Below are 144,179 nucleotides of genomic sequence, written 5' to 3'. Positions count from 1 at the left end.
CAGACCGAGGGAGGGACAACACTCACAGACTGAGGGAGAGACAGACACTCACAGACTGAGGGAGGGACAACACTCACAGACTGAGGGAGAGACAGACACTCACAGACTGAGGGAGGGACAACACTCACAGACTGAGGGAGAGACAACACTCACAGACTGAGGGAGAGACAGACACTCACAGACTGAGGAAGGGACAACACTCACAGACTGAAGGAGGGACAACACTCACAGACAGAGGGAGGGACAACACTCACAGACTGAGGGAGGAACAACACTCACAGACCGAGGGAGAGACAGACACTCACAGACTGAGGGAGGAACAACACTCACAGACCGAGAGAGGGACAACACTCACAGACTGAAGGAGGGACAACACTCACAGACTGAGGGAGGAACAACACTCACAGACAGAGGGAGAGACAGACACTCACAGACTGAGGGAGGGACAACACTCACAGATTGAGGGAGAGACAGACACTCACAGACCGAGGGAGGGACAACACTCATAGACTGAGGGAGAGACAACACTCACAGACTGAGGGAGGGTCAACACTGACAGACTGAGGGAGAGACAGACACTCACAGACTGAGGGAGGGACAACACTCACAGACTGAGGGAGGGACAACACTCACAGACTGAGGGAGGAACAACACTCAGACTGAGGGAGAGACAGACACTCACAGACTGAGGGAGGGACAACACTCACAGACTGAGGGAGGGACAACACTCACAGACTGAGGGAGGAACAACACTCACAGACAGAGGGAGGGACAACACTCACAGACTGAGGGAGAGACAACACTCACAGACCGAGGGAGAGACAGACACTCACAGACTGAGGGAGGAACAACACTCACAGACTGAGGGAGAGACAACACTCACAGACCGAGGGAGAGACAGACACTCACAGACTGAGGGAGGAACAACACTCACAGACTGAGGGAGGAACAACACTCACAGACTGAGGGAGGGACAACACTCACAGACAGAGGGAGAGACAGACACTCACAGACTGAGGGAGGGACAACACTCACAGACTGAGGGAGGGACAACACTCACAGACTGAGGGAGGAACAACACTCACAGACTGAGGGAGAGACAGACACTCACAGACTGAGGGAGGGACAACACTCACAGACTGAGGGAGGGACAACACTCACAGACTGAGGGAGGAACAACACTCACAGACAGAGGGAGGGACAACACTCACAGACTGAGGGAGAGACAACACTCACAGAACGAGGGAGAGACAGACACTCACAGACTGAGGGAGGAACAACACTCACAGACCGAGGGAGAGACAACACTCACAGACCGAGGGAGAGACAGACACTCACAGACTGAGGGAGAGACAGACACTCACAGACAGAGGGAGGGACAACACTCACAGACTGAGGGAGAGACAACACTCACAGACTGAGGGAGAGACAGACACTCACAGACTGAGGGAGAGACAGACACTCACAGACTGAGGGAGGAACAACACTCACAGACTGAGGGAGGGACAACACTCACAGACTGAGGGAGGGACAACACTCACAGACTGAGGGAGAGACAGACACTCACAGACTGAAGGAGGGACAACACTCACAGACTGAGGGAGGAACAACACTCACAGACTGAGGGAGGGACAACACTCACAGACTGAGGGAGGGACAACACTCACAGACAGAGGGAGGGACAACACTCACAGACTGAGGGAGGAACAACACTCACAGACTGAGGGAGAGACAGACACTCACAGACTGAGGGAGGGACAACACTCACAGACAGAGGGAGGAACAACACTCACAGACTGAGGGAGAGACAGACACTCACAGACAGAGGGAGGGACAACACTCACAGACTGAGGGAGAGACAGACACTCACAGACTGAAGGAGGGACAACACTCACAGACTGAGGGAGGAACAACACTCACAGACTGAGGGAGGAACAACACTCACAGACTGAGGGAGGGACAACACTCACAGACTGAGGAAGGGACAACACTCACAGACCGAGGGAGAGACAGACACTCACAGACCGAGGGAGGGACAACACTCACAGACTGAGGGAGAGACAACACTCACAGACCGAGGGAGAGACAGACACTCACAGACTGAGGGAGGAACAACACTCACAGACTGAGGGAGGAACAACACTCACAGACTGAGGGAGAGACAGACACTCACAGACTGAGAGAGGGACAACACTCACAGACAGAGGGAGGGACAACACTCACAGACTGAGTGAGGAACAACACTCACAGACTGAGGGAGAGACAGACACTCACAGACTGAGGGAGGGACAACACTCACAGACTGAGGGAGGAACAACACTCACAGACTGAGGGAGAGACAGACACTCACAGACTGAGGGAGGGACAACACTCACAGACTGAGGGAGGAACATCACTCACAGACTGAGGGAGAGACAGACACTCACAGACTGAGGGAGGGACAACACTCACAGACCGAGGGAGGGACAACACTCACAGACTGAGGGAGAGACAGACACTCACAGTCCGAGGGAGGGACAACACTCACAGACTGAGGGAGAGACAACACTCACAGACTGAGGGAGGGACAACACTCACAGACTGAGGGAGAGACAGACACTCACAGACCGAGGGAGAGACAGACACTCACAGACAGAGGGAGGATCAACACTCACAGACAGAGGGAGGAACAACACTCACAGACTGAGGGAGAGACAGACACTCACAGACAGAGGGAGGGACAACACTCACAGACCGAGGGAGGGACAACACTCACAGACTGAGGGAGGAACAACACTCACAGACTGAGGGAGGAACAACACTCACAGACTGAGGGAGAGACAGACACTCACAGACTGAGGGAGGGACAACACTCACAGACTGAGGGAGGAACAACACTCACAGACTGAGGGAGGAACAACACTCACAGACTGAGGGAGAGACAGACACTCACAGACTGAGGGAGGAACAACACTCACAGACAGAGGGAGGGACAACACTCACAGACTGAGGGAGGAACAACACAGACTGAGCGAGAGACAGACACTCACAGACTGAGGGAGGGACAACACTCACAGACCGAGGGAGGGACAACACTCACAGACTGAGGGAGAGACAGACACTCACAGTCCGAGGGAGGGACAACACTCACAGACTGAGGGAGAGACAACACTCACAGACTGAGGGAGAGACAGACACTCACAGACTGAGGGAGGGACAACACTCACAGACTGAGGGAGAGACAGACACTCACAGACTGAGGGAGGGACAACACTCACAGACTGAGGGAGAGACAGACACTCACAGACAGAGGGAGGGACAACACTCACAGACTGAGGGAGAGACAACACTCACAGACTGAGGGAGAGACAGACACTCACAGACAGAGGGAGGAACAACACTCACAGACTGAGGGAGAGACAGACAGTCACAGACAGAGGGAGGGACAACACTCACAGACTGAGGGAGAGATAGACACAGAAAGAGGGAGGGACAACACTCACAGACAGAGGGAGGGACAACACTCACAGACTGAGGGAGGAACAACACACAGACTGAGGGAGGGACAACACTCACAGACAGAGGGAGGGACAACACTCACAGACTGAGGGAGAGACAACACTCACAGACTGAGGGAGAGACAGACACTCACAGACTGAGGGAGGGACAACACTCACAGACTGAGGGAGAGACAGACACTCACAGACTGAGGGAGGGACAACACTCACAGACTGAGGGAGAGACAGACACTCACAGACAGAGGGAGGGACAACACTCACAGACTGAGGGAGAGACAGACACTCACAGACTGAGGGAGGGACAACACTCACAGACTGAGGGAGAGACAGACACTCACAGACTGAGGGAGGGACAACACTCACAGACTGAAGGAAAGCCTATGCTGACTAGTGACCGGTAATCGTAATGTGGGAATTGTTCCCATAATCCAGCCTTTGGGTGGCTGAAGGCTCTATGAAGTTCTTGCACTTGTCTATTCAGGATGCTGGGCTGATGGAGGTCAGTGGCAGTACAATGGGCAGTGGTAGTTGGACAGAGCTATGCTTCTGAAAAGAGGGATGGCTTCAGAATTCAGGTCTGGCAGTCTGCTTGTCGTTCCTGGGGTACGTCTGGCTTGCCTTCCAAACGAAATCCTCGGCAGCAGAAATGCAAGCAGCTGGTCCTGCGAATGGGAAATCAGTTTTTTAAAATGTAGGCTGTCACTAGTTCTTAAAGAGTTAGCATGCATTATACTCACAGGTCAGTGGTATACACAGACAGGTGACTCACAGACAGGTGATTGAGTAACAGGTGATTCAGTGACAGGCGACTCACAGACAGGTAATTTACAGATGGGTGATTCAGTGACAGATGATGCACAGACAGGTGATTCCCAGACAGGTGATTCAGTGACAGGTGATTCCCAGACAGGTGATTCAGTGACAGGTGATTCCCAGATAGGTGATTCAGTGACAGGTGATTCCCAGACAGGTGATTCCCAGATGGGTGATTCCCAGATAGGTGATTCACAGACAGGTGATTCAGTGACAGGTGATTCCCAGACAGGTGATTCCCAGATAGATGATTCACAGACAGGTGATTCAGTGACAGGTGATTCCCAGACAGGTGATTCCCAGATAGGTGATTCACAGACAGGTGATTCAGTGACAGGTGATTCCCAGACAGGTGATTCCCAGACAGGTGATTCCCAGATAGGTGATTCACAGACAGGTGATTTACAGATGGGTGATTCAGTGACAGATGATGCACAGACAGGTGATTCCCAGACAGGTGATTCCCAGACAGGTGATTCAGTGACAGGTGATTCCCAGACAGGTGATTCAGTGACAGGTGATTCCCAGATAGGTGATTCAGTGACAGGTGATTCCCAGACAGGTGATTCCCAGATAGATGATTCACAGACAGGTGATTCAGTGACAGGTGATTCCCAGACAGGTGATTCCCAGACAGGTAATTCCCAGATAGGTGATTCACAGACAGGTGATTCAGTGACAGGTGATTCCCAGACAGGTGATTCCCAGACAGGTGATTCCCAGATAGGTGATTCACAGACAGGTGATTCAGTGACAGGTGATTCCCAGATAGGTGATTCACAGACAGGTGATTCCCAGATAGGTGATTCCCAGACAGGTGATTCCCAGATGGGTGATTCAGTGACAGGTGATTCAGTGACAGGTGATTCCCAGATAGGTGATTCCCAGATGGGTGATTCCCAGACAGGTGATTCCCAGATGGGTGATTCAGTGACAGGTGATTCAGTGACAGGTGATTCCCAGATAGGTGATTCCCAGATGGGTGATTCCCAGACAGGTGATTCCCAGATGGGTGATTCCCAGACAGGTGATTCACAGACAGGTGATTCACAGACAGGTGATTCAGTGACAGGTGATTCCCAGACAGGTGATTCCCAGATGGGTGATTCAGTGACAGGTGATTCAGTGACAGGTGATTCCCAGATAGGTGATTCCCAGATGGGTGATTCCCAGATGGGTGATTCAGTGACAGGTGATTCAGTGACAGGTGATTCCCAGATAGGTGATTCCCAGATGGGTGATTCCCAGACAGGTGATTCCCAGATGGGTGATTCCCAGACAGGTGATTCACAGACAGGTGATTCACAGACAGGTGATTCAGTGACAGGTGATTCCCAGACAGGTGATTCACAGACAGGTGATTCCCAGATGGGTGATTCAGTGACAGGTGATTCCCAGATAGGTGATTCCCAGACAGGTGATTCCCAGATGGGTGATTCACAGACAGGTGATTCAGTGACAGGTGATTCCCAGACAGATGATTCAGTGACAGGTGATTCATCGTACTCACAGGTCAGTGATATACATGGACAGGTGATTCAGTGACAGATGCCTGTATAATAAAGCAGTTACCAAAATATATTAGAATTCATTAATACAAATACTAGAGAATTGATTTCCACTGTTATTGTGATATTCAACTTCTGCGGTGATGTTTAATCTGTTGGGGTGTATTTGGTTTTGCAATGCTGGAGCCACTGTAGAAAGTTCCTGAAAATGTAGCAACGTATCGGTATTATGGAATGTATAGCACCAGAGTCAGAGGGAGTCGCACAGTTTCTCTGCTGTCCTTCAGGTAGCTCCACAGGGTATTTTACAGGGTTGATGCAACGGCCGCGGTCTCATCATGTGGTTATGAACACATAGAATCTGAAAAAAGGTGCTCAGACTTTGGCCTGTTACCTTGTGATTTATTTTCTTGCAGGCACTCACAGTAAAACAAAGAAATAGAATCGAACCAGTGAAAATCTGCGCACAATGGCTGACAAACAACCAACATGCAAAAGAAGACAAACTGTGGAAATAAATACTAAATAAACAGATTGATGAGTACAGCACAGGAACAGGCTGTTCAGCCCACAATGTTGTGCCGAACCAGGTTAGAAGCAATCAAAAACACGCAAACACTAATCCCTCTTGCCCACTCCTTGTCCATATCCCTCCTTCTTCCTCAGATCCATGTGCCTATCCAAATGCCTCTTAAAAGCCTCCAATGTATTTGCCTCTACCACCAAGCCAGGCAACGCATTCCAGGCATCCATAACTCTCTGAGTAAAAAACTTACCCCTCACATCCCCCTTGCCCCCCCTCACCTTCAATGCATGCCCTCTGGTATCAGGCATCTCAACCCTGGCAAACAGATACTCACTGGCCACTTTGTCTACCTCTCTCATAATCTTATAAACTACGATCAGCCCCAGAAGAAACAACCGAAGTTTATCCAGCCTCTCACGATAACTCACGCCCTCTGAACTAGGCCGCATCCTGGTGAACCCCTCCTGCATCCTCTCCAAAGCCTCGGCATCCATCCTGTGGTGGGCCGCCACGACCCACGGACTGTTTCGAGGGCTCGTCAACTCGGCGTTAGTTACCACTTTTTTATTTGTCTTCTTTTGCACACTGGATGCAGGTCAGTCTTTGTTTATGTAAAGCTTGTCATAAACTCTATTGTATGTTTTTATTTTCCTGTAATTGCCTGCAAGGAAGTGAGTCTCAAAGAGGGAAATGGTGGCCTACAGTAAACGTAATCTGACTCTCACTTCTGAAGGTAGCTCGACATTGACGGTACAATCACTCACATGTCCTTGATAGCAGTTATATACAGGCCTCCCAACAGTGGCTGGGATGTGGACCGTGGGTTACAACAGCAAATAGAAAAGGTCAGTCAAATGTGCAATGTTATGGTAGTCAGGAGATTTTAACGTGCGGGTTGATTGGGAAAATCAGGTTGGTAATGGGTCTCAGGAGAGTGAGTTTGTTGAAAGCCTATGAAATGGGTTTACAGAGCAGTTTGTCATTGAGCCTCCTCGGGGATCAGTTATAATGGATTGGGTGTTATGTAATGAACCGGAAGTGATTAGGGAACTTAAGGTAAAAGAACCCTTAGGAACCAGAGATCACAATATGATTGTGTTCAACTTGAAATTTGATAGGGAAAAAGTAAAGTCTGATGCAGCAGTATTTCAGTGGGGTGAGGGAAATTACAGTGGTATGAGAGAGGAGTTGGCCGAAGTAAACTGGAAGGAGCTGCTGGCAGGGATGACAGCTGAGCAGCAAGGTGTGTGTTTCTGGGCAAAATGAGGGAGGTGTGGGACACGAGTATTCCAAAATTGAAGAATTACTCAAATAGTAATATGGTACAACCATTGCTGACAAGGGAAGTCAAAGCCATTGTAAAAAGAAAGGGCATACAGCAAAGCTAAAATTAGTGGGAAGATAAAGGATTGAGAAGATTGTAAAAACCTACAGAGAACAACTAGAAAAATCATTAGAAGGGAGAAGATGAAATATGAAAGCAAGCTGGCAAATAATATCAAAATGGGTAGTAAAAGTTTTTTCAAGTATGTGAAAAGTAAAAGAGAAATGAGAGTAGATATAGGACCTAGAAAATGAGGCAGGAGAAATAATAACTGGGACAAGGAGCTGGCTGATGAACTAAATGAGTATTTTGCATCAGTCTTCACTGTGGAAGACACTAGCGGCATGCCTGGTGTTGTAGTGTGTGAAGGAAGAGAAGTGTGTGCAGTTACTGTTACAAGAGGGAAGGTGCTCAAAAAGCTGAAAGATCTAAAGGTACATAAGTCACCCAGACCAGAGGAGCTGCACCCTAGGGTTCTGTAAGAGGTAACGTTAGAGATTGTGGTGGCATTAGAAATGATCTTTCAAAAATCATTGGACTCTGGCATGGTGCCAGAGGACTGGAAATTTGCAAATGTCACTCCACTCTTTAAGAAAGGAGGAAGGCAGCAGAAAAGAAATTATAGACCAGTTAGCCTGACCTCAGTGGTTGGGAAGATGTTGGAGTCAATTGTTAAAGACGAGGTGATGGAGTACTTGGTGACACAGGACAAGATAGTACAACGTCAGCATGGTTTCCTTCAGGGAAAATCCTTCCTGATAAACCTGTTGGAATTCTTTGAGGAGATTGAAAGTAGGGTAGATAAAGGCGATGCAGTGGATGCTTTGATGACCTCTTCAGTTCCCTTTTCCATGTAAGTTATTACAATGAAGAACACTTACCATCACAATGAGATATCTCTCTGGCACCTGGCACTCATTCAGGAAGCTGCTCGTCTCCTTGCTCAGCCGCCGTATCATCTCTTGGGCTGGGTACAGGTCCTGGGAGTGGATTATACTTTATTTCATCACCACCAGCAAGGTGTCAGCTTCATGCTGAAAACCTTAAGAAGTAGTTAATTAAAACAATGGCCAAGAGGATATCACTCTGCTTCACAGTTACATCTGGCTATCTTCTACCATATTGCTTTAAACATTCTCCTTAGTCCATGTCCTTTGTACCCTTCACTCAACAAAAATCCATCAGTGTTGGCCTTTATGTATTCAATTCGCTCCTACTAGCCTTGAGCATTTCAGTTGAGAGAGCCCTAGATCCAATTAGGATTCCTGGGTCACAATGTGTCCTCTCTTTAATCCTGGCAGCTAACTCGAATCCTAGGATTTTGGTCTGTCTACTGGTTTGAGCCCTTCACCGAAGGAAATACTTCTCTTTGTCACACAGAGCAATATGTTATCTGCAATTTGGAGTAAGGCCACATCACAAATCAGCTGTTCATGATTCTCACAAGCCTCTTCCAATCCCACTCCAGCTAAAACCGATGACATATCTTGAAACATGGCCCACTTTCCTTGAAAGTGGCATGATGGTTTCCGGTGACGTCATCGTTGAGAATGGCAGATTAAGTCACTAGCTCCTCTGGAAAAACGCGTATTAAGCCCCGTTATTCCATCAAATATAATATTTTTTGAAAAATATTTGAACTGAAAAGAGGGGCAAGAGTGGGGAAAAAGAACGGAAATAATAAAAGTGACACTGCGGAGCCGGCGTCTGAGAGGAGTGCAGTGAGCAGCTCTCCGACCCGACCGCATGCGAGCGAGGCGGACGCCGGGCCTTGTTCAGACGAAGCGGCGAATATGTTCGAAATCCTGAAAGAAATAATGGAAATCCAGAAAGAAATAAAGCAGCAGCTCCGTGATATTAAGGCAGAGCTCGCCAGCATTAATCAAAAAATAGCAGTGGCAGAGACTCGCATTGAGAAGGTGGAAGATTGCATGCAAAATGTGGAACGGATACTGAGCAAGACAATAAAAATAATACATCACCAAGAAGGTAAACTGCTTGACCTGGAGGGAAGATCACAGCAGAAAAATATCAGAATCTACAATGTTCCCGAAGGAGCGGAGGGCTCGTCTATGATGGAGTTGGTCGAAAAGCTACTGTGGGATGCGCTGGTTGTTCCCTCGGTTATGAAGCTGGAAATTGAGAGAACGCACCGTGCGCTGGTTCCAAAACCTACTCAGGACAGAAAGCCACACTCAATAATAATTAAATTCCTTCGGTACAGCACAAAGACGCAGATTCTACAAAGGGCCTGAGGTAAAGAGAGTGTTTATCGATGATAAATTAATATATTTCGACCAAGATTACCCCCTGCGGTCCTGCAGAAATGCGAAGAATACTCTGCAGTAAAGCAAGTACTAAAGCAAAATAAGATTAGATTTCAAACTCCATACCCTGCTAAACTTCGAGTGTTTTATGACAACGGGATACGGTTGTACCAGACGGTGGAAGAGGCGACTGCAGACATGAAGGACAGAGGTTTGCCCGTCAGTGTCACCAAAATGAGGGAAAGCCTGGCTGAGGAATTATCCCACTCCGCTTGGGAAATAGTGCGAGAATCGAGAAGGCAGGAGAGGGGAGGAGGCTGAGAGAAGTATATCAGGAAGAGACTGGGAGTTTCCCAAAGACAGTCCTCACCCCCTTCAGAAGAGCCATAAGGTTTGGCTAACTTTAAAGATGTTGAGAAGCTAAACGGAAGCAAAAATAGACGGTGATATACCTATCTCCAGAAATACTTATTATAATGTGGATTTTATATTACTTAGTTGTTATTCTTTATTCGCTCACTTACTCCTTTTTCCCCACCAAAATGAGAATATATATATATATATATATATATACACATATGTAATGTGTGTCTGTGTGTGTGTATACACACACACACGTATATATATATATATATATATATATATATATATATATTTGTGTGTGTGTATGTATGTATGTGTGTATGTATATATATATAGGAGGAGTACACAGGGAAATCTTTTCTGTGTAATGGATTTGTTCACTGACTTTTATGAATACTGCATTGGGGGCCCTCAACTCACAGGTAGGAGGGGTTATCCCCCACAGCTAGATGTCGCCTCTAGCTCAACGCAGGGTCATCGACTAGTGACCTCAGCCTTGGAATCACATGTTCATTGCCATTTTTGTTATTATCTACGTTTCTTGGTTCTTATTTGTTCAGGGAGTAGATCGATTAAGTTTTATTCTAACTTCAATTGTACATTGACAGATAAATACAGATGGCTAAGGGCAAGGTAAAATTAATTTCTTTTAATGTCAATGGGCTATTAAATCCAATCAAACGTAAGAGAATTTTATCCAATTTGGAACAATTTGATTCATACTGGGAAAAATGGTTTAACTAAATAATGCCTCATAGGCCTGACTTTATTCTCACAAATGAATGAATCTGCTGTAAAAATGAAAGGTCACTCCCAACTTGTACATAGTTCTTCCCTTTTTCTTGTTTTTTCTTTCCACTCTTTTCTATAAGTGTGTACCTCAGATAAATACTTTGTGGAGATTTGTGATATATATGATTATATGATATATATGTACAATGTCTGAAACACATCTTATGGAAATATTTGTTTGATGATGAACTTCAATAAAAAATAAATTACAAAAAAAGGAAAGTGGCATGACATTTAGATGGTGGAGAAGAAGGCTTTTGATATGCTGGCCTTGAGTACAGAAGTTGGGATATTATGTTGCTGTTGTATAAGATGTTGATGGGGCTGGACCTGGAATATTGTGTTTAGTTTTGGTCACTCTCTTCCCGGAAAAATGTCATTAAGTTAAAAAGAGTTAGAGGATACTTAGAAGGTATCGCTAGGAAGTAATGAATGGAGTTATGGAGAGCTTGGCCAGGTTGGGACTGTTTTCATTGGCCAGTGAGGGGTGATTTTATAGAGGGGATAAAATAATGTGAGGGATCAACATGGCCCTTTCCCGGGATTGGTGAATCAAGACCTAGAGGGCATAAATTTAAGGTGACAGGGGAGAGGTGAAATAGGAACCCAGGGGGCAACCTTTACACCCAGAGGGTGGTCAGCATACTGCCGGAGGAGCTGGTTGAGGCAGGTACAATAACAAGGTGGGGGGGGCAGTACTGTAGCGTAATACTAATACAGCACCAACGACCCAGGTTCAATTCCCAGCGCTCTCTATAAGGAGTTTCCACGTTCCTCCTGTGACCACGAGGGTTTCGTCCAGGAACACTGGTTTCCTCCCACATCGCCCAGGGTCAGGTTAGTTGGTTCACTGGTTACTTGCATGTGTTTGGGTACGAGGGCTCATTCATCCAGAAGGGCCTGTTACCATCTCCAAATAAATAACAGAAAAGATTCAAAGGGCACTTGGGGAGTGATGCACCATCAATAACCCTCGGAGATGGGAAGTGAACGATAGGCTTTTATTAGCAGCAAAACAGAGCACAGCATCTCGGAGACTGAGGGAGGAGCAGTGCCTCCAATTGCCTTTATACAGGGGTCTGTGGGAGAAGCCACAGGAGCAGTCAGCAGAGGAGCGTGTCCAGACAGGTATACATAGTTTACCACATTCACCCCCCCTTTGTTTTAAAAGAGAGTCCCCATGGGACAAAGTTTCTTACAAGTATATTTACAGGTTAAGTCTATCAGGCGGCTGAGTCTGTCGCTGCGATCTACGTAGCTCCAGTGGTGATTGCACCAGTGTCTGTGGTGATTGCACCGGTGACGGTGGTTGTGCTGGCTCTGGCCTGACTTGAGATGCCAGCCCATTAGGCGTCAGTAATCCCTCATGCGTGTGCGAGGCGCCCGGTATGGGAGTGTCATGAGGAGTCTGTGTAGGGCTTGGAGTGCACAGTGTCTCGTAGGTATATATATCGGTGGGTACGGGGTTCATCGTCACCGTGGACTGTTCAGGGTAGGGGTCTGGTGCTCCTGCGGGTGCTAGGTCGCGGACAGAGACCATGTCCTCCCGCCCATCAGGTAAGAATACGGAGGCATACTGGGGGTTCGTATGAAGTAGGTGAACCCTCTCGACCATCGGGGAGTATTTATTGCTCCTTTCATGTTTCCAGAGTAGCACTGGCCCTGGGGACAACAGCCAAGCCAGTAGGGTGGTCCCAGTGGTAGACTTCCTGGGAAAAGAAAAGAGTCGCTCATGAGGGGTGGCATTGGTGGACGTGCATAACAAGGAGCGGATGGAGTGGAGTGCCTCGAGGAGGACCTCCTGCCATCGAGAGACCGGCAACCCCTTTGACTTAAGGGCTAAGAGTGTGGCCTTCCACACTGTGGCATTCTCCCTCTCCACCTGTCCATTCCCCCGAGGATTATAGCTCGTGGCCCTACTAGTAGCAATACCCCTAGCCAGCAGGTACTGGCGCAGCTCGTCACTCATAAAGGAGGACCCTCTATCACTGTGGATATAGCAGGGATATCCGAACAGAGTGAAGAGCTGGCACAGGGCTTTTATGACGGACGTGGCAGTGGAGTCGGGGCAGGGGATGGCAAAGGGGAACCGCGAGTACTCGTCGATGATGTTGAGGAAGTAGACATTACGGTCGGTGGAGGGAAGGGGGCTCTTAAAGTCGACACTCAGTCACTCAAAGGGGCGGGTGGCCTTGATAAATTGTGCCTTTGCTAGACGGTAGAAGTGCGGTTTGCACTCAGCACAGACTTGGCATTCCCTGATCATCGTCCTGATGTCCTCAAGGGAGTAAGGCAGGTTCCGGGCTTTCACAAAATGGTAAAATTGGGTGACCCCCAGGTGGCAAAGATCTGCATGGAGAGTGTATAGCTGGTCGAGCTGCGCGCTGGCACATGCTCCCCGGGATAGGGCATCAGGGGGCTCATTGAGCCTTCCAGGCCAGTACAGGATATCATAGTTGCAGGTGGAGAGTTCTATTCTCCACCTCAAAATTTTATCATTTTTGATCTTGCCCTGCTGTTGGTTGCTGAACATGAACGCAACTGAGCGCTGGTCGGTCAGCAAGGTGAACCTTTTGCCAGCGAGATAGTGCCTCCAGTGCCTAATAGCTTCCACTATGGCCTGGGCTTCTTTCTCCACCACGGAGTGCCGAATTTCAGGGCCTTGAAGGGTACGAGAGAAGAATGCTACCAGCCTTCCTGCCTGATTGAGGGTAGCAGCCAGCACGAAGTCGGAGGCGTCACTCTCTACTTGGAAGGGAATGGTCTCGTCCACTGCATGCATCGTTGCTTTGGCAATGTCCCCTTTAATGCGGCTGAAGGCCGCGCAGGCCTTGGCTGAGAGGGGAAATGTGGTGGACTTGTCCAGGGGGCAGGCCTTGTCTGCGTAGTTAGGGACCCATTGGGCGTAATAGGAAAAGAAGCCCAGGCACTGTTTGAGGGCTCTGAGGGTGTTGGGAAGAGGGAGTTCTAACAGGGGGTGCATACGGTCGGGGCCAGGGCCAATGACCCCGTTTTCCACGACATACCCAAGGATAGCAAGTTGGGTGGTTCCAAACACACACTTGTTCCTGTTATAGTTGAGGTCAAGAGCTTTGGCCGCTTGGAAAAATTGTTGGAGGTTGGTGTTGTGATCCGGCCAGTCGTGACCACAGATGGTGATGTTATCCAGATATGGGAACGTGGCCTTCAGTTGGCACTGGTCCTCCATCCGGTCCATTTCCCTCTGGAAGACAGAGACACCATTTGTGACACCGAAGGGGACGCGTAGGAAGTGATAGAGCCTGCCGCCTGCCTCGAAGGCGGTGTAGGGGCAGTCCTCCGGGTGGATGGGGAGCTGATGGTAAGCGGATTTCAGATCTATGGTCGAGTACACCTTGTACTGAGCTATCTGATTGACCATATCTGCGATGCGGGGTAGAGGGTACGCGACAAGCTGCGTGAACCTATTGATGGTCTGGCTATAGTCCACGACCATCCTATTTTTCTGCCCAGTCCGAACAACGACCACCTGGGCCCTCCAAGGACTTGTGCTTGGCTCAATGATCCCCTTCCTGAGCAGCCGCTGCACCTCCGACTTAATGAAGGCCCTGTCCCCCCGCGCTGTATCTCCTGCTCTTAGTTGCCACAGGTTTACAGTCAGGGGTCAGGTTGGCAAACAGCGGTGGGGGAGGGATCTTGAGGGTGGAGAGGCTGCAAGTGGTGTCAGTAGCGCGGCTGTTGGCATGGTGCTGGGTGGGATGTGCGGGTCGGTGTGTGTGTGTGGTCAGTAGCAGGGTATATGATGAAGCCCCACAAAACTGAGGATTTCTGACAGTGATTGGTGGGAGGGGCCCGTCATTCTCCATTGTCACACTTTTCAGGTGGCTCTGGAAGTCGAGCCCCAATAGCACAGGGGCACACAGCTGAGGCATGACCAGTAATGCAAAGTCCCGATATTCTGTGCCCTGCACCACCAGTGTCATTACACAACCCGCCCAGATGTCTGTGGCGACCATGGTGACCTTCTGGCTTACCGGCCGTGTCATAGTTTACCACAGGGAGGTGCACGGATTGGAAAGATTTCGTGGTTTAGGGCCAAACACGGGCAAATGGGACTAGTTTAATGGCGACTCTTTTGCTTGCATCTTCAGAAACACCTCTCTTTCCACTGTTAATATCTTTACTTTTCCCTTTTAGCTTTCTTTGGAAGACCCTGACCTGGAGTTACTCGTGGGCTTCAGTTCTCTGTGGGAATGGGACCCGTTCTCAGGGTTCCACGACTGGCCGCTATTCGACATGCCAAGGGTTTGGTCTGAGAGTCTCGATCGTGTTTGGAAGCCTAAGATCTCAGGGGCTCTGCAGACGGATCAAGGGTCAGTGTCATGGCAGGAGACTCGTGTGTCGTCGGGGAGGCCAGAAAATCTTTCGCTATGGGCCCGAAGACCCGAGGTCTCTGCGATCTTTGGACATAGAGCTCATTAAGAGCGACAAAATGGACGTCGTAAACCAGCGTGTTGTTATATCTCCCGCTCCCTGTGAAAATGGGATACACCTCCCTCTTCCTTGCCAGAGAGAGAGAGAGAACCTGTGGTTGTCGAATTTCAGATGAAATATGAAGCTTTTGGGGTAACTTTGGTCTGTGTCTTTGCTATCACTTAGCATACGCTTGGGCTCGGTGATTGTACTGATGCGCTTTTATTTTTGCTGGTGGGGGAGGGGGACTGTTGCTCGCTGCCGCTTATGTGCGGGAGGGGGGAGCTGAGAGGAGATCTTCGGGGTTCTCACATTTAACTGACGTTCATTCTTTGGGACACTTCTCTATTTTTGTGGATGTTTGCAAAGAAAAAGCACTTTAGGATGTATATTGTATACATTTCTCTGACATTAAATTGGACCTTTGAACCTTTGAACCTCAGTTGGGAATCTTGGTCATTGTGGATCGGTTGGGCCGATGAGTGTATGACCCCATGATTTTAACCACACTTCCACAGTTTTGTAATCAAAGGCACACACAATTGATAAGAAAGAACAATTACTAAAAGTGGAGAGAGGGTGGAAACTAGTTCTGTCATTCATAGCAAGAAACGTACCTATGACTGTCTGACCTTGAACTTAATGGCATTATGGGAGCTCACTTGTACATTTGGGTGTCCATAAGTTGGTGGTACCTAGCCCAGGAATGGTCTGTAGTTAGTGGTAGGGAGGAGGAAGATTGAAGGAGAGAGGACAGAGTAGGGAGGAGGTCAAAACCAAGAAGGCCTCGATGGTAGAGCACTGGAAACCTGTGCCAGCCAACTGGCAGGAGCGATCAAGGACATCTTCAATCTCTCACTGCTGCAGAGGTTCTCACCCGCTTCAAAACGGTGCCCAGGAAGGGCACGGTGAACTGCTTCAACAACGATTGCCCATTTGCACTCACATCTACAGCACTGTGATGAAGTGCTTTGAGAGGTTGGTCCTGGCTAGAATCAGCTCCTGCCTGAGCAAGGACCTGGACCCACTGCAATTTGCATTTGCCTGCTGCCACAATAGGTCTACAGCAGATGCAATCTCCCTGGCTCTCTTGGATCACCAGGATAACAGTAATACCTACATTGGGCTTCTAGTTCTCGATCACAGTTTAACATTCAACAACATCATCTCCTCAGTACTAGTCAACAAGCTTCAAAACCTGGGCCTCTGTAGCTTCCTCTTTAACTCGATCCTTGACTTCCGCATTGGGAAAACACAGACAGTACACATTGGAAATAACATCTCCTCCTCTCTGACAATCAACATTGGCGCACCTCAGGGATGCGTTGCAAACTCTCTTTATGCTCACGATTGTGTGGCCAGGCACAGCTCAAACACCATCTATAAGTTTGCCCATGACACAACTGCTGTTGGCAGGATCTCAGATAGGGACAAGGAGACATACAGGAGTGAGGTAGATCAGCTAGTTGAGTGGTGTTGCAAGAACAACCTTGTACGAAATATCGGTAAAACCGAGGAATTGATCGTGGACGTCAGGAACACACACCAGTCCTCATCGAGGGATCAGCAAAGGAAAGAGTGAGCGGATTCAAGTTCCTGAGTGTCAACATCTCTGATTTAACCTGGGCTGTACATGTTGATGCAATTACAAAGAGGGCACCCCAGTGGCTATATTTCATTAGGAGCTTGGTGTGTCACCAAAGGTTTAGCAAGTTTCTACAGATGTACCGTGGAGAGCATTCTAATCGGTTGTATCACAGTCTGGTGTGGAGGGGGCCACTGCACAGCACTGGAAAAGCTGCAGAAAATTGCAAACTCACCATGGGGACTAATCTCCCCAGCATCGAGATCATCTTCAAAAGGTGATGCCCCAAAAAAATACCATCCATCTTAAGGACCCCCATCACCCAGGACGTGCTCTCGTCTTGTTACTGCCCTGAGACAGGAGGCATGGGAGCCTGAAACACACACTCAAAGTTTTAGGAATGTTTAACACACTCTGCCATCAGGTGTCTGAACGGACAGTGAACCAAACCATGAACCCCACCTCACAAACAGGAGAAAAATCTGCCGACGCTAAAACCCAAGCAACATGCACAAAACACTGGAGGAACTCAGCAGGCCAGAAAACATCTACGGAAAAGAGTACAGTCAACATTTCGGTCTGGTGATCAACACTGGTGCACCTCAGGGGTGTGTGCTTAGCCCACTGCTCTACTCTCTGTATACACATGAGTGTGTGACTAGGCATAGCTCAAATACCATCTACAAATTTGCTGACGATACAACCATTGTTGGTAGAATCTCAGGTGGTGACGAGAGGGCGTACAGGAGTGAGATATGCCGATTACTGGAATAGTGCCACAGCAACAACCTGGCACTCAACGTCAGAAGACAAAAAAAGCTAATAGTGGACTTCAGGAAGGGTAAGACAAAGGAAAACATACCAATCCTCATAGAGAGATCAGAAGTAGAGAGAGTGAGCAGCTTCAAGTTCCTCGGTGCCAAGATCTCTGAGGATCTAACCTGGTCCCAACATATCGATGTAGTTATAAAGAAGGCATGACAGAGTCTATACTTCATTAGGAATTTGAAGAGATTTGCTGTGTCAAGAAATACAGTCAAAAACTTCTGTAGTTGTACCGTGGAGAGCATTCTGACAGGCTGCATCACTGTCTGGTATGGAGGGGCTACTGCACGGGACTGAAAAAAGCTGCAGAAGGTTGTAAATCCAGTCAGCTCCATCTTGGACTCTCGCCTACAAAGTACCCAGGACATCTTTAGGGAGCGGTGTCTCATTATTAAAGACTTCCAGCACCCTGGACATGCCCTTTTCTCACTGTTACCATCAGGCAGGAGGTACAGAAGCCTGAAGGCACACACTCAGTGATTCAGGAACAGCTTCTTTCCCTCTGCCGTCTGATTCCTAAATGGATTTTGAAGCTTTGGACACTATCTCACTTTTTTAATATACAGTATTTCTGTTTTTGCACATTTAAAAAAATCTATTCAATATACATAAGTGATTTACTTGTTTATTTATTATGTTTTATTTTATTTATTATTTTGTTCTCTCTCTGCCAGATTATGTATTGCATTGAACTGCTGCTGCTAAGTTAACAAATTTCACATCACATGCCAATGATATTAAATCTGATTCTGATTCTGAGGTCCTCCACTATTTTGTGTGTGTTGCATGAACACTACCTCACTCTTTTTGCATTGTTCACATATTTAATTCATTTTTGCATTTTGTAGCATTTTTATGCATTGCACTGTACCGCTGCTACAAAACAACACATTTCATGACATATGTCAGTGATAGTAAACCTGATTCTGAATTTAAATAGTGTTGAAAGAGTGAAGGAGGGAGCTGAGAAAGAGGATGTAGGCAATATCAAGGGTGTTTGTGTCTGTGTGTGTTCATGTGTAAGGAATAGTTGGACAGATTCAATACTGACATAGATTTATGCTCAGTAGCAAACGGCATATGTGGAAATATTTTCAAAAGTTTGAGATTTTTATGCATTTAATCTTGTAATATGACAAAATGGAACCTGCATAATCCCAGAGTGCTTTGCTGTAAACTAACTGTGTATATGGCAGGAGGCACGTAATATCCTGATCATTGTTCATTGTGGAACGAAAGGGTAATATACCAATTACCCAGCAAAAGGTACATGACACATTCAGTCCATAAAACGTAGAATATTAAAGCACAGTACAGGCCTTTTGGCCCACAATGTTGTGCCGACCCTTTAACCCACCCTAAGATCAATCCAACCCTTCCCTGCTACATATCCATCCATGTTCTATCACCCTTGAGCCTATTTAGAGGTTTTTTTCTAATGTCCTTAAGATATCTCCCACTGCCACCACCCCTGGCATGTGTTCCACACACTCACTTCAGTCTGTGTAAAAAACATACCTCTGACATCCTCCCTAAACATCCCTTAAACCATATTAAAATTATGCTCTCTCAAGTCTCTGGCTGTCCTCTTGATTTATGCTTTTATCATCTTGTATTCCTCTGACAAGTCACCTCTTATCCTTATTTGCTTCAAAGAGAAATGCACTAGCTTGCACAATCTATCTTCATTAGACATGCTCTCTAATCCAGGTAGCATCCTGTCAATCTCCTCTTCATTCTCTCTACAATTTCCAAATCCTTCCCATAATGAGACCAGAACTGAACACAATACTTCTAATAGGTTTTATAGAGCTGTAATATTACTTTGCAGCTCCTGATCTCAATCCCCTCGACTGATGGAAGCTAACATATCATAGACCTTCTTAGCCACCCTATTGACCCGCGTGACAACTTTGAGGGATCTATGAATGTGGACCCCAAGATCCCCTTGTTCCTCCACACTGCTAAGAAATGACCAAGAGAAGAAAAGGTATGACTGAGGTATTTGATAAACACTTAATACTTTGTGTCTGTTACCAAAACAAAAATGAAAAGAAGAGGCATTTGAAAACCTGAGGTGACTAAAAGTGGCTAAATTGCTGTTTTAGAATGACAGCAATACTTAAGATGGCTAAATCACCAGGTTTGGATGGCTTGCATCAGGTTACTGAGGGAAGTGAGTTTGAAGATTGTGGTGACCTTGGGCATAGGGTTCCATTCCTCCTCTGGCAATGCCTAAACAGCGGAGGGCTCCAAATATTACATTGTTCTTCAAAAAGATACAAACATAAATTCAGTTACAACTGCTTAATGGCAGGCAATCTACCAAAATAGATAATAGGAGAGAAAATTTGCTGTTATTTGAATACATATGGATTCGTAAGAGATGACATGCTTGGATTTGTTATAGACGATTATACTTCATTAACTTGGTGATTACAGAGGAATATCAAAGAAGATTTATGAGGGCAATGCAATTGTCAAGAGCGATGTGGTATGGATATTTGAAAGGTCATTGATAATAAATATCAGCCAAGTCGGTGCCCATGGAATATAAGAGGTTCTGACAGCAAGAGTGGCTTAGGTCCATGAGGTAATTGCGTGTTGTAACTGCTTCAGTCGACTCCTCAAGGTCACTCGTAGGACTGCTGTTTCCTTGGTATATAGTAATGAATTGGGTGCCATTTCAAAATCTATCGATGAAACCAAACACAAGGGCGAGCTGAACCATGAAGGGGACCATGACAGATTTTAGACAACTTGCATTGAGCTTGATCCAGTCCATTGGCTGGGGGTCGATGCTCTGGGCATGCCTGCACTTAGGGATTCAGCAGTCTGGGACCTACCCTGGTTGGAGGTGGTGGACGTTGACGCATTTTCAGCCCTCACTGGTGTCTTGGTCTTTGGGTGTCACAGACCTCCCTCATCCCTGCTCCTCACTCTGTTTTTCTGAATATACTATCCCCTGTAATGTTTAGCGCTGATCTCTCTGTAGTCATGGCTGGGTAATCCAGACTATACCTTATTCCTTGCCTCCTGTACCCTGTTGTATTATGGACATTGTGTGCATTGCTACACAGGGAGCATGCTTCATCCTTGCCACCAATTCCTTACACTAGGTTGTTAGTTGTATTTTCTCTGCCTTTCTCATATTGCTTGCTTCAGGTTTGATCTCTTCCCCAGATGAGTTTAGTGCTTGCGTTGTTTTTGAATGACCTATTAAACTGCAATTACATTTGGTGATAATGCAGGCATTTCCACAGAGCTTAAAGCCTCTTCAGTCTTCCTGCCAAAGTGCACCACTTGTCAGTTATCTAAATTGAAATTCATTTCCTAGTTATGCATCTGAAAGTTAATTGACGTCTATTTATATTCTGACGTGATCTTCCTATGTAATAACTTAACCTTCTCACTTTGAACCTCTGCAGTTATCACAATTTTGTAATTATAGTTGTGAACTCAAGACCAGGCTTGCCTTTGCAGTTGGTGAACTTTGGTCACACCACTAATCACTATAGAGCTCATCTCCTTACCTGAGTTGGCGCCCCTATCTGAGCTTGCTGCAGGGAAAGAGGAAGAATGAACTTGGTATCGTCATGGCAACCTGTAGCTAGACTGGAAGTTCAGGGGAAATGTTATAAAGGTTAATATAGTGAGGGAACTTGATGATGTACACACAGAAGATCTATTTCCACTGAAGCAAAGGATTCGTATTACCTCAGACTGCTTGCTTCCATGAAAGGAGACCATTCAGCCACTAAGACTTGCCCTTGAATTTGAAAGAGCTGTCCATTTATTTATTCCCATTACAAGCAGTGAAGCAGACTGGATAATAAAGAGATGTGCAGGAATATTTTGAAAATAATTCCATGGATATGGAGGAAAAGTCAGGGAATGGGAATACACTCAGAGTGATTGGAAGTGAGGTCAAGGGTCAGTCACTCAGTTCTCCTAGGCCCAGAATTTAATGACTATTCCAAACCCCTCATGAAGCCATTGACCAATTTGGTTCAACTGAGTGTCTTGTTCAATCTGTTCACAGGACAATTTAGAAGTGGGGTCAGAGAAGGGTCACATACAGGCCAAAATGAAAAGATTCTCACCTCAAGCATGCCTAAACAGAAGGTGTTTTAATGAAATCCAGTAGATTCATGAACATAGTTATTAATACTGGCCTTTTATTCGAAGCTTTTAAAGTCAGAGTTATAGGCTCTTTGCTTCAGTTTATCCACACAGAATCCTGCCTACTTGCGTTAGTCCCATTTGGGACATTTCCCTCTAAATATTAACCTATTCATATACCTGTCCAAATATTTGTTTTATTTTAAATGTCATCATTGTACCATCCTCTATCATTTCCTCTGGTAGCTCATTTCACATTTGGAAAACCTGGTCTCGCAGGCCCCCTTTAAACCTTCTCACCCCAGACACAACTTGCTCATAAGTTCAGCAAAACAACCACGTGTTAATGGCCAAATATCCCGAATCAGTGATGTTATTTGACGTTCACATTAGCTTTAATGGACAATTTAAAAATGTAGGTAAGTGTTTCAGGTTGCCAGAGAGGAACTGTAAACTCTTGGTGCCAGGCTGTTAATCCAAGTCTCTGGGTTTACTAGCCCGGCAACATTACCGCCATGTAACCATGGTCTTTATTGGCAATAGGCTGTAGGGTGGGAACTGTTCATGTGACTGCAGATTTCAGTTTCCTTCACTTCCACACCACCAGTGCCAACATCTCTGAAGATCAAACCTGCCCAACATACTGAGGCAATTATGAAGAAGACATGCTACATTTCAGAAGGAGCTTGAGGCTATGTGGTATGTCACCAAAGACTCTAACAAATTTCTATGAAAGTACCGTGTAGAGCACCCGAACAAGTTGCATTACCATCTGGTAAGAAGGGGGCCATTGCACAGGATCAGCTGTAAACTCAGCCAGTTCTGTCATGAGCACTAGCCTCCCCACCACCATAAAGCAAAGCAACAGTCCCTCCCCACCCAGAGAGTCACCCACATGACCAATTAACGTACCAAATCTCCCCACCCAGAGACACCCACATGACCAATTAATGCACCAAACCTCCCCACCCAGAGAATCACCCACATGACCAATTAACGTACCAAACCTCCCCACCCAGAGACACCCACATGACCAATTAACGTATCAAACCTCCCCACCCAGAGACACCCACATGACCAATTAATGCACCAAACCTCCCCACCCAGAGACACCCACATGACCAATTAATGCACCAAACCTCCCCACCCAGAGAGTCACCCACATGACCAATTAATGCACCAAACCTCCCCACCCAGAGAATCACCCACATGACCAATTAACGTACCAAACCTCCCCACCCAGAGACACCCACATGACCAATTAACGTATCAAACCTCCCCACCCAGAGACACCCACATGACCAATTAATGCACCAAACCTCCCCACCCAGAGACACCCACATGACCAATTAATGCACCAAACCTCCCCACCCAGAGAGTCACCCACATGACCAATTAATGCACCAAACCTCCCCACCCAGAGAGTCACCCACATGACCAATTAACGTACCAAACCTCCCCACCCAGAGACACCCACATGACCAATTAACGTATCAAACCTCCCCACCCAGAGACACCCACATGACCAATTAATGCACCAAACCTCCCCACCCAGAGACACCCACATGACCAATTAATGCACCAAACCTCCCCACCCAGAGACACCCACATGACCAATTAATGCACCAAACCTCCCCACCCAGAGAGTCACCCACATGACCAATTAATGTGCCAAACCTCCCCACCCAGAGACACCCACATGACCAATTAACCTAACAAACCGTACGTCTTTAGAATGTGGGAGGAAACTGGAGCACCTGACGAAACCCACGTGGTCACTGGGAGAAGTAAAAAACTGCTTACAGATAGATGCGGGAATTGAACCTAGGTCACTGCGCTGTAATAGTGTTACACTGACCACTGACTGCTATTCTACCATGCCAACTGACCAACGAGTCTGGACAATAGTGATTGAATATTCCAATAGCAGGAGATGGCATCCTGTGTGAACACACCTGCCACACTCCGCCTTACTGACTTGGTTGTTGCCAACATAGACCATGGCTGTGTGGTCTTAATATTGCTGCCCCCCTCTGATAGGGCCATCTTCATGGGGAAATCAAAATGGAACAATTCTTTCAAACCTGGACTGCAACTTGGTCCCCTCCAATTGCTGCTAATACTCATGTCTTCTGTGAATTATACAACTGAGCACCAAGCCTCCATGTTCAGGTAACTAATGTCCACGCCTGATGTTGACTGTCAGTGAGCACATCAGCCACCCCACACCCTGCCCACCTGCAAGGCTGAAGACTGAACCGAGGATCTCTGGTCTGGAAGGCTCACTTAATGGCTGCTGGAGCTGCGGGCAGAAGTCATAAAATAGAATTTGGCCCACCCTTCGACATGGTGAAGGAATTTAATAACTGCTTACTCTCCACACAGTTGTCACCAGACCTGCTGAGTATTTCCAGCAATTTTTTTTCTATTTTTGTTGCTTACTACATTATTGATGCAAACGTTCCAGTGCAGACGGGTACAGAACCAGTTTGCCCGATTGGAAGCAGGACATACGTATTCCCTTGTTGCGAGTGCTGCTTTTCCACAATAAAATCGCTGATTTGGATCACCACCTGAGGGTGAAACGCAGAGGGGGAGCTGATCAGGGTGAGGTCAGGAAGCGCTTGCTCGCGGAGACTGCCGCGTTCTTCCCTCCCGCACTCCAACAACTGAAAATTTAAAGACAGGCAGACTTGGAGTATTTAGTGGCCATGATTCAAGCTGGAGAGACAGGGTAAGCATTTACTGCAGATCATCCACAACGTGATCCAAGCACCAGGCACGAGGGCCTCCTGTTCTGAACTGAGCTCCACCAGGGGGATTGATGCACCATCAATAACTCACACTGAGACGTAAGGCGAGATATCGGCTTTTATTGACTGGAAGAAGGAACCAGGAGTGAGTGTCTATCATACAATGTCTTGGAGACCGAGGCCGAGCGTCAGGCCGCAGATCTCCTTTATACAGGGGCCTGTGGGAGGAGCCACAGGAGCAGTCAGCAGGGGCGTGTCCCGACAGGCACATAGTTCACCACATTCACCCCCCCTTCGTTTGAAAAAGTCCTCATGTGGCGAAGTTTCTTACAAGTCAAGTCTATCAGGTGGTCGAATCTGTCGCTGCGATCTACGTAGCACCGGCTGTAACTGCATAGATGCCGGCAACATCGGTGATTGCACAGGGGACGGGGGTTGCGCATGTTCTTGCCCACTAGGCGCCGGTGATCCCTCATGCAAGTTTGAGGCACCTGGTATAAACGCGTACGAAACGCCCGGTATATAAGTGTCGTGAGGAGTCTGTGTAGGGCCTGGTGAGCACGGTGTCAACTCTGGTGCAGGGTTCATAGTTACCGGAGAGCCTTCAGGGTAGTGGTCTGCTGCACCTGCGGGTGCCAGGTCGCGGATGGAGACCGTGTCCTCCTGCCCATCAGGTAAGACCACGTAAGCATACTGGGGGTTCGCATGTAGAAGGTGAACCCTCTCCACCAGCGGGGAGTATTTATTGCTCCTCACATGTTTCCGGAGCAGCACTGGCCCCAGGGACGTCAGCCAAACTGGTAGGGTGGTCCCAGTGACAGACTTCCTGGGAAAAGAGAATAGGCGTTCGTGAGGGGTGGCATTGGTGGACGTACATAACAGAGAGCGGATAGAGTGCAGTGCCTCAGGGAGGACCTCCTGCCATCGAGAGACCGGCATCCCTTTTGACTTAAGGGCTAAAAGTGTGGCCTTCCACACTGTGGCATTCTCCCGCTCCACCTGGCCATTACCCCGGGGATTATAACTCGTGGTCCGACTGGTAGCAATGCCCCTAGCTAGCAAGTACTGGCGCAGCTCCTCACTCATAAAGGAGGACCCTCTATCACTGTGGATATAGCAGGGATACCCGAACAGAGTGAAGAGCTGGCGCAGGGCTTTTATGACGGACGTGGCAGTGGTGTCGGGGCAGGGGATGGCAAAGGGGAACCGTGAGAACTCGTCGATAACACTGAGAAAATAGACATTGCGGTCAGTGGAGGGAAGGGGGCCCTTAAAGTCAACACTCAGGCGTTCAAAAGGGCGGGTGGCCTTGACAAGTTGTGCCGTGTCAGGACGGTAGAAGTGCGGTTTGCACTCGGTGCAAATTTGGCAGTCCCTGGTCATCGTCCTGATGTCCTCCAGGGAGTAAGGCAGGTTCCGGGCTTTCACAAAATGGTAAAATCGGGTGACCCCCGGATGGCAAAGTTGTGCATGAAGGGCGTACAGCTGGTCGAGCTGTGTGCTAGCACATGTTCCCCGGGATAGGGCATCAGGGGGCTAATTGAGTCTGCCAGACCAGTACAGGATATCATAGTTGTAGGTGGAGAGTTCTATCCTCCACCGCAAAATCTTATCATTTTTGATCTTGCCCCGCTGTTGGTTGCTGAACAGGAACGCAACCGAGCGCTGGTCGGTCAGCACGGTGAACCTTTTGCCAGCAAGATAGTGCCTCCAGTGCCTAACAGCCTCCACTATGGCCTGGGCTTCTTTCTCCACCGCGGAGTGCCGAATTTCGGAGCCTTGGAGGGTGCGAGAAAAGAATGCTACTGGTCTGTCTTCCTGATTGAGGGTAGCAGCCAGAGCGAAATCGGAGGCATCACACTCCACTTGGAAGGGAGCGGTCTCGTCCACTGCATGCATCGTAGCTTTGGCAATGTCCGCTTTAATGCAGTTGAAGGCCGCACAGGCCTCAGCAGAGAGGGGAAACGAGGTAGACTTGACCAGGGGGTGAGCCTTGTCTGCGTAATGGGGGACCCATTGGGCATAATAGGAAAAAAAACCCAGGCACCGTCTGAGGGCCTTGAGAGTGGTGGGAAGAGGGAGCTCTAACAGGGGGCGCATACGTTCGGGATCAGGGCCAATAACCCCGTTTTCCATGACATACCCAAGTATAGCAAGGCGGGTGGTACCAAAAACACACTTGTCCCTGTTATAAGTAAGGTTCAGAGCTGCGGCCACTTGGAGAAATCGTTGGAGGTTGGCGTCGTGATCTGGCCTGTCGTGACCACAGATGGTGATGTTATCCAGATAGGGAAGTGTGGCCTGCAGTTGGTACTGGTCCACTATCCGGTCCATTTCCCTCTGGAAGACAGAGACACCATTCGTGACACCAAAAGGGACGCGCAGGAAGTGATAGAGCCTGCCACCCGCCTCGAAGGCGGTCCTCTGGGCAGATGGGGAGCTGGTGATAAGCGGATTTCAGATCTATTGTCGAGTACACCTTATACTGAGCAATCTGGTTGACCATATCCGCGATGCGGGGTAGGGGGTATGAGTCAAGCTGCGTAAACCTATTGATGGTTTGACTATAGTCCACCACCATCCTATCTTTCTGCCCGGTCCGAACAACAACTACCTGGGCCCTCCAAGGGCTTGAGCTTGGCTCAATGATCCCCTCCCTGTCCCCCGCGCTGTACCTCCTGCTTTTGGTTGCCACAGGTTTACAGTCAGGGGTCAGGTTGGCGAACAGCGGTGGGGGAGGGACCTTGAGAGTGGAGAGGCTGCAAGTGTCGGTAGCGCAGCTGTCGGCCTGGTGCTGGATGGGATGTGTGTGTGTGTGTGTGTGTGTGTGTGTGTGTGTGTGTGTGTGTGTGTGTGTGTGTGTGTGTGTGTGTGTGTGTGTGTGTGTGTGTGTGTGTGTGTGTGTGGTCAGTAGCGGGGTATGTGAAGAAGTCCCACAAAACTGAGGATTCCGGACAGTGAGTGGTGGGAGGGGCCCGTCGTATACCATAGTCACACTTTCGAGATGGCTCTGGAAGTCCAGCCCCAACAGCACAGGTGCGCACAGATTAGGCATGACCAGCAGCTCAAAGTCCCGATATTCTGTGCCTTGCACCACCAATGTCGCTACACAACCCGCCCGGATGTCTGTGGACTGCGACCCAGAGGCCAAATGGAACCTCCGACTTACCGGCCGTGTCGCGAGTCCGCAGCGTTGCACTGTGTCCGGGTGAATAAAACTCCCAGTGCTGCCCGTGTCAAACAGGCTTCCAGTCCAGTGCCCCTCCACCTGGATGTCCATCATGGACCTTGCAAGCTGGTGTGGGGCGCTTTGGTCGAGGGTTACGGTGGCCAGAGTTGAACCGCCGTCGGGGTACCCGGTAAGCATCGGAGGGTCGGGGGCGGGGCATGCTGACGTCGACAAAGATGGCCGCCCACATCTGGGGTACCCGGAAAGCATCGGAGGGTTGGGGGCGGGGCGTGCTGACGCCGACAAAGATGGCCGCCCACATCCGGGGTACCCGGTAAGCATCGGAGGGTCGGGGGCGGGGCGTGCTGACGTCGACAAAGATGGCCGCCCACATCCGGGCATGCAAGATGGCGGCCCCCACGTTTCACCCGCAGCGCTGCACTCTGCTCGAGGTTGAGACTTACAGACCTTGGTGAAGTGGCCCCGCTTTCCGCAGCTGGAGCAGGTCGCTTCTCGCGCTGGACAGCGTTGTCGAGGATGTTTCTTTTGGCCACAGAAATAACACACAGGCTTCTGACGGGCCACCGCCGTGGTCAGGGTCTGGGAGCTCGTGGAATCACGACTGGCGGCGGCGTTGGCGAATTCGCTCCCGGGAACCGGCGGTGGCGGGGTCTGAGGAGTCCACGGAACCGGCGGGGAATCGCGCAACTGGACAGCGTCGGCGTTATGCAACGCAGCTTCTAGAGCGTTGGCCGTCTCTATCGCCGAGCTTAAGGTAAGGTTTGAGTTTTCCAGCAGCCGCTGGCGCATGTACACTGACCTCAGTCCCGTCACAAATGCGTCTCGCACCAGCAGCTCCGCATGCTGTTCTGCCGTGAGCGTCTTGCAGTTGCAAGGTCAGACGAGTGTCTGTAGTGCTCGGAGAAACTCAGCGCACGATTCGCCAGGCCGCTGTTGCCGGGTAGCTAAACGATGTCTTGCGTAGACGGTGTTCACCGGCCGCAGGTACTGTCTTTTGAGGGCGTCCAGTGACCCATCATAGGTCGGCAGGTCCCGGATAATGGAGTAAACTTTGGGGGTGACCCTCGAGAGTAGGATTCTGTGCATAACGGCGGGTTCAGTCGCACGAAGCTCCGCCAAGTACGATTGGAAGCATGCAAGCCAGTGTTCAAAAGCGAGAGCTGCGTCAGGGTCTTGAGGGTCCAAATCCAACCGGTCCGGAAGCAAAATGGGTTCCATGTTTTAAAACTTCCAGTCAATAAAATTGATGCACCATCAATAACTCACACTGAGACGTAAGGCGAGATATCGGCTTTTATTGACTGGAAGAAGGAACCAGGAGTGAATGTCTATCATACAAGGTCTTGGAGACTGAGGCCGAGCGTCAGGCCGCAGATCTCCTTTATACAGGGGCCTGTGGGAGGAGCCACAGGAGCAGTCAGCAGGGGCGTGTCCCGACAGGCACATAGTTCACCACAGGGATTTAATGGGCAAAGATCGGACGGCAGCACATGTGAATTGGAACAGCTCGTGAAACCTTCCAATCTAGGTAACCCAGTTGCCTGGAATGCCTAAAGCTGCTGGCACGAGGGACGTGTGGAAACCCTGACTTCATATTTGTACTTTTAGAAACGATTTGGATGAGGAAGTGGATTGGTGGGGTGGTGAACTTGCAGATTACACGAAGGTGAGAGGGGGATGGGAGGGTTACGTTTTTTACTCCGAGAATCCCAGAATGCTCTGCCTGGTATGAAGGTGGAGGCAAATTCGTTAGAGGCATTTAAGAGATATTTGGATAGGCACATGGATGTGAGGAGGATGGAGGGATGCAGACACGGTGTAGGTAGGAGGGTTTGGTGTCTGGGTGTTTTTAATTTGCTTTTTAGCTGGTTCAGCACAACTTTGTGGGCTGAATGGCCTGTTCCTGTGCTGTATTCTTCTACCTGTGTTATTTATTTCCATGGCTTGGCGGGATTAGTGTTTAAGTGATTTTGATTTGCTCTTTAGCTGGTTTGGCACAACGTGCTGCACTGCCCTATGTTCTGTGTTACGTCTAGTGTGGAGGGCTGTTGTAGGCTGCAGTGGGACATTGCCAGGATGTCGAACTGGACAGAGAAGCGGCAGGTGGAGTTCAACCCAGAAAAACCGTGAAGTGATTCATTTTGGAAGGTCAAATTTGGAGGCAGAATTTGGGATTAATGGCAGGATTGTTGGCAGTGTGGAGGAACAGAAAGACCTTGGAGTCCATGTCTGGATAAGTACATGGACAGGAGAGGTGAATAGGCCTATGGGCCAAATGTAGGCAGATGGGACTTGCTCACTGGGCAACACAGTCAGCATGGACTAGTGGGCCGAAGGGCCTTCTCCCTGCCGTTTGACTCTGTAAAGCCTTGGTTGTTGAAAGGGTTATCCTTCTACGTACATCTCTAAATACTGTATCTGGGTTGGAGGCCTGTCTGTGCGTGGGGGAGGGGCTTGTTTTGCTGTTGCTCGTGTTGTTCTGTTGAACATGGTAGGCATGCTATGTTGTCGCAGGAATGTGCGGTGACGCTTGCGGCCTGTGCCAACACGTCCCTTGGTGTGCTGGTTGTTAACACAAAGGACACATTTCACTGTGTGTTTCGAAGTCCATGTAATGAATAAACCTCAATCTGAATCTGAAATCTGACTCCCACCGCTTCTGGAGCTGGATTTTGAAGATTGGGGAAAGAGGAATGGCAGAGGAAGGGTTAGTGAGTATATAGTGAGAATAACGAAATTCAGCCCTAATGCAGGATTTTATAAATATGGTTGCTATTAAGACCAACCCCAGTGGGCTGAGGGGCCTGAGTTTATAGTGTCTCTCTATAACTCTGTGACACATTGCTGCTATCTAGTGTTTTTGGTCAGAGATGAAATTGCAGCATTTTTCAGACATGACATTAAATCGAGGCCCTGTGCACATCTGACGTGGGCATTATTAGGCAGTAGGGGAGCACTTCTTGTCCCAGACAAAACTGAGTTCATTGGGTGTATTTAAAGCAAAGGTTGAAAGGTTCTTGGTTACTAAGGACATCAAAGGTTTTGGAGAGGAGAATGGGGTTGAGAAGGAAAATAAATCAGCCTCAAGGGACTGTCAGAGTAGACTCGATGGGCAGAATGGCCTAATTTTGCTCCTGTGTCTTATGGTCTAAAATTTACTCCTCAGCTGGCATCACTCAGGAGATTATTTGCCTCTTGCTGCCCAAACGGGCCTTGCTGTGACTAAATTGGCAAATGCATTTCCTCTAATTTAAATAAGTCATTTATAATTGGTCGTAAACATTCCTGAGATTTGTGAAGGATGTTAGTTCTATTGCTTTTTATTTGCTGAGAATCCACAGCAGATAGCAAGACCATATATATCACATCGGATTTACGATGCAAGCCTCAGATTTATTACGGATGGTTTTGAGTTCTTGAGAAGGTACATGTAAACAGTTATAGTGGAAGCTACACTCTTTGGCTCAGAATTTCTGTGTCGAGTGGGGGAAAGCCAATTTCGTTAACACAAGAGATCCTGTAAATGCCAGAAATCTTAAGCAGCAGACACGAGTTCTTCAGCAAGTCAAGCAGCATTTATAGAATGGAATAAACAGTTGATGTTTTAGCCAAGGTCCTTCATCAGGACTGGAAAGGAAGGGGGCAGAAGCCAGAATGAGAAGGTGGAGGGAATTCCTCCTTCTTCAGCCCTTTACCTCAATTTCAGAGCTTAAAGACGACAAGTTGGAAATATTTGCAGCCGACACCATTTTTGGAAGGAAAATCAAGCAGGTGATTACATTTCATCTTTCTGTGCTAGGCAAAGTGAGAATGTAGCTCTGTGAGGATTAATGCCTTGTCCGTGGTGAGGGAAGACATACAGTATGGGAGTCCCATTTCAACTCGGGGAAATAGAGCAACCAAAATGGAATCACGCCACCCCCCCCCACCAACCAGCACTCAATAACTGTGTAAGTGTGCAAAACACATCCGTCCTGAGGAAGGGTCTCGGCCTTCAACATTGACTGCATATTCCCCTCCACAGAAGCAGCCTGATTGCTGTGTTCCTCCAGCATCTTGTGTGTATTCCCTGATCAGCTTCAGTCGTAGAATGACTGCCAGAAGTCCATGGGCTGGTCCTCCTTGGGGAATCAGAGGGGGAGTGACATGGTAGCTTGAAATTCCTTGGCATCAACATATCAGACGGTCAGTCCTGTGAGTGGCATCATATAGAGGCAGCAGCATATCTAATTCCTTAGAGGTTTGGATAGATTCGGCATGTCACCTAAAACTTTGACAAACTTCTGTAGGGGCACTGGTGGGAGTATCTTAACTGGCTGCATTGCATCCTGGTATGGAAGCACCAATGCCCTGGAACGGAAATATCTACAGAAAGTGGTGGATACAGCCCAGTCCATCTCAGGCAAAATCTTCCCCACCATTGAGCATGTTTACAAGGAGCATTGCCACAGGAAAATGGCATCCAACATCAAACACCCCCCTCCATCCAGGCTGTGCTCTTTTCTTCTGCCTGCCGTCAGGCAGGAGGTGCAGGAGCCTTAGGTCCCACAGCACCAGGTTCAGAAATAATTATTTTCCTACAACCATCAGGCTCCTGAACCAGTGTGGATAACTTCACTCACCTCAGTTCTAAACTGATACCACAACCTACAGCCTCACTTTCAAGGAATCTACAACTCAAGTTCTCAGCAGCATTTATTTTTTATTTTCTCATTTTGTCTTCTTATGAATCATTGTTTGTCAGTCTTTATTTATGTAGTTTTTCATAAGTCTGTTGTATTTCTTTATTTTCCAGTAAACAGCTGTAAGAAAACCCCGAAGTTGCAGGAGGTGAGCAGCTGGGTGACTGTCAGGAGAAATGGAATGAGGCAGTAAGAGCAGAGCACCCCTGTGGCCATTCCCCTCATAAGCAAGTACAGTATATCACTTTGGATACTTTTGTAGGGGTGACCTCCCGGGAGAATGTCATGGTGACCAGGTTACAGGCACCGAGCATGGGTACGTGGTGCAGAAGGGACAGAGGGAGAAGAAGGGAGTTAGTGATAGGGGATTCGATAGTGAGGGGAACAGACAGGAGATTCTGTGGATGTGAATGGGACACCCGGATGGTATGCTGCCTCCCGGGTGCCAGGGTCAGCGATGTCATAGATTGCTTCCACATTACTTTGGAGAGGGAGGGAGAGCAGCCAGATGACTCATTACATATTGGTACCAGTAACATAGGAAAGAAAAGCAAAGAGGTCCTGAAAAGAGAATTTAGAGAGCAAGGCAGAAAGCTGAGAAGCAGGAACTCAAGGGTAATAATTTCTGGCTTGCTGCCTATGCCACGCACTAGTGAGGGTAGAAACAGGATGATTTGGTAGATAAATGCATGGCTGAGAAGTTGGTGCAGGGGGCAGTGTCATGGTCCATTCTGGCAATTCCCCACTTTGCTGTTTACCTCAGGAATTGGGCCTTAATCCCCTAGTTTAGTTTCTGATCATTCCCAGGTTCCACTAACTACACACAGCTGCTTTCCATCAGAAAATGCAGGATAAAAACCCTGTGATCACAACAAGGGGTTGCCAGTTCGTTGGTTGACCCCGGTGTGAGTAACCTTGTTTCATGGTTCTTAGGACTAGCATCACTCCTGGATACCGATTCCACGCTTGCTACATCAATAATGCCTCCTGAATCTGTCTTCATGCCTGTGTGCTGCACTTGGGTTTGTCCACTGCCATGCTTGTGTAACAGGCAGGGCTTCAGGTTCTTGGATCATTGGGATCTCTTCTGGGGGAGGTATGACCCTGAACCTGAGAGGGGACTGATATTCTTGTGGGCAGTTTGTTAGAGCTGTCAGGGAGGGTTTAAACTAATTTGACAGGGGGGTGGGAACTGGAGTGAAGGGACTTGGGATAGGACAAATGGTAAAAAAGTAACTGTAGCATGCAGTCAGACTTATTCAAACCAAAAAATTTATGAAATTGAAACCATATTTGTAATGTTTAGTTAACTATAGGGTTAGTTATTTGTTTATTCAGTTTAGATAAAACAAAGGGAAGTGGAGATCCTAAAATAGAGAACAATGAAAAGCCTTGTACAGATTTGCACTCCAAATTTACCCATTGTGGGCTTTGTAATGTTGCAGATTCTTGTGCCCAAAAGATTAAATATTGAATGTTAACTGCCCAGTAGTAAAATCTTAGGTTTGGCAAAGCCAGACCACCTTCCTTCTTAGGCTTCTGTAAGTATTTTTTGCTTAATCTAGGATTTTTATTCTGCTACACATACGAGGATATTTTGGAATCCATAATATCAAAAAAGATTTAGGAATAAAAATTGGTAGTGCTTGAAATAAATATAAAAGTTTAGGTAAAAAAATCATCTTAATAGCATTGATTTGACCAACCAATGACAAAGACAATGGGGACCATCTAGTAACAAGTTGCTTGATTTGGTCATTTCAAGGTAATAAGTTAACTTTAAATAAATCCTTATGTTTCTTGGTGATTTTAATATCCAAATAAGTAAGGTTATCTGTAACTACTTTAAATGGTAAATGTTTATAGATTGGAACTTGCATATTTAGTGGGAATAATTCACTCTTATTAAAATTCAGTTTATAGCCAGAAAAGCTACTAAACTGAGCAAGCAAAGATAAAATAACAGGAATAGATCTCTCAGGATCAGAGATGTATAGTAACAAATCATCAACATATAGTGATAGCTTATATGCCCCTTGCCCACAGGTAATATCAAAAATGTTAGGTGAGTCATGAATAGCAATGGCTAAGGGTTCCAAAGCGATGTCAAATAGTAGAGGACTTAAAGGACAACCTTGCCTCGTGCCACGAAACAGCTGGAAAAAGGGAGATCTTTGATTATTGGTAAGAACCAAAGGCAAAGGCTTATAATGTATTAATTTAATCCATGATATAAATGTCGGGCTGAAGTTACAATTCTGCAGCATGTTAAATAAGTATGGCCATTCAACTCTGTCAAACGCTTTTTTCAGCGTCTAAGGAAATGACACATTCTGGGATTCTAGATGAAGGAGTGCAAACTAAATTAATTAATTTTCTAATGTTAAAAGATGAATAATGATTTTTAATAAATCTGGTTTGGTATTCAGAAATAATTTGAGGTGATATATTTTTCAATCTAGTGGCCAAAATTTTGGTAAAAATCTTGGAATCCATATTCAGCAAAGATATGGGCTGATATGATGCACATTCAATAGGGTCTATTGAATAGTAGGCCCTATTATATTTAACTTTCTTTTTCAGCCCTCTTTTATGGACCAAGCCTTTGTGCTATGGAAAACGAGAGGTATAACATGTTTTCATGATATATTTCTAGATAATTGCTTTATGTCCTTTGAACAGTTGTCCAATAAATATAATTTGTCTAGAACCTTTTTTTTAGATACTTACAAATTAGAAATTTTTTGAATAATATGTTATAGTCCTTTCTGAATTTATGCGCAATTGACACTACAGAAAAAATTCTGAATCACTATCAGAAGGGTTTAGTAGCCGTCATTTATAATATGATCATGAAAATACAACCAGTGATGTCAGATAAAATTAAGAAGGAATGGGAAAATTTGAAGAAACGTGGAGACCATTTATGCAACATTTTCATATGAGTTAAACTGACCTTTCCCGAACCTTTTTCTTATTATCTTGAATTATTTGGATAGAGGTGTGGAGTTATTGACACTACTGTGTACTTTGATATGATACAATAGCCCATGTCGGTTAGGTTAGTTTTTTTGTTATATTTTTTGGGTTTTTTTCATTTTTCAATTTTTTGTACCATACTATGAGTTTGGGAGGTTATTATATTTGGGTTATTAATGGTTTGTATTTGTATCCTAGCCTTATTAATTATGTACTTTCAAACTGTCTGTACCCGATGTTTTTCTTCCTATGCTTGTTTGAAAACTAATAAAAAGATTTAAAAAGAAAGCATGCAGTCAGACTGTCAGGAAGGGCAGGCAGGTGATGGGACATAGTCACAGCCAACAGGATGAGTATCAAATCATTAGGGATGTAAAATCAAAAAGGGTAGCAAATACAGCACTCAAAATGTTATTTCTCAATGCTTGGACTTAATGAAATAAGGTGGATGATCTTGTTGCAATATTACAGGTTGTCAGGTATGATGTTGTGGTCTCTCTGAATCATGGCTGAGGGATGGTTGTAGTTGGGAACTGAATGTCCAAGGTTACACATTGTATCGGAGGGATAGGAAGATAGGCAGAGGGGGTGGTGTGGCTCTACTGGTAAAGAATGGCATCAAATCAGGAGAAAGATGTGATATAGGATCAGAAGATGTTGAATCCTTGTGGATTGAGTTCAGAAACTGCAAGGCTAAAAGGACATTGAAGGCAGGCCTCCCAACAGTGGCTGTGAGATGGACCACAAGTTGCAGCAGGAAATAGAAAAGGTGAGTCAAAAGGGCAATGTTATGATGGTCATGGGAGGTTTTAACATGCAGGTCGATTGGGGAAAATCAATTTGGTAATGGATCTCAGGAGCATGAGTTTGTTAAATGCCTAAGAGATGGCTTTTTAGAGCAGTTTGTTGTTGAGCCCACTAGGGGATCAGCTATACTGGATTGGCTGTTATGTAATGAGCCAGAGGTGATTGGGGAGCTTAAGGTAAAAGAGCCCTTAGGAGCCAGTGATCACAATTTAACTTGAGATTTGACAGGGAGGAAGTGAAGTCTGATGCAGCAGTATTTCAGTGGAGTAAGGGAAATCACAGTGGCATGAGAGAGGAGCCGGCCAAAGTAAATTGGAAGGAGCTGCTGGCAGGGATGTCAGCAGAGCAGCAATGGCGGGCCTCTCTTGCGGGCTGCCCCCAGCACATCAGTGGACTGCGTTGGCTGTTGATGCCAATGGCACATTTCACTGTATTTTTCAATGCTTTGGGATCACTCTGGAGTGACTAGTTCAGTCTCAATAGGTCCATCTGCTCTTTTATGACCCCTTTACCCCTTGCCCGAAGTTCCACACTTTCAACATTTGCCACAATTACAGAGCAAAATCACGGCTATCAGGTTTTCAGCAGGAATTCTGCCATTTCCACACTCCTCACCTTGACTGCTTTTCTGTGTCACCTGATCATTGTTTTCAGTCTTGCACCAAATCTCTATAGTCATTTCATCTCTGCTTTTATGCAACCTGTCCCCCTTGTTTGTCCTTCTCCAGCCTTTACGCTTCTCAAAAGCAGGACAAGAATCTAATTTGTTTTGCAGTTTGGGTAAAAAGTCCAAAACACTGATGAATGCTGCCCACCCTGCAGAGTGCCTCCCGGTTTTATTTTATGCTCTTTTGTCTGATGGCCAAGTGAGGATCCTTGCTCTCTGCAAGTTAGCCACAATGTTTCCCACTCTGCAAGAGTGAATAAAGTTTGAAAGGATGTTTCAAGAACCCTGAATGGCTTTGTGCCTGTCACACTGGCATCATTAAATATATCAATAACAGTTAACTATTATTACAATTATAATAATTGGTTTAACTAACTAAACTGGAATATCAGAATGTGAGCAATAGAAATAAATATTGTGAGGAGTTTTGTTGGTATAAATCTATTCCAGTGGCTAAAATAGTCACTAAAAAGACCAAAGACATGGGAGCAAAATCAGGCCATTGATTCTGCTCTGCCATTCTCTAGTGGCTGACTTATTATTCCTCTCAACCCCTTTCTCCTGCTTTCTCACTCTAACCTTTGACACCCTGATTAATCAAGAACCTATTAACCTCTGCCTTAAATATACCCAATGACCTGGCCTCCACAGTCATCTGTGGCAATGAATTCCACAGATTCTCCACCTTCTGACTAAAGAAATTCTTCCTTATCGATTTTTTTAAATGGATGTCCTTCTATTCTGAGGCTGTGCCCTCTGATACCAGACTCTGCCACTATAGGAAACATCCTCTCTGTATTCACTCTATCCAGGCCTTTCAACATTTGATGAGCTTCAATGAGAACCAGCTCCCCCCTTCACCCCTCATTCTCCTAAACCCCAGCAAGTACAGGCCCAGAGTATTAACCACTCCCTATGCATTAACCCTTTCATTCCTGGAATCATTCTCATCAACCTCCTCTGGACTGTCTCCTATGTCAGCACACCCCTTCTTTGATAAGGGGCCCAAAACTGCTTACAATGCTCCGTGCAGAGTGACCAAAGCCTTATTCAGCTTCAGCATGACATCCTTGCTCTTATATCCTAGAACGCTCAAAATGAATGCTGACGTTGCACTTGCCTCGCTTAACACCTGCTCAAACTTCGTTAATCTTTAAAAACTCCTGTACATGGACTTCCAAGTACCTTTGCACCTCTGATTTCTGAATTTTCTCACTATTTTAAAAAAAATAGTCTGCATCTTTAGTCCTCCTACTGAAGTGCACGACCATACACTTTCCAACACCTTACTCCATCTGTCTCTTCTATGGAAGGGAATAAACAGTTGATGTTTTATGCCTAGACTCTTGGTCAGGACATAAGATAGATTTTAAGATGGCTAGCATAAGATCCAGACAGGAGGGGGGAATTTCCTTTCAGTTGTGGAGGTGGGTGGGGGGTGGAGTATGGAGAACTGAGAAGCTGGTTTTTCCACTCACTGTGGTGAGTATCTTGGAAAATCTGGCGAGGTAGTGATACAGGGAGCTGCTCTTACAGCCTTTAAAGAAAAGCATTTGGACCATGGGGTTGGTATGTTTTAGACCATAAGACATCGGAACAGAATAAGGCCATTTGGCCCATTGGGCTAAATGTAGACATGGTGTGGGTGGACCTCTTGGTGGAAGAGTCGTTTCTGTGCTGGATAACTTTTGACTATTTGGTGCTAATCTCATTTTTTTTTTCACTGCTGGGCAATGCAACCTCACATACCTCTGATCCTTTATCTGCTTCCTCTCTTTTGCAAAACAGATCCAGCAGCGCCCTATCGTCGTCCACTTGAGTGTGAGATGAGTCACACGAAGAACTCCATAAGTTCTGTTCAAAGTCTCTGGCACTTTCCAATGCATCATACACCATGATTTTTCTGCTGTAACTGAGGTGAACAAATAGCACATGAGTACGATGTGAGACCAGTCAATGGATTTCTTTGTTTCTGCAGCCCTGGATCACAAACTTACCCCTGCAACACTCCTCATTTCTATCTTCTCTGTGATATTAATAATAGTAAAATTCTATTTCTTACATCCCAGTGAGTAAAAATCTTTATGTTGCATCTCCATTGCAATGTAGAAGCAATAAAGAGGGGAAATGTGGGAGGATATTGCCCAAACACTAAGATTGTATACATAATTGCTTTCTATGCATGTATGTACAGTCAGATACAATCAGATTAATGTGTTTGAAAGGCAAACACGAGGAAATCTGCAGATGCTGGAAATTCAAGCAACACACACAAAATGCTGGTGGAACGCAGCAGGCCAAGCAGCATCTACAGGGAGAAGCGCTGTCGACGTTTTGGGCCGAGGCCCTTCATCAGATCAATGTGTATTGATAATTCTTATGGCCTGGTGAATGAAGCTATCACGGAGCCTGTTGGTCCTGGCCTTAATGCTGTGGTACCACTTGCCAGACGGAAGTTTGTGGTTGGGGTGGCTGAAGTCCCTGATGACATCCTGGATCCTTTTTACACACCTGTTGCTGTAAATGTCCAGAATAGAGGAAAGTTCACACCCACAGATTCACTGGGATGTCAACACCACTCACTGCAGTGCCCTGTGATTGAGGGTAGTACAGTTCCCGTACCACATGATGACACAGCCAGTCAGGCTACTCTCGATAGTGCCTCTGTAGAGAGTCCTGAGGATTTGGGGGCCCAAACCAAACTTCTTCAGGCATCTGCGATGAAAGAGGAGCTGTTGTGCTTTTTTCACCACACAGCTGGTGTGTACAGACCAAGTGAGATCCTCGGTGATGTGAATGCCAAGGAACTTGAAACTACTCACCCTCTCAACTACAGTCCCATTGATGTCAATAGGGGTTAGCCTGTCTCCATTCCTCCTGTAATTCACAATCTGTTTCGTTTTATCGACATTGAGGGCGTGTGTTAACAGAAGACATTAATTTACATCTGCTCCCACCAAACGAGTTGAAAAGTATCCGGTTTTGCACTCCTTTGCTGGTTTATATGATTTAGTTAATGCCAGTCGTGGCTTAGTTCATTGTGCTCTTACTCGTGAAGTGGAAGGCCAATGTTTTAAATTCCAATGCAGTTACGAGGTCAAGGGGATTTAAAACCTCTTTTATACAACCCAGGAGCATCATCTTAAGGTGATTGGAGGAAATTATCGTGGGAATGTTCTTTACAGAGAGTGGTGGGTGTGTGCAACATGCTGTCAGGGATGGTGCCAGAGGGAGATTACATTAGGGACATTTAAGAAGCTATTAGATAGATACATGGATGATAGAAAAAGGGAGGGTTATGTTGGGGGGAAGGGTTAGATTGTTCTCAGAGTATGTTAAAAGGCCAGCACAACATCGTGGACCGAAGGGCCTGTACTTTGCTGTTGTGTTCTTCGCTCTATGTCCGATATCATCATTGCAGTGTGATTAAAAGGGAGCCCTGCCCATGGTGTATTTTAAAGGAAGTGTTAAAATTGAGGCTGCAGGTCCTCTTAGGTCCTCCCTGTCTGAAACCAATTGGTCTTCTCATTGTTTCACTCAGTTGGACTTGGCCACACTACCTGTCTTTCATGGAAAATTCCTTCCAGGAAAATGCCATTGATCACAGTTCTATTCTAGCCTGTGATCATGGAACATCCCACAGATCTTGCAGGAAAACATGATGGATCCCCTGGAATGGATTCCCAATCAAACTGACAAATAAACTTGGCAGAATACCTGAGTCAGAACTCCACACCACACACAAGACCTTGCTTGGCTGGCAGTATGACGCGTCCTTCCTGCCCGGTTGGAGTCTCATCCTCAGCTCACGCTGCCTTTGGACGAGACATCAGCCACCTCTTTATAGACTGTGAATGTGCAAAGAAGATCCAAAACGAGGATGCAAAAGGCCTTGTCATGGCCGCTGAGCTACACAGAAACACACACAAACAGCTGGAGGAACTCAACGGGTCAGGCAGCTTCTATGGGTATAAGCTTCTATGGGTATAAGCCATCGGTATTTCTGGGTGAGAACGTTCATCAGGTTTTGGTCTCAGCCCAAATCGTTGACTGTTTATTCATCTCCATAGACACTGCCTGACCTACTGAGCTCTTTCTGCATTGTGTGTGTGTTGCTCTGAGTTTCCAGCGTCTGCAAAATGTCCTATGCTTATGACTCTGACCTACGGTACCTGTTCCCACGACACTAATGAGACAGATATCAATTGCTGCTGGTAGATAAATCAGCTCAGTGAAAAACGTATTTTGTTTGTCGAAGATGTTGGCTTTCAGGTACAATGAGATAAGGGGACGCTGCTGAATGACACGATCCATGCTGCTGGTGTACGTGCAGACATTTAGTGCGGTCAATGCCGAGGCTTTGTGGGGAAGGAGCACAGTATAGGATTCTGCCATCAATGGACACTGACAGGTTGGTTAGCAGCTTGTCCCCAGCACCCTTGATTGTTATTGCAAAAGATGCACTTTGCTGTATGTTTCAATTTACATGTAATGAGTTACCTTGAATCTTGACAGATGTGCACTGACTGTATTGCATATCAAGTATATATATCTTTTTATGAATAAGACTCATTTGGGCAAAGAAAATCCCATGAGATATTTTAAGAAGAGCACAAGGACACTAACCAGTATAGACTTAGTGGCTACTTTATTAAGAACCCCTACTACTGAGCGCAGGTTTGTAGCTTTCTGCTGCTGAAGCCCACCCACTTCAAGGTTCAACGTGTTGTGCATTCAGAGAAGCTCTTCTGCAACTCAGGATATTTGAGTTACTCTCACCTGCCTGTCATCTTGAGCCAGTCTGCCCATTCTCCTTTGAAATCTCATCAACACGGGGCTTTCACCCACAGAACTGCTGCTCACTGGATGTTTTTTGTTTCTCGCTCCATTCTCTGTAAACTCTAGAGACTGTTGTGCATGAAAATCCCAGAAGATCAGCATTTTCTGAGATACTCAAACCACCCCATCTGGTACCAACTATCATTCAATGGCCAAAATCACTTAGGTCACATTTCTTCCCCATTCTGATGTTTGGTCTGAACTACAACTGAACCTCTTGACCATGTCTGCATGCTTTTATGTATTGAGTTGCTGTCACATGATTAGCTGATTAGACACTTGTGTTAACAAGCAGGTGCACAGGTTTACAATTAAAGTGGCTACTGAGAGAATACACCAACGTTAAAATTGGATTATTGGGTGATACTCTTTCTTTGGCATTCCTGTTGAATTCCTCAAATCGCAACAGTAATTACACAGATCTACAAGTTGTTTTCTGACATCTCGAAACCCTGTAGGTAATTAGTGACAAAATAGCAGTGATTTATTTTTGAATTTCTGATGTAGTAGAACACAGGACTGATAGTAGTGGGGATAAAGGACATTGTTCTTCACGGATCAACCCTCCTTTGTTCTGGCCATCGGTTAAGGAATGACTGCAAATATTGACCTAAAGGCTTTGATTATTTAGATAACTTTAGCTCAGCATGTAGCTGTCCAATCAGCTCACCACACTTCATTAAGGCAAGATTAAATTAAATTGCAATGATTCGACTAACATTTTATATCTGCTATTCAGCCACTGGAGGGTAAGTGCCCTTTACAACAGCTGCAGTTGGAAGGAGAATATAAAGTATGCTGAATGCATTTGACAACAGGCCACTAACAATCTGTTCGATTTCTACAGCCATCTCATTAGTGTTAATGTAACACACAGGGATGTTGATAAACATGTAGAGTAGTTTGTGCAATTAGCAAGTACATTTTAATGGTAACTTGAAATTTTACATTTTGATTGATCTAGCTGGATAAAGAGAGGACTATGCACTAATTGGACTGAATGACAGATTTTTGTCTGTCTTCTAAACTCAGGTAACTGTACAAGTGTGATTCAATCAAATGAACAAGCTCCCCATGTATATAAACTCCACTGACATGAAGTGAGACCTTGTCATCTTTTATCGACTTCCTTGGTTGAACTTTAGCTGCCAAGCCATCCCCCCGTATGAACTCAAATAATACAATTAATAGAACCTAACACCTCCCCACGGGAACTGTGGACTTCTTTTCCAAATAGGACAATTTTGTCACAACTATTTTGTACCCAGAGGACATACTGCATCTCAATTCTTGTCTTAGCTGTGATATAATAACTTTTCTACTCACAGTGACAGCTATTACAATCATGAGAAAACCTTGTAACTTCTACATCCCCTTGTAATTTTGTTATTTCAAGCACACCCCCACCTCAGATTTTCTGCCTCCCACTGTGGCTTTGCCACATTCTCCCTCATTTTGGCTTCTCTCTGTACTTCCTTCCCTTTGGCTTGTTCTTCTTCCTGGAATATTGCCTGCATTGCTCTCAATGGCTCATCTCCAATCGGCTCGGAATTTTTATTACCGCAATCGCTGTCTAAATTTGGCATATGCTCTTTCTTACTGTTCCAAAACCTCTATCCCTCCTGGCTCAATTGGTTTTACATTCCCTCACCGAGCTTCACTGCCTCGAGCTGGTGGGATGGAATTCTGCTCACTCTGCACTGGTTCTTTTCGAACTGTGACGAGAAGGTTGTCAAAGGCAACGGAGCCAATAAATCAATGAAAAGTTTTAATGGAAATCCAAGATCTCTGTTAACCACTGCTTGTAAAACCAAAGAGCATTGAAGGATGACAATAAGATTGATACTTAGAAAGAAAGCACATTGTCATGATGACTGACATTACTGACATTACATAAATGAATTCTAAATCCTAACCCCAATCAGGCAAACATTGGGCTGCTGATCTCTCATATGTCTTTTAATTCTTTACTTAACTTTAGGCTTGATTCTTGTTTAATCTGGAGAATCTTCTGCCATGGGATAAAAAGGCAAGTGTTATGATTTGTAGCTCCAGAGACAAATCAAAAGGAAAACAAGGGAGTCTGGGGACGCTCGTGCTTTTGGTTCCTTCTTTTAGTGAGGTGCTCGCATATGATGTGGAGGCATAATGACATGTGCCATTTGCGTACTCTTATATATAACCCATATTGAATTATGTAAACAGAGGATGCTTAATCAAACAGTACATTTACAATATACTCAAATATTACTGAAATATTGAATAAGTGGAGGAAGGATGGGAAGGAGTAGGGTAGGGTGGCACAGAAGGTTACCTAAGTTTGTAAAATACAATGTTCCTATGATTCTGTTGTAGAATACCCAGCAGAATATGTGATGTTGTCCCTCCATTTTGTGTCAGGCCTCACCGTGGCGATGGAGAAAGCCAAAGATGAACAGGTTGGTGTAGGAATGGGAAAGGGAATTGAAATGGTTTGAAACAGTAACCTTTGTTTGAAACTGGCTGCAAAGGCACTTGTTCAGTTCTGTGTGCTTTACTGCTGCTGTTATCGAATGAACTTTACAGCGTCTGTGATGGATTTGATCCAAATTCTCTATATGTGGATTGCTGGCAGAGGTAGAGGCTGCTGGATATTGGTCAGAACAAGGAAATTTGGATCGTTTCCACTCATCAAGCTTGAAGTGTGGTACTGTGTTACTGTAACCCTTCATATGCCAGACTGAGATCAGTGAGGTTGGATCTGGTCCTGTCAGGTCTGTTTGGTTCAGAGCCTCAGCTGGAGCATTGGTGATTTTCTGCATGAGAAAGCTGTGCAAATCAGTAGAAGAATTAGAGGTGATGTTATATCTTAGAACAATACTAGGGTCGCTTCAATACGTAGAATAACATACATGGTATATGAATGACAAAGGCCAATGTTGACATCAGTATTTCTGGTACCTGGAACAATGAATTCTGGTGGTGAATGGGTGGCCCAGTAGCACAATACTATACAGTGCCCCTGACCTGTGTTGAACTCCTGCCTCTGTCTGTAAGGAGTTTTTACTCTACTTTCTCCCCGTGACTGTGTGGGTTTCCGCTGGGTGCCCTAGTTTCCTCCCACATTCCAAAGATGTACAGGTTAGTAAGTTAATTGGTCCCATGGGTGAAATTGGGCAGTGCACTCGGAATGGGCCAGAGGGGTCTGTTGCTGTGCTGGGTCTCAAAATATAGAATAAAATATCCTCCTGGTTGCTGTATGTATTGGACGCTACAGCGAGATCTCTGCTGGAGTATTTTGTGCAGTGCAAGGCTCAGGACTTCGATGTTATGGAGAGAGGCAGCATTAATTCACTGGGCTACTCCCGAGTACAAATGCAGTTTGGCTGTTGAATGCATCGTTGACTAGTGCTGTAGCGTGGCCAAAAAATATACTCTATAGAGAAATACGTAGAGAGCCTTTTAATCTGTCCTTTCATACCAAATTGCAGTTTGCCGCTTGAGGTGTTAAATATGAAGTGGCTGGGTCCGACCAGCATAAAGAACAAGATAAAAATCCCCCAAAAGATTAAACACTTCAGCAGATCAAAGAACAACAGGGACAATGATAAGGACTTTGAAAGAGGCTGTCGATTTGTAAATGGAATTAATTATATCATATACAAGGTAGTTGATTAAGACACTTAAGAATGGAGACACCAGCCCTTTGGCCCATCTAGTCAATGCTAAACTATTATTCTGCCTCCTCCCATCGACGTGCTCCTGGAACGTAGCCCTCCATACCTCCTCCATCCTCATACATATTCAAACTTCTCTTCAATCACACCACCCTCCACACCTCTGCTGGCAGCTTGGTCCACACTCGCCTCATCCTCCGAGTAAAGAAGTTCCTCCCCAAGTTTCCCTTAAATATTTTTTCCTTTCGCCCTTAACCCATGTCCTCTTCTCCTAGTCTCACCCAACCTCAGTGGAAAAAGCCTGTACGCATTTACCAGAACTATATCCTGTGTAATTTTGTACACCAGTTGTAACAGAATGTCATAAGATGGTGTAACTGTTATGGTTTGTAACTCCAAATCATAAAAAACTAATTGAAAGCAAACCAAGAGAGCTGAGAATGCTGATCTAACTGTTTTTATTTGAGGTGAGGCATGCACTTATCACCCGGTAGTGTCATGGTGTGTGCAACTTACATATTCTTACATATAGCCTGTAACAAATTATTTCAATAATGCTTAATCAAACAATATTCTTACAATATTACTCAAATGCTATTGAAATACTAAATATGCAACGCTCCTCCCTGCTTAGCGATAAACTACTATATACAAACACTCACAGCATAATAAATTTTAAATTGTCCCGTTCAGACCAGAAGATTTAATCTCTGTGGAGGATTTCTTACTCTTGAGGGATAAAGTCTTTGCTGACAAGGGGGATCACTCTGTGTGATAGTTGAGGCTGTGAAACAATCTCAGGCTCCAGGACCTATCGTGCGGTGGTTGTAGCCGTTGACTCTGGGACCGCAGGAAGTGGATCTGACTGCACTGAACACCTTTCTTATGAATGTGCAGCCATCTCAAACACTGCGTGGCAAGCTTCACTGGATAAAATGGATCATGATGTGCGAATACAGTGTCTGACTTCACCATTTTCTCTACCTTTTGGAAATCCACCTCAAACTGTTTTGTCCATTGCCATTTCTTCCCAATCTGCAGCAATGGGTTCTGAGGGGTGGAGCACAGTAACCAGGTTTGACAGGACACTGTTATAGTCATTGACAAATCCTAAAAAGGACCACAACTGTGACACGTCCTTTGCCTTTGGGGCATACACCACTGCTTGACTTTTCTCAGCACCCTTGTGTAATTCTTCTGTGTTGATGGTGTGACCACAGTAAGTGATGCTTGGTTTAAGCAATTTACACGTGTTGTGTTGTGCTCTGAGCCTGTAATATTCTAACCTTTTCAACATTGGCTTGAGATTCTCACCATCCTCACCAGTAACAATGGTGTCATCCAGGTAACACTGAGTACCTGGGCAGTCTTGGAGCACCTGGCCCATAGCTTTTTGCCAGAGTGCAGATACAGATGCCACTCATAAGCCTATTATTGTGATAAAGCCCTTTGTGAGCATTTATTGTGAACAAAACTTTGGACTTTTCTTCCACCTGTAGGTGGGTCTCAGCTAAATCCACTTTGCTGAAGTGTTTCCGTCCAGAAAGGTTTGGAGAGATATCATCTATCCTGGCCAGAAGGTATTGATCTACTTTCAATACTCGCTTGAGGGTGACCTTAACCTCACCACAAATCCTGACAGACCTATTATTCTTGGCCACTGGGACTACTAGTGTTGCTCATGGGTTCCACTTAAACTTGGGAAAGAATTCCTTCAGCCTCCAGGAAATGCAGCTCACTGGCTACTTTTTTACGGATGGTGGAATGAACCAGATGGGCTTGGTAAAGCTTGGGTGTGGCATTTTCATTTAACACTATTTTACCCTTGATACGTCTGAGTTTTCCGATAACATCCTTGAGCACTGCTGTGGTACAATCCTGTACCTTTCTTAGTTTGCTTTTGGTGACTGTATTGCAGGGGGATGTGGTATGCAAATGGTAGATGGATTTCCAATCAAGTTGTAGTTGTCTCAGCCAATCATGGCCCCACAATGCTGGCACTCCTGTTTTTACCACATACAATCCCAATGTGGCTTGTCGGTTGTTGTATTTCACAGTTATGAATATCATTTCCACAGGAGTGATCATTTTCTCCAGTATAAATTCATAATTGGATATCTGTGGACCTCTGCTCAGCATCTTTGAAATGTTCAAACTCATTTTGTGGAATGATTAATTTTCCATCACTTATAGTGTAATCCAAATTGCTTGGCTCCTGTTTGTTTTCACGTTGCAAGTCTGAAGGCTACTCAGTTTCGTACCACTCTCATCATGATCAAAACTTTCATCAACAACATGCAGATTAAGGCTCTTTTGAAACTGCAACTTCACTTCTCATCTTTATCTCTTCACTGTGCAGTCCATTTATTTTTGTCTGCTGACGTGCTCTTTGTATGTGTCCTATTTTGTTGTATTTTCTTCAAGTTCTCCATTTAAATCTCCATTATTCTGGTGTATGTGAGCGACAACGATAACACAGTTTGTTCATCCAGGCAGGTTTCTGTTCAGACATTGCAATTTTGTTCACTCTCACTTTCATTCCAGACTGCAGATCGACTGACTCTGTCTGCTGTTTCCATTGATACAGCTATTTCAACTGCTCTTTTAAATTTAAGCTGCGCTTCAGTTAGGAGCTGCTTTTGAATTCTTTATTGAAAGATTCCATAAACTAAATGATCTCTATGTCCATCATTAAGCCCATTACCGACTGACAATGTTCAGACAATCTCTTCAATTCATCTGCGAATGCTGAAATGGACTCACATTTCATTTATGAAACCTAAGGTGTTATGAGGTCAGTAATGGGTTCAGTTCTTAATGTTCCTGCATTACCTTCATGAGATTAGCAAAGCTCATTTTGGATAGTTTGGTTGGAAAAGTCAAACTTCTAAGGAATCTATATGTCTTTAAATCCAGCGCACTCAGCAAAATCAGTACTCGCTTTTCATTGCCTATTTAATTTGTTTTAAAATACTGCTCAATCACTCAGTATACAATATCTAGGTGCTTCTTGTAAAATTGAACATATCCATCTTTCTGATGTAGCTAGCCACCTCTGTTTTTTTAAAATTCATGATTATTATTACCCAATACTCACTGCTTTTCAACCTGTAAATTTGTCCATTTTCTGCCATTTCTTTAAACTCACTCGTCTTTCCTTTTCTGAAGAAACATGTGCTGTGCTGTTTGTTTCAAACTTGAATGTCTTGATGCACTTTTTAAAAACTTGAATGTCTCGCCGTGCTTCAACAGGCAGCATCCGGTTCATTTAAAACTTCTTCATCATCACTGTTATGTTTCGTAACTCCAAAACATTGCAATTAATTGAAAAGAAAACAAGAGAGCCAGGAATGTGAGCCTAACTTCATTTGAAGCAAGGCACACACTTCTAACATGGTAGTGTCATGGCATTTGCAATTCGCGCATCTTTACATGAGACCCGTAGTGAATTATTTAAAGAAACAAGAACACTTACTCAAAATATCTGTACTTTTCCCTTTCAGGGCTCTTTTGAAGACCCTGACCTGGAGTTACACGCTGACTTCAGTTCTTTGCGGGAATGGTACCTGTTCTTGGGGTCTCACTACTGGCCGCTTTTCCATAGGCCAAGGACGCGGCCTAGAAGATTAGCCCCCTTCACGGTTCCAGGATTTCTTGGCTCTGGAGGTGGGTTCTGCCTCCGTCTGGTGTGTCACGGGAGACGGAAGATTGAAAGCAGCAAGCGGGCTGCTGGCCGTGTGCCCAGAGACCTGAGTTCTTCGGAAACAGAGCTCGGAAAAAGCAACACAATAGATTTTAACATAGTAAATCAGTGAGTTGTTTGTTATGTCTCCCCTCTCGCTGTGAGATAGGGACACCTCTTTTTCTCTTATTAGGGAGAGAGAGAGAGAGCCTGTGATATGTCGAATACCGGGTGAATGAGTAGTCTTTGGGGTACTGCAAGTCTGTATCTTTATTGATGCTTTGCTGCACGCTTGAGTGCTTGGTGGGGGTGCCGATGCTTTTTTGCTGGGGGGGTCATTGCTTTGATGCTGCTTATGCATGGGAGGGGGAGCTTTGGGGTTCTAGCATTTAACGGTCATTCATTCTTTGGGGCACTTTTCTGTTTTTGTGAATGTTTGTGAAGAAAAATACTTTCAGGATGTATATTGACATTAAATATACCTTTGAAAATACATATTTACAATATTACTCAAATACTACTGAAATATTAAAAACACAAAAGTAATTGTCGAATTAGTTATATTGTTAATGAGAAAAAAGCCTACAGAAAGTAGTGACACAGCTGAGTTCATCACGGGTAAAGTCCTCCCCGGCTTTGAGCACATCTACACGGAGCTTTGTTGCAGGAAAGCAGCATCCATCATCAAGGACCCCCACCACCCAGGCTCTGCTCTGGTCTCGTTGCTGCCATCCGGAAGGAGGTACAGGAGCCTTAAGACCTACACCACCAGGTTCAGGAACAGCTATTACCCTTCAATATCAGGCTCCTGAAACCAGACTGGATAACTTCACTAACTGATTCCACAACCTATGGACTCGCTTTTGGATTTCTACAACTCATTTTCTCAATAGTTATTTACTTATTTGTTTGTTTGTTTTTGTATTTGGACAATTGGTTGTCTTTTGCATATTGGTTGCTTGTCTTTGTTGTCTATAGTTTTTCACTGATTCTATTGTGTTTCTTTACTGTGAATGCCCGCAAGGAAATGAATCTCAGGCTTGTATGCGATGACGCAAGGTACTTCGATCATAATTTTACTTTGAAGTTTTTGTACTTTGAACTTTGAGTAATTGCAGTTGAGGAAAAGGACAGTGTTAGAACTCCCGAAAAAAATATTTTGAATTGGGAACAGCAAAACTCCAAGTAGGTAAAATTACAGTGATGAAGAAAGTAACAGAATGAAAGAGACACAGAGCTCAGGGACTTGCATTTTCTGTCCCAGAAGACTGTGGATCTGCTTGCTATTGTACTGCAAAACTGCTAGCTTCAGAAACCATCCTCTTAGATTGGAACATTACTCTGCTTCTTAAGTGGGAGGGAGGAATGAGTGAATTATAAAACAGTTAGGCTGATATCTGTTGTTGTGCTTTTATGTCTGTCTATAATTAAGGGCTGAGTGACTGAACACATTAAAACTTGTCAATTTGTTAGGAAAGTCAGCTTGAAACTTTCAGGGCTGACAAAACCTGATTGAAACCTTTAAGAAGGTAATTTAGTTAATGGACAGGAGAGTGGACATCTTTGGATTTTATATGGACTTCCAGAAGTAATTCAATAGGTCATTCTGAGAATTTTAGATTAAAGTGAAGCTCATGAGATCGACGATAGTTTATTGACCTAGCTGGCAATTTGGCTGAACAGCAGGAAACTCAGAAAAGATAGAGTGAGCACTTACTTAAAAGTGCCAAAATGCCAAAATGTGAGTTTGCCAATGAGGCAAAGATGGATGGATTCTGGGCACTGTAGCTGGTAGCATTAAATTACACAGTTATTCATTGAACAACTGGGCAGGACTGAGGGAAATTGATTTCAGTTCAGCCAAATAGGAAGTCATTCACTTTGAATCAAGCAGTGACAGGAGAAAGGACTCCCTAAATTGTACAAAGTGTGAAGCAATGGAGGTCCAAAGACGCTGATTTGGAGCTACAGTGCGGAACGGGTCCTTCCAACCCAACAAGCCACTTAGCCTAATCACAGGACAACTTACAATGACCAATTCACCTGCTAACTGGTATGTCTTTGGACGGTGGGAGGAAACACGTGGTTCATGGGGAGAACATACAAACTCCTTGCAGACAGCACTGGAATCAAACTCCAAACTCCAGAACACCAAGCTGTAATAATGTCGCACTACCTGCTAAGCTGTTATGGAACCACAAGTGCTTGGAAGCAATGTACCTGATTTTCAGTCTATGAAATGTGAATACTCATAATAATTAATTGAATGCTGTCACTTCTTTTAAGAAACACACACAAAATGCTGGAGGAGCTCAGCATGTTTGCTAGCATTATGGAAAAGAGTACAGTCGATGTTTTGGACCGAGACCCTTCGACTGTGCTCTTTTCCATAGATGCTGCCTGGTCTGCTGAGTTCCTCCAGCATTTTGTGTGTGTGGCATGGATTTCCAGCATCTGCAGATTCTCTCCTGTTTGTGGCTTATTTTAAAAAGACTGAACTGGGTTAAAAGTTATGCTACAAACTTGTGAAGATCTGGAGAGACAATTCTGGGCACAGCATTTGAGGAAAGATGTATAGATTCTGAGGAAATGCAGCATAGATTCACTGGGTACCCTCACTGTAACTAGCACCATGTGTGAATATAGATGCTAGGGTGAGTTCTCTGGAAGAGAAAATGGAAATTCATCAACAAAGTACTTTTGAGCAAAGCTAAATTTTAATCCTGTAATTCACAGACTTAATTCAATCTGATTTTAATTGGAATGAAACTTTGCAATGCTCATTCTGATAATGGAGATAACTTATGAAATTATCAAAAGACTGTGATGCAGATGTTTCTACTGAAAATAAATGGAGCCCCTAAGAGTTTATAACTCCCAGTATTGAAGATTATATCTGATAGAGTTGTTTAGGTCAGTATAATGCAGTATAAGTGGGTCAAGTTTCGAAGTTGCAGAGATAGCATAAGCATCAGGAACCAAGGGGGAAATGGGACTCTATTGTTAGCCAGCACAGGTTAAAGAGACCAGCAAGCAGCATCCTCGAAGATCTCATTGAGCTGAGCAGCGTGTGTGAGAGGGTAAGTCACTGTCAGTGCTTTGGGTCAAAGAATGCAATCTCCTCTGTGTCCAAACAAGGGGAAGGTTTGGAATTATGAAATGAGACAGAGAGGATTGTTTAGGTTTTTGCAAATAAAATGAAGTGAGGCAATTAATGCTTATTGAAACCCTTAACACTGAACTCCAAAACCTGAAACAGAAAAGCATGCTGAAAATCCTTACCTTACAACATCATCAGACCAGACTCTTAAAGCGAAACCACAGCTCAAAGTCAGAGGTTGTGAATTGTGTTCATTTCTCCCAATTACGTCACCCTACACAGGCACCACCACCCCCTAGAATTCAGCAAAGCCAATGTTATGAGCCTGTAGGGAGCTCGGACGAGCTGCCTGGCTCACAAGCTGTGTTCCACGGCTGGAGGAACCGCTGGTGCCTCCAGAGATATGTTGACACACTCATGGTCATCTTGTGATGTCAGGGGCATGGTAGCGGAATACTCCAATTCCAGGTGGGCTGGTTTAAAACGATCAACCAAAGTAAGTTCTGGTTTACTCCACTTATCTATGATAAAAGTTTCTTCATTCTTTTCCCCCCATTCCAAAACGCCCAACGGGCCATGGTAACAGAGACTAAGGGGACGTTGATGTGTGTCATGGCAGACAAAAACAAATGAGGTAGAACGTAGGTCAAAAGGAACCCAAGAGTGCTGTACACCATGGTGGGAGGTAGGAAAAGGTGAAAAGGAATTGAATTTACTGAGGAGGCTGGAACGCTGTTGAGAGGCTGACCAGATGGTCATGGCATCAGGAATGAAGCCTGTATACCAACTCACTCACAGTCCAATCAGGCACATCCTTTCTGAGGCCATGCCAGAGAAACTTCAGTACAAACAGTCTCTGTGAGGCCTTCTGGCCCGGATGTGACAGGCCATGCCACAGAAACTTCAGTACAAACAGTCTCTGTGAGGCCTTCTGGCCCGGATGTGACAGGCCATGCCACGGAAACTTCAGTACAAACAGTCTCTGTGAGGCCTTCTGGCCCGGATGTGACAGGCCATGCCACAGAAACTTCAGTACAAACAGTCTCTGTGAGGCCTTCTGGCCCGGATGTGACAGGCCATGTAGAGGGTAGAAAACAGTCCGTCTCCAGCTGATGGGCACGATGAGGCGAGGGAGACCGGTTGAGACATTGCACAGAGAAAACCCAGCTTCCTCGAACTTAATGTCAGCCAATTGCAGGCCCGTGACTGATGTTCGGTAAGCCTGGACCTTGGGGTCAGAAACCTGGTCAGCTGCCATGCCAGCATAATCAACCCCTAGGCGTACGGCCTCAATGGCTGGTTCTGAGAGACAATTGGCATTATTTTTTCCCTTGATATGTTGTCTATCAGTAGTAAACTTGGATTTGTAGGCCAGGGGGTGTTACTGCCCTGCAGACCAAGGGGCTGAAATTTTGGCCATCAGGTGCATGAGGGATCAGTGGCCAACAAGTCCTGTGAAATGGCGACCCTCTAGAAGAAAACAAAAAGAGCGGATATGTGGTACTTGACCCTATGTTTTGTGACTGTAGTGGAGAATGTGGGCTTAGTGAGGTTTGGGAATTCGCCCAGCAGTTGAGTAAACTCACATGAGGTTGCGCTTGACATAGTTGTTAAGGGGAACTTACTGGGAGAGCAGGTTAACTACACAAAGTCCTTGACATCTACAAGCCGGCAATTCTTAAGTTCAACTAATAGTCCTTGGGCACACAGGACATCGGCACCAAGCAGAGGTCTAGCCACTTTAGCCAGGATGATGTCCCATGTGTAATGTTGCCCACTGAAGCGCAGTGTCTCCTGCCATGTCCCGCAAGTCTGGATCCTGCTGCTGTTGATGGCTTCCAGTGAGGTTTCATCACTCTATCCCTTCTCATCGATAGGCGATGCTGGCAGCACACCCACATGAGCACCCGTGTCACACGGGAAGCGTGGCCCTGAAATGCTGTCCATGAAGAACGGTGTTCACAGACTTCTGATGTCCCGATGCACTGGCACTGTCAAAGCTCAAAGGTGGTCAGTGCTTCCTAGCGTTTGTACCACACCGACCTGGCGTTGTCTGTCTTGCAGCCACGGGCATCCTAGTGTTGGGAGCCTTGCTGACCAGGCTTACCGAGGTAGAGAGAAGAGGAATGGTGCATCACTGCCTAGCTGAGCGCAGACTATCAGCCATTTCGCTAGCTCCCTATAGTCCAACGTGGGTGTATTAGTGAGGGCTATGTGAACTTGATTGCATTTGCTGCATGAAGAGTTCTTTAAAAATAAAGCAAGGATGGTGATTGCCCAGGAGAGACGGAATGTGGTCCACTAACTCTGAAGGCTGAGCATTGCTGGGACCAGGCAAGGACGACACCTGTTTGATGTGCTCAGACATGGATAGTCTACGACAGGTGAGTTTTCAGCGATTGGTATTTATCATGTTCATGAGCTTCAAGCAGACTCTCCACCCTCACTACTGCAGAATCGCTGAGCAATGCTACTATGTAGTAGGATTTGGTGTCGCCCACAGAGATATCTCACAGATCGAACTGGGCCTCAGCGTTGGCATTCTGCTCCCAAAACTCCAGCAGTTTCAAAGTGATTGTGTTGGCTGACATGACATGTTCGATAACTCTGGAAACATCCCAGAACATTGGGGTCACTAATTTAGGTTTTTGCAATAAAGCAAACTGAGGTGTTTTATGCTGAGTGAAACTAGGCAACACAATTTACTGAACTGCAAAACCTGAAACACCAAAGCAAGCTAAAATCTTCATGTAACAATGTCATCACGTCAGACCAGCCTCTTAAAGTGAAACCCAAGTCAATGTCAGTGGTTGTGAATTATGCACATTTTCCCTAATTACGTCACCCTACAATGGACCAAGAGAGCTAAAGGGCCAAAATGGAAGACCATTTAGAGATTATTACATCTTCCTGCTACATTGGACCTTTTGCAGTTTGCTTATTGTTCAGATTGGTCCACTGATTTTGCCATAGCCCCTGTATTCTACTCCATCCTGTCACCCCTGGAAAATAGTGCCTCATATGGCAGGATGCTTTTTACTGACTTCAGCTCGGCATCTGATTTGATCACCTCGCAGAAGATGCTGGGTAAACTGTCCTCAATAGGTCTCAAAACTTCTCTCTGTAACTGCATCCTGGACATCTTGGCAGAAAGGCCACAGCCAGTCTGTGTTGGCTGAAACATCTCCAGCTCGATCACACTGAGCACTGGTGCTCCCCTGGGCTGCAAGTTCAGCCCACTGCTCTTCACACTGTTGACTGCACTGGTAGATGCAGTGCAGACCAAAGCATTAAGTTCACTGATGCCACAACAGAATGAAAATCAGGTTTATTATCACTGGCTTGTGTTGTGAGATCTGTTACCTTAGCAGCAGCAGTTCAATACAATACATAATAAAGAAGGAAAAAGTAAAGGAAATATTGAACTCTCACCCATTATTTTTGGACTTGTTCCAAACTTCAGGCATACTGGAGTGATATTTTGGGTGAAATAGAAAAGATTCTGAAGATGGAGCTTGAACTGGACCCAGTGTCTTAGGCTTACCCAGCAGTCATATTATTAATGCACATCAGAAAAAACTCTATAACATTCTGACTTTTGTGCGAGGAAGAACATTTTACTTTGTTGGATGTCCGATAAGGCCCCTGGACTTTCTGGTTGGCATAAATTAATCATGGAGTACATTCTTTTGGACTTTTTAACATGTATGGTACAACTCAAAAAGCAAATAATTTGCATAAAACATAGTAACCTTTTCTACAATATGTTGATGTAAACCTGTCTGCTATACTGATAAGGGCTTTTGTATAGGATATTGTGGTGATGTCTGTAAGATGTTAGCAACAAAGGGCCACTTGCAGGACCCCTTGGGTGAGGAAGGTGATAGAGACAAATTCATTTTCTCCCTAAGCAGAGGGCAATCAGTGACCTTCTGAGGATTGAGGGCTTCCTTCAGTGTCTGGTTTGTCTAAGACTATTCCCGAAATGAATGATTATTATGCGAGTAGCAGTGAAAACTCGATCATCAACTGAACTATTCTTTGCCATTCTGATTCTGGTTCCGCAGCAGTGTTTTCTGGCAATGTGACAGAGCAGGTGGGCTCTTCTGCAATGCTTCCAGCAACTGGAGAGATGGGTGAGCATTGCAAATTGGTATTGTATGCTGCGTCCCGCACATCCTGAAATGCAGGCTTGACTCTTCCAACATCAGGAAATCCACATTTGGCAGAGAAGGAGCAGGCAGAGGAGCAGCCGGGCAGGTTGATCACAACAAGCTTTTTGGCAGAGGTGTACAAACCTGATTAATTAGTCTTCTGTTGGAACAAAGGGCTTGAGTGGCATCAAAAAGGAGCACCTGCATGTAGCAGAATTTGGACAATATTCACTTTTGGCAATTGAAATTCACTGCATACAAGGGGCCAGACTGTAACCACACTCAAAGCTGAACCTCCAATCCTAGCTTCCCATCAATGAGCTCCCCAATCAATGTATGGGAGACTACAATTACCGGCAGGTTAATTGGACTGGACATATAAAGACTGCAATTACCAACGCCATTGAATACTGACGAGAAACTGAACTCTTGATTTCCCCAAAAACTTTCCAACAATTCCAAGCCACAAGTAAGAAACATGATGGAATTTTCACCACTCCCTTTAGGTAAATACAGCTGAGGACACGGCAACCCATTTTGACTGTCAACCCATCCAGCAACTTAGGAATTTGCTTCCACCACCTTCAGCACGTTGTCGATGGAGTATGCCCCACCTGCGGCAATTCACCTGGGCTTCTTTGTTGGCATCTACCAAGTACTTTTGGCTATGTCCATCCAGATAGATAAGCCCAGGAAGTGTACAGGAATACCGGCAGCAGAAATTTCATCTCTTATGCAACATGGAAATGTCCTCTCTTGCTCTGTTGTTGCCAGAATACATGCATCCCTTTAGAAATTAAAAATAAAGAGAGAAGTATCCCCAGTTCACCATGGCTCCATTAAAATTCCACTGTTATCCCGAGCATATTTCGAATATGAAAAATCAGATCAACTTACAAATTGTATCTGTACATCCAATCACAGAGTCAGCCTACAGTCATTAACATACTTAAAGATTAGCTTTATCTGTGGTATGGACATCAAAACATACAATGAAATGCATTATTTGCCTCAAGTTAAATTAGTGAATTTTGAGCTGGGCTGCCTGCAAGTGTCGACACGTTTCCATTGCCAATACAGCATACCCACATCTCACCAACCCTAATCCTAATCATGCATCTTTTGAATATAGGAGGAAGCTGGAACACCCTGAGGAAACCCACACAGTCACAGGGAGAATGTACAAATCCTTACAGACAGCAGCGGGAATCGAACCCCAGTGACGATCAATGGTGTTGTAGATTGCACTCACCGTTTTGCTGCTGTGCCAGCCCCGTCTTGTACATACCCTTTGTGTTCGTTTTCCATGTACTTTGCCCAAGCTACTGTACCTCTGCAATGGTTCAAAGAACATTCACTATCAAAGTATGTATCCATTATACAACCTTGAGATTCCTTTCTTACAAGCAGTCGTAAAACAAAGAAACCCTAAAGAACCCATTAAAGAAAGAAGATTGTCAAACACCCAATGTGCTCAGGAAAATTATCTGTACAATCACAATCACAAAACAAATCACGTAAACAACAAACACAAGCAAATAGCATTCTGAACTGAAGTCCACAAGATGGTCTGTCCACAGATCTTTAGTTCAGTCAGAACCGAGCAGCAAGCTGTCCCTCACCTCGGGCCCAGACACACTGACCTTTTCAATCTGGCCTGGCATCTAAATTGTCATCCAAACATCGGGTTCTGTCGCTTCGACACTATCCAGGGCCTGGACCCCACCGCCTCGATTCAGCCTGTATCCGATCTTTCTGATTCGGCCCACCGCATAATTCAATCAAGCCTCGGTTCAACTGTTGAAGCAGGGTTAGTGGAAAGCTGCTCGGTTATAACATGACAGATCGGAACCTTGGAGGTCCGGCTTTGCCTTAACCAGCTCTACTCACAGACAGGGCTAGGTGGCTGATGAACATCAGCGAGGCATGGGTGGAAAATCACTTGTACAATCACAAAAATTGTCATTTGAAGTGTAACTGATGTGTGCTCAACAGACTGAATGCCACTCCTTGGCATTCTTTCTATAATTGCAGCCAACTTTTGGAGAACAGATTGTAGGTCCCTTGACCGTACCTTCATAATAAGGTGAAGCTCAAATTTTAGAATGCTACAGGTAGCCAGTGAAGCCCAGGGTTATTTGATTCTGTTGCCTTCCTAGTTTATGGTCCTGAGGTGGACTGGAAGTGAGTAGTTGTCACTCCACATTTGAGAACATTGCTTTCCTTTACATTATGCAGAGTATAGAATAAATATGTATTATATTATGTAAAATATTGAATATGCAACAGGACAGCACAGTTCAGGCCCTTCAGCCACGATGCTGTGCTGACCCTTTAGCCTACTCTAAGATCAATCTAAGCTTTCCCTTCTCATTAACCCTCCATTTGAGCCTATCTAAGATGTTCTTAAATGTCCCTAATGTATCTGCCTCTACCACCAACACTGGCAATGTATTCCACACACCCACCTCTCTCTGCATAAAAATAACTACCACTGGCATCCCCCCCCCCATACTTTTCTCCAAACACCTTACCCACCGTATTAGCCATTTTCACCTTGAGAAAAAGTCTCTGGCTGCCCACTCTATGTCTGCCTCTTATCGTCTTGGTCACCTCTCATCCTCTTTCACCCCAAAGAGAAACGCCCAATCTGTCCTCAGAAGATGGGCCCTCTAGTCCAGGCGGATCCTAGTAAACCTATTTTGTGCCCTTTGCTTCTGCATCCTTCCTAAAATCAGGAGATCAGAACTGAACACAATACTCCAAGTAAATGAAGGAATGGAAAATTGCTAATGTCACTCCACTCTTCAAGAAAGGAGGGAGACAGAAGAAAGGAAATTATAGACCATTTAGTCTGACTTCAGTTGTTGGGAAGTTGTTGGAGTTGATTGTTAAGGATATGGGTTTGGGATACCTGGAGGCACATGGTAAAATAGGCCATAGTCAGCATGGTCTCCTCAAGGGAAAATTTTGCTTGACAAGTCTGTTGGAATTCTTTGAAGAAACAACAAGCAGGATAGACAAAGGAGAATCAGTTGATGTTGTGTACTTGGATTTTCAGAAGGCCTTTGGCAAGGTGCCACACATGAAGCTGCTTAACAAGTTAAGAGCTCATAGTATTACAGGAAAGATACTAGCATGAATAGAGCATCGGCTGATTGGCAGGAGGCAAAGAATGGGAATAAAGGAAGCCTTTTCTGATTGGCTGCCGGTGACTAGTGGTGTTCCACAGGGGTCTGTGTTGGAACCGCTTCCTTTCACATTATATGTCAATGACTTGGATGATGGAGTTGATGGCTTTGTGACAAAGTTTGCAGATGATACAAATGTAGGTTGAGAAGCAGGTAGTTCTGAGGAAGTAGCTACAGAAATACGTAGAGTGATTAGGAGAATGGGCAAAGAAGCAGAAGATGGAATACAGTATCAGGAGATATATGGTCATGCACTTTGGCAGAAGCTATAAAAGAGTAGACTATTTTCTAAAAGGAGAAAAAATTCAAATCTCTGACATGCAAAGGGACTTTGAAGTTCTTGTGCAGGATTCCCTAAAGGCTAATCTGCTGGTTGAGTCTGTGGTGAGGAAGGCAAGTGCAATGTTAACTTTCATTACAAGAGGACTAGAATATAAAAGCAAGGATGAAATGTTGAGCAACACACACAAAATGCTGGGGAGACTCAGCAGGCCAGGCAGCATCTATGGAAAAGAGTTCAGTCCATGTTTTGGAAGGGTCCCTGCCCGAAATGTCGACTGTACTCTTTTCCATAGATGCTGTCTGGCCTGTTGAGTTCCTCCAGCATTTTGTGTGTGTTAGTCAGATTTCCAGCATCTGCAGGTTTTCTCTAGATGTAGATTGAGGCTTTTAAATCACTGGTGAGGCCTCACTCAGAGTGCTGTGAGCAGTTTTGATCCCCTTATCTAAGAAAGGATGTGCGGACATTGGAGAGGGTTTATGAAAATGATTCCAGGATTGAGCGGCTTGTCATATGAATAGCATTTGATGGCTCTGGACCGGTATTCACCAGGATTCAGAAGAGTGATGGGTGACCTCGTTGAAACCCATCGAATGTTGAAAGGCCTTGATAGGGTGGATGTGTAGAGGATGTTTTCTATGGTGGGGGAGTCCAAGATCAGAGGACACAGCCTCAGAATAGAGGGCTGTTCTTTTAGAATGGAGATGAGGAGGAATTTCTTTAGCCAGAGAGTGGTGAATCTGTGAAATTCTTTGCCACAGGCAGCTCTGAGGGCTGAGTCTTTATGTATATTTAAGGTAGAGATTGATAGATTCTTATTTAGTCAGAGCATGAAGGGATACGGGGAGAAGGCAGGAAATAGGGGCAGAGAGGGAAAATGGATCAGCCATGATGAAATGGTGGAGCAGACTCAATGGACCAAATGGTCTAATTCTGCTCCTATATCTTATGGTCTAAATTTTGTAAGTTAAATTTAAGTTCATGGGAGAATAACTGATGAAAGGAAATTATGTTTATAGCTGTTAAATGCTGAGTTACAACAGATTGATGAGTTAATTAATCACTATAGATTACCCCGAGCACAGGTGAGTGGTAGGAGAATCAGTGTAGAGTTAAAGAATCTGGAAGAAAGAATAATTTACAGGGAAATAAATGGAACAATGGAATTGGGCATAGTCCAAATAGCCACCTTCTGTGTCATAAGGAAATATCAGAACGATGTTATTTCACTTGAATCTAGACATGCTTGAATAGTCTTATTGAACATAGCTTTAATTCAATCTATATTTCAATAGATTTGCTCATAACCTTCTTTGATCATGCTTGTTACAATCCATTATCATCATATTTGTCTCTTTCCAATACCCACCCCATCTTAATCCTCTTAGAGGGCCTTCAAGAGCAAATCTGTTTCTCCTTGGTTATTTAAAATTAGATTAGGCCATGAGAACTAGTAATCCGTGTCAGCTGCCAACCAGACTTCAACGGCTTAATTTAAGCAAAATAAAAAGAATATTTTGTTACAATTTATGGCTTCCTGGGATAATAAAATTAAAAGTAAATGTATTACAAGACTACAAATACACTGCAGTTATTCACCTGGGCTACTAAACCGACAATCCCTACCTCTAGCGACAAGGGCAACAATTGTAGGGGGAACACGTTCCCTTTGAAGGTACACAGCAGCCTGACTTTCTAGCATGTCACTGTTCCCTCATGGTCACTGGAAATGTCTCAATGGCAGTAAGACCACCTTGGTTCAGAAGGTAGTCAATGATCACCGACTCAGAAGCAGCCCATACCTGGCCGATGAATGCTAACACTGCCAGCAACAACCAGATCCACAGAATGAATAAACAAACAAGAACATGACCTAAAGCACTTATTCATAAAATACCAGGAAAAGGTCTTTGCATTGGCACTCCACCTCGCTCAGTTTCTCATGATGCTTAAATACTAATCCCTAATTTATTAGCCCATTTTCATTCGGAATTGCACCTGGATCTAGCCAATTAGCTCCAGTGGGAAATGCAATTATTCTTTTAATATCTCATTACAGAAACATGTTGGTTATTGCAATCAAATTAATCCTTCCCAGGGGAGAATTATAGAAGTTTACAATACAGAAATCCATTCAGTCCATCGTTCTTGTGCTAGCTCTTTGGAAGTTCTATGCAATTAGTCCTCTCCCTTTGCTACCTTCTTCGTACGTAGCCAGGTTGCTTTTGGGTAAGTCTGGGTCTGTTTTCACCAAACCCAATGGAAGGTTACTGACCAGAAACGTCTTCTCAGTTTTTTGCTTTATGGTTGCTATATGCCTTATTGAGTTTTTCTAGCATCTCCTTACGTATACCCATAGCTCTTCAACTACGTATTGTAAATTTGAGGTTACTTTCTGCCACTGGAACTACTTTTTCCTCATTTACTCTATTAAAGCTCCTTATAACTACGAACATGTCACTCACACCTTCTTGTAACCTCCTCTGCTCCATGAAGAATAATGCTGTTTTATTAGCCTGTCTGCATCTTTGCCCCTGCACTCTCCAAATCTTTACAGCCTTCCCAAACTCTTGAGAACTGAACACAGTCCTCCACCTATCAGTCCTAACACGATAGTTAACTTCCAAGCCTCTTCAAGATTCATAATAACTGGGAATTCTCATGTTTACTAGCATTATTGGCAATATCTGGCTGTACTGATGAATGGTATGAAACTCTCTGCTGAGCCCCATTAAAGATCAAAACTGCTGCAAGAGCCTTCAATCTAACATGTCAACACTCTCTCTCCGTAGGTGCTGCCCAGCTGCTGGGTGCTTCCTGCATTTCTGTTTCGCGTTAATATTTCCATAATCCATGGCTCCTTGATTTTTCCAACAGAAAGGTTAACTGCTTTGGCAAACCCTTTAAACTGAACTCTATCCTCCAACATTACTGATGCTGGAATCTGGGGAAAAAAAATCTGCTGCAAGGACGCAACAGGCCAGGCAGTTTCCATAAAAGGAAATGTTTTGGGTCAAGATCCTTCATCTAGATTGGACTACTTTATGTCGGAAAATTTCTTTGTACAATTAATAGGACAAATTTTGTAACTACACTCAGTGGCCACTTTATTAGGTACACCTGCTCGTTAATGCATGTATCCGAGCAGGCAATCGTGTAGCAGCAACTCAGTGCATGAAAGCAAGAGGTTCAGTTACCGAGCAGACCAAATATCAGAATAGGGGAAGAAATGTAATCTGAATAACTTTGGCCATGGAATGATTGTCGGTATCAAACTGGGTGGTTTGAGTATCTCAGAAACTGCTGATCTCCTGGGATTTTCACACACACCAGTCTCTAGAGTTTACAGAGAATGGTGTGACAATCAAAAACCATCTAGTGACTGCCAGTTCCGTGGGTGAACACACCTTGTTCATAGGAGAAGTCAGATCAGGGTGTGGTTCAAACTGACAGGAAGGTGATACTAACTCAAACAACTGTGGTGTGCAGAAAAGCATCTCTGAATGCACAGCACATCCAACCTTTAAAGTGGAAGGGCTACAGCAGAAGACCACAGCGGCTTCCACTCCTGTACTTCATGAAGTGGCCCATGAGTGCAGTTTTTTGAGCAAAAATGTGCAGATGTTGAATTCTCTCCATTATCTGCCGACATATTTTAAATTTGCTTTGCATCTTTTTATTCTCCTCTGCTTCTAATTGCTGGTATTTTACCCCGACAGCTTTGGTCTGCATGCTGTCATGGAATTAACCTCTGTTCCCTTCAACCCTAACCCTCCCTGCAACATAAATGACAGGTCTGATGAGCTGTCCTCGACACAAATGTAATGTCCTGCTGCTGCAAAACAACAAATTTCTCAACATATGTCAATGAAATTAGATCTGATTCTGAAGAAATGCAAAAGCAAAAAGCAAATTAATTGAAATTGGTTTATTACTGTCACATGCACCATTGTACAGTCACTATCTTGTTTTCCACGCTGTCCATACAGACCATTTCATTCTGACAGTGAACTGAGGCAGTGCAAGGGAAAACAATGGTAAAATGCAGAATAAAGAGTTGTGGTACAGAAAAAAACTGCAAGGCCAAGGTACAATAAGGTGCAAGGTCATAGCAAAGTTGTGTGTCCATCTCATCCAATAGTCTTGTAACAGCAGGACAGAAGCAGACCTTGAGCCCAGTGATATGTGCTTTGCCTGATGGGTGTGGGGGAGGATTCTGGAGTGGGTGGAGTCTTGGATTACGCTAGCTGCTTTAGGAAGGCAGTGAGAAGGGTAGAGAGATCCCACGGAGAGGAGTCTGGTTCCCATGATGTGCTGAGTTGTGTCCACAACCCCATGCAGCTTCTTGCAATCTCCGGCAGAGCAGTTCCTTAAGTTCTGGTGCAGCGGTAAAGGATGCTTTCTATGGTTCATCAATAAAGATTGGTGAGGGCCAATGGAAAACTGCCAAATTCTTCTAGCCTCATGAGGAAGTAGAGTTGTTAGTGAACTTCCTTGGCCATGGCCTCTACCTGGTTGAACCAGAACAGGCTGTTGGTTATGTTTAGGTGATAGCCGGATTTTCTCATGCTGGACGCTGTTATTGCCTGGCAATCGTGCTGCGCGACTACTACTTCTCATCTATCAGCCCAGGCCTGGATATTGTTGCCATCTGGGTGTGGACTACTCCATACCTGAGTAGTTACCAATGGTGTTGAACATTGGGCAGACATCGACAAAGATTCCTCCACCTCACATTGATGAAGCAGCTGAAGCTGGTTGGGCCTGGGACGCTCCCCTGAGGAACTCCTGAAGAGACGTCCCATGGCTGAGATTACTGGCCTCCAACCACCACAACCATCTTTGTGCCAGGTATGATTCCCAACAGTGGTGAGGTTTCCCTGATTTCTATTGATTCCACCTTAGTCAAGGATCCTTGATGCCACTACTTGATGCGATCAAATGCTGCCTTGACCTTTGCAAGAAATATGAGGTGATTTTAACTTTCCACATATTGACTGGGATTCCCTTACTGCAAGAGGACCAGATGGGATTGAGTTTGTCAATAGTGTTCAGGAAAGTCTCCTTAATCAGTATGTAAAAGTCACAATGAGAGAGTGTGCAATATTTAATTCCCTAACAGGGAATGAGACTGGGCAGGTGACAAAAGTTTGTATAGGGGAACACTTTGCACCTGGTGATCATAATGTCATTAGTTTCAAGGTAATTATTGAAAAAGGTCTAGTCCATGGGCAGAGATTCTAAATTTTGATGGTATCAGAAAGATTTGGCAAATGTAGATTGAGACAGGCTGTTTTCTGGAAAAGGTATATTTGGTAAGTGGAGGCCTACAAAAGTAAAAATTTGAGAGTATAAAACTCGTACAGATATGTGCCTGTCAGAATAAATAACTGTATAACCATATAACAATTACAGCATGGAAACAGGCCACCTCGGTCCTTTTAGTCTGTGCCAAATGATTACACTCACCTAGTCCCACCGACCTGCACTCAGCCCATATCCCTCCATTCCTTTCCTGCCCATATACCCATCCAATTTTTTTTAAATGACAATATCGAACCTGCCTCTACCACTCCTACTGGAAGCTTGTTCCACACAGTACCACTCTCTGAGTAAAGAAGTTCCCCCTCGTGTTACCCTTAAACTTTTGCCCCTTAACTCTCAAATCATGTCCTCTTGTTTGAATCTCCCTTGCTCTCAATGGAAAAAGCCTATCCATGTCAACTCTATCTATCCCTCTCGTAATTTTAAATACCTCTATCAAGTTCCCCTTCAACCTTCTACGCTCCAAAGAATAAAGACCTAACTTGTTCAACCTTTCTCTGTAACTTGGGTGCTGAAACCCAGGTAACATTCTAGTAAATCTCCTCTGCACTCTCTCTATTTTGTTGACATCTTTCCTATAATTCGATGACCAGAACTGTATACAATACTCCAAATTTGGCCTCACCAATGCCTTGTACAATTTTAACATTACATCCCAACTTCTATACTCAATGCTCTGATTTATAAAGGCCAGCATACCAAAAGCTTTCTTCACCATCTTATCAACATGAGATCCCACCGTCAGGGGACTATGCACCATTACTCCTAGATCACTCTGTTCTACTGCATTCCTCAATGTCCTACCATTTACCATGTATGTCCAATTTTGATTGTTCCCACCAAAATGTAGCACCTCACACTTATCAGCATTAAACTCCATCTGCCATCTTTTAACTCATTCTTCTAACTGGCCTAAATCTCTCTGCAAGCTTTGAAAACCTACTTCATTATCCACAACACCTCCTACCTTAGTATCATCTGCATACTTACTAATCCATTTTACCACCCCATCATCCAGATCATTAATGTATATGACAAACAACATTGGACCCAGTAAAGATCCCTGAGGCACACCACTAGTCACCGGCCTCCAACCTGACAAACAGTTATCCACCACTATTCTCTGGCATCTCCCATCCAGCCACTGTTGAATCCATTTTACTACTTCAATATTAATACCTAACGACTGAACCTTCCTAACTAACCTTCCATGTGGAACCTTGTCAAAGGCCTTACTGAAGTCCATATAGATAACATCCACTGCTTTACCCTCGTCAACTTTCCACGTAACCTCTTCAAAAAATTCATTAAGATTTGTCAAACATGACCTTCCACGCACAAATCCATGTTGACTGTTCCTAATCAGAACTTGTCTATCCAGATAACTATATATACATACCATCTCTAAGAATACTTTACATTAATTTACCCACTACTGACGTCAAACTTACAGGCCGATAATTGGTAGGTTTACTCTTAGAACCCTTTTTAAACAATGGAACCACATGAGCAATACACCAATCCTCCGGCACCATCCCCGTTTCTAATGACGTATAAAATATTTCTGTCAGAGCCCCTGCTATTTCTACACTAACTTCCCTCAAGGTCCTAGGGAGTATCCTGTCAGGAGACTTATCCACTTTTATATTCTTTAAAAGCGCCAGTACTTCCTCTTCTTTAATCATCATAGTTTCCATAACTATCCTACTTGTTTCCCTTACCTTACGCAATTCAATATCCTTCTCCTTCGTGAATACCGAAGAAAAGAAATTGTTCAAAATCTCCCTCAGGCAAGGATAACAGGTTTAGGGAACCTTGGTTTTCATGAGATATTAAGGCCTTGGTTAAAAAAAGGAGGTGCATTGCAGAAAACGGCAGTTCGAAACAAATGAGGCACTTGAGGAGTATAAAAAATGCAAGAGAACACTTGAGAAAGAAATCAGGATCTCAAAATGAAAGTTGCCCTAGCAGACAAGGTGAAAGAGAATCCTAAGGGATTCTACAGGTAGCTAAGAGCAAAAGGATTGCAAGGAATGAAATTGGTCCTCTGGAAGACCAGAATGGTAATCAATGTGTGGAGCCAAGAGATGGATTTTTGCATCTATACTTACTTGGGAAATGGACACAGACACTATGGAAGTGAGACAAAACAGGAGCAAAGTCTTGGAGTCTATACAGATCACAGAGCAGGAGACGTTTGCTGTCTTGAGGTAAATTAGGGTGAATAAATCCCCAGGGCCTGACAAGGTGTTCCCTCAGACCCTGTGGGAGGCAAGTGCAGAAACTGCAAGGGCCCGAGCAAAGATATTTGGATCATCCTTAGCAACAGGTGAGGTAGTGTAGGATTGTAGAATAGACAGTGTTGTTCCACTGTTTAAGAAAGGCTCTAAGAATAAACTAGAAAATTATAGGCCGATGATCCTAACATCCGTATTGGGAAAGTTACTGGAATGTATTCCAAGGGACTGGAGAATTTGGATAGACATGAACTGATTAGGGGTAGTCAGCATGGCTTTAAGTGTGAAAGGTCATGTCTAACTAATCTTACAGAGTTTTTTGAGGAAGTTACCAAGAAAGTTGACGAAGACAAGGACGTTTTCTACCTGAACTTTAGCAAGGCACTTGACAAGGTCCCGCATGGAAGGTTGGTCAAGAAAATTCAGTCACTTCACATTCAATTTGAGTTCATAAACTGGATTAGACACAGCCTTTGTGGGAGAAGCCAGAGAGTGGTAGTAGAAGGTTGCCTCTCTGACTGGAGGCCTGTAACTAATGGAGTGCCACAGGGATCGGTGCTGGGTCTATAATGGTTTGTTACATATATCAATGATCTGGATGATAATATGGATCACTAGATCAGCAAATTTGCAAATGACACCAAGATTGGGGGTGTAGTAGACAGTGAGGAAGACTATCAAAGCTTGCAAAATGGAAAAGTGGGCTGAAAGATGCCGGATGGAATTTAACACAGACGAGAGTGAGGTGCTGCTTTTTGTGAGGACAACTCAGGGTAGGACTTACCCAGTGAGCAGTAGGACATTGAGGAGTGCTGTAGAACAAAGAGTTCTGGGAATACAGATCCATAATTCATTGAAAGTGGTAGTATAAGTAGATAGGGTCGTAAAGAAAGTTTTTGGCACATTGGCCTTCATAGATCAAAGAATGGAGTACAGGAGTTGGGATGTTATAATGATGTTGTAAGACGTTGGTGAGGCCTAATTTTCGGTATTATGTACAGTTTTGGGCACCTACCTACAGGAAAGATGTAAATATGATGAAAGAGTACAGAGAAAATTCACATGGATGTTGCCGGGAATGAAGGACTTGAGTTATAAGCAAAGATTGAATAGAAGTCTGACAGAAGAATTGACAGAGATACATAAAGTTATGGAGGGCACAGAAAGGGTAAATGCAAGCAGGCTTTTCTCACTAAGGTTAGGCGAGACATCTAGATTAAGGTTAAGGGTGAAAGGTGAAATGTTTAAGGAGGACATGAGGGGAAAATTCTTCACTCAGAGTTGGTGAGAGTGTGGAATGCACTGCCAGCACAAGTGGTGCATGCGAATTTTATTTCAAGAGAAGTTGGATAGGTATATGGATGGTAGGGGTATGGAAGGCTATGTTCCAGGTCCAGGTCAGTGGGACAAGGCAGTTTAAATGTTCCGGTCTGGCATGGACTAGATGGGCCAAAGGGTGTATTTCTGTGCTAAGGTTTTCTATGACTCTATGACAGTTGAACGACATGAAAGTCTTGTCCATAGAGAACTACCAGTTCCCATAGCAGTCACAGACTAATTATCAGCACCCTACAGGGAATGTGAAGAATATGTGTTGAAGCAAAGAGAGTGTACTAGCAAAACAAGAAATGGTGTGTAAAGCAAGACAACAAACTGCAAGCTCCATTTCAAGACAGTGGAACTTGTATAGATCCCTTTAAATTGGCTTTACACCTTCCCAAATTTCCCTGCTGAGTTCTCCTGCTTGTCTGATTATTTTTTTCTGGATATTTTCTGTCTGAATATATGAATTACAGGTTGGAATAAACCATGCTGGCCCCTCAACATAATTTCTGGAGCATCCCATCTAACCATTTCTAATCCTTCTCCAAACTCCATTTCCCCCACATTCACAGCAATATCCTATGAAATATGTGGAGGATTTCCTGGTGGTGGCTGATGGAGTAACAACAATCTGCTGTTGCTCCAATTCTAATTATCTTACTATTTCCAACCTGGCTTGAAACTTCTTTTTTAAGTGTGATATTTTTTCATTATGACTACAAAGGGTGGCAGAGTTACTGAAAAGGATGATCCCCTGCTTCTTTGGATTCTATTATGGATTTGCTGAAAAGTCTCTGAGAAGTTTCAATAATTCAGCTCTGAATTTAAACAAATAGATGGTGAACTGGATTCTATTCAACAAATTCTTAATGAACACGATATACGTATAAAAAATAATGAAGCAATTTTGTCGTCTTTGGAAACGGAAGTGGATGAATTGCAAAAGCTTTGTGAAAAGCAATCGAAGTCCAACGAAAAGTTAAGACAGAAGATTATCAACATAGAAAATAGAAGTAGAAGCAACAACCTATGGGTTCTGGGTCTCGAAGAACTAACCAAAGGTAGTCATCCTATGGAATTCTTTGCAAACCTTCTGTAAGAGTTATTTCTGGAAATTTTGGCGTCTTTGCCTATGACTAATCAAGTTCACAGGCCTCCTGTGTTTAGACCTCCTAACAGAGATAGACCAAGATCAGTAATAATTTGTTTTCATGAATTTAAAACAAAAGAACTGTTAAAATGCTAATCTCGTCGAAGAGGCATGATTGACTACCATGGTTGCAAGATCAGAATTGTTGAAGATTATTCGCCTGAGGTTATGCATGAACATGCTAAGTTCAAAGAAGTTATGTCTGAGTTTTTTAACAAGGGTTTCAAGCCTTCCCTGTGCTACCCAGCTCGACTCAGAATCACACTTAAAAGTGGATCTTTTGAATGGTTTTGTTCAACTGCTGAAGCACAAAGGTTTTTAAAATCTGAAGGCTAGCTGTTTAGTTTGTCCTTACATGAAGACACGAGATTAAAAGAGAAACTTTTGATTTGCAAATCCCATTGAAAGGGTATGATTCGTTATAGGGTGGAATATTAAGATTCTCCAAGACTATTCGCTTGAGATTATGCAGGAAAGTGCTAAGTTTAAACAAGCTTTGTTGGAATTTTTTTAGCAAGGGTTTTAACCCATCCCTTGGCTACCCAGTTTGACTGAGAATCTCATTAAAGATGGATCCTTCGAATGGTTTCATTTGAATGCTGAAGCATAAAGATTTTTAAAATTTGAATGCTAACTGCTTAGCTTGTTTTATCATGAAGATATAAGATTAAATGCTTAATGTCTTCCTGTATGCATAATTGTATCTTTTACTTTTGGTAAATCTTTGTAACTAATTTCCTTTTGTATTTTTAATACTGTATTTTTGATATATGAGAATTGAATTTCTTGTTTGGACATTGCTTAGTCTAGCTTGGAATATAAATAACCTTGAAACTAATTGGAGTGATCACCAGGTTTTTTTGGGGGGTTGTCTGTAGTTGTAGATGCCAGCTTTCTATCGGTCGGCCTTCTTTCTTTGGGAGGTGGGTGGGGCGTATGGTTTTTTCTCTCAGAAGCTGTTCTCAACTGTATTTTAGCCAGCTTGTTGCTTGATTACCATTTCTCAAGGTTTATGGATTGGTTTTAACATACATTTTAACCCTTCCTTTAAATAATATTAAAAATGGACCAAACTATTAATTTATTCAGTTTTAACATGAAAGAGTTAAATCACCTTGTTAAGCGTAATAAGATTTTTTCTTATATTAGGAAATGTAAGGTCCCTATTATTTTTTTTACAAGAAACTCACATACGCAAATGTGATAATCTACATTCTTTTAGACTTTGTTTTCCTTTGTCTTTTCAGGCCAAATCTAGAGGAGTTTCAATTCTTATAGATAATACACTTTCCTTTGTCCAACATAAAGTAGTGTCTGATATTAATAGACATTTTGTTATAGTTTCAGGAAAACTAGATAATACATTAATAGTATTTGCCAATGTGTATGCCCCAAATGTAAATGATCCAGGATTCTTTGATCATTTTTTTTTTTGTTGTGTTTTTACCAGATCGGAGTCTTTATTCTTTGGTGATGGGAGGAGATCTTAACTGCTGGCTAGACCCAGTCTTAGACCGATTATCTTCTAAACCAGCATCTCTTAATAAATCAGCTTTGTTTATTCAATCTTTTTTTATTGAAATGTGGTATTGTTGATATTTGGTGTTTCTTACATCCTTTAGATAGGGAGTACTCATTTTTCCCCATGTTCATCATACATACTCCAGGATTGATTTTTTTATTGATAGTCAAATGATTTCATCAGTTCGTTCAAAGAGATTGCTGTTTCAGATCATGCTCCTGTATTTCTATCTTTAAATCTCTCTGGTCTTCCTCAAACAAACAGATTTTGGCATTTTAATACAACTTTGTTATCTGATAAGGAATTTTTTAAATTTCTAGAGAGGAATATTATTTTGTGTTTTGAAGAGAATAAAAAAGAAGAGACTTCTAATCTTATTGTATGGGATACTTTCAAGGCCTATATTAGAGGACAAATTATTTCTCATACTGCGAGTATTAAGAATAAAGCTAATAAAGAAAGAATTGAATTAGCCAATCAATTGAAACAATTAGATAAAAAATATGCTATAGCTCCAGATCCTGTTTTATATAAAAGATGTGTTGAAGTTAAAACTAAATGTGATCTTCTGTTAACATATCCAATTAAAACTCAACTTCTTAAAGATAAAACTCAATTTTACATTCACGGAGATCAATCAGGAAAAGTATTGGCTAACCAATTAAAAACATCTGCAGTTAAATGACAAATTAAAGATATTTGTAAAACTATTGGTGATAGGACAACGGATCACTCTGAAATAAATGATACCTTTAGAGAATTCTATTCTAAACTTTATAGTTCTGATTCCCCTAAAGAAAATACTGTAATGAATAATTTTCTATATCAATTAAATATCCCTGCACTTTCTGCAGATAATTGTAAACAGATGGATCAACCCATTTCTTATGAGGAAATTGCCAAGGCTATACCGGTCCAGATGGATTTTCTAGAGTATTTTATAAGATTTTTTCTTCATTAATTATACCGCAGTTACACTGAGTCTTTTTGGATTCTTTCAAATTGGGTAGCTTCCTTCAATCTTTCTCTGAAGCCTCTATTTCACTTATCCTAAAGAAGAACAAGGACCCAACTGAATGCTCTTCATACAGGCCAATTTCATTACGCAATAAAAAAAGAAAAAAATATGAAATATGTCCTAACTCTTGGGCAACTGAAAGCATTCTGGGAAATCATGGGCACTCAGTGTGGAACTCTTCCTCAGAGGACATTGGGAGCAAGGTCTTTAAGGCAGAGGCAGGTGTACTTGTGATGAGCAATGGAGTACAACATTATGGGCAGCCAGGAATGCAGAACTGAGATTATAACCAAATTACCCATGATCATGTTACATGGTAGAGAAGGCCTGAGATGCTAAGAGGCCTACTCCTGCTTCTGCTCAACAAAGCTAGCATTGGGCAAGAGGTGAAGGAGCCTTAGATTCCACACCACCAAGTTCAAGAACTGTTATTATCTTACAACCACCAGGGTCCTGAACCAGTGGGGATAACTTCACTCACCTCAACTTTGAAATGACTCCACAAACTATAGACTCAATTTCAAGGCTCTACAACTCACGTTCTTGGTATTATTTTATTTGCACAGTGTCTTCTTTTGCACATCGGTTGATTGTCAGTCTTTGTTTATGTTTAATCAGTTCTATTGTATTTCTTTACTTTCGTAAATGCCTGCAAGAAGATGAATCTCAAGGGAGTATATGGTGGCAATGCATACTTTGATCATAAATTTACTTTGTCTTTGACTTTGAAATTATTTTCTTTCTACAATCCCAGCTCAGGTAAGAACTGTCCTAACTCCTTCATGCAAGTCTGCTCTCACTGGACTAAGTCCAAAATCATAATGTGGACTCCATCAGATCAGGGGGGGACATTATGATTTTTTCAGATATGGCAGAATGTGAAAGAAAAAATGGGATATAAATTGCGTAATGACAGGTAGAATGGATTCAGTTCCGGTCAGGTTGTAGAAGCTTCAGAGAGGGTGCAGAGGAGGTTTACCAGGATGCTGCCTGGATTAGGGAGCATGTCGTATGAGAATAGGCTGAGCGAGCTGGGGCTTTCCTTTGGGACGGAAGGAGGATGAAAGGTGACTTGATAGAAGTGTACCAGATAAGAGGCGTAGATTCAGTGGACAGTCATGAGAGACTTTTCCCAGGGCGGAAATGGTTAATACGAGGGGGCATAATTTTAAGGTGATTGGAGGAAATTATAGGGGAGATGTCAGAGGTAAGTTTTTACATGGAGAGTGGAGGGTGCATGGAACATTCTGCTGGGGGTGGTGGTAGCAGCAGATACATTAGGAACATTAAAGAAACTCTTAGGCAGGCACATGGATGATGGAAAAGTAGAGTTACATGGGAGAGAAGGGTTAAATTGATCTGGAGTAGGTTAAAGGGTTGGTACAGCATCATGGGCTGAAGGGTCTGTATTGTGTTGTAATGTTCAGTTTATGTTCTATGTATGATTCTTTGATAAATTATGGCTATAATTATGGATAAATAAAGTAAGAAATGTGGCATCAAATAAGGTTTGCAGTTGATTAGGACATGGACCAACAAATTGAGAGAAGTCAGGAATGGAGAAGGTACAATATGAGGCAGGGTAAGGTTCCAACTCCCCAAAGCAAAATAGTTGATCCCTGTCCACTGAGCTGGAGTGGGCTGTTGGTATTTCTGAGTATCCCACGTGTCAGTCTCTCAGGACTGTGTGTGTGTGTGTGTGTGTGTGTGTGTGTCAGTCAGGATCCAGGGTTGAAGCTGCTAAACATCTGTCTCCTGAGGCAACTGAAACCTCATGTTCATAATCAATCAATTATTACAAAGAAAGAAAGACGATTTTCCCAACACAATTTAAAACTAATCTACACAAAATGTTGCTGGAGAATAGCAGATCAGGCAGAGAGGAATAAACAGTCGATGGTTTGGGCTGAAACCATTCAACTAATGTTCCTGTATTTTTCCTCTCCATAGACGCTGCCTGACCTGCTGAGTTTCTCCAGCATTTTGTGTACGCTGGTTTTAAATTGTGCTGGAATATCCTGAAGCTCTTCGGAAATTACAGGAGTTAGTCTTTCTATGTTTCTTTGTTATATTTGAATGATTATGTTGCTCTGGATTTCTAGTATCTGCAGAATCTCTTGTGGTCAAAACCAATAAGGTACTTTTCCTGTAGTGTTGAAATATGGGAGTTAGTTAGTGCACAGCAAGGTGTTGTATAAGTCAATATCCTGATGGTCAAATAATCTATATTGGTGAAATTTGTTGAGGAGTAAATATTAACCAGCACATCAAGCATAATTTCCTTGTTCGTCTTTGTGAAACGCCCCTGGGTCCCTTTATCATCCATCTATCATTCAGTTATGCCTGAGAGAATAGATGGGACCTGTTTTAATATCTCATCCAAAATACAACCAGTAGGACCAGTTGTACACCGGTCTGTGTGAGCTGCTGGTGCTCATCTCTCGACTGAAAGTTGAACTGTAGCAAGGGAGACTAAGCAGGTACTTGAGGATGGATACAAAGTTACAAAGGCCATAGACAGGTAAATTGTAGGCAATGTCTCCCCATGACACAAGTATTTAAAGCTCGAAGGCATGTGTTTAAGGTGAGGAATAAGAGAGTTATAGGGGATTTAAGGTGTATCTTTTTCTGTCCAGATTGGACTCTGGATACGTGCCTGAGAAGGTGGTGGAAACAGGGACATTTAACAACCAAGTTAGAATGATTTAAAATCTGTGGGATCAGACCCTTTCATTGCAATTCAAACAGGATTAAAACTAAGTTAGATTATGTACAATTTACTTGACTTAAAAATCACTTTCTGCTGTGTATTAATGTGGTCTTGATAATACAGTATCTTGAATTTCATTCCTAGTGTTCAATAGCATATTCATATCTTATATTCTCTTATGACACTCAGCCAAGAGGCTCCCAGAGTAATTTTGTCAGTCCTATTTCCCACTGATTTCAATATTCTCTCCCTCATTTGCCCATTGGCACCACCCTGATTCTCCTTCCACCCACCAACATTGGGGCTGGTTCATCTACCAACTGACATATCTTTGGGATGTTACAGGAATCTGCAGCACGCTACGGGGAAACCCGTGTGGTAAGAGGAAAGACGTACAAGCTCTACACAGAGACCACTGGAGCTCAGGACTGAACCCAGATCGCAGCTGCTGTGTTCCGGATTGGAACCAGGTTCAGTAATGGGAATCGGATACAAGGCAAAAGAGGCACAATTAATGGGTGTTTCACAGAACTGGCATGGACAAGATGTGAAAAATATAAGCACAGGGATTAGGAGAAGGCCACTCACACCCTCAAAACTATTCTACCATTTAACATTGTGGCTGTATCAGTCTATAGCCTCAACTCCACATTCCAGTCTAGGAATTAGTTACACTTCACCTCCTTGTTTATCAATAGCCTGTTTGTCTTAAAAATATTCAAAGACCCTGTTTCTACTTCCCTCTTGCAAAAAGAGTTCCAAAAACGCAAAATCTCTGAGAGCATGAATTTCACCTCGTCTGTGTCCTAAACATGTAACCCCTGTTTTTAAATATTTTCCGAAGTCTAGGTTCTCCAAATTGTGAAATGCTCTTCAAGAACTTGTATATTTCGAGTCTGTCACAGTCCGGTCTGTGGATTCTTCATTCCAGTTATTTCTTTTTCCTCGTGTTCCATTGGGCACCTTGATTAAGGAACCCGATACTCATTTTGAACCGGCAGCTTAAAAGGATCCAGGGACAGTGATTCAGTGCTGGACCATTGCCAGAAGTACGTCACTGGAAACCAGTCGCCGGAAGCCACTGTGACTATGCTCATTTGGGGACCGCTGTGAATCATGGACTCTAGTTGCTTCGGTGCCTGTGGCTACTTGGCGAATTCAGTCATTTTCCTGTCCAGTTGAGTTGCCGGCTGTCTTTTGCTGCTGCTCCGAGTAAGGTACGAATTCTGTCATTTTCGTGGCTAGCTGAGACTGGGTCAAGTCGGGAGCCTGCCGTTTGCAGTTCCTGGGTCGAGTCGAGAGCCTGTTGTCCGCTGTTTCTGGGTCAAGTCAAGTCAAGTTCTGCGCCTGAGTCAAGTCAAGTCTAGTACCAAGCCCGAGTCAAGTTGAGTTCTGAGCCCAAGTCGAGTCTATTTCCGGGATTGAGTCAAGTTCTGATCCCGAGTCGAGTCCCTGGGGTTGGGTCGAGATCCTGCCATCCAGCTGAGTGTTGCAGGCTGTTTTACTGCTGCTATGAGCCTAGAAACGAATGGACTGTCGTTGTGTGGTTCTGTCTCTTCATTGTCCAAGTCCTTCCAGCTGAGTAGGTACTGCCGTTTGCCTCTACTCTGAGTTGGGTATTCTGTGTCCTCATTGCCCAAGTCCTAGTCCAAGTCTAGGCTCGTGGTCTTAGTCCAAGTTCCAGGCTCCAAATTGTGTTCCAGTTCCAGTTCCAGGCTCCAAGCCAAGGTCCAAGTCCCGAGTCTAAGTTCCGAGTTTCAGTCCAGGGTCTGAGTCCAAGTCAAGTCCAAGTCCAGGTTCCTAGTCCAAGCCGAATCCAAGGCAAGTTCAAGTCCAAGTCCTAGTCCAGGTTTTACTGGTTTGTTATCCAGTGTTTATGTCCATGTTGACATTTTGTCCTCGCTCCCTGGCCTTCCTGGTAACTATCAATAAACACTGTTCTGTTTATACTACCTTTGTGTCCATGTCCTGCACTTGGGTTTGCTCCCAATGCTCCCTTGCAGCAGTCATTAGAAAGAGGTAGAAGATGTTGAATCATTGTGGATAGAGCTAAGGTACTGCAAGGATAAAAGACCCTAATGGGAGTTATATACAGACCCCACACGCTCCAAACAGTAGTAAGGATGCGGTGTACAAATTACAATTGGAGATAGAAAATACATGCCAAATGGGCGATGTTATAACAGTCATGGAGGATTTCACTACGTAGATAAATAGGGAAAATCAGGTTGGTGCGGGATTCCAAGAGTTTCTATAATGCCTACGAGATGGCTTTTTAGAGCAGCTTGTGATTGAGCCCACTAGGGGATCAGCTCTTCTGGACTGGGTGTTGTGCAATGAACCAGAGTTGATTGAAGCAAGCTTTCTCAACCTTTGTGCCCTGGAGGAACCCTTGAAGTAATTTTCAGGTCTCAGGGAACCCCTGCATAAAGAATATTATATCTAGAGCTCATGCTACGTTAGTGTGATCAGTAAGTTGTAGATATAATAATCCAAAAATAACTCTCAGTGCTTTTTGAGTAGAGAATGGATTTTTACTCAACCTTCCTGGAAAAAAAACAGAAGTTAAGCTTAGCTTAGCTTTCTTTAAATTACTCTTTCTTTCTCTTTCATAAATTTTAAAACTTCATCAGGCAAACATCAGAAATTTCTCAATTCTGGGTCGAACTTGAGATAATGCACACAAATTTCACCTTCAACTGAAATGTGACAATTTCTATCTTTGCTCTTGATGCTTGCTAAACAAGAAAAAGCTTGCTCACCCATGTAAGAATTTGAAAACTGCAGCAAAACATTCATTGCTTTCCTCTGAATGGCAGGATACTCTCCTTTCACAGAAATCCAGAACTAGTCCAGGTCAGTAAATCTCATCTCGAGTCAATAATCAGACTGCAGCTCACAAAGTTATTCCTCTCCTCTCAAAGTCAAGTCCTCAGGCTGAGCAGAAGATTCAGAGAAAGGGTCCCTCACCAGTCATACACTTGTGTTGAAAGGGAGGAAAATACAGTTCAATTTTGTTCTGCAGTTCTTCCAGGTGTTTTTCGATAAGACTCGTGACTTTCTGATATCCTTCCTCACTCTCAAGCCCAAGCAGCTGTGGAAACATTTCAAGAGTTCCTTTTGCAACATGATTTTTCCAAAGACTCAGTTTCCTTTTAAATCCAAGAATTTTGTCACTGGAAGTCAAATCATTTTCTCCAGGGCCTTGCAGAGACTTGTTCAACTGGTTCATATGTTGAAAAATGTTTGCTATTAGGCCAACTTCTGCAGCCATTTTTCATCCCAGAGCACTCAGCAAAATCTGGTCGACTATTTTCTTGAAAGTACTCCTGCAATTCACCTTTCAGCTTGAACACCACGTTGAGAACTCTTCCTCTGCCAAGCCGCTGGAGTTCTGTATGCAGCAGGAGATTGGAGTTCTCTTTGTCCAGGTTTTCACACAGTTTTTAAAAACATTCTCGAGTGAACTGGTCTTAAAGCTACTAAATAACTTGCTTCCCGAACCCTTTTACTGACTGTGACTTTATTTTCAAAAGTTGTAATCTGTTTGTTTAGAGTTTCCAGTAGTAATCAGCACTTTCACGTGTCATTGGGCTGTGATTTGTAGTTAAGTCTCTTCAATTTTGCTGGAACCGCTACTGCATTTGTAAGCTGGTTGCCACTGACTAGACACAACGGAATAGAACAACCTGGGTCACCAGTCCGTGCAAAATCGATAAATATTGTTCATTGTAATGAAATGTTATCACTTGATTACTTCAGTTCCACCCACAGATTTTGTCTCCAGGACCCAGAAGAGGCTAATGGGCTCCTTCGGGGGCAACAGGAGGTGCTGGGTCTCGGTTACAGTTCTGAGTCTTCCAGTCACGGAGAGTGGTCAGATTGGTGTGTGTGTGTGTGTGTGTGTGTGTGTGTGTGTGTGTGTGTGTGCACCCAGCTGGCCGCTCTCTGCCTCAGGACCCTGCGGAGGTACCTGTGCAGTGACCACCATCTGAGATGGCACATGCTGGCGACACACTTTTTCCGCCAGGAACACTGCCTGCAGGAGGGCATGGGGCTTCCGCAGGCAGCATCAGCCGTGCCTGTTTAAAGCAACGGCCTCAGTTTTACCGAGCACTGTTGAGGGTCTGGGGTCTAGTCTCATCCAGACAGGGTGCTCCTGTGGCGGTGAGGGATGGTGCAGGGGAAACTGGTCCCCATCCTGTCACAGTGGGTCGAGGGGGCTCAGGGAGGTGGAGGGGTTCTGGCTGCACCACCACCTGATGGGCCGGAGGGGCTCATTGGACCCATGCCCCGGGATACCACATGGGAGAGAGTCCATGATGCTCTGAAGCATTTCTTGCACAAGCTGCTTCTGCACACCTTTCGCTTCCTTGCCTTTGCCCACCATCCTCACCTTGGCAGTCCCTGCTACCATCTGGCAGCGGAGGAGGTGCCCAGTGGAAACCTCTTTGTGCAGGGGTCCTTCCCCTGTACATTGGGGACCGGGGTAGAAGGTGTTGCATAGGGCAGTACCATCCAACAGGCTCTGACACCCCATCCACCTGTCCATTCTGTGTCCGGGAGGAGTCAGTGCACCACACTTATATGGAGTGTGAGAGGTTTGAGTATCTGAAGGGGCTGCTTCTCAGGTTCTGGTTGCACTTCAGCCCCACGCTCCTCATATACGGGCACCTGGTATGAAAGGGGGCGGGTTGGAGGATGATCTCTTGGTGGGCTGTTCCTGGCCCTGGCCAAGATGGCCATTCACTGGTCTGGGCAGCGGAAAGTCAAGGGGTCTGCCCAGGCCAACTGTCTGCCCCTCTTCCGAGGATACATTTGCACCCCGCTGCCCTTGGAGAGGGAACATGCTGTCGCAATGGGTACAGTGGGGGATTTCTGGGAGCGGTATCCTCCCCCCTCCCCCCTGGGAATTGACTGTTTTCTAGACAGTAGTAATCATATTTTAATTTGAATTTATTCGATGTCTTGTAAATACTTAATGTTTGTACTTTGTGTATTTGTTGTGTAAGTAAACTTCTACAGTTTTGTAAAAAAAGTGATATTTTTGTGTCTGTTGTTGTACTAGAGCAGTGAAGCAACTCAGAAGATTGTAATTCTTCATCATTAACCTTATCAGAATTGTCCACAGGCCTGGGCCTAGAATCCTCCCCTTCAAACATCGCCACACCAGACGTATTTAGAATGAAAATTTCTCCTCCAGTTTTCTACTACTCTGGAGGAGTTTGTTCACTCCCATCAGTCAGTCAGCAGTGTGGAAGGGTAAGCTGGGAAAGGTAATTCAGGACGGAGAGGCTGACGTCACAGCCCAAGTTCTGCAAGTCCATTGAATGCTCGAAAAACACACTTCACTCTCATCATCCGCCTACTGTCCTCCCCTCCGTGCAATACAGTGGTCACCAATTATCAATGGCTTCTCCTATCTCACGTTAAAAACAGAGAAGGGACTCAAGCAGATAAAGACGATCCTCCTGCGCACTGCCATACTGGGCTGAGAGACCACTCACCAGGTTGCTAATGGGCTGCTCGGTTGCTGCCCACCACTGTGAGGGCTAGCATCACGCATTGTGTGAAATTTAAAAAGCAATGTTTTTTTTAATTAATCACCTTCTCTCGTGCAGCTGCTAGCAATCTCTCATGGAAACCCGGTTGAGAAACCCTGGATTAGAGAGCTTAAGGCAAATGAACCCTTAGGGGAAAATGATCATAATATGATCGAATTCACCCTGAAATTTGAGGAGAAGCTAAAGTCAGAAGTATCAGCATTACAGTGAAATAAAGGGAATTACAGAGGCATGAGAGAGGAGCTGGCCAAAATTGATTGGAAAAGAACACTGGCAGGGATGTTGGCAGAGCAGCAAAGACTGGAATTTCTGGAAGCAATTTGGAAGGCATTGGATATATACATCCCAAAGAGGAAGAATTATTCTATAGGCAAAATGACACAATCATGGCTAACAAGGGAAGTCAAAGCTAGCGTAAAAGCCAAAGAGAGGGCATATAATGAAGCAAAAATTAATGGGAAGTTAAAGGATTTGGAAGCTTTTAACTATCAACAGAAGGCAACTAAAAAGTTACTTAGAAGGTAAAGATGGAATATGAAAGTAGGCAAACCAATAATATTAAAGAGGATACCAAAAGTTTCTTTAGATACATAAGTGTAAAAGAGAAGTGAGAGTGGATATCAGACCACTGGAAAATGATGCTGGAGAGGATGTAATGGGGGACAAGGAAACGGCAGATGAACTGAAAAAGTATCAGTCTTCACTGTGGAAGACTCCAGCAGTATGGTGTAAGTTTCAGGTGTCAGGGGGCATGAAGTGTGCGAAGTTACCATATCTAGAGAGAAGGTTCTAAGGAAACTGAAAGGTCTGAAGGTAGATATGTCACCTGGACCAGATGGTGTACACTCCGGGGTTCTGAAAGAGGAGGCTGAAGAGATTGTGGAGGTACTAGTAATGATCTTTCAATAATCAGTAGGATTCTTGAAATTTGGAAGACTGGACAATTGCAAATGTCACCCCACTCTTCAATAAGGGAGAGAGGGCAGAAGGAAAAAAGCTATAGGCCAGTTAGTCTGATCTCAGTGGTTGGGAAGATGTTGGAGTCGATTATTAAGTTTGGGGTCTCAGGGTACTTGGAGGCACATGATAAAATAGGCCATAGTCAGCATGGTTTCTTCAAGGGAAAATCCTGCCTCACAAATCTACTGGAATTCTTTGAAGAAACAACGAGCAGGATAGATAAAGAAGAATTGGTAGATGTTGTGTACTTGGATTTTCAGAAGGCCTTTGACAAGGTGCCACACATGAGGCTGCTTAACAAGATTCTAGCATGGATAAAACAGGAGGCAAAGAGTGGGAATAAAGCGATCCCTTTCTGTTTGACTGCCAGTGACCAGTAGTGTTCCACAGGATCTGTGTTGGGAATGATAACTTTTATGTTAATATATCAATGATTTTGATGATGGAGCTGATGGCTTTGTTGCAAAGTTTTCAGACACTATGAAGATAGGTGGAGGGGCAAGTAGTTTTGAGGAAGGAGAGAGACTACTGAAGGACTTACCATAGACATTAGGAGAGTAGACAAAGAAATGGCAGGTGGGATACAGTGTCAGGAAGCATATGGTCATGCACTTTGGTAGAAGGAATGTAAGGGTTGACTATTTTTTTTAAATGGAAAGAAAATACAAAAGCTGAGGTGCAAAGGCACTTGTGCAGGAGTTCTTGTGCAGGATTCTCTAAAGGTTAATTTTCAAGTTGAGTCTGTGGTGAGGAAGGCAAATACAATGTTAGCATTCATTTCAAGAGGACTAGTATATAAAAGCAAGGATGTAATGTTGCGACTAATGAAGAGATTAAAAGTAACATTAGCAAATTTGCTGATGACACAAAACCGGGTGGCAGTGTGAAATGTCAGGAGGATGTTATGAGAATGCAGGGTGACTTGGACAGGTTGGGTGAGTGGGCAAATGTATGGCAGATGCAGTTTAATGTGGATAAATGCGAGGTTATCCACTTAGGTGGCAAGAACAGGAAGGCAGATTACTATCTAAATGGAGTCAAGTTAGGAAAAGGGGAAGTACAACGAGATCTAGGTGTTCTTGTACATCAGTCAATGAAAGCAAGCATGCAGGTACAGTAGGCGGTAAAGAAAGCTAATGGCATGCTAGCCCTTAAACCAAGAGGAATTGAGTATAGGAGTAAAGAGGTCCTTCTGCAGCTGTACAGGGCCCTGGTGAGACCCGACCTGGAGTATTGTGTGCAGTTTTGGTCTCCAAATTTGAGGAAGGGCATTCTTGCTATTGAGGGAGTGCAGCGTAGGTTCACAAGGTTAATTCCCAGAATGGCAGGACTGTCAAATGTTGAAAGATTGGAGCGACTGGGCTTATATACACTGGAATTTAGAAGGATGAGAGGGGATCTGATTGAGACATATTATTAAGGGATATTTAAAGGAGGCTCAAAAAAAATTTCCAGAATTGAATGGCTTGTCATATGAAGTGCATTTGATGGCTCCGGTCCCGTATTCACTAGAATTCAGAAGTATGGAATGCCCTCATTGAAACCTATTGAATGGTGAAATGCCTTGATGGAGTGGACGTGGAGAGGCTGTTTCCTATGGTGGGAGAGTCTAAGACCAGAAGACACAGACTCAGAATAGAGGGGTGTCCATTTAGAACAGAGATAAAGAGGAATTTCATAAGAGAGTGGAGAATCTATGGAATTCATTGCCACAGGCAGCTCAGGAGGCCAAGTCTTTAAGTACATTTAAGGCAGAGGTTGATATATTTTTGATTGGTCAGAGCATGAAGAGATATGGGGAGAAGACAGGAAATTGGTTCAACCACGATGAAATGGTGGAGCAAACTCAATGGGCTAAATGGCCTCATTCTTCTCCTATTTCTTATAGTCTAAGTCACCACACAACCTTCTAAATACCAATGAATGTAAACTTAGCCTATCCATCCTCTCCTTATAAAAGAACCAACCAATTCCAGAGTTTAGTCCTTTAGTCTGGTAAACCTTCTCTACACTGCTGACTGTCCCCTGGACTGGTCCAGAGGAGGTTCACAAATATGATCCCAGGAATGAAAGGGTTAATGTATGAGGAGCATTTGATAGCTCTGGGTCTGTACTTGATGGAGTTTAGAAGAATGGGTGGGGGAGGATCTCATATAGAAAAGCTGAGATTGAGTCGACACGATGAGGATGCTGCCGATAGTGGGAGAGTCTCGAATCAAAGGGTACAGCCTCCGAATGCAAAGACAGCCTTTTAGAGCAGGGAAAAGGAGGCGTCTCTTTAGCCCGAGGGTGGAGAATCTGTGGAATTTATTGCTACAAATGGCTGTGGAGGCCATCATTGGTTATACTTAAAACGGAAGGCGATTGATTTTTGACCATTAAACGTCAAAAGCTACGAGAAGAAGGCAGGGGAATGGGTTTGAGAGGGATAACAAATCAGCAGAGTAGACCCGATGGGTCAAATGGCTGTATACTGCTCCTGTGCCTTATGGTTTCATGGTCAATTTACCAGCAATATTTTGTAAATAAGGAGCACCACGGAACTTAGTTGTTCACATCATTTCTCAGCAGTGACCTACGGTGTGTAGGAAATCACAGCATAACCACAATCCTGTTGCATTCACTTCCCTTGGCAACCAATAACAAAGTTCTGATAGCTTTCCTAATTACTTGCTATACCAGCATATTAGCCTTTTGTGAATCACACACAACAGCCAGATCTGCCATTTCTCACAATTTAGATAATACCATTCCTCAATTTTCCTGCCAAACTGATCAGTTTCACATTTCCCCCACATGAATCCCCCATTTGCCAGACCTTTGCCTACACACCTAAGCTATCCAAACCCATTGCCCTTTACCCAGCTCATTTTGCTACCTGTATTTGGCTCATCGGCAAATTTAACAAGCATGTCGTTGGTATCTTCACCCAAGTCATTTATATAAATCGTAATTTTTTGAGGTCTATGGATCCCTGGGATACACGTTGCATCTTGCCAGCAGAAGCAGCAGACTCTCTGTTCCCTGTTTGCAAGCCAGACTTCCATGCACAGCAACATGTTAACTCCTACGCCATATGTTATTATTTTCCACAATCTCTTTTATTGTGGCATTTTGCCAAATACATTGAAGAAGTCCCAGCATAATACACCTAACCATTCACTTTTATCTATGACAAGAGTTCCCTATCGAGGGCTAAATAACCATGCAAAACTTCAATTTTTGTAGCTGTTTAAGCACATCTACAAAAGAGACGGGTCTCTTCACGGGAGCAATGTACCACAAAATGCAATGCCAGCTGAATGAGCAGGTGTTTCTGCTTGGTGCAAAGGAACAGAGGAAAGGGCAAGGCAGACAGGGGAATTGATTACAGACGCCACTCCAGAGCTAAGCAGTATGACGGCTGAATTCACAGATGTCTGTGGTGATTAACTTCCAGGGTCAAAAGGAAGAATCAAAGGAGCATGGAAGCAATGGTTTGGAGAAGATTACGATGAGATGTGGATAGGGGTGGTGTGATTAACGAGGGATCTGAAACCAAGAGGGCGAACTTTTAATCAGGGAGCCAATCAGATCTAAGTGGGACATGCTAGTAAGCAAAAGTTGATGACGGAAGGCAAATAAGAGGACCTTGAAATAACCATGGTGACAGAGCACTTTCCTTGAGGTGTAAGCACCAGGTAATCTAAGGCAGGGCCGGACAGTGAAAGACCACGACAGCACAGGGCCAGAGAGAGTGACTGAGCACTACAGCACAGGGCCAGAGAGTGACAGCGCACGACAGCACAGGGCCAGAGAGTGAGAGAGCACGACAGCACAGGGCCAGAGAGTGAGAGAGCACGACAGCACAGGGCCAGAGAGTGAGAGAGCACGACAGCACAGGGCCAGAGAGTGACTGAGCACGTCAGCACAGGGCCAGAGAGAGAGAGAGAGCACGACAGCACAGGGCCAGAGAGTGAGAGCACGACAGCACAGGGCCAGAGTGTGACTGAGCACGAAAGCACGGGGCCAGAGAATGAGAGAGCATGACAGCACAGGGCCAGAGAGTGAGAGAGCACGACAGCACAGGGCCAGAGAGTGATTGAGCATGACAGGACAGGGCCAGAGAGAGAGAGAGCACGACAGCACAGGGCCAGAGAGTGAGAGAGCACGACAGCACAGGGACAGAGAGAGAGAGAGAGCACGACAGCACAGGGCCAGAGAGTGAGAGAGCACGACAGCACAGGGCCAGAGAGTGAGAGAGCACGACAGCACAGGGCCAGAGAGTGAGAGAGCACGACAGCACAGGGCCAGGGAGTGAGAGAGCACGACAGCACAGGGCCAGAGAGTGACAGCGCACGACAGCACAGGGCCAGAGAGTGAGAGAGCACGACAGCACAGGGACAGAGAGAGAGAGAGCACGACAGCACAGGGCCAGAGAGTGAGAGAGCACGACAGCACAGGGCCAGAGAGTGAGAGAGCACGACAGCACTGGGCCAGAGAGTGAGAGAGCACGACAGCACAGGGCCAGGGAGTGAGAGAGCACGACAGCACAGGGCCAGAGAGTGAGAGAGCACGACAGCACAGGGCCAGAGAGTGAGAGCACGACAGCACAGGGACAGAGAGTGAGAGAGCACGACAGCACAGGGCCAGAGAGTGACTGAGCACGTCAGCACAGGGCCAGAGAGAGAGAGAGAGCACGACAGCACAGGGCCAGAGAGTGAGAGCACGACAGCACAGGGCCAGAGTGTGACTGAGCACGAAAGCACGGGGCCAGAGAATGAGAGAGCATGACAGCACAGGGCCAGAGAGTGAGAGAGCACGACAGCACAGGGCCAGAGAATGAGAGAGCACGACAGCACAGGGCCAGAGAGTGATTGAGCATGACAGGACAGGGCCAGAGAGAGAGAGAGCACGACAGCACAGGGCCAGAGAGTGAGAGAGCACGACAGCACAGGGACAGAGAGAGAGAGAGCACGACAGCACAGGGCCAGAGAGTGAGAGAGCACGACAGCACAGGGCCAGAGAGTGAGAGAGCACGACAGCACAGGGCCAGAGAGTGAGAGAGCACGACAGCACAGGGCCAGGGAGTGAGAGAGCACGACAGCACAGGGCCAGAGAGTGACAGCGCACGACAGCACAGGGCCAGAGAGTGAGAGAGCACGACAGCACAGGGACAGAGAGAGAGAGAGCACGACAGCACAGGGCCAGAGAGTGACAGAGCACGACAGCACAGGGCCAGAGAGTGAGAGAGCACGACAGCACTGGGCCAGAGAGTGAGAGAGCACGACAGCACAGGGCCAGAGAGTGAGAGAGCACGACAGCACAGGGCCAGGGAGTGAGAGAGCACGACAGCACAGGGCCAGAGAGTGAGAGAGCACGACAGCACAGGGCCAGAGAGTGAGAGCACGACAGCACAGGGCCAGTGAGTGAGAGAGCACGACAGCACAGGGCCAGAGAGAGTGAGAGAGCACGACAGCACAGGACCAGAGAGTGAGAGAACACGACAGCACAGGGCCAGAGAGTGAGAGAGCACGACAGCACAGGGCCAGAGAGTGAGAGCACGACAGCACAGGGCCAGAGAGTGAGAGAGCACGACAGAACAGGGCCAGAGTGTGACTGTGCACGAAAGCACGGGGCCAGAGAGTGAGAGAGCACGACAGCACAGGGCCAGAGAGTGACAGAGCACGACAGTACAGGGCTAGAGAGTGAGAGAGCACGACAGCACAGGGCCAGAGAGTGACTGAGCACGACAGCACAGGGCCAGAGAGTGAGAGAGCACGACAGCACAGGGCCAGAGAGTGACAGTGCACAACAGTACAGGGCCAGAGAGTGAGAGAGCACGACAGCACAGGGCCAGAGAGTGAGAGAGCACGACAGCACAGGGCCAGAGAGAGTGACAGAGCACGTCAGCACAGGGCCAGAGAGTGAGAGAGCACGAAAGCACAGGGACAGAGAGAGAGAGAGCGGGAGAGCATGACAGCACAGGGCCAGAGAGTGAGAGAGCACGACAGCACAGGGCCAGAGAGTGAGAGAGCACGACAGCACAGGGCCAGAGAGTGACAGAGCATGACAGCACAGGGCCAGAGAGTGAGAGAGCACGACAGCACAGGGCCAGAGAGTGACAGAGCATGACAGCACAGGGCCAGAGAATGAGAGAGCACGACAGCACAGGGCCAGAGAGTGACAGAGCACGACAGCACAGGGCCAGAGAGTGAGAGAGCACGACAGCACAGGGCCAGAGAGTGAGAGAGCACGACAGCACAGGGCCAGAGAGTGAGAGAGCACGACAGCACAGGGCCACAGAGTGAGAGCACGACAGCACAGGGCCAGAGAGTAACAGAGCACGACAGCACAGGGCCAGAGAGTGAGAGAGCACGACAGCACAGGGCCAGAGAGTGAGAGAGCACGACAGCACAGGGCCAGAGAGTGAGAGAGCACGACAGCACAGGGCCAGAGAGTGAGAGAGCACGACAGCACAGGGCCAGAGAGTGACAGTGCACAACAGTACAGGGCCAGAGAGTGAGAGAGCACGACAGCACAGGGCCAGAGAGTGAGAGAGCACGACAGCACAGGGCCAGAGAGAGTGACAGAGCACGTCAGCACAGGGCCAGAGAGTGAGAGAGCACGAAAACACAGGGACAGAGAGAGAGAGAGCGGGAGAGCATGACAGCACAGGGCCAGAGAGTGAGAGAGCACGACAGCACAGGGCCAGAGAGTGAGAGAGCACGACAGCACAGGGCCAGAGAGTGAGAGAGCACGACAGCACAGGGCCAGAGAGAGAGAGAGCATGACAGCACAGGGCAAGAGAGTGAGAGAGCATGACAGCACAGGGCCCGAGTGTGAGAGAGCATGACAGCACAGGGCCAGAGAGTGAGAGAGCACGACAGCACAGGGCCACAGAGTGAGAGCACGACAGCACAGGGCCAGAGAGTAACAGAGCACGACAGCACAGGGCCAGAGAGTGAGAGAGCACGACAGCACAGGGCCAGAGAGTGAGAGAGCACGACAGCACAGGGCCAGAGAGTGAGAGAGCACGACAGCACAGGGCCAGAGAGTGAGAGAGCACGACAGCACAGGGCCAGAGAGTGACAGTGCACAACAGTACAGGGCCAGAGAGTGAGAGAGCACGACAGCACAGGGCCAGAGAGTGAGAGAGCACGACAGCACAGGGCCAGAGAGAGTGACAGAGCACGTCAGCACAGGGCCAGAGAGTGAGAGAGCACGAAAGCACAGGGACAGAGAGAGAGAGAGCGGGAGAGCATGACAGCACAGGGCCAGAGAGTGAGAGAGCACGACAGCACAGGGCCAGAGAGTGAGAGAGCACGACAGCACAGGGCCAGAGAGTGACAGAGCACGACAGCACAGGGCCAGAGAGTGAGAGAGCACGACAGCACAGGGCCAGAGAGTGACAGAGCATGACAGCACAGGGCCAGAGAATGAGAGAGCACGACAGCACAGGGCCAGAGAGTGACAGAGCACGACAGCACAGGGCCAGAGAGTGACAGAGCACGACAGCACAGGGCCAGGGAGTGAGAGAGCACGACAGCACAGGGCCAGAGAGTGAGAGAGCACGACAGCACAGGGCCAGAGAGTGAGAGAGCACGACAGCACAGGGCCAGAGAGTGAGAGCACGACAGCACAGGGCAAGAGAGTGAGAGAGCATGACAGCACAGGGCCCGAGTGTGAGAGAGCATGACAGCACAGGGCCAGAGAGTGAGAGAGCACGACAGCACAGGGCCACAGAGTGAGAGCACGACAGCACAGGGCCAGAGAGTAACAGAGCACGACAGCACAGGGCCAGAGAGTGAGAGAGCACGACAGCACAGGGCCAGAGAGTGACAGTGCACAACAGTACAGGGCCAGAGAGTGAGAGAGCACGACAGCACAGGGCCAGAGAGTGAGAGAGCACGACAGCACAGGGCCAGAGAGTGACAGAGCATGACAGCACAGGGCCAGAGAATGAGAGAGCACGACAGCACAGGGCCAGAGAGTGACAGAGCACGACAGCACAGGGCCAGAGAGTGACAGAGCACGACAGCACAGGGCCAGAGAGTGACAGAGCACGACAGCACAGGGCCAGGGAGTGAGAGAGCACGACAGCACAGGGCCAGAGAGTGAGAGAGCACGACAGCACAGGGCCAGAGAGTGAGAGAGCACGACAGCACAGGGCCAGAGAGTGACAGAGCATGACAGCACAGGGCCAGAGAATGAGAGAGCACGACAGCACAGGGCCAGAGAGTGACAGAGCACGACAGCACAGGGCCAGAGAGTGACAGAGCACGACAGCACAGGGCCAGAGAGTGACAGAGCACGACAGCACAGGGCCAGGGAGTGAGAGAGCACGACAGCACAGGGCCAGAGAGTGAGAGAGCACGACAGCACAGGGCCAGAGAGTGAGAGAGCACGACAGCACAGGGCCAGAGAGTGAGAGCATGACAGCACAGGGCAAGAGAGTGAGAGAGCATGACAGCACAGGGCCCGAGTGTGAGAGAGCATGACAGCACAGGGCCAGAGAGTGAGAGAGCACGACAGCACAGGGCCACAGAGTGAGAGCACGACAGCACAGGGCCAGAGAGTAACAGAGCACGACAGCACAGGGCCAGAGAGTGAGAGAGCACGACAGCACAGGGCCAGAGAGTGACAGAGCACGACAGCACAGGGCCAGAGAGTGACAAAGCACGACAGCACAGGGCCAGAGAGTGAGAGAGCACGACAGCACAGGGCCAGAGAGTGAGAGAGCACGACAGCACAGGGCCAGAGAGTGAGAGCACGACAGCACAGGGCCAGAGAGTGAGAGCACGACAGCACAGGGCAAGAGAGAGAGAGAGCATGACAGCACAGGGCCAGACAGTGAGAGAGCATGACAGCACAGGGCCAGAGAGTGAGAGGGCACGACAGTACAGGGCCAGAGAGTGACAGAGCACGACAGCACAGGGCCAGAGAGTGACAGAGCACGACAGTACAGGGCCAGAGAGTGACAGAGCACGACAGCACAGGGCCAGAGAGTGATTGAGCACGACAGCACAGGGCCAGAGAGTGAGAGAGCACGACAGCAGAAGGCCAGAGAGTGAGAGAGCACGACAGCACAGGGCCAGAGAGTGAGAGCACGACAGCACAGGGCCAGAGAGTGAGAGAGCACGACAGCACAGGGCCAGAGTGTGACTGAGCACGAAAGCACGGTGCCAGAGACTGAGAGAGCACGACAGCACAGGGCCAGAGCGTGAGAGAGCACGACAGCACAGGGCCAGAGAGTGACAGTGCACAACAGCACAGGGCCAGAGAGTGAGAGAGCACGACAGCACAGGGACAGAGAGAGTGACAGAGCATGTCAGCACAGGGCCAGAGAGTGAGAGAGCATGACAGCACAGGGCCAGACAGTGAGAGAGCACGACAGCACAGGGCCAGAGAGTGATTGTGCACAACAGCACAGGGCCAGAGTGTGAGAGAGCACGACAGCACAGGGCCAGTGAGTGAGAGAACACGACAGCACAGGGCCAGAGAGTGACTGAGCACGACAGCACAGGGCCAGAGAGTGAGAGAGCACGACAGCACAGGGCTAGAGAGTGAGAGAGCACGACAGCACAGGGCCAGAGAGTGACAGAGCATGACAGCACAGGGCCAGAGAGTGAGAGAGCACGACAGCACAGGGCCAGAGAGTGACAGAGCACGACAGCACAGGGCCAGAGAGTGACAGAGCAGGACAGCACAGGGCCAGGGAGTGAGAGAGCACGACAGCACAGGGCCAGAGAGTGAGAGAGCACGACAGCACAGGGCCAGAGAGTGAGAGAGCACGACAGCACAGGGCCAGAGAGTGAGAGCACGACAGCACAGGGCAAGAGAGTGAGAGAGCATGACAGCACAGGGCCCGAGTGTGAGAGAGCATGACAGCACAGGGCCAGAGAGTGAGAGAGCACGACAGCACAGGGCCACAGAGTGAGAGCACGACAGCACAGGGCCAGAGAGTAACAGAGCACGACAGCACAGGGCCAGAGAGTGAGAGAGCACGACAGCACAGGGCCAGAGAGTGACAGAGTACGACAGCACAGGGCCAGAGAGTGAGAGCACGACAGCACAGGGCCAGAGAGTGACAAAGCACGACAGCACAGGGCCAGAGAGTGAGAGAGCACGACAGCACAGGGCCAGAGAGTGAGAGAGCACGACAGCACAGGGCCAGAGAGTGAGAGCACGACAGCACAGGGCCAGAGAGTGAGAGCACGACAGCACAGGGCAAGAGAGAGAGAGAGCATGACAGCACAGGGCCAGACAGTGAGAGAGCATGACAGCACAGGGCCAGAGAGTGAGAGGGCACGACAGTACAGGGCCAGAGAGTGACAGAGCACGACAGCACAGGGCCAGAGAGTGACAGAGCACGACAGTACAGGGCCAGAGAGTGACAGAGCACGACAGCACAGGGCCAGAGAGTGATTGAGCACGACAGCACAGGGCCAGAGAGTGAGAGAGCACGACAGCAGAAGGCCAGAGAGTGAGAGAGCACGACAGCACAGGGCCAGAGAGTGAGAGCACGACAGCACAGGGCCAGAGAGTGAGAGAGCATGACAGCACAGGGCCAGAGTGTGACTGAGCACGAAAGCACGGTGCCAGAGAGTGAGAGAGCACGACAGCACAGGGCCAGAGCGTGAGAGAGCACGACAGCACAGGGCCAGAGAGTGACAGTGCACAACAGCACAGGGCCAGAGAGTGAGAGAGCACGACAGCACAGGGACAGAGAGAGTGACAGAGCATGTCAGCACAGGGCCAGAGAGTGAGAGAGCATGACAGCACAGGGCCAGACAGTGAGAGAGCACGACAGCACAGGGCCAGAGAGTGATTGTGCACAACAGCACAGGGCCAGAGTGTGAGAGAGCACGACAGCACAGGGCCAGTGAGTGAGAGAACACGACAGCACAGGGCCAGAGAGTGATTGTGCACAACAGCACAGGGCCAGAGTGTGAGAGAGCACGACAGCACAGGGCCAGTGAGTGAGAGAACACGACAGCACAGGGCCAGAGAGTGACTGAGCACGACAGCACAGGGCCAGAGAGTGAGAGAGCACGACAGCACAGGGCCAGAGAGTGAGAGAGCACGACAGCACAGGGCCAGAGAGTGAGAGAGCACGAGAGCAAAGGGCCTGAGAGTGACAGAGCACGACAGCACAGGGCCAGAGAGTGAGAGAACACGACAGCACAGTGCCAGAGAGAGTGACAGAGCACGACAGCACAGGGCCAGAGAGTGACAGAGCACGACAGCACAGGGCCAGAGAGTGACAGAGCACGACAGCACAGGGCCAGAGAGTGAGAGAGCACGACAGCACAGGGCCAGAGAGTGAGAGAGCACGACAGCACAGGGCCAGAGAGTGAGAGAGCTCGAGAGCAAAGGGCCTGAGAGTGACAGAGCACGACAGCACAGGGCCAGAGAGTGAGAGAGCACGACAGCACAGGGCCAGAGAGTGAGAGCACGACAGCACAGGGCCAGAGAGTGACAGAGCACGACAGCACAGGGCCAGAGAGTGAGAGAGCACGACAGTACAGGGCCAGAGAGTGACAGATCACGACAGCACAGGGCCAGAGAGTGAGAGAGCACGACAGCACAGGGCCAGAGAGAGTGAGAGAGCACGACAGCACAGGGCCAGAGAGAGTGAGAGAGCACGACAGCACAGGGCCAGAGAGAGTGAGAGAGCACGACAGCACAGGGCCAGAGAGAGTGACAGAGCACGACAGCACACGGCCAGAGAGTGAAAGAGCACGACAGCACAGGGTCATAGAGAGAGAGAGCATGACAGCCCAGATCCAGAGAGAGTGACTGAGCACGACAGCACAGGGCCAGAGAGTGAGAGAGCACGACAGCACAGGGCCAGAGAGAGTGACCGAGCACGACAGCACAGGGCCAAAGAGTGAGAGAGCATGACAGCACAGGGCCAGAGAGTGAGAGCACGACAGCACAGGGCCACAGAGTGAGAGAGCACGACAGCACAGGGCCAGAGAGTGACAGCACACGACAGCACAGGGGCATAGAGTGAGAGCACGACAGCACAGGGCCAGAGAGTGAGAGAGCACGACAGCACAGGGCCAGAGAGTGAGAGAGCACGACAGCACAGGGCCAGAGAAAGTGACAGAGCACGTCAGCACAGGGCCAGAGAGTGAGAGAGCACGTCAGCACAGGGCCAGAGAGTGAGAGCACGTCAGCACAGGGCCAGAGAAAGTGACAGAGCACGTCAGCACAGGGCCAGAGAGTGAGAGAGCATTACAGTACAGGGCCAGAGAGTGACAGATCACGACAGCACAGGGCCAGAGAGTGAGAGAGCACGACAGCACAGGGCCAGAGAGTGACTGAGCATGGCAGCACAGGGCCAGAGAGTGAGAGAGCACGACAGCACAGGGCCAGAGAGAGTGAGAGAGCACGACAGCACAGGGCCAGAGAGAGTGAGAGAGCACGACAGCAGAGGGCCAGAGAGTGAGAGAGCACGACAGCACAGGGCCAGAGTGTGACTGAGCACGAAAGCACGGTGCCAGAGAGTGAGAGAGCACGACAGCACAGGGCCAGAGCGTGAGAGAGCACGACAGCACAGGGCCAGAGAGTGACAGCACACGACAGCACAGGGCCAGAGAGAGAGAGAGCACGACAGCACAGGGCCAGAGAGTGACAGCACACGACAGCACAGGGCCAAAGAGTGAGAGAGCACGACAGCACAGGGCCAGAGAGTGACAGCACACGACAGCACAGGGCCAGAGAGTGAGAGAGCACGACAGCACAGGGCCAGAGAGTGAGAGAGCACGACAGCACAGGGCCAGAGAGTGAGAGAGCTCGAGAGCAAAGGGCCTGAGAGTGACAGAGCACGACAGCACAGGGCCAGAGAGTGACAGAGCACGACAGCACAGGGCCAGGGAGTGAGAGAGCACGACAGCACAGGGCCAGAGAGTGAGAGAGCACGACAGCACAGGGCCAGAGAGTGAGAGAGCACGACAGCACAGGGCCAGAGAGTGAGAGCATGACAGCACAGGGCAAGAGAGTGAGAGAGCATGACAGCACAGGGCCCGAGTGTGAGAGAGCATGACAGCACAGGGCCAGAGAGTGAGAGAGCACGACAGCACAGGGCCAGAGAGTGACAGAGCACGACAGCACAGGGCCAGGGAGTGAGAGAGCACGACAGCACAGGGCCAGAGAGTGAGAGAGCACGACAGCACAGGGCCAGAGAGTGAGAGAGCACGACAGCACAGGGCCAGAGAGTGAGAGCACGACAGCACAGGGCCAGAGAGTGACAAAGCACGACAGCACAGGGCCAGAGAGTGAAAGAGCACGACAGCACAGGGCCACAGAGTGAGAGCACGACAGCACAGGGCCAGAGAGTAACAGAGCACGACAGCACAGGGCCAGAGAGTGAGAGAGCACGACAGCACAGGGCCAGAGAGTGACAGTGCACAACAGTACAGGGCCAGAGAGTGAGAGAGCACGACAGCACAGGGCCAGAGAGTGAGAGAGCACGACAGCACAGGGCCAGAGAGAGTGACAGAGCACGTCAGCACAGGGCCAGAGAGTGAGAGAGCACGAAAGCACAGGGACAGAGAGAGAGAGAGCGGGAGAGCATGACAGCACAGGGCCAGAGAGTGAGAGAGCACGACAGCACAGGGCCAGAGAGTGAGAGAGCACGACAGCACAGGGCCAGAGAGTGACAGAGCATGACAGCACAGGGCCAGAGAGTGAGAGAGCACGACAGCACAGGGCCAGAGAGTGACAGAGCATGACAGCACAGGGCCAGAGAATGAGAGAGCACGACAGCACAGGGCCAGAGAGTGACAGAGCACGACAGCACAGGGCCAGAGAGTGACAGAGCACGACAGCACAGGGCCAGAGAGTGACAGAGCACGACAGCACAGGGCCAGGGAGTGAGAGAGCACGACAGCACAGGGCCAGAGAGTGAGAGAGCACGACAGCACAGGGCCAGAGAGTGAGAGAGCACGACAGCACAGGGCCAGAGAGTGACAGAGCATGACAGCACAGGGCCAGAGAATGAGAGAGCACGACAGCACAGGGCCAGAGAGTGACAGAGCACGACAGCACAGGGCCAGAGAGTGACAGAGCACGACAGCACAGGGCCAGAGAGTGACAGAGCACGACAGCACAGGGCCAGGGAGTGAGAGAGCACGACAGCACAGGGCCAGAGAGTGAGAGAGCACGACAGCACAGGGCCAGAGAGTGAGAGAGCACGACAGCACAGGGCCAGAGAGTGAGAGCATGACAGCACAGGGCAAGAGAGTGAGAGAGCATGACAGCACAGGGCCCGAGTGTGAGAGAGCACGACAGCACAGGTCCAGAGAGTAACAGAGCACGACAGCACAGGGCCAGAGAGTGAGAGAGCACGACAGCACAGGGCCAGAGAGTGACAGAGCACGACAGCACAGGGCCAGAGAGTGAGAGCACGACAGCACAGGGCCAGAGAGTGACAAAGCACGACAGCACAGGGCCAGAGAGTGAGAGAGCACGACAGCACAGGGCCAGAGAGTGAGAGAGCACGACAGCACAGGGCCAGAGAGTGAGAGCACGACAGCACAGGGCCAGAGAGTGAGAGCACGACAGCACAGGGCAAGAGAGAGAGAAAGCATGACAGCACAGGGCCAGACAGTGAGAGAGCATGACAGCACAGGGCCAGAGAGTGAGAGGGCACGACAGTACAGGGCCAGAGAGTGACAGAGCACGATAGCACAGGGCCAGAGAGTGACAGAGCACGACAGTACAGGGCCAGAGAGTGACAGAGCACGACAGCACAGGGCCAGAGAGTGATTGAGCACGACAGCACAGGGCCAGAGAGTGAGAGAGCACGACAGCAGAAGGCCAGAGAGTGAGAGAGCACGACAGTACAGGGCCAGAGAGTGAGAGCACGACAGCACAGGGCCAGAGAGTGAGAGAGCACGACAGCACAGGGCCAGAGTGTGACTGAGCACGAAAGCACGGTGCCAGAGAGTGAGAGAGCACGACAGCACAGGGCCAGAGCGTGAGAGAGCACGACAGCACAGGGCCAGAGAGTGACAGTGCACAACAGCACAGGGCCAGAGAGTGAGAGAGCACGACAGCACAGGGACAGAGAGAGTGACAGAGCATGTCAGCACAGGGCCAGAGAGTGAGAGAGCATGACAGCACAGGGCCAGACAGTGAGAGAGCACGACAGCACAGGGCCAGAGAGTGATTGTGCACAACAGCACAGGGCCAGAGTGTGAGAGAGCACGACAGCACAGGGCCAGTGAGTGAGAGAACACGACAGCACAGGGCCAGAGAGTGATTGTGCACAACAGCACAGGGCCAGATTGTGAGAGAGCACGACAGCACAGGGCCAGTGAGTGAGAGAACACGACAGCACAGGGCCAGAGAGTGACTGAGCACGACAGCACAGGGCCAGAGAGTGAGAGAGCACGACAGCACAGGGCCAGAGAGTGAGAGAGCACGACAGCACAGGGCCATAGAGTGAGAGAGCACGAGAGCAAAGGGCCTGAGAGTGACAGAGCACGACAGCACAGGGCCAGAGAGTGAGAGAACACGACAGCACAGTGCCAGAGAGAGTGACAGAGCACGACAGCACAGGGCCAGAGAGTGACAGAGCACGACAGCACAGGGCCAGAGAGTGACAGAGCACGACAGCACAGGGCCAGAGAGTGAGAGAGCACGACAGCACAGGGCCAGAGAGTGAGAGAGCACGACAGCACAGGGCCAGAGAGTGAGAGAGCTCGAGAGCAAAGGGCCTGAGAGTGACAGAGCACGACAGCACAGGGCCAGAGAGTGAGAGAGCACGACAGCACAGGGCCAGAGAGTGAGAGCACGACAGCACAGGGCCAGAGAGTGAGAGAGCACGACAGTACAGGGCCAGAGAGTGACAGATCACGACAGCACAGGGCCAGAGAGTGAGAGAGCACGACAGCACAGGGCCAGAGAGTGACTGAGCATGGCAGCACAGGGCCAGAGAGTGAGAGAGCACGACAGCACAGGGCCAGAGAGAGTGAGAGAGCACGACAGCACAGGGCCAGAGAGAGTGAGAGAGCACGACAGCACAGGGCCAGAGAGAGTGAGAGAGCACGACAGCACAGGGCCAGAGAGAGTGACAGAGCACGACAGCACAGGGCCAGAGAGTGAAAGAGCACGACAGCACAGGGTCATAGAGAGAGAGAGCATGACAGCCCAGATCCAGAGAGAGTGACTGAGCACGACAGCACAGGGCCAGAGAGTGAGAGAGCACGACAGCACAGGGCCAGAGAGAGTGACCGAGCACGACAGCACAGGGCCAGAGAGTGAGAGAGCATGACAGCACAGGGCCAGAGAGTGAGAGCACGACAGCACAGGGCCACAGAGTGAGAGAGCACGACAGCACAGGGCCAGAGAGTGACAGCACACGACAGCACAGGGGCATAGAGTGAGAGCACGACAGCACAGGGCCAGAGAGTGAGAGAGCACGACAGCAAAGGGCCAGAGAGTGAGAGAGCACGACAGCACAGGGCCAGAGAAAGTGACAGAGCACGTCAGCACAGGGCCAGAGAGTGAGAGAGCACGTCAGCACAGGGCCAGAGAGTGAGAGCACGACAGCACAGGGCCAGAGAAAGTGACAGAGCATGTCAGCACAGGGCCAGAGAGTGAGAGAGCATTACAGTACAGGGCCAGAGAGTGACAGATCACGACAGCACAGGGCCAGAGAGTGAGAGAGCACGACAGCACAGGGCCAGAGAGTGACTGAGCATGGCAGCACAGGGCCAGAGAGTGAGAGAGCACGACAGCACAGGGCCAGAGAGAGTGAGAGAGCACGACAGCACAGGGACAGAGAGAGAGAGAGCATGACAGCACAGGGCCAGAGTGTGACTGAGCACGAAAGCACAGGGCCAGAGAGTGACAGCACGACAGCACAGGGACAGAGAGTGACAGCACACGACAGCACAGGGCCAGAGAGTGAGAGAGCACGACAGCACAGGGCCAGAGAGTGACAGCACGACAGCACAGGGACAGAGAGTGACAGCACACGACAGCACAGGGCCAGAGAGTGAGAGAGCACGACAGCACAGGGCCAGAGAGTGACAGCACACGACAGCACAGGGCCAGAGAGTGAGAGAGCACGACAGCACAGGGCCAGAGAGTGACAGCACACGACAGCACAGGGCCAAAGAGTGAGAGAGCACGACAGCACAGGGCCAGAGAGTGACAGCACACGACAGCACAGGGCCAGAGAGTGAGAGAGCACGACAGCACAGGGCCAGAGAGTGAGAGAGCACGACAGCACAGGGCCAGAGAGTGACAGCACACGACAGCACAGGGCCAGAGAGTGAGAGAGCACGACAGCACAGGGCCAGAGAGTGAGAGAGCACGACAGCACAGGGCCATAGAGTGAGAGAGCACGAGAGCAAAGGGCCTGAGAGTGACAGAGCACGACAGCACAGGGCCAGAGAGTGAGAGAACACGACAGCACAGTGCCAGAGAGAGTGAGAGAGCACGACAGTACAGGGCCAGAGAGTGAGAGCACGACAGCACAGGGCCAGAGAGTGAGAGAGCACGACAGCACAGGGCCAGAGTGTGACTGAGCACGAAAGCACGGTGCCAGAGAGTGAGAGAGCACGACAGCACAGGGCCAGAGCGTGAGAGAGCACGACAGCACAGGGCCAGAGAGAGTGAGAGAGCACGACAGCACAGGGCCAGAGAGTGACAGTGCACAACAGCACAGGGCCAGAGAGTGAGAGAGCACGACAGCACAGGGACAGAGAGAGTGACAGAGCATGTCAGCACAGGGCCAGAGAGTGAGAGAGCATGACAGCACAGGGCCAGACAGTGAGAGAGCACGACAGCACAGGGCCAGAGAGTGATTGTGCACAACAGCACAGGGCCAGAGTGTGAGAGAGCACGACAGCACAGGGCCAGTGAGTGAGAGAACACGACAGCACAGGGCCAGAGAGTGATTGTGCACAACAGCACAGGGCCAGATTGTGAGAGAGCACGACAGCACAGGGCCAGTGAGTGAGAGAACACGACAGCACAGGGCCAGAGAGTGACTGAGCACGACAGCACAGGGCCAGAGAGTGAGAGAGCACGACAGCACAGGGCCAGAGAGTGAGAGAGCACGACAGCACAGGGCCATAGAGTGAGAGAGCACGAGAGCAAAGGGCCTGAGAGTGACAGAGCACGACAGCACAGGGCCAGAGAGTGAGAGAACTCGACAGCACAGTGCCAGAGAGAGTGACAGAGCACGACAGCACAGGGCCAGAGAGTGACAGAGCACGACAGCACAGGGCCAGAGAGTGACAGAGCACGACAGCACAGGGCCAGAGAGTGAGAGAGCACGACAGCACAGGGCCAGAGAGTGAGAGAGCACGACAGCACAGGGCCAGAGAGTGAGAGAGCTCGAGAGCAAAGGGCCTGAGAGTGACAGAGCACGACAGCACAGGGCCAGAGAGTGAGAGAGCACGACAGCACAGGGCCAGAGAGTGAGAGAGCACGACAGCACAGGGCCAGAGAGTGAGAGCACGACAGCACAGGGCCAGAGAGTGAGAGAGCACGACAGCACAGGGCCAGAGAGTGACAGATCACGACAGCACAGGGCCAGAGAGTGAGAGAGCACGACAGCACAGGGCCAGAGAGTGACTGAGCATGGCAGCACAGGGCCAGAGAGTGAGAGAGCACGACAGCACAGGGCCAGAGAGAGTGAGAGAGCACGACAGCACAGGGCCAGAGAGAGTGAGAGAGCACGACAGCACAGGGCCAGAGAGAGTGAGAGAGCACGACAGCACAGGGCCAGAGAGAGTGACAGAGCACGACAGCACAGGGCCAGAGAGTGAAAGAGCACGACAGCACAGGGTCATAGAGAGAGAGAGCATGACAGCCCAGATCCAGAGAGAGTGACTGAGCACGACAGCACAGGGCCAGAGAGTGAGAGAGCACGACAGCACAGGGCCAGAGAGAGTGACCGAGCACGACAGCACAGGGCCAGAGAGTGAGAGAGCATGACAGCACAGGGCCAGAGAGTGAGAGCACGACAGCACAGGGCCACAGAGTGAGAGAGCACGACAGCACAGGGCCAGAGAGTGACAGCACACGACAGCACAGGGGCATAGAGTGAGAGCACGACAGCACAGGGCCAGAGAGTGAGAGAGCACGACAGCAAAGGGCCAGAGAGTGAGAGAGCACGACAGCACAGGGCCAGAGAAAGTGACAGAGCACGTCAGCACAGGGCCAGAGAGTGAGAGAGCACGTCAGCACAGGGCCAGAGAGTGAGAGCACGACAGCACAGGGCCAGAGAAAGTGACAGAGCATGTCAGCACAGGGCCAGAGAGTGAGAGAGCATTACAGTACAGGGCCAGAGAGTGACAGATCACGACAGCACAGGGCCAGAGAGTGAGAGAGCACGACAGCACAGGGCCAGAGAGTGACTGAGCATGGCAGCACAGGGCCAGAGAGTGAGAGAGCACGACAGCACAGGGCCAGAGAGAGTGAGAGAGCACGACAGCACAGGGCCAGAGAGAGTGAGAGAGCACGACAGCAGAGGGCCAGAGAGTGAGAGAGCACGACAGCACAGGGCCAGAGTGTGACTGAGCACGAAAGCACGGTGCCAGAGAGTGAGAGAGCACGACAGCACAGGGCCAGAGCGTGAGAGAGCACAACAGCACAGGGCCAGAGAGTGACAGCACACGACAGCACAGGGCCAGAGAGTGAGAGAGCACGACAGCACAGGGCCAGAGAGTGACAGCACGACAGCACAGGGACAGAGAGTGACAGCACACGACAGCACAGGGCCAGAGAGTGAGAGAGCACGACAGCACAGGGCCAGAGAGTGACAGCACACGACAGCACAGGGCCAGAGAGTGAGAGAGCACGACAGCACAGGGCCAGAGAGTGACAGCACACGACAGCACAGGGCCAAAGAGTGAGAGAGCACGACAGCACAGGGCCAGAGAGTGACAGCACACGACAGCACAGGGCCAGAGAGTGAGAGAGCACGACAGCACAGGGCCAGAGAGTGAGAGAGCACGACAGCACAGGGCCAGAGAGTGAGAGAGCTCGAGAGCAAAGGGCCTGAGAGTGACAGAGCACGACAGCACAGGGCCAGAGAGTGAGAGAGCACGACAGCACAGGGCCAGAGAGTGAGAGCACGACAGCACAGGGCCAGAGAGTGACAGAGCACGACAGCACAGGGCCAGAGAGTGAGAGAGCACGACAGTACAGGGCAAGAGAGTGACAGATCACGACAGCACAGGGCCAGAGAGTGAGAGAGCACGACAGCACAGGGCCAGAGAGTGACTGAGCATGGCAGCACAGGGCCAGAGAGTGAGAGAGCACGACAGCACAGGGCCAGAGAGAGTGAGAGAGCACGACAGCACAGGGCCAGAGAGAGTGAGAGAGCACGACAGCACAGGGCCAGAGAGAGTGAGAGAGCACGACAGCACAGGGCCAGAGAGAGTGACAGAGCACGACAGCACAGGGCCAGAGAGTGAAAGAGCACGACAGCACAGGGTCATAGAGAGAGAGAGCATGACAGCACAGATCCAGAGAGAGTGACTGAGCACGACAGCACAGGGCCAGAGAGTGAGAGAGCACGACAGCACAGGGCCAGAGAGAGTGACCGAGCACGACAGCACAGGGCCAGAGAGTGAGAGAGCATGACAGCACAGGGCCAGAGAGTGAGAGCACGACAGCACAGGGCCAGAGAGTGACAGCACACGACAGCACAGGGCCATAGAGTGAGAGCACGACAGCACAGGGCCAGAGAGTGAGAGAGCACGACAGCAAAGGGCCAGAGAGTGAGAGAGCACGACAGCACAGGGCCAGAGAAAGTGACAGAGCACGTCAGCACAGGGCCAGAGAGTGAGAGAGCACATCAGCACAGGGCCAGAGAGTGAGAGCACGACAGCACAGGGCCAGAGAAAGTGACAGAGCACGACAGCACAGGGCCAGAGAGTGAGAGAGCACGACAGTACAGGGCCAGAGAGTGACAGATCACGACAGCACAGGGCCAGAGAGTGAGAGAGCACGACAGCACAGGGCCAGAGAGTGACTGAGCATGGCAGCACAGGGCCAGAGAGTGAGAGAGCACGACAGCACAGGGCCAGAGAGAGTGAGAGAGCACGACAGCACAGGGCCAGAGAGAGTGAGAGAGCACGACAGCAGAGGGCCAGAGAGTGAGAGAGCACGACAGCACAGGGCCAGAGTGTGTCTGAGCACGAAAGCACGGTGCCAGAGAGTGAGAGAGCACGACAGCACAGGGCCAGAGAGTGAGAGAGCACGACAGCACAGGGACAGAGAGAGTGACAGAGCATGTCAGCACAGGGCCAGAGAGTGAGAGCACGACAGCACAGGGCCAGAGAGTGACAGAGCACGACAGCACAGGGCCAGAGAGTGAGAGAGCACGACAGCACAGGGCCAGAGAGTGAGAGAGCACGACAGCACAGGGCCAGAGAGTGAGAGAGCTCGAGAGCAAAGGGCCTGAGAGTGACAGAGCACGACAGCACAGGGCCAGAGAGTGAGAAAGCATGACAGCACAGGGCCAGAGAGTGAGAGCACGACAGCACAGGGCCAGAGAGTGACAAAGCACGACAGCACAGGGCCAGAGAGTGACAGCACACGACAGCACAGGGCCATAGAGTGAGAGCACGACAGCACAGGGCCAGAGAGTGAGAGAGCACGACAGCAAAGGGCCAGAGAGTGAGAGAGCACGACAGCACAGGGCCAGAGAAAGTGACAGAGCACGTCAGCACTGGGCCAGAGAGTGAGAGAGCACGTCAGCACAGGGCCAGAGAGTGAGAGCACGACAGCACAGGGCCAGAGAAAGTGACAGAGCACGACAGCACAGGGCCAGAGAGTGAGAGAGCACGACAGTACAGGGCCAGAGAGTGACAGATCACGACAGCACAGGGCCAGAGAGTGAGAGAGCACGACAGCACAGGGCCAGAGAGTGACTGAGCATGGCAGCACAGGGCCAGAGAGTGAGAGAGCACGACAGCACAGGGCCAGAGAGAGTGAGAGAGCACGACAGCACAGGGCCAGAGAGAGTGAGAGAGCACGACAGCACAGGGCCAGAGAGAGTGAGAGAGCACGACAGCACAGGGCCAGAGAGAGTGACAGAGCACGACAGCACAGGGCCAGAGAGTGAGAGAGCACGACAGCACAGGGCCAGAGAGAGTGACCGAGCACGACAGCACAGGGCCAGAGAGTGAGAGAGCATGACAGCACAGGGCCAGAGAGTGAGAGCACGACAGCACAGGGCCAGAGAGTGAGAGAGCACGACAGCACAGGGCCAGAGAGTGACAGCGCACGACAGCACAGGGCCATAGAGTGAGAGCACGACAGCACAGGGCCAGAGAGTGAGAGAGCACGACAGCAAAGGGCCAGAGAGTGAGAGAGCACGACAGCACAGGGCCAGAGAAAGTGACAGAGCACGTCAGCACAGGGCCAGAGAGTGAGAGAGCACGTCAGCACAGGGCCAGAGAGTGAGAGCACGACAGCACAGGGCCAGAGAAAGTGACAGAGCACGACAGCACAGGGCCAGAGAGTGAGAGAGCACGACAGCACAGGGCCAGAGAGAGTGACCGAGCACGACAGCACAGGGCCAGAGAGTGACTGAGCATGGCAGCACAGGGCCAGAGAGTGAGAGAGCACGACAGCACAGGGCCAGAGAGTGAGAGAGCACGACAGCACAGGGTCAGAGAGAGTGAGAGAGCACGACAGCACAGGGCCAGAAAGTGACTGAGCACGACAGCACAGGGCCAGAGAGTGACAGATCACGACAGCACAGGGCCAGAGAGTGAGAGAGCACGACAGCACAGGGCCAGAGAGTGACTGAGAATGGCAGCACAGGGCCAGAGAGTGAGAGAGCACGACAGCACAGGGCCAGAGAGAGTGAGAGAGCACGACAGCACAGGGCCAGTGAGTGAGAGAACACGACAGCACAGGGCCAGAGAGTGAGTGAGCACGAGAGCAAAGGGCCTGAGAGTGACAGAGCACGACAGCACAGGGCCAGAGAGTGAGAGAACACGACAGCACAGTGCCAGAGAGAGTGAGAGAGCACGACAGCACAGGGCCAGAGAGTGACAGAGCACGACAGCACAGGGCCAGAGAGTGACAGAGCACGACAGCACAGGGCCAGGGAGTGAGAGAGCACGACAGCACAGGGCCAGAGAGTGAGAGAGCACGAGAGCAAAGGGCCTGAGATTGACAGAGCACGACAGCACAGGGCCAGAGAGTGAGAGAGCACGACAGCACAGGGCCAAAGACTGAGATTGCACGACAGCACAGGGCCAGAGAGTGAGAGCACGACAGCACAGGGTCATAGAGAGAGAGAGCATGACAGCACAGGGCCAGAGAGAGTGACTGAGCACGACAGCACAGGGCCCGAGAGTGAGAGAGCACGACAGCACAGGGCCAGAGAGTGAGAGAGCCCGACAGTACAGGGCCAGAGAGTGAGAGAACACGACAGCACAGTGCCAGAGAGAGTGACAGAGCAGGACAGCACAGGGCCAGAGAGTGACAGAGCACGACAGCACAGGGCCAGAGAGTGAGAGCACGACAGCACAGGGCCAGAGAGTGACAGAGCACGACAGCACAGGGCCAGAGAGTGAGAGAGCACGACAGTACAGGGCCAGAGAGTGACAGATCACGACAGCACAGGGCCAGAGAGTGAGAGAGCACGACAGCACAGGGCCAGAGAGTGACTGAGCATGGCAGCACAGGGCCAGAGAGTGAGAGAGCACGACAGCACAGGGCCAGAGAGAGTGAGAGAGCACGACAGCACAGGGCCAGAGAGTGAGAGAGCACGACAGCACAGGGCCAGAGAGAGTGAGAGAGCACGACAGCACAGGGCCAGAGAGAGTGAGAGAGCACGACAGCACAGGGCCAGACAGAGTGAGAGAGCACGACAGCACAGGGCCAGAGAGAGTGAGAGAGCACGACAGCACAGGGCCAGAGAGTGAAAGAGCACGACAGCACAGGGTCATAGAGAGAGAGAGCATGACAGCACAAATCCAGAGAGAGTGACTGAGCACGACAGCACAGGGCCAGAGAGTGAGAGAGCACGACAGCACAGGGCCAGAGAGAGTGACCGAGCACGACAGCACAGGGCCAGAGAGTGAGAGAGCATGACAGCACAGGGCCAGAGAGTGAGAGCACGACAGCACAGGGCCAGAGAGTGACAGCACACGACAGCACAGGGCCATAGAGTGAGAGCACGACAGCACAGGGCCAGAGAGTGAGAGAGCACGACAGCAAAGGGCCAGAGAGTGAGAGAGCACGACAGCACAGGGCCAGAGAAAGTGACAGAGCACGTCAGCACAGGGCCAGAGAGTGAGAGAGCACGTCAGCACAGGGCCAGAGAGTGAGAGCACGACAGCACAGGGCCAGAGAAAGTGACAGAGCACGACAGCACAGGGCCAGAGAGTGAGAGAGCACGACAGTACAGGGCCAGAGAGTGACAGATCACGACAGCACAGGGCCAGAGAGTGAGAGAGCACGACAGCACAGGGCCAGAGAGTGACTGAGCATGGCAGCACAGGGCCAGAGAGTGAGAGAGCACGACAGCACAGGGCCAGAGAGAGTGAGAGAGCACGACAGTACAGGGCCAGAGAGTGACAGATCACGACAGCACAGGGCCAGAGAGTGAGAGAGCACGACAGCACAGGGCCAGAGAGTGACTGAGCATGGCAGCACAGGGCCAGAGAGTGAGAGAGCACGACAGCACAGGGCCAGAGAGAGTGAGAGAGCACGACAGCACAGGGCCAGAGAGAGTGAGAGAGCACGACAGCAGAGGGCCAGAGAGTGAGAGAGCACGACAGCACAGGGCCAGAGTGTGACTGAGCACGAAAGCACGGTGCCAGAGAGTGAGAGAGCACGACAGCACAGGGCCAGAGCGTGAGAGAGCACAACAGCACAGGGCCAGAGAGTGAGAGAGCACGACAGCACAGGGACAGAGAGAGTGACAGAGCATGTCAGCACAGGGCCAGAGAGTGAGAGCACGACAGCACAGGGCCAGAGAGTGACAGAGCACGACAGCACAGGGCCAGAGAGTGAGAGAGCACGACAGCACAGGGCCAGAGAGTGAGAGAGCACGACAGCACAGGGCCAGAGAGTGAGAGAGCTCGAGAGCAAAGGGCCTGAGAGTGACAGAGCACGACAGCACAGGGCCAGAGAGTGAGAAAGCATGACAGCACAGGGCCAGAGAGTGAGAGCACGACAGCACAGGGCCAGAGAGTGACAAAGCACGACAGCACAGGGCCAGAGAGTGACAGCACACGACAGCACAGGGCCATAGAGTGAGAGCACGACAGCACAGGGCCAGAGAGTGAGAGAGCACGACAGCAAAGGGCCAGAGAGTGAGAGAGCACGACAGCACAGGGCCAGAGAAAGTGACAGAGCACGTCAGCACTGGGCCAGAGAGTGAGAGAGCACGTCAGCACAGGGCCAGAGAGTGAGAGCACGACAGCACAGGGCCAGAGAAAGTGACAGAGCACGACAGCACAGGGCCAGAGAGTGAGAGAGCACGACAGTACAGGGCCAGAGAGTGACAGATCACGACAGCACAGGGCCAGAGAGTGAGAGAGCACGACAGCACAGGGCCAGAGAGTGACTGAGCATGGCAGCACAGGGCCAGAGAGTGAGAGAGCACGACAGCACAGGGCCAGAGAGAGTGAGAGAGCACGACAGCACAGGGCCAGAGAGAGTGAGAGAGCACGACAGCACAGGGCCAGAGAGAGTGAGAGAGCACGACAGCACAGGGCCAGAGAGAGTGACAGAGCACGACAGCACAGGGCCAGAGAGTGAGAGAGCACGACAGCACAGGGCCAGAGAGAGTGACCGAGCACGACAGCACAGGGCCAGAGAGTGAGAGAGCATGACAGCACAGGGCCAGAGAGTGAGAGCACGACAGCACAGGGCCAGAGAGTGAGAGAGCACGACAGCACAGGGCCAGAGAGTGACAGCGCACGACAGCACAGGGCCATAGAGTGAGAGCACGACAGCACAGGGCCAGAGAGTGAGAGAGCACGACAGCAAAGGGCCAGAGAGTGAGAGAGCACGACAGCACAGGGCCAGAGAAAGTGACAGAGCACGTCAGCACAGGGCCAGAGAGTGAGAGAGCACGTCAGCACAGGGCCAGAGAAAGTGACAGAGCACGACAGCACAGGGCCAGAGAGTGAGAGAGCACGACAGCACAGGGCCAGAGAGAGTGACCGAGCACGACAGCACAGGGCCAGAGAGTGACTGAGCATGGCAGCACAGGGCCAGAGAGTGAGAGAGCACGACAGCACAGGGCCAGAGAGTGAGAGAGCACGACAGCACAGGGTCAGAGAGAGTGAGAGAGCACGACAGCACAGGGCCAGAAAGTGACTGAGCACGACAGCACAGGGCCAGAGAGTGACAGATCACGACAGCACAGGGCCAGAGAGTGAGAGAGCACGACAGCACAGGGCCAGAGAGTGACTGAGAATGGCAGCACAGGGCCAGAGAGTGAGAGAGCACGACAGCACAGGGCCAGAGAGAGTGAGAGAGCACGACAGCACAGGGCCAGTGAGTGAGAGAACACGACAGCACGGGGCCAGAGAGTGAGTGAGCACGAGAGCAAAGGGCCTGAGAGTGACAGAGCACGACAGCACAGGGCCAGAGAGTGAGAGAGCACGACAGCACAGGGCCAGAGAGTGAAAGAGCACGAGAGCAAAGGGCCTGAGAGTGACAGAGCACGACAGCACAGGGCCAGAGAGTGAGAGAGCACGACAGCACAGGGCCAGAGAGTGAGAGAGCACGAGAGCAAAGGGCCTGAGATTGACAGAGCACGACAGCACAGGGCCAGAGAGTGAGAGAGCACGACAGCACAGGGCCAAAGACTGAGATTGCACGACAGCACAGGGCCAGAGAGTGAGAGCACGACAGCACAGGGTCATAGAGAGAGAGAGCATGACAGCACAGGGCCAGAGAGAGTGACTGAGCACGACAGCACAGGGCCAGAGAGTGAGAGAGCACGACAGCACAGGGCCAGAGAGTGAGAGAGCCCGACAGTACAGGGCCAGAGAGTGAGAGAACACGACAGCACAGTGCCAGAGAGAGTGACAGAGCAGGACAGCACAGGGCCAGAGAGTGACAGAGCACGACAGCACAGGGCCAGAGAGTGAGAGCACGACAGCACAGGGCCAGAGAGTGACAGAGCACGACAGCACAGGGCCAGAGAGTGAGAGAGCACGACAGTACAGGGCCAGAGAGTGACAGATCACGACAGCACAGGGCCAGAGAGTGAGAGAGCACGACAGCACAGGGCCAGAGAGTGACTGAGCATGGCAGCACAGGGCCAGAGAGTGAGAGAGCACGACAGCACAGGGCCAGAGAGAGTGAGAGAGCACGACAGCACAGGGCCAGAGAGTGAGAGAGCACGACAGCACAGGGCCAGAGAGAGTGAGAGAGCACGACAGCACAGGGCCAGAGAGAGTGAGAGAGCACGACAGCACAGGGCCAGAGAGAGTGAGAGAGCACGACAGCACAGGGCCAGAGAGAGTGAGAGAGCACGACAGCACAGGGCCAGAGAGTGAAAGAGCACGACAGCACAGGGTCATAGAGAGAGAGAGCATGACAGCACAAATCCAGAGAGAGTGACTGAGCACGACAGCACAGGGCCAGAGAGTGAGAGAGCACGACAGCACAGGGCCAGAGAGAGTGACCGAGCACGACAGCACAGGGCCAGAGAGTGAGAGAGCATGACAGCACAGGGCCAGAGAGTGAGAGCACGACAGCACAGGGCCAGAGAGTGAGAGAGCACGACAGCACAGGGCCAGAGAGTGACAGCACACGACAGCACAGGGCCATAGAGTGAGAGCACGACAGCACAGGGCCAGAGAGTGAGAGAGCACGACAGCAAAGGGCCAGAGAGTGAGAGAGCACGACAGCACAGGGCCAGAGAAAGTGACAGAGCACGTCAGCACAGGGCCAGAGAGTGAGAGAGCATGTCAGCACAGGGCCAGAGAGTGAGAGCACGACAGCACAGGGCCAGAGAGTGAGAGAGCACGACAGTACAGGGCCAGAGAGTGACAGATCACGACAGCACAGGGCCAGAGAGTGAGAGAGCACGACAGCACAGGGCCAGAGAGTGACTGAGCATGGCAGCACAGGGCCAGAGAGTGAGAGAGCACGACAGCACAGGGCCAGAGAGAGTGAGAGAGCACGACAGCACAGGGCCAGAGAGAGTGAGAGAGCACGACAGCACAGGGCCAGAGAGAGTGAGAGAGCACGACAGCACAGGGCCAGAGAGAGTGACAGAGCACGACAGCACAGGGCCAGAGAGTGAGAGAGCACGACAGCACAGGACCAGAGAGAGTGACCGAGCACGACAGCACAGGGCCAGAGAGTGAGAGAGCACGACAGCACAGGGCCAGAGAGAGTGACCGAGCACGACAGCACAGGGCCAGAGAGTGAGAGAGCATGACAGCACAGGGCCAGAGAGTGACAGCGCACGACAGCACAGGGCCATAGAGTGAGAGCACGACAGCACAGGGCCAGAGAGTGAGAGAGCACGACAGCAAAGGGCCAGAGAGTGAGAGAGCACGACAGCACAGGGCCAGAGAAAGTGACAGAGCACGTCAGCACAGGGCCAGAGAGTGAGAGAGCACGTCAGCACAGGGCCAGAGAGTGAGAGCACGACAGCACAGGGCCAGAGAAAGTGACAGAGCACGACAGCACAGGGCCAGAGAGTGAGAGCACGACAGCACAGGGCCAGAGAGTGAGAGAGCACGACAGCACAGGGCCAGAGAGTGACAGCGCACGACAGCACAGGGCCATAGAGTGAGAGCACGACAGCACAGGGCCAGAGAGAGTGAGAGAGCACGACAGCACAGGGCCAGAGAGTGAGAGCACGACAGCACAGGGCCAGAGAGTGAGAGAGCACGACAGCACAGGGCCAGAGAGTGACAGCGCACGACAGCACAGGGCCATAGAGTGAGAGCACGACAGCACAGGGCCAGACAGTGAGAGAGCACGACAGCAAAGGGCCAGAGAGTGAGAGAGCACGACAGCACAGGGCCAGAGAAAGTGACAGAGCACGTCAGCACAGGGCCAGAGAGTGAGAGAGCACGTCAGCACAGGGCCAGAGAGTGAGAGCACGACAGCACAGGGCCAGAGAAAGTGACAGAGCACGACAGCACAGGGCCAGAGAGTGAGAGAGCACGACAGCACAGGGCCAGAGAGAGTGACCGAGCACGACAGCACAGGGCCAGAGAGTGAGAGAGCATGACAGCACAGGGCCAGAGAGTGAGAGAGCACGACAGCACAGGGCCAGAGAGTGACTGAGCATGGCAGCACAGGGCCAGAGAGTGAGAGAGCACGACAGCACAGGGTCAGAGAGAGTGAGAGAGCACGACAGCACAGGGCCAGAGAGAGTGAGAGAGCACGACAGCACAGGGCCAGAGAGAGTGTGAGAGCACGACAGCACAGGGCCAGAGAGAGTGAGAGAGCACGACAGCACAGGGCCAGAGAGAGTGACAGAGCACGACAGCACAGGGCCAGAGAGTGAGAGAGCATGACAGCACAGGGCCAGAGAGAGTGACCGAGCACGACAGCACAGGGCCAGAGAGTGAGAGAGCATGACAGCACAGGGCCAGAGAGTGAGAGCACGACAGCACAGGGCCAGAGAGTGAGAGAGCACGACAGCACAGGGCCAGAGAGTGACAGCGCACGACAGCACAGGGCCATAGAGTGAGAGCACGACAGCACAGGGCCAGAGAGTGAGAGAGCACGACAGCACAGGGCCAGAGAGTGAGAGAGCACGACAGCAAAGGGCCAGAGAGTGAGAGAGCACGACAGCACAGGGCCAGAGAAAGTGACAGAGCACGTCAGCACAGGGCCAGAGAGTGAGAGAGCACGTCAGCACATGGCCAGAGAGTGAGAGCACGACAGCACAGGGCCAGAGAAAGTGACAGAGCACGACAGCACAGGGCCAGAGAGTGAGAGAGCATTACAGCACAGGGCCAGAGAGTGAGAGAGCACGACAGCACAGGGCCAGAGAGTGACAGCACACGACAGCACAGGGCCAGAGAGTGAGGAAGCACGACAGCACAGGGCCAGAGAGTGACAGCACACGACAGCACAGGGCCAGAGAGTGAGAGAGCACGACAGCACAGGGCCAGAGAGTGAGAGAGCACGACAGCACAGGGCCAGAGAGTGTGACTGAGCACGACAGCACAGGGCCAGAGAGTGAGAGAGCACGACAGCACAGGGCTAGAGAGTGACAGAGCACGACAGCACAGGGCCAGAGAGTGAGAGAGCACGACAGCACAGGGCCAGAGAAAGTGACAGAGCACGTCAGCACAGGGCCAGAGAGTGAGAGAGCACGTCAGCACAGGGCCAGAGAGTGAGAGCACGACAGCACAGGGCCAGAGAAAGTGACAGAGCACGACAGCACAGGGCCAGAGAGTGAGAGAGCATTACAGCACAGGGCCAGAGAGTGAGAGAGCACGACAGCAAAGGGCCAGAGAGTGACAGCACACGACAGCACAGGGCCAGAGAGTGAGAGAGCACGACAGCACAGGGCCAGAGAGTGACAGCACACGACAGCACAGGGCCAGAGAGTGAGAGAGCACGACAGCACAGGGACAGAGAGAGTGACTGAGCACGACAGCACAGGGCCAGAGAGTGAGAGCACGACAGCACAGGGCCAGAGAGTGACAGAGCACGACTGCACAGGGCCAGAGAGTGAGAGAGCACGACAGTACAGGGCCAGAGAGTGACAGATCACGACAGCACAGGGCCAGAGAGTGAGAGAGCACGACAGCACAGGGCCAGAGAGTGACTGAGCATGGCAGCACAGGGCCAGAGAGTGAGAGAGCACGACAGCACAGGGCCAGAGAGAGTGAGAGAGCACGACAGCACAGGGCCAGAGAGAGTGAGAGAGCACGACAGCACAGGGCCAGAGAGAGTGAGAGAGCACGACAGCACAGGGCCAGAGAGAGTGACAGAGCACGACAGCACAGGGCCAGAGAGTGAGAGAGCACGACAGCACAGGGCCAGAGAGAGTGACCGAGCACGACAGCACAGGGCCAGAGAGTGAGAGAGCATGACAGCACAGGGCCAGAGAATGAGAGCACGACAGCACAGGGCCAGAGAGTGAGAGAGCACGACAGCACAGGGCCAGAGAGTGACAGCGCACGACAGCACAGGGCCATAGAGTGAGAGCACGACAGCACAGGGCCAGAGAGTGAGAGAGCACGACAGCAAAGGGCCAGGGAGTGAGAGAGCACGACAGCACAGGGCCAGAGAAAGTGACAGAGCACGTCAGCACAGGGCCAGAGAGTGAGAGAGCACGTCAGCACAGGGCCAGAGAGTGAGAGCACGACAGCACAGGGCCAGAGAAAGTGACAGAGCACGACAGCACAGGGCCAGAGAGTGAGAGAGCACGACAGTACAGGGCAGAGAGTGACAGATCACGACAGCACAGGGCCAGAGAGTGAGAGAGCACGACAGCACAGGGCCAGAGAGTGACTGAGCATGGCAGCACAGGGCCAGAGAGTGAGAGAGCACGACAGCACAGGGCCAGAGAGAGTGAGAGAGCACGACAGCACAGGGCCAGAGAGAGTGAGAGAGCACGACAGCACAGGGCCAGAGAGTGAGAGCACGACAGCACAGGGCCAGAGAGTGACAGAGCACGACTGCACAGGGCCAGAGAGTGAGAGAGCACGACAGTACAGGGCCAGAGTGTGACAGATCACGACAGCACAGGGCCAGAGAGTGAGAGAGCACGACAGCACAGGGCCAGAGAGTGACTGAGCATGGCAGCACAGGGCCAGAGAGAGAGAGAGCACGACAGCACAGGGCCAGAGAGAGTGAGAGAGCACGACAGCACAGGGCCAGAGAGAGTGAGAGAGCACGACAGCACAGGGCCAGAGAGAGTGAGAGAGCACGACAGCACAGGGCCAGAGAGAGTGACAGAGCACGACAGAACAGGGCCAGAGAGTGAGAGAGCACGACAGCACAGGGCCAGAGAGAGTGACCGAGCACGACAGCACAGGGCCAGAGAGTGAGAGAGCATGACAGCACAGGGCCAGAGAGTGACAGCGCACGACAGCACAGGGCCATAGAGTGAGAGCACGACAGCACAGGGCCAGAGAGTGAGAGAGCACGACAGCAAAGGGCCAGAGAGTGAGAGAGCACGACAGCACAGGGCCAGAGAAAGTGACAGAGCACGTCAGCACAGGGCCAGAGAGTGAGAGAGCACGTCAGCACAGGGCCAGAGAGTGAGAGCACGACAGCACAGGGCCAGAGAAAGTGACAGAGCACGACAGCACAGGGCCAGAGAGTGAGAGAGCACGACAGTACAGGGCCAGAGAGTGACAGATCACGACAGCACAGGGCCAGAGAGAGTGACTGATCACGACAGCACAGGGCCAGAGAGTGAGAGCACGACAGTACAGGGCCAGAGAGTGACAGATCACGACAGCACAGGGCCAGAGAGTGAGAGAGCATGGCAGCACAGGGCCAGAGAGTGAGAGAGCACGACAGCACAGGGCCAGAGAGAGTGAGAGAGCACGACAGCACAGGGCCAGAGAGAGTGAGAGAGCACGACAGCACAGGGCCAGAGAGAGTGACCGAGCACGACAGCACAGGGCCATAGAGTGAGAGAGCACGACAGCACAGGGCCAGAGAAAGTGACAGAGCACGACAGCACAGGGCCAGAGAGAGTGACCGAGCACGACAGCACAGGGCCATAGAGTGACAGAGCACGTCAGCACAGGGCCAGAGAGTGAGAGCACGACAGCACAGGGCCAGAGAAAGTGACAGAGCACGACAGCACAGGGCCAGAGAGTGAGAGAGCACGACAGTACAGGGCCAGAGAGTGACAGATCACGACAGCACAGGGCCAGAGAGTGAGAGAGCACGACAGCACAGGGCCAGAGTGTGACTGAGCATGGCAGCACAGGGCCAGAGAGTGAGAGAGCACGACAGCACAGGGCCAGAGAGAGTGAGAGAGCACGACAGCACAGGGCCAGAGAGAGTGAGAGAGCACGACAGCACAGGGCCAGAGAGTGAGAGCACGACAGCACAGGGCCAGAGAGTGACAGAGCACGACTGCACAGGGCCAGAGAGTGAGAGAGCACGACAGTACAGGGCCAGAGAGTGACAGATCACGACAGCACAGGGCCAGAGAGTGAGAGAGCACGACAGCACAGGGCCAGAGAGAGTGAGAGAGCACGACAGCACAGGGCCAGAGAGAGTGAGAGAGCACGACAGCACAGGGCCAGAGAGTGAGAGCACGACAGCACAGGGCCAGAGAGTGACAGAGCACGACTGCACAGGGCCAGAGAGTGAGAGAGCACGACAGTACAGGGCCAGAGTGTGACAGATCACGACAGCACAGGGCCAGAGAGTGAGAGAGCACGACAGCACAGGGCCAGAGAGTGACTGAGCATGGCAGCACAGGGCCAGAGAGTGAGAGAGCACGACAGCACAGGGCCAGAGAGAGTGAGAGAGCACGACAGCACAGGGCCAGAGAGAGTGAGAGAGCACGACAGCACAGGGCCAGAGAGAGTGAGAGAGCACGACAGCACAGGGCCAGAGAGAGTGACAGAGCACGACAGAACAGGGCCAGAGAGTGAGAGAGCACGACAGCACAGGGCCAGAGAGAGTGACCGAGCACGACAGCACAGGGCCAGAGAGTGAGAGAGCATGACAGCACAGGGCCAGAGAGTGACAGCGCACGACAGCACAGGGCCATAGAGTGAGAGCACGACAGCACAGGGCCAGAGAGTGAGAGAGCACGACAGCAAAGGGCCAGAGAGTTAGTGAGCACGACAGCACAGGGCCAGAGAAAGTGACAGAGCACGTCAGCACAGGGCCAGAGAGTGAGAGAGCACGTCAGCACAGGGCCAGAGAGTGAGAGCACGACAGCACAGGGCCAGAGAAAGTGACAGAGCACGACAGCACAGGGCCAGAGAGTGAGAGAGCACGACAGTACAGGGCCAGAGAGTGACAGATCACGACAGCACAGGGCCAGAGAGAGTGACTGAGCACGACAGCACAGGGCCAGAGAGTGAGTGCACGACAGCACAGGGCCAGAGAGTGACAGAGCACGACTGCACAGGGCCAGAGAGTGAGAGAGCACGACAGTACAGGGCCAGAGAGTGACAGATCACGACAGCACAGGGCCAGAGAGTGAGAGAGCACGACAGCACAGGGCCAGAGAGTGACTGAGCATGGCAGCACAGGGCCAGAGAGTGAGAGAGCACGACAGCACAGGGCCAGAGAGAGTGAGAGAGCACGACAGCACAGGGCCAGAGAGAGTGAGAGAGCACGACAGCACAGGGCCAGAGAGAGTGAGAGAGCACGACAGCACAGGGCCAGAGAGAGTGAGAGAGCACGACAGCACAGGGCCAGAGAGTGACAGCACACGACAGCACAGGGCCAGAGAGTGACAGCACACGACATCACAGGGCCAGAGAGTGAGAGAGCACGACAGCACAGGGCCAGAGAGTGACAGAGCTCGACAGCACAGGGCCAGAGAGTGACAGCACATGACAGCACAGGGGCAGAGAGTGACAGCACACGACAGCACAGGGCCAGAGAGTGAGAGAGCACGACAGCACAGGGCCAGAGAGAGTGACCGAGCACGACAGCACAGGGCCAGAGAGTGAGAGAGCACGACAGCACAGGGCCAGAGAGTGACAGCGCACGACAGCACAGGGACATAGAGTGAGAGCACGACAGCACAGGGCCAGAGAGAGTGAGAGAGCACGACAGCACAGGGCCAGAGAGTGAGAGAGCACGACAGCAAAGGGCCAGAGAGTGAGAGAGCACGACAGCACAGGGCCAGAGAAAGTGACAGAGCACGTCAGCACAGGGCCAGAGAGTGAGAGAGCACGTCAGCACAGGGCCAGAGAGTGAGAGCACGACAGCACAGGGCCAGAGAAAGTGACAGAGCACGACAGCACAGGGCCAGAGAGTGAGAGAGCATTACAGCACAGGGCCAGAGAGTGAGAGAGCACGACAGCACAGGGCCAGAGAGTGACAGCACACGAAAGCACAGGGCCAGAGAGTGAGAGAGCACGACAGCACAGGTCCAGAGAGTGACAGCACACGACAGCACAGGGCCAGAGAGTGAGAGAGCACGACAGCACAGGGCCAGAGAGTGAGAGAGCACGACAGCACAGGGCCAGAGAGAGTGACTGAGCACGACAGCACAGGGCCAGAGAGTGAGAGAGCACGACAGCACAGGGCTAGAGAGTGAGAGAGCATGACAGCACAGGGCCAGAGAGTGAGAGAGCACGACAGCACAGGGCCAGAGAGTGACAGAGCACGACAGTACAGGGCCAGAGAGTGACAGAGCATGACAGCACAGGGCCAGAGTGTGAGAGAGCATGACAGCACAGGGCCAGAGAGTGGGAGAGCATGACAGCACAGGGCCAGAGAGTGAGAGAGCACGACAGCACAGGGCCAGAGAGTGACTGAGCACGACAGCACAGGGCCAGAGAGTGACAGAGCTCGACAGCACAGGGCCAGAGAGTGACAGCACATGACAGCACAGGGGCAGAGAGAGTGAACGAGCACGACAGCACAGGGCCAAAGAGTGACAGCACACGACAGCACAGGGCCAGAGAGTGACAGAGCACGACTGCACAGGGCCAGAGAGTGAGAGAGCACGACAGTACAGGGCCAGAGTGTGACAGATCACGACAGCACAGGGCCAGAGAGTGAGAGAGCACGACAGCACAGGGCCAGAGAGTGACTGAGCATGGCAGCACAGGGCCAGAGAGTGAGAGAGCACGACAGCACAGGGCCAGAGAGAGTGAGAGAGCACGACAGCACAGGGCCAGAGAGAGTGAGAGAGCACGACAGCACAGGGCCAGAGAGAGTGAGAGAGCACGACAGCACAGGGCCAGAGAGAGTGACAGAGCACGACAGAACAGGGCCAGAGAGTGAGAGAGCACGACAGCACAGGGCCAGAGAGAGTGACCGAGCACGACAGCACAGGGCCAGAGAGTGAGAGAGCATGACAGCACAGGGCCAGAGAGTGACAGCGCACGACAGCACAGGGCCATAGAGTGAGAGCACGACAGCACAGGGCCAGAGAGTGAGAGAGCACGACAGCAAAGGGCCAGAGAGTTAGTGAGCACGACAGCACAGGGCCAGAGAAAGTGACAGAGCACGTCAGCACAGGGCCAGAGAGTGAGAGAGCACGTCAGCACAGGGCCAGAGAGTGAGAGCACGACAGCACAGGGCCAGAGAAAGTGACAGAGCACGACAGCACAGGGCCAGAGAGTGAGAGAGCACGACAGTACAGGGCCAGAGAGTGACAGATCACGACAGCACAGGGCCAGAGAGAGTGACTGAGCACGACAGCACAGGGCCAGAGAGTGAGTGCACGACAGCACAGGGCCAGAGAGTGACAGAGCACGACTGCACAGGGCCAGAGAGTGAGAGAGCACGACAGTACAGGGCCAGAGAGTGACAGATCACGACAGCACAGGGCCAGAGAGTGAGAGAGCACGACAGCACAGGGCCAGAGAGTGACTGAGCATGGCAGCACAGGGCCAGAGAGTGAGAGAGCACGACAGCACAGGGCCAGAGAGAGTGAGAGAGCACGACAGCACAGGGCCAGAGAGAGTGAGAGAGCACGACAGCACAGGGCCAGAGAGAGTGAGAGAGCACGACAGCACAGGGCCAGAGAGAGTGAGAGAGCACGACAGCACAGGGCCAGAGAGTGACAGCACACGACAGCACAGGGCCAGAGAGTGACAGCACACGACATCACAGGGCCAGAGAGTGAGAGAGCACGACAGCACAGGGCCAGAGAGTGACAGAGCTCGACAGCACAGGGCCAGAGAGTGACAGCACATGACAGCACAGGGGCAGAGAGTGACAGCACACGACAGCACAGGGCCAGAGAGTGAGAGAGCACGACAGCACAGGGCCAGAGAGAGTGACCGAGCACGACAGCACAGGGCCAGAGAGTGAGAGAGCACGACAGCACAGGGCCAGAGAGTGACAGCGCACGACAGCACAGGGACATAGAGTGAGAGCACGACAGCACAGGGCCAGAGAGTGAGAGAGCACGACAGCAAAGGGCCAGAGAGTGAGAGAGCACGACAGCACAGGGCCAGAGAAAGTGACAGAGCACGTCAGCACAGGGCCAGAGAGTGAGAGAGCACGTCAGCACAGGGCCAGAGAGTGAGAGCACGACAGCACAGGGCCAGAGAAAGTGACAGAGCACGACAGCACAGGGCCAGAGAGTGAGAGAGCATTACAGCACAGGGCCAGAGAGTGACAGCACACGACAGCACAGGGCCAGAGAGTGAGAGAGCACGACAGCACAGGTCCAGAGAGTGACAGCACACGACAGCACAGGGCCAGAGAGTGAGAGAGCACGACAGCACAGGGCCAGAGAGTGAGAGAGCACGACAGCACAGGGCCAGAGAGAGTGACTGAGCACGACAGCACAGGGCCAGAGAGTGAGAGAGCACGACAGCACAGGGCTAGAGAGTGAGAGAGCATGACAGCACAGGGCCAGAGAGTGAGAGAGCACGACAGCACAGGGCCAGAGAGTGACAGAGCACGACAGTACAGGGCCAGAGAGTGACAGAGCATGACAGCACAGGGCCAGAGTGTGAGAGAGCATGACAGCACAGGGCCAGAGAGTGGGAGAGCATGACAGCACAGGGCCAGAGAGTGACTGAGCACGACAGCACAGGGCCAGAGAGTGACAGAGCATGACAGCACAGGGCCAGAGAGTGACAGAGCTCGACAGCACAGGGCCAGAGAGTGACAGCACAAGACAGCACAGGGGCAGAGAGAGTGAACGAGCACGACAGCACAGGGCCAAAGAGTGACAGCACACGACAGCACAGGGCCAGAGAGTGAGAGAGCATTACAGCACAGGGCCAGAGAGTGAGAGCACGACAGCACAGGGCCAGAGAGTGAGAGAGCACGACAGCACAGGGCCAGAGAGAGTGAGAGAGCACGACAGCACAGGGCCAGAGAAAGTGACTGAGCACGACAGCACAGGGCCAGAGAAAGTGACAGAGCACGTCAGCACAGGCCCAGAGAGTGAGAGAGCACGTCAGCACAGGGCCAGAGAGTGAGAGTACGACAGCACAGGGCCAGAGAAAGTGACAGAGCACGACAGCACAGGGCCAGAGAGTGAGAGAGCATTACAGCACAGGGCCAGAGAGTGACAGCACACGACAGCACAGGGCCAGAGAGTGAGAGAGCACGACAGCACAGGGCCAGAGAGAGTGACTGAGCACGACAGCACAGGGCCAGAGAGTGAGTGAGCACGACAGCACAGGGCCAGTGAGTGAGAGAGCACGACAGCACAGGGCCAGAGAGTGAGAGCACGACAGCACAGGGCCAGAGAGTGACTGAGCACGACAGCACAGGGCCAGAGAGTGAGAGAGCATGACAGCACAGGGCCAGAGAGTGAGAGAGCACGACAGCACAGGGCCAGAGAGTGACAGAGCACGACAGTACAGGGCCAGAGAGTGACAGAGCATGACAGCACAGGGCCAGAGTGTGAGAGAGCATGACAGCACAGGGCCAGAGAGTGAGAGAGCATGACAGCACAGGGCCAGAGAGTGAGAGAGCATGACAGCACAGGGCCAGAGTGTGAGAGAGCATGACAGCACAGGGCCAGAGAGTGAGAGAGCACGACAGCACAGGGCCAGAGAGTGACAGAGCACGACAGTACAGGGCCAGAGAGTGACAGAGCATGACAGCACAGGGCCAGAGTGTGAGAGAGCATGACAGCACAGGGCCAGAGAGTGAGAGAGCACGACAGCACAGGGCCAGAGAGTGAGAGAGCACGACAGCACAGGGCCAGAGAGTGAGAGAGCACGACAGCACAGGGCCAGAGAGTGAGAGAGCACGACAGCACAGGGCCAGAGAGGTTGAGAGCACGACAGCACAGGACCAGAGAGTGAGAGAGCACGACAGCACAGGGCCAGAGAGTGAGAGAGCACGACAGCACAGGGCCAGAGAGTGAGAGAGCACGACAGCACAGGGCCAGAGAGGTTGAGAGCACGACAGCACAGGACCAGAGAGTGACAGCACACGACAGCACAGGGCCAGAGAGTGACAGCACACGACAGCACAGGGCCAGAGAGTGACAGCACACGACAGCACAGGGCCAGAGAGTGAGAGAGCACGACAGCACAGGGCCAGAGAGTGACAGAGCTCGACAGCACAGGGCCAGAGAGTGACAGCACATGACAGCACAGGGGCAGAGAGTGACAGCACACGACAGCACAGGGCCAGAGAGTGAGAGAGCACGACAGCACAGGGCCAGAGAGAGTGACCGAGCACGACAGCACAGGGCCAGAGAGTGAGAGAGCACGACAGCACAGGGCCAGAGAGTGAGAGAGCACGACAGTACAGGGCCAGAGAGTGACAGATCACGACAGCACAGGGCCAGAGAGAGTGACTGAGCACGACAGCACAGGGCCAGAGAGTGAGTGCACGACAGCACAGGGCCAGAGAGTGACAGAGCACGACTGCACAGGGCCAGAGAGTGAGAGAGCACGACAGTACAGGGCCAGAGAGTGACAGATCACGACAGCACAGGGCCAGAGAGTGAGAGAGCACGACAGCACAGGGCCAGAGAGTGACTGAGCATGGCAGCACAGGGCCAGAGAGTGAGAGAGCACGACAGCACAGGGCCAGAGAGAGTGAGAGAGCACGACAGCACAGGGCCAGAGAGAGTGAGAGAGCACGACAGCACAGGGCCAGAGAGAGTGAGAGAGCACGACAGCACAGGGCCAGAGAGAGTGAGAGAGCACGACAGCACAGGGCCAGAGAGTGACAGCACACGACAGCACAGGGCCAGAGAGTGACAGCACACGACATCACAGGGCCAGAGAGTGAGAGAGCACGACAGCACAGGGCCAGAGAGTGACAGAGCTCGACAGCACAGGGCCAGAGAGTGACAGCACATGACAGCACAGGGGCAGAGAGTGACAGCACACGACAGCACAGGGCCAGAGAGTGAGAGAGCACGACAGCACAGGGCCAGAGAGAGTGACCGAGCACGACAGCACAGGGCCAGAGAGTGAGAGAGCACGACAGCACAGGGCCAGAGAGTGACAGCGCACGACAGCACAGGGACATAGAGTGAGAGCACGACAGCACAGGGCCAGAGAGTGAGAGAGCACGACAGCAAAGGGCCAGAGAGTGAGAGAGCACGACAGCACAGGGCCAGAGAAAGTGACAGAGCACGTCAGCACAGGGCCAGAGAGTGAGAGAGCACGTCAGCACAGGGCCAGAGAGTGAGAGCACGACAGCACAGGGCCAGAGAAAGTGACAGAGCACGACAGCACAGGGCCAGAGAGTGAGAGAGCATTACAGCACAGGGCCAGAGAGTGAGAGAGCACGACAGCACAGGGCCAGAGAGTGACAGCACACGACAGCACAGGGCCAGAGAGTGAGAGAGCACGACAGCACAGGTCCAGAGAGTGACAGCACACGACAGCACAGGGCCAGAGAGTGAGAGAGCACGACAGCACAGGGCCAGAGAGTGAGAGAGCACGACAGCACAGGGCCAGAGAGAGTGACTGAGCACGACAGCACAGGGCCAGAGAGTGAGAGAGCACGACAGCACAGGGCTAGAGAGTGAGAGAGCATGACAGCACAGGGCCAGAGAGTGAGAGAGCACGACAGCACAGGGCCAGAGAGTGACAGAGCACGACAGTACAGGGCCAGAGAGTGACAGAGCATGACAGCACAGGGCCAGAGTGTGAGAGAGCATGACAGCACAGGGCCAGAGAGTGGGAGAGCATGACAGCACAGGGCCAGAGAGTGACTGAGCACGACAGCACAGGGCCAGAGAGTGACAGAGCTCGACAGCACAGGGCCAGAGAGTGACAGCACATGACAGCACAGGGGCAGAGAGAGTGAACGAGCACGACAGCACAGGGCCAAAGAGTGACAGCACACGACAGCACAGGGCCAGAGAGTGAGAGAGCATTACAGCACAGGGCCAGAGAGTGAGAGCACGACAGCACAGGGCCAGAGAGTGAGAGAGCACGACAGCACAGGGCCAGAGAGAGTGAGAGAGCACGACAGCACAGGGCCAGAGAAAGTGACTGAGCACGACAGCACAGGGCCAGAGAAAGTGACAGAGCACGTCAGCACAGGCCCAGAGAGTGAGAGAGCACGTCAGCACAGGGCCAGAGAGTGAGAGTACGACAGCACAGGGCCAGAGAAAGTGACAGAGCACGACAGCACAGGGCCAGAGAGTGAGAGAGCATTACAGCACAGGGCCAGAGAGTGACAGCACACGACAGCACAGGGCCAGAGAGTGAGAGAGCACGACAGCACAGGGCCAGAGAGAGTGACTGAGCACGACAGCACAGGGCCAGAGAGTGAGTGAGCACGACAGCACAGGGCCAGTGAGTGAGAGAGCACGACAGCACAGGGCCAGAGAGTGAGAGCACGACAGCACAGGGCCAGAGAGTGAGAGAGCATGACAGCACAGGGCCAGAGAGTGAGAGAGCACGACAGCACAGGGCCAGAGAGTGACAGAGCACGACAGTACAGGGCCAGAGAGTGACAGAGCATGACAGCACAGGGCCAGAGTGTGAGAGAGCATGACAGCACAGGGCCAGAGAGTGAGAGAGCATGACAGCACAGGGCCAGAGAGTGAGAGAGCACGACAGCACAGGGCCAGAGAGTGACAGAGCACGACAGTACAGGGCCAGAGAGTGACAGAGCATGACAGCACAGGGCCAGAGTGTGAGAGAGCACGACAGCACAGGGCCAGAGAGGTTGAGAGCACGACAGCACAGGACCAGAGAGTGAGAGAGCACGACAGCACAGGGCCAGAGAGTGAGAGAGCACGACAGCACAGGGCCAGAGAGTGAGAGAGCACGACAGCACAGGGCCAGAGAGGTTGAGAGCACGACAGCACAGGACCAGAGAGTGACAGCACACGACAGCACAGGGCCAGAGAGTGACAGCACACGACATCACAGGGCCAGAGAGTGAGAGAGCACGACAGCACAGGGCCAGAGAGTGACAGAGCTCGACAGCACAGGGCCAGAGAGTGACAGCACATGACAGCACAGGGGCAGAGAGTGACAGCACACGACATCACAGGGCCAGAGAGTGAGAGAGCACGACAGCACAGGGCCAGAGAGTGACAGAGCTCGACAGCACAGGGCCAGAGAGTGACAGCACATGACAGCACAGGGGCAGAGAGTGACAGCACACGACAGCACAGGGCCAGAGAGAGTGACCGAGCACGACAGCACAGGGCCAGAGAGTGAGAGAGCACGACAGCACAGGGCCAGAGAGTGACAGCGCACGACAGCACAGGGACATAGAGTGAGAGCACGACAGCACAGGGCCAGAGAGTGAGAGAGCACGACAGCAAAGGGCCAGAGAGTGAGAGAGCACGACAGCACAGGGCCAGAGAAAGTGACAGAGCACGTCAGCACAGGGCCAGAGAGTGAGAGAGCACGTCAGCACAGGGCCAGAGAGTGAGAGCACGACAGCACAGGGCCAGAGAAAGTGACAGAGCACGACAGCACAGGGCCAGAGAGTGAGAGAGCATTACAGCACAGGGCCAGAGAGTGAGAGAGCACGACAGCACAGGGCCAGAGAGTGACAGCACACGACAGCACAGGGCCAGAGAGTGAGAGAGCACGACAGCACAGGTCCAGAGAGTGACAGCACACGACAGCACAGGGCCAGAGAGTGAGAGAGCACGACAGCACAGGGCCAGAGAGTGAGAGAGCACGACAGCACAGGGCCAGAGAGAGTGACTGAGCACGACAGCACAGGGCCAGAGAGTGAGAGAGCACGACAGCACAGGGCTAGAGAGTGAGAGAGCATGACAGCACAGGGCCAGAGAGTGAGAGAGCACGACAGCACAGGGCCAGAGAGTGACAGAGCACGACAGTACAGGGCCAGAGAGTGACAGAGCATGACAGCACAGGGCCAGAGTGTGAGAGAGCATGACAGCACAGGGCCAGAGAGTGGGAGAGCATGACAGCACAGGGCCAGAGAGTGACTGAGCACGACAGCACAGGGCCAGAGAGTGACAGAGCTCGACAGCACAGGGCCAGAGAGTGACAGCACATGACAGCACAGGGGCAGAGAGAGTGAACGAGCACGACAGCACAGGGCCAAAGAGTGACAGCACACGACAGCACAGGGCCAGAGAGTGAGAGCACGACAGCACAGGGCCAGAGAGTGAGAGAGCACGACAGCACAGGGCCAGAGAGAGTGAGAGAGCACGACAGCACAGGGCCAGAGAAAGTGACTGAGCACGACAGCACAGGGCCAGAGAAAGTGACAGAGCACGTCAGCACAGGCCCAGAGAGTGAGAGAGCACGTCAGCACAGGGCCAGAGAGTGAGAGTACGACAGCACAGGGCCAGAGAAAGTGACAGAGCACGACAGCACAGGGCCAGAGAGTGAGAGAGCATTACAGCACAGGGCCAGAGAGTGACAGCACACGACAGCACAGGGCCAGAGAGTGAGAGAGCACGACAGCACAGGGCCAGAGAGAGTGACTGAGCACGACAGCACAGGGCCAGAGAGTGAGTGAGCACGACAGCACAGGGCCAGTGAGTGAGAGAGCACGACAGCACAGGGCCAGAGAGTGAGAGCACGACAGCACAGGGCCAGAGAGTGACTGAGCACGACAGCACAGGGCCAGAGAGTGAGAGAGCATGACAGCACAGGGCCAGAGAGTGAGAGAGCACGACAGTACAGGGCCAGAGAGTGACAGAGCATGACAGCACAGGGCCAGAGTGTGAGAGAGCATGACAGCACAGGGCCAGAGAGTGACAGAGCACGACAGTACAGGGCCAGAGAGTGACAGAGCATGACAGCACAGGGCCAGAGTGTGAGAGAGCATGACAGCACAGGGCCAGAGAGTGAGAGAGCATGACAGCACAGGGCCAGAGAGTGAGAGAGCACGACAGCACAGGGCCAGAGTGTGAGAGAGCATGACAGCACAGGGCCAGAGAGTGAGAGAGCACGACAGCACAGGGCCAGAGAGTGAGAGAGCACGACAGCACAGGGCCAGAGAGTGAGAGAGCACGACAGCACAGGGCCAGAGAGTGAGAGAGCACGACAGCACAGGGCCAGAGAGTGAGAGAGCACGACAGCACAGGGCCAGAGAGGTTGAGAGCACGACAGCACAGGGCCAGAGAGTGAGAGCACGACAGCACAGGGCCAGAGAGTGAGAGAGCACGACAGCACAGGGCCAGAGAGGTTGAGAGCACGACAGCACAGGACCAGAGAGTGACAGCACACGACAGCACAGGGCCAGAGAGTGACAGCACACGACATCACAGGGCCAGAGAGTGAGAGAGCACGACAGCACAGGGCCAGAGAGTGAGAGAGCACGACAGTACAGGGCCAGAGAGTGACAGAGCATGACAGCACAGGGCCAGAGTGTGAGAGAGCATGACAGCACAGGGCCAGAGAGTGAGAGAGCACGACAGCACAGGGCCAGAGAGTGAGAGAGCACGACAGCACAGGGCCAGAGAGTGAGAGAGCACGACAGCACAGGGCCAGAGAGTGAGAGAGCACGACAGCACAGGGCCAGAGAGTGAGAGAGCACGACAGCACAGGGCCAGAGAGGTTGAGAGCACGACAGCACAGGACCAGAGAGTGAGAGAGCACGACAGCACAGGGCCAGAGAGTGAGAGAGCACGACAGCACAGGGCCAGAGAGTGAGAGAGCACGACAGCACAGGGCCAGAGAGGTTGAGAGCACGACAGCACAGGACCAGAGAGTGACAGCACACGACAGCACAGGGCCAGAGAGTGACAGCACACGACATCACAGGGCCAGAGAGTGAGAGAGCACGACAGCACAGGGCCAGAGAGTGACAGAGCTCGACAGCACAGGGCCAGAGAGTGACAGCACATGACAGCACAGGGGCAGAGAGTGACAGCACACGACAGCACAGGGCCAGAGAGTGAGAGAGCACGACAGCACAGGGCCAGAGAGAGTGACCGAGCACGACAGCACAGGGCCAGAGAGTGAGAGAGCACGACAGCACAGGGCCAGAGAGTGACAGCGCACGACAGCACAGGGACATAGAGTGAGAGCACGACAGCACAGGGCCAGAGAGTGAGAGAGCACGACAGCAAAGGGCCAGAGAGTGAGAGAGCACGACAGCACAGGGCCAGAGAAAGTGACAGAGCACGTCAGCACAGGGCCAGAGAGTGAGAGAGCACGTCAGCACAGGGCCAGAGAGTGAGAGCACGACAGCACAGGGCCAGAGAAAGTGACAGAGCACGACAGCACAGGGCCAGAGAGTGAGAGAGCATTACAGCACAGGGCCAGAGAGTGAGAGAGCACGACAGCACAGGGCCAGAGAGTGACAGCACACGACAGCACAGGGCCAGAGAGTGAGAGAGCACGACAGCACAGGGCCAGAGAGTGAGAGAGCACGACAGCACAGGGCCAGAGAGAGTGACTGAGCACGACAGCACAGGGCCAGAGAGTGAGAGAGCACGACAGCACAGGGCTAGAGAGTGAGAGAGCATGACAGCACAGGGCCAGAGAGTGAGAGAGCACGACAGCACAGGGCCAGAGAGTGACAGAGCACGACAGTACAGGGCCAGAGAGTGACAGAGCATGACAGCACAGGGCCAGAGTGTGAGAGAGCATGACAGCACAGGGCCAGAGAGTGGGAGAGCATGACAGCACAGGGCCAGAGAGTGACTGAGCACGACAGCACAGGGCCAGAGAGTGACAGAGCTCGACAGCACAGGGCCAGAGAGTGACAGCACATGACAGCACAGGGGCAGAGAGAGTGAACGAGCACGACAGCACAGGGCCAAAGAGTGACAGCACACGACAGCACAGGGCCAGAGAGTGAGAGCACGACAGCACAGGGCCAGAGAGTGAGAGAGCACGACAGCACAGGGCCAGAGAGAGTGAGAGAGCACGACAGCACAGGGCCAGAGAAAGTGACTGAGCACGACAGCACAGGGCCAGAGAAAGTGACAGAGCACGTCAGCACAGGCCCAGAGAGTGAGAGAGCACGTCAGCACAGGGCCAGAGAGTGAGAGTACGACAGCACAGGGCCAGAGAAAGTGACAGAGCACGACAGCACAGGGCCAGAGAGTGAGAGAGCATTACAGCACAGGGCCAGAGAGTGACAGCACACGACAGCACAGGGCCAGAGAGTGAGAGAGCACGACAGCACAGGGCCAGAGAGAGTGACTGAGCACGACAGCACAGGGCCAGAGAGTGAGTGAGCACGACAGCACAGGGCCAGTGAGTGAGAGAGCACGACAGCACAGGGCCAGAGAGTGAGAGCACGACAGCACAGGGCCAGAGAGTGAGAGCACGACAGCACAGGGCCAGAGAGTGAGAGAGCACGACAGCACAGGGCCAGAGAGTGACTGAGCACGACAGCACAGGGCCAGAGAGTGAGAGAGCATGACAGCACAGGGCCAGAGAGTGAGAGAGCACGACAGCACAGGGCCAGAGAGTGACAGAGCACGACAGTACAGGGCCAGAGAGTGACAGAGCATGACAGCACAGGGCCAGAGTGTGAGAGAGCATGACAGCACAGGGCCAGAGAGTGAGAGAGCACGACAGCACAGGGCCAGAGAGTGAGAGAGCACGACAGCACAGGGCCAGAGAGTGAGAGAGCACGACAGCACAGGGCCAGAGAGTGAGAGAGCACGACAGCACAGGGCCAGAGAGGTTGAGAGCACGACAGCACAGGGCCAGAGAGTGAGAGCACGACAGCACAGGGCCAGAGAGTGAGAGAGCACGACAGCACAGGGCCAGAGAGGTTGAGAGCACGACAGCACAGGACCAGAGAGTGACAGCACACGACAGCACAGGGCCAGAGAGTGACAGCACACGACAGCACAGGGCCAGAGAGTGAGAGAGCATTACAGCATGGAAAGGTAGAATGAGGAGACCTTAGTCTGAAATCTCAGCTGATTTCTAGCTCAGATGTTGCCAGGTCTTGAGGACTGGAGTTATAGGCAAAGATTGAATAAGTTATTACTTTATTCCTTGGAGTGTAGGAGAATGAGGGGAGATTTGATAGAGGTAGACAAATTAGGACGGATTTAAACACATTGAATGCAAATCGGCTTTTTCCACTGAGGTTGGTTGAGACTGGAACTAAAGGTATTGAGATAAATGTGAAAGGTGAAATACTTAAAGGGAACCTGCAAGGGAACTTCCTCACTCAGAGGATGGTGAGTGTGGAATGAGCTTCCAGACGAAGTCGAGGATGCCAGTTAGATTTCAACATTTAAGAGAAGTTTGGATAGGTACATGAGTGGAAGCGGTATGAGGGTCTATGGCTCAGACCTGGGTCGATGTGACTAGGTAAAGTAACAATTCAGCACAGAGCAGATGAGCTGAATGGCTCTTGCAAGTGTGCAGAAGTGCTCTAGCACTCTCTGACCCTGTGTGATGCGATGTCTGCAACCAGCTTCGTTTAGTTTAACACAGTTGCCAGGTGCACTCATACTGTCCCGAGGGAGCAGTGTTTGTGATGGATACTACCAAGCATGGCTTCTGAGTCCTAAGGTCATATAGCTTGGGTATGGGCCCTCTGGCCACGCTGCTCCATCCTGACCAAAGCTCCATCGTTGCTAGTCCCATTTGCCTGCACCTGACCCATATCCCTCGAAACCATTTCAATCCATCAACCTGTCCAAGCACCTTTTAAATGTTGTTAGTCTATCTGCCTCAACCACTTCCTCTGGCAAGTCATTCTAAGTGCTGTCCAGCCTTTGGATCAAAAGTTTGGTTCACAGATTCCTATTAAATCTCTCTCCACTCACTGTAAATCTATGCCCTCTACCCTGACTAAGAACCTAACTATGCTCTTTATGATTTTATACACCTCGAGGGGGTCATCCCTTATTCTTCTATGATCTAATGAAAGTGTCCCAAATTTTATAATTCAGTCCCTTGAGTCCCAGCAACATACTCATTAATCTCCTCTGTAAGCTTTCCAGCTTGACAGCAAGTTTCCTACAATGGGTAACTAAAGCTGAACACAATCCTAATTGAGATACTCAGTACCCTGACTGATAAAGGGCAGGATGCCGTAAGCCTCATTCCCCATCCTGTCTACCTGTGGTGCCACTTTCAGGGGACTGTGTAGTTGCACTCCTCAGACCCTCTATCCTGCAGTACTCCACCTTAGAGAAACATAGAAACATAGAAAACCTACAGCACAATAGAGGCCCTTCGGCTCACAAAGCTGCGACGAACATGTCCCTACCTTAGAACTACCTAGGCTTACCCATAGCCCTCTATTTTTCTAAGCTCCATGTAGCCATCCAGTAGTCTCTTAAAAAACCCTTAAAAAACCGCCGCTGGCAGCCCATTCCATGCACTCACCACTCTCTGTGTAAAAAACTTATCCCTGACATCTCCTCTGTACTTACTTCAAGCACCTTAAAACTGTGCCCTCTCATTTCAGCCCTGGGAGAAAGCCTCTGACTATCCACATGAACAATGCTTCTTGTACACCTCTGTCAGGTCACCTCTCATCCTCTGTCGCTCCAAGGAGAAAAGGCTGAGTTCACTCAACCTATTCTCATAAGGCATGCTCCCCAATCCAGGCAGCATCCTTGTAAATCTCCTCTGCACCCTTTCTATGGTTTCCACGTCCTTCCTGTAGTAAGGCGACCAGAATTGAGTGCAGTTCTCCAAGTGGGATCTGACCACAGTCCTCTAAAGCTTCAACATTACCTCTCAGCTCTTAAACTCAATCCCATGATTGATGAAGGCCAATACACCATATGCCTTCTTAACCATAGAGTCAACCTGCATAGCATCTTTGAGTGTCCTATGGACTTGGCCCCCAAGATCCCTCTGATCCTCCACACTGCTAAGAGTCTTTCCATTAGTGCTATATTCTGCCATCATATTTGACCTATCAAAATGAACCATCTCACACTTATCTGGGTTGAACTCCATCTGCCACTGGAGCCTCTGCTGCTCCAGCTGGCCAGTCAGGTACATATCGAGAGCTGGGTTCATCATCCAACAAATTTGGATGCATATGTCACCATATACTACCTTGAGATTCATTTTCTTGCAGGCATTCACAGATGAACAAAGAAATACAGTAGAATCAATGAAAAAACTACATGCAAGGACTGACTAACATGCAAAGAAAGACAAATTGGGAAATTACAAAAAAAACAAATAATGATAATAATAAGTATATAATACTGAGAACACGAATTGTTGAGTCTTTGAAAGTGAGCCCAAGTAATTTAAATTTCTTACTTGATCATTGAAATCAGTTAGCAGCTCCCCTTGTACATTGTTTCCTGGAGCTATTGTGTGAATTTCTAGCAGTTGTTTCTGCATTCTGGTCACATTCATTTCTTACCCAGCCTCATCAAATTGTAGCACTTTCTTCCAACTTATGTCCCTCCGGGGCTGGGGTGGTGCTGAGTCAGAGTGCTGTCAGTCATCCATATGGGCTCTACTAATGCTGTTTCCAGGTGCAGTTTGAAAGGGGCAGAGTGTAGATGAGGAAAAGGAGGGTGTCTCACAATGACAGCAGACACACGAGGAAGGACGTCTTCGCAAGGGAATGTTTTGGATATGTGAGTGTAGGAGCCTGGCCAAACACAACTGGAGTGTGGCGGTGAGGCTGGCCGCCAGATGTTTGTCAGACGTCAGAAAGAACAAAGGGGAAGAGGGCACCATTGCGGCAATCACAAAGGATACCACAATGACCTTCATTCAGGCAGGATCTGAACTGAGTTCGAAGTCAGAGTCAGAATCAAAGTGAAATTTATTATCAAAGTAGGTGTATACGAGGGATTACAGGACTTCCAAGGTTATGGGCGCCTGATTTCGAAGGAGTGTTTGGGAGGCCGGTCGGGTGAATGGGGATGGATTTACAGGCAGCTGTGGGGATTCTAAGGTGTTCTGCCGGCTGGCAGAGGGGGCATTTCCACGTGTCATTGCTCCTCACTCACAGTGGGTGGGTGGGGGATGGATTTAACCCATTTTTTGCTGATTCACTTAACTCTACTCCAGGGGATATTCAGTGACTTGGAAAATTTCTTGTATCAATCTCCTGACTCGTGCTTTTCAGTAACCTTTTTGCAGAGTTATTTGGAGTGTTTTTTTGTCTTCATGTTGTAGTTTTTGCCAGGGTACTGACTCACCTGCGGTTAAACCTTCCAGATACAGGTGTATTTTTACCACAATCGATTGAAACACCTTGACTGCACACAGGTCTCCAAAAATAGGTCTCCAAAAATAGATCTCCATTTAACCAATTATGTGACTTCTAAAACTACTTGTCTGCACCAGTGATGATTTGGTGTGTCATATTAAAAGGGGGTGAATACTTATGCAATTATGTTGTGTTTTATATTTGTAATTAATTTAGATCACTTTGTAGAGATCTGTTTTCACTTTGAAAAGAGACGTTTTCTGTTGATCAGTGTCAAAAAAGCCCAATTAAGTTCAATGTTGTAAAACAATAAAACATGAAAACTTCCAAGGGGGGTGAATACACTTTATAGGCACTGAAAAGCAAAAATGTCATGCTGAAGCTTTATAAAGCATTGGTCAGACTGCACAGAGTATTGTGAGCAATTTTGGGTTCCTTATCTGACAATGGATGTGTAGGCATTGGAGGGGGTCCAGGCAAGGTTTATGAGAATGATTCTGGGAGGAAAATGGTTAACATATGAGGAGCATTTGATGCCTCTGTGCCAGTACTCACTGGCGTTTTAAAGAATGAGGGGGATCTCATTCAAACCCATTGAATATTGAAAGGCTCGACAGAGTGGACTTGGAGAGGACGTTTCCTACAGTGTGGGAGTCTCGGACCAGAGCACAGCCTCAGAATAGAAAGGTGCTCCTTTAGAACAGAGATAGAGAGAAATCTCTGGAATGCATTGCCATAGACAGCTGTGTAGGCCAATTCATTGGATATATCTAAAGTGGAGGTTGGTGCATTTTGATGGGTTCTTGATTCATAAGGGCATCAACGGTTATAAGGAGGAAGTAGGAAAATGGGTTTGAGAGGGATAATAAATCAGCCCTGAACCTGTGTCTTAAGGTCTTATGGTCTAAACACACTTTAATGCTGGGGATTGCTTCTCTATCTTGGGTGTATGAAAATAGAACTTTAATCCAGAATCAATTATGAATGCAGAAGGTTTTAGAAAGAATCGAAGATGTATCTCAGAGGAAGAAAGCTGTTTGGATAACTTCGTGGATGAGAGCGGTTTAGAGGATGTGTTCTGGGTGCAGGTTGATGAGACAAGGCAGAATAACTATTTGCATGGACTGAAAGGACCAAGGGGCACGGGTCTGTGCTGTACTGACCTTTGATCCATGTGTCTGTGTCACACTAACCTACGATCCCGTATGTCCGTGTCATACAGATCTATGATCCCGTGTGTCCGTGCCGTACGGACCTACGATCTCGTGTGTCCGTGCCGTACAGACCTACGATCCCACGTGTCTGTGCCGTACTGACCTACGATCCCATATGTCTGTGCCGCCCTGACCTACAATCCCATGACACCAAATGAAAAAGGGAATCAGAATTGGGTTTAATATCACTGATTTATATCATGAAGTTCTTGTTTTGTGGTAGCTGTACATTGTAATACATAATAATAAAAACTATATAAATTACAATAAGAAATATACATAAAATGAACATTTAATGAAGTAAGTAGTGCAAAAACCAAATGGGGAAAATACTGAGGTAGAGTTCATGTGAGTAAAATAAAAGCTGGAATTACCGTGGGACTGGTGTCAGTGGGTTACTGTAGGTTTGTAGGTTACTGGGGACTTGATGGATGAAAGACCTTTTTTTATAGTGCTGCTCCCTCTGACCTTAAAAAAAAGTAAATTCACAAATGATACCTCGGGCACAATGGTCATGTGATTCTCCACCATACTCCATGTACTTCTGCTCAAGTGGTATTACTTACTAGCCCATCTGCTCAGAACTTTTTGCCAGTATTAGTCAAATGAAAATAATTACAACACGGAATTACTTTATGTAACACAAAGTCACAATGCTGTTGCAGCCTGAAAGCCTCACTGACCTTTGAAATGTTTAAACAAATATGTTGTCACCTTCTGTACCTTTGATAGTCTTCCTGGCTCCTCCAAGTTCACCTCAAATATCAAAAACATCCTGGAAGGGTGGTGGTGACTGAAGATGAGCTTGTCACACGGATTAATGAAAAGAATGAACAAAATGGGAGTCTGGGGGAATAAAATGTAAGTGTACATAAAGATACCCAAGGGCCAATTAGACCAATGGGTTTACTCTCCTGAGAGACAGCATTAACCTCAATGGGCTGAATGGCCTCCTGTATTATTTTGGTTACATACATTGAGGAGAAAATGCTTAAGACGTTCCCTTTGGCCACCTCAGGGTCAGAAATAAGGATTAGAAAGCATTAACCCAGTGATTTTCATAATCTGGAGATATCCATAAAGCAGTTCTTGCAGTTGTAAGGTTGGAAATGGCACAGCCAGTTTGGACACAGCAAGTTCCACAAACTGCTCTAAGATAGTGATCTTATAATCAACTTCTAGCAATGTTGGCTGAGGCATAAAATGCTGGTTGGAGCATCAGGCTGAATGTTCTTCAGCAGAGCACTGTACCCAATCCACACCGGCTGCATTTGCTTTTCCCAAACCTACAAGAAACTGCAGGAATTGTGGGCACAGCTGAGTGCTCCACAGAAACCAGCCTCCCCTCTATGCCTTCTGCCTGGACTTCTCACTACCCCAGTAAAGCAGCCAGCATAATCAAAGATCCCACCACCCCATGCCATCGGGCAGAAGATTCAAAAGCCTAAAATCATGTGTCACCAGGATCAAGGCAGCTTCTACCCCACTGTTAACTACTGAGTGGTTCTCTAGCTACTGATAAGATGGACTCTTGATCACATTATCTACCTGATTGCGACCTTGCACCTTACTGTTTACTGTCTACTGTACTATCTCTGTAATTGCACCACTTTATCTGTATCCTGTTATTGTTTTACCTTCCATTGCCTCAATGCACCGTTGCAATGAATTGATCCGTAACAATGGTACAGAAGGAAAGTTTTTCACTGTATCTTGGAACGTGTGACAATAATAAACCAATTGATCAGTTTAGCACTGAGAGTACACTAGGATGCAGGTTGGGTGACTGGGGTCGACGATTAGCCTGTAGAACAAGCCTCTAGAATGATAGCGTGCCCAGGACATGAGCTTCACCTACGTACGTTGTTACAAACCATGTATTGAGACTGTTTTATAAAGAGCAAAACCTGCTACATGTCACATGGTGGAACAACATGTTCTTTTTAAAAAGCTTTGTCAAAGCAATGTAATTAAAAGTAGTCAAGGAAATGACCATTTTGTTAATTAGAGATTTGTTCTCTAAAGTAACAAGGTTATCAAAAATCAAAGGGTAGCTCGCTAACTGGATTGTAGATTCAATTTTATTTAGATGAAGGGAAGGAGAAAGGGATGAAGAATAAATATACTTTTAAATAAAAGAAGAAAATCCACTTGAATTTATACAGCACATCTACCGACTAAAATATCCCACAGCAGCACAATCAAACAACATAGGACCACATAATGGATAAAGCTGTGACAAAAAGCTACACTAATGTGGCAGGTTTTCAGAATTCAAAAGAAGAGGAAAGTTTAACGAGGGAACTCTAGAGATTGGGATGAGGCAGCTGAAGATACTGGTGAAGAAGTGATAGAAGTGGAGAGTGCACAAGAAGCCAAACAAGCAAGAGGAGAACAAAGATCTGAAAGCTGATCCGAAACTCTTCTGCTCTTTTCCTAACTCATACCCAGTGCTGTTCATCCATCATTGCTTGTTTGCCGCTGCTCTGATAACACCTGTACTAAATTTCTTGCAATGGTTCTGATAAATGGTCTTCTCACTGAGATAGTAACTGTGTTTCCCTTACCAGAGACGATCTGCCAAGTGTTTCCTGTGATTGATATTTTTTATTCCAGATTTCCGTTTTCTGCAGTTAGTTGCTTCTGAATTTATAATGTTTGTTTTCAAATCCTTCTGTGTCTTCTCTCCTCTTTGCAGTATTTCAGCGCCACTGCAACCCTTCAGCTTTTACAGTTTTCTAACTTTCACCTCCCTCTGGGATCTTGCTCAATATTTATCCAAAAGACAGTTCCCAACAGTGTTAACTGCCACTATAGAGTTGCCTGGATTCGGAGCAGAAAACCCTGTAAGTGAACAAACCAGCCACTGCTCAATGCAGGAGGTACAGCTGCTGCTATTCCTGAATTGATATCCATCATGTTGGTTGCACACAGGGTTATATTTTCTGACAGTCACCACACTTAGCAGAAAGTTGGCAGAAGTGTGAATCGGATGACGTTCTTCACACACGTACACATTACATTGTACCTGGTAGACCTCTGCCCAGGAGTGTTCAATAACCAAAGAGCTTAGCAGCTTAACGAAACATCAGTGATTTAAAAATATATATTTATATATTCATTCAGTGGATGTGAGCACAGGCTGATTGATAGTGTGTAAGCTAATGCCAGTGAAATTAGACTTTCTAGCTAATTCCTCTTAGATCTAAAACTTGAATTGGTTTATTGTTGTCACTGGGCTTGAATGCTAACTCTGTTGACAGCCGCATGACTCAGCAGTAAGAGGGCCACCTTTCATAAACAATATACATCTAGGGTCGGAATGATTTGGGTTCAGCCAAACAGGAATGTGGGATGTTCCGATTAATAGAACCTCAATTTGAGTGAAAGCTGTGTAAGTATTCCCATATAGATTACCTGTCGCCAAGAAATGACAAATCATGCACCAGCAGAAAATTATAGAGAAAGTATATTTACCAATTTCAGCTTTATCAAATAGTTATTAAGAGGAAGAAGGGGAAGAAAATAAATAAAAGGGCCTATTACAGTTAGACCAGTCTAAATGTGCACATGACCATTGGAGCGCATCTCTTCCAACAGCTGGGTAAAACTGTTACCCATGGTGCTGAATTCTCATCACCAATCACCGGTAGACCTTCCCATCTTCCCATCATCCCACAAAGCACTCTTTGCCAACACATCTTCCCATCAGATTGAATCCTACTGGCATCTCTCCCGATCTTCTCTTTACTGCATCTCCCGACAAAAGACCAAGAACCCCACCACTGTACATGCAAGTCTCTCTCTGCCCAGCTCTGTCTAGAACTTTCTCCCGATCCCATCATCCCGATCGGCTGACGTGACATTCCTAAGTTGAGCAAGGTGGTCCTTTTTCTCTCGCTGAAACCAAAATGTTCTACCAGCAGGACACACAGCTTTTACAGAAAACTACAAAAATGAAACACCTCACAGCACTGCGGTAGAAATCTTAACCAGGGGATTACAGTCACATTTACGGAGATATAGTGAAAATCTTGTGTTTGCATGCCACCCAGACAGATCTTTCCCAAGCGTAAGTACATCGAGATAGTAAGAATGCAGAACAGAGTGTTGCAGATACAGACGAAGTAGAGTACAGGCTGACAAATAAGATGCAAGCACCGCAGTGAGTTAAACTGAGAGATCAAAACTTCATCTTAAGCTGCAATGACATGTTCAAGCTAAGCTCCATCCATAACTAGAGTGGAAACGGATAATAGAGAGAGATAGGCAGGAGAGTAAATTATGGAAAAGATATAAGAAGGCTACAAAGGGGTAAGATAAGTGAGTGGGTGAAGATCTAGCAAGTGAAGAGTAATGGAGGAAATTGTGAAATGGTCCATTTTGGCTGGGGAACCAAAAGGTAAATGGCCTGAATGATGAGAGTGCAGAGGTCTGAGCTGCAAAGTGTTCTGATTCTCAAATGGCTACTGTGTGGGTACGGTGAGTGTTTAGGAAAGTGGACAGGGTGTTATTGTTGAATATAAGGGGAGTTCAGTACAGGAGGCAGGAAATTATGCTTCAGTTACTGTATATGGGCTTTTTGTCTTCTATATCATGTATTGCATTGAATTGCTGCTGCTAAGTTAACGTATTTCATGACACATGCCAGTGATAATAAACCTGATTCTGATTATAGGTCATTTGTGCAGCCACTTGTATATACACCGTTTGTGTCTGTTTAAAGGACGTGAATGCATTGGAAGCTTTACTCTGCTTCCACGTGGAATAAATCAATTGTTTTATGAGAGCTTAGATAGGCTAAGCTTACATACACTGGAGTTTAGTAGATTATGAGGTAACCTGAATCATACCAGACTCTGACAAAACTTGCCAGGATGGATATGAAGAAGATATTTCCTCTTGTGGGAGAATCAACAATTAGGAGAATGTTTTTTTTTTAAAAAAGGCTTCATATGTTTGGGTAACACGCATAAAAATGGGAGGATCTCAGCAGGTAAGGCAACATCTACGGAGAGGAATAAACAGTCAAAGTTTTGGGCAAAGACACATTCACAATTAGTCTTGATGAGAAGTCTCAGTCCAGAATATTGGCTCTTCATAGATGTTGCCTGACCTGTTGGTTCCTCCAGGTGTAGGTGTGTGTAGGTGTGTGTGTGTGTGTGTGTGTGTGTGTGTGTGTGTGTGTGTGTGTGTGTGTGTGTGTGTGTGTGTAGGTGTGTGTGTGTGTGTGTGTGTGTGTGTGTGTGTGTGTGTGTGTGTGAATTTCCAGCATCTGATGAGTTTTGTTGCATTCATTTGTTTGAGACACAGATGTAGTGAACTTTTTCCCTTAGAATTCTTTTCTTCAAAGCGTGGTGGAAAAGAGCCGTTGGATATTTCTAAGACAGAGCTGAATAGATTCTTGATAAGCAAGATGTGAAGGGTTATGGGAAATTGAACAGGGATGCAGAGTTAAGAGGAAAAGGATAAGAGGCTTTATTCTGTTCTTAATTTTCTTTTGTATTTGATGAAGAATGGGATATTAAAGAGAAGAACAAAATAAAATGAGGTACAACTTAAGCAGAAAAACACGTTGCCACTTGGCACATTACAGCTGTGATGAGCTGGAATTTTTCAGTTATCACGTTTAGTTCATGCTGGTTCTGACAAGAATTGTCCAGCACCCAACCAGGCAACACTGTACCTGTGGATAGAAAAACTGAACTGATAATTAAGATGAGCTTTTCTGTTCAGATGATTGTAGTCAGAACTTGTCTGGCCATTTTGCAAAAGGATAATGGAGCGTAACAGTGAGTCAGCACAGAAACTGAAAATCAACAATAAAAAACATAAAAACTTGGAATGAGAACAAAACTAGTTTAAATATACAAAGGGAAGAGCAAAATGTGAGCAAGGGTGAAGGTATGAAGGACTTTATGACAAAAAAAAGGATGATGACATATCTGCCATTTGTGATGAAAGAAATGGAACACACGAGGATTGACTTTTCAAAGGAAAATTGGGAAAATTTTTGAAGGATAGGAAATTGGAGAACTGTGGTGCAAGAACTGGGGTTGGAGGGTCTGGAAAGTGAGGTTAACTAAACTGGTCTACAAGTAGCTAGCAGGGAAAAGATGGCCCAAATGCTCTTTATGTGTGCTGTTGGGACTCAATGATTCTACAATTAGCATACGTGAAAACAGGTTACAAAACATTAATTACATGTCATTAATGTAATGTAATGACATTACATTACATGTAATGTCAGAATTGTTATTATACATGTAATTATTGTAGACCAGAGAGATGTATTTATCAATTATGCCAAATATGCCAAATAATGCACGGTCAAATTTATCTTTGGAATAGTTTTAATCCAAGCTGGATGTCTAGGTCAGTGAAGAAGAAAGACATCATAATCTATGCTAAATCCCTGTGTGCAAGGTTATTGTGTCATATCTACTTTGAGTTCAATTGGGATATCTTAGAGAAATAAATTCTTAAGGAGGCAGATGAGCAGCCAGAAGTCTTGGCATGCATTAGTACCAGTGACATAGGTAGGAAAGGGATGAGGCCAAGAAGAGTGAATATAGTGAGTGAAGTGGGAAGCTGAAAAGTAGGATATCAAGGGTTGTAATCTCTGAGCTGCCTGCTGTGCTATGCAACAGTGAGGGTAAAAATAGTGTGGCTGAGGACCTGGGGAAGGGGGCAGGCTTCGTTAATCACTGGCACCTCTTCTGGGGAATGTATGACAAAATACACCTGAACTTAAGAAGAATCAGTGACCTAGTGAGCAGGCTTGCTGGAGCTGTTGGGGAGCACTTAAACTCGGCTGCTAGTGTTGTATATTTAATATTTCAGTAATATTTGAGTAATATGTTAAATATATTTGATTAAGCAGCCTTTGTTGTTTACATAGTTCATTACAGAAGTATGTAAATGGCATACGTTATTACATCTCCACATCATAAGTACACACCTACAAACGTAAAAACGAAACTATGAGTAGACACATTATTCCAGGATCCTTGCTTTTCTCTCAGTTAGTTTATGTTTTGGATTTACCAAACAGAACAGTGGCAATAAGTAAGATTTTAAATGAACCCGAGCTGATTACCTACCTGTTGAAGCATAATGTGATGTCTGAGTTAAAAAAAATGCAGTGAGATATTAGAGTTTGAAATAGCCTCACACACTGTTGATGTATTGAGAAGCCTCTTCTCAAGGACTGGTGTTCCAGAACACTTAGTCAGTGACAATGGACCACAGTTTGTGGTGGAACAGTTTCAGTCATTCCCGAAAATTTATGGAATAAGACATTTAAAAATCTACATCATACCACCCAGCTACAAGTGGGTTGGTGGACTGGTTTGTCCAGGGTCTAAAGAAAGCACTGTGAATACTGTAATGTCAGCAGAACACACTACACTAATGCTGAATCAGAACCTCATCCATTTCCTCCTTGCATATCACAATGCAACAACTCACCAGCCATGCTGTTCCTAAGTCGTCCCCTGCACACACACTGAGATCTCCTCAAACCCAGTGTCAGTGGAAGTCAGATACAGGGAGGGAGCAATCTATCTATTGGATGTATTCTATAGACTCCTACCTCCCCAAATAGCAACAGAGACACCAAGGAGAAGAGGGAATCAAAGGGGTCAGAAGAGAATCCGAGGAAGTCTCAAGAACCAATAAAGACGACTGACAAAAGCAATGTGGTGAACAGGATCACCTGTGGAGAGTGAAACAAGAACTACTTTAGCCAGACTCTCAACCTGTTTACAGGAACACAAAATGGTGGTATGAAGACAAGATCCACTGTTGCTAAACTCGGTACATGGAGACTGAGAAGAACATCACTTTAACCAGGACACTGTGTAGATTATGGTGCTGACAGACATGAAGCAGGTATGAGAACGTTTAGAAGTGTGGTTCTCTTCTGATAATTCCGTAAACAAACTTATCAAAATAGACACCATTCACAAGCCCATTAGAGCCAAAGAAACACGAACCAATAGAATTCAAAAGTGAACTGAAAGAGTAGCCAATCAGGACTGAGGCAAGCAAAAGGGGGCCTATATCAACATGAGCATCCCCAGAGAGAAACACCAACAACTGCACAATAAGGATGTCATCTTCACTGGTGATGAAACGTCTGCAAGCTAATTGCCAAGCTCAGCAACATCAAAACCTTCATTCTGACAAACAATTAAATGATTCTCTTTCTGCAGATGCTGCCTAACTTGCTGTGTTTCTCCATCATTTTCTGATTCCAATTTCTAGCATCTGCAGATTTTTTTTTTGATTTTCATCTTTAATCTATGCTGTTCCTTATATAATTTCTAGACCATTGCAATCCAGTATGCTAAGCACAAGCTGCATGCTACCTTTTAGAATCTAGCTGTGACTAATTTCATTACCTAATTGGTCACAAAAAAACAGATATTATCGTGTGTGATCTTAATCCTAGATTAGAGTATGCAAATAAACTTCAACCTTTTGCCCAATCTGTCAGTAAAATAGCAAGATGAAAGATAAGATGTGTATTTTTTTGTGTTTAGCTATTCATCAGCTGCCTGGTTATAATAACTTTATATCTCTTCCAGAAAACCCTAAAACATTTTTAAGACAAAGTGATGCTTTCAAAATCTCTGTTACGATAAAGTTACTGCATGGTATAAATCCAGCTTTGTGCTGAGGAATTGGTCCACTGACAATTGAGGTATTAAACCACCTAACCACTGAGATGCACATAAAGGTCCTTCCTCTGAGTCAAAGAAGAATAAAAGACATCTTTGAGTGCCTCACCCAACACCTAATCCTCAAGCAACTTTGTTAAAAGTAGAAGACATCGCCATGATTATGTTGTCTTTGCAGAATGTGGCAATACCCAAAGGCAGAGGGTTTTCTTCATTCTTCATTCCAAAACCAGTGATGTCATTGGCTGCAAAGGTTGAAACATGCTCGTGAAACTATGCCTGGAGTAATGTAGGCAGATTTGGTATCTTGTTCAAAGGAGCAGTATACGTGCAGTGGTCACAGTATAGAGAGGATCATCTAGGCTGAAGGAGTTGATATTGAGGAACAGCTGAGCAAGCTGGGTCTATGTTCACTGGCGTTTACATTAAGTAGAATCAAAACACACTGAAACATTAAATTCTGAGAGGTGTGAACTTAAGAGGATGTTTTACAACTATCTATTTCAAAGTTTCTATTCATTGAGTGTGCTTCATCTAGTGGGAGAATCTTAAATGAGGGGACATAGTAACAAGATGATAGGGGGTGGTGTGCAATTATTTGAAACCGACGTGATTAGGAATTTCTTCACACTGCAGTTTGAGCGGGAGAAGCTAAAGTTAGATGTATCAGTAAAGTTAGAAGTGTAGTTCTCTTCTGATAAGAATACAGTAAAGGGAATTACACAGGCCCAAGAGAGGAGTTGGCCAAAGTTGATTGGAAGGGGACACCAGCAGGGATGATGGCAGAGCAGAATTGGCTGGAATTTCTGGGAGTAATTCAGAAGGTGCAAGATAGATACATCCCAAAGGAGAAGAAGAATATACTAAAGGCAGGACAACACAATTGTGGCTGACAAGGGAAGCCAAAGCCAACATAAAGCATAAGAGAGGCTGTAAAATAGAGCAAAAATTAGTGGGAAGTTGGAGGATTGGGAATATTTTAAAAACCAACAGAAGGTAACTAAAAAAGCCATAAGCTGAAATATGAAAGTAAGCTAGCCAATAATATTCAAGGAGATACCAAAAGTTTTCTCAGAGACATAAAGAATAAAAGAGAAGTGACTGCTGGAAAATGAAGCTGAAGAGTAGTAATGGGGCACAAAGAAAAGGTGAACAGACTGCATCAGTCTTCACAGTGTAGAAGATAAAACAGTATGCTAGAAGTTAGAGAGTATCGGGAGCAGAAGTGAGTGCATATTTGGGCTGTCAGGGAAAATAGGTATTCTGTTTGGAAGATGAATTCAGAGTGTTGCCCCCAACTTTCCAGGCAACAGATCAGGTCTCCATGCAATATGTTGTTGGGAGCTTGCAATGCACAAGTGAGTTACTGCCGTGGGCCAGCATCCTGAGCTCTATAGGCAGTACTGTTTGTTTGCAAAGCTGTCCTTTTAACTTTAGACTAATTACTGTCTGAAATTTATGTTAATAACTAAAGACTGCTTCTTGCTTGTGACAGGAAACTGAGCAAGGAATATTGGATGGAAGTTTAAATTACTGAAAAACAACACTTGATTCCTGTGTTAGAAAGCTGAGCTTGGCTTGATGTCCTTCCTGCACACAGTAACCTTCCCACCCCACCCCACCCACTGCAATGCTTATCAAGAATCATAACACCTCAATCAGCCAGTAACAAATCAGACAACAATGGCTAAGTTATTTGGTTCAAGGGAACTTGCAGACCAGACTGATACTATCACTTGGCACATCAAATCCATAGTTGGGAGTTTCGTGTATTCAGAGAGTCAGCCTTCACAGTATTAATTTTGGATGACTGGGAGCTTTAAAACCATTTGTGTGCAAAGGTATCAAAAATATCACATGTTTGTTAAGTCAACAAGTAGCAAAAACCTATGAATGTAAGTGACAATCAGGCTTTTTAAGAATTGTCAAGGAATGACAGAAAAACAGGGTGGATGAGAATCCATTCATCTGCTTTTAATTTCTGCAACAGATGACTAGTTTGTCTGCAATTGGTTGGTATGTCTTTTTAGATTATTGGAATTGTACCTTTGTTTTGGAATTCTTTTGTGATTCAGAAATCAATTGTAATTTGGAACCCTTTGATAAGATAGAAAACCTCTGTCAGTTTAAAATGTATTTTAAGGATGTTATCTAAATGTAAATGTTTATCACTAAAAATAAATGAACAGTGTTTAAGCTACATTGTTAGCTGTAAGTATCTCCTCCTTGGTAGGGAGAGGGACTCACCACTTAATTGGTGGGTATTGGCAGCTAATCTCACCATGGAGGATAAACAGAGGTGTGATCTACAGCGCCTATAAAAAGTATTCACC

General features: G+C 48.7%; 1 protein-coding gene, 1 long non-coding RNA gene and 1 pseudogene across 2 annotated transcripts in view; 1 reads left to right on the top strand and 2 right to left on the bottom strand.

Annotated features, from left to right (window-relative positions):
• LOC132392857 (uncharacterized) overlaps window positions 1–18,705 on the top strand; it is a 55,319-nt gene extending 36,614 nt beyond the window's left edge. Inside the window, exon 2 of the mRNA XM_059967349.1 lies at window positions 15,267–18,705. Within this exon, the coding sequence (XP_059823332.1) occupies window positions 16,333–17,124 (792 nt within the window). The 5' untranslated portion in view covers window positions 15,267–16,332 and the 3' untranslated portion in view covers window positions 17,125–18,705. The remainder of the gene's footprint in view (window positions 1–15,266) is intronic.
• On the bottom strand, window positions 6,417–39,156 carry LOC132392122 (uncharacterized; annotated as a pseudogene).
• A 14,278-nt stretch (window positions 39,157–53,434) lies between these two features.
• LOC132392858 (uncharacterized) lies at window positions 53,435–133,602 on the bottom strand. The gene is made up of 4 exons (XR_009511677.1): window positions 133,537–133,602; window positions 57,836–57,916; window positions 57,481–57,514; window positions 53,435–57,370 (listed from the first exon to the last, which is right to left on the bottom strand). It is a non-coding gene; the product is annotated as an uncharacterized LOC132392858 (long non-coding RNA).
• Window positions 133,603–144,179: the final 10,577 nt, after the last annotated feature.

Source organism: Hypanus sabinus, chromosome 4, assembly GCF_030144855.1.
Source record: "Hypanus sabinus isolate sHypSab1 chromosome 4, sHypSab1.hap1, whole genome shotgun sequence".
Classification (NCBI taxonomy): domain Eukaryota; kingdom Metazoa; phylum Chordata; class Chondrichthyes; order Myliobatiformes; family Dasyatidae; genus Hypanus; species Hypanus sabinus.
Note: the sequence above shows the minus strand (reverse complement) of the source record. Positions and strands in the feature narration are given on the sequence as shown.